The sequence below is a fragment of the Prunus avium genome, chromosome 8, assembly GCF_965620075.1.
Source record: "Prunus avium chromosome 8, drPruAviu1.hap1.1, whole genome shotgun sequence".
NCBI classification, from domain to species: Eukaryota; Viridiplantae; Streptophyta; class Magnoliopsida; order Rosales; family Rosaceae; genus Prunus; species Prunus avium.
Window position 1 is genome coordinate 31,509,729 of NC_142291.1, and position 135,853 is coordinate 31,645,581.

At 36.8% G+C, this 135,853-nt stretch overlaps 21 protein-coding genes, 2 long non-coding RNA genes and 1 other non-coding gene across 41 annotated transcripts in view; 13 read left to right on the forward strand and 11 right to left on the reverse strand.

The window, feature by feature from the left end:
* Nucleotides 1-1,132: 1,132 nt before the first annotated feature.
* On the reverse strand, nucleotides 1,133-12,746 carry REV1 (DNA-directed DNA polymerase). 11 transcript variants are annotated; one of them, XM_088245948.1, is made up of 26 exons: nucleotides 12,462-12,746; nucleotides 12,170-12,314; nucleotides 11,851-11,975; nucleotides 11,654-11,730; nucleotides 10,795-11,282; nucleotides 10,027-10,164; nucleotides 9,588-9,720; nucleotides 9,390-9,482; nucleotides 9,213-9,259; nucleotides 8,929-9,132; nucleotides 7,949-8,068; nucleotides 7,298-7,390; nucleotides 7,021-7,080; nucleotides 6,845-6,931; nucleotides 6,598-6,681; nucleotides 6,371-6,443; nucleotides 5,570-5,638; nucleotides 5,272-5,373; nucleotides 4,853-5,158; nucleotides 4,689-4,762; nucleotides 3,560-4,146; nucleotides 3,016-3,076; nucleotides 2,837-2,887; nucleotides 2,245-2,439; nucleotides 2,079-2,168; nucleotides 1,133-1,986 (listed from the first exon to the last, which is right to left on the reverse strand). In XM_088245948.1, exons 1-23 carry the CDS (start codon nucleotides 12,665-12,667, stop codon nucleotides 2,864-2,866), a joined length of 3,396 nt encoding a protein of 1,131 aa, XP_088102074.1. In that variant the 5' UTR covers nucleotides 12,668-12,746; the 3' UTR covers nucleotides 1,133-1,986; nucleotides 2,079-2,168; nucleotides 2,245-2,439; nucleotides 2,837-2,863. The 11 variants fall into 11 exon arrangements, with proteins under 11 accessions (XP_088102074.1, XP_088102075.1, XP_088102069.1 ...); XM_088245949.1 differs by lacking the exon at nucleotides 2,837-2,887 and having other exon boundaries at nucleotides 4,853-5,134; XM_088245943.1 differs by lacking the exon at nucleotides 2,837-2,887 and having other exon boundaries at nucleotides 2,249-2,439.
* A 560-nt stretch (nucleotides 12,747-13,306) lies between these two features.
* LOC110767948 (transcription factor bHLH113) lies at nucleotides 13,307-15,927 on the reverse strand. Of its 2 annotated transcripts, none has more exons than XM_088245097.1 (5): nucleotides 15,167-15,927; nucleotides 14,944-15,072; nucleotides 14,728-14,790; nucleotides 14,465-14,568; nucleotides 13,307-13,868 (listed from the first exon to the last, which is right to left on the reverse strand). In XM_088245097.1, the coding sequence occupies exons 1-5, from the start codon at nucleotides 15,488-15,490 to the stop codon at nucleotides 13,835-13,837; spliced, it is 654 nt and encodes a 217-aa protein (XP_088101223.1). In that variant the 5' UTR covers nucleotides 15,491-15,927; the 3' UTR covers nucleotides 13,307-13,834. The 2 variants fall into 2 exon arrangements, with proteins under 2 accessions (XP_088101223.1, XP_021827307.1); XM_021971615.2 differs by having other exon boundaries at nucleotides 14,465-14,572; nucleotides 15,167-15,922.
* Nucleotides 15,928-17,697: 1,770 nt separating this feature from the next.
* On the reverse strand, nucleotides 17,698-18,342 carry LOC110767964 (complex 1 protein, LYR family protein). The gene is made up of 2 exons (XM_021971643.2): nucleotides 18,059-18,342; nucleotides 17,698-17,943 (listed from the first exon to the last, which is right to left on the reverse strand). The coding sequence occupies exons 1-2, from the start codon at nucleotides 18,251-18,253 to the stop codon at nucleotides 17,890-17,892; spliced, it is 249 nt and encodes an 82-aa protein (XP_021827335.1). The 5' UTR covers nucleotides 18,254-18,342; the 3' UTR covers nucleotides 17,698-17,889.
* Nucleotides 18,343-20,846: 2,504 nt separating this feature from the next.
* LOC110767976 (uncharacterized) lies at nucleotides 20,847-22,891 on the forward strand. Of its 2 annotated transcripts, XM_088246022.1 has the most exons (2): nucleotides 20,847-21,030; nucleotides 21,092-22,891. In XM_088246022.1, the coding sequence occupies exons 1-2, from the start codon at nucleotides 20,943-20,945 to the stop codon at nucleotides 22,720-22,722; spliced, it is 1,719 nt and encodes a 572-aa protein (XP_088102148.1). In that variant the 5' UTR covers nucleotides 20,847-20,942; the 3' UTR covers nucleotides 22,723-22,891. The 2 variants fall into 2 exon arrangements, with proteins under 2 accessions (XP_088102148.1, XP_021827347.2); XM_021971655.2 differs by having other exon boundaries at nucleotides 20,985-22,891.
* A 391-nt stretch (nucleotides 22,892-23,282) lies between these two features.
* On the forward strand, nucleotides 23,283-25,129 carry LOC110767963 (uncharacterized). Of its 2 annotated transcripts, XM_088246023.1 has the most exons (4): nucleotides 23,284-23,531; nucleotides 23,681-23,857; nucleotides 24,380-24,519; nucleotides 24,610-25,129. In XM_088246023.1, the coding sequence occupies exons 2-4, from the start codon at nucleotides 23,824-23,826 to the stop codon at nucleotides 24,931-24,933; spliced, it is 498 nt and encodes a 165-aa protein (XP_088102149.1). In that variant the 5' UTR covers nucleotides 23,284-23,531; nucleotides 23,681-23,823; the 3' UTR covers nucleotides 24,934-25,129. The 2 variants fall into 2 exon arrangements, with proteins under 2 accessions (XP_021827334.1, XP_088102149.1); XM_021971642.2 differs by lacking the exon at nucleotides 23,681-23,857 and having other exon boundaries at nucleotides 23,283-23,531.
* A 943-nt stretch (nucleotides 25,130-26,072) lies between these two features.
* On the forward strand, nucleotides 26,073-31,740 carry FUC95A (1,2-alpha-L-fucosidase). The gene is made up of 10 exons (XM_088246165.1): nucleotides 26,073-26,434; nucleotides 26,825-26,970; nucleotides 27,364-28,268; nucleotides 28,445-28,577; nucleotides 28,749-28,907; nucleotides 29,174-29,398; nucleotides 29,483-29,584; nucleotides 29,712-29,847; nucleotides 30,593-30,788; nucleotides 31,132-31,740. The coding sequence occupies exons 1-10, from the start codon at nucleotides 26,227-26,229 to the stop codon at nucleotides 31,433-31,435; spliced, it is 2,514 nt and encodes an 837-aa protein (XP_088102291.1). The 5' UTR covers nucleotides 26,073-26,226; the 3' UTR covers nucleotides 31,436-31,740.
* A 438-nt stretch (nucleotides 31,741-32,178) lies between these two features.
* Nucleotides 32,179-34,626, forward strand: LOC110767946 (uncharacterized). The gene is made up of 3 exons (XM_088245128.1): nucleotides 32,179-32,489; nucleotides 33,075-33,235; nucleotides 34,402-34,626. The coding sequence occupies exons 1-2, from the start codon at nucleotides 32,194-32,196 to the stop codon at nucleotides 33,223-33,225; spliced, it is 447 nt and encodes a 148-aa protein (XP_088101254.1). The 5' UTR covers nucleotides 32,179-32,193; the 3' UTR covers nucleotides 33,226-33,235; nucleotides 34,402-34,626.
* Nucleotides 34,627-41,155: 6,529 nt separating this feature from the next.
* Nucleotides 41,156-42,123, forward strand: LOC110767950 (zinc finger protein 7-like). The gene has a single exon (XM_021971618.2). The coding sequence runs from the start codon at nucleotides 41,335-41,337 to the stop codon at nucleotides 41,908-41,910; it is 576 nt and encodes a 191-aa protein (XP_021827310.2). The 5' UTR covers nucleotides 41,156-41,334; the 3' UTR covers nucleotides 41,911-42,123.
* A 1,392-nt stretch (nucleotides 42,124-43,515) lies between these two features.
* LOC110767979 (TIP41-like family protein) lies at nucleotides 43,516-46,659 on the reverse strand. The gene is made up of 8 exons (XM_021971657.2): nucleotides 46,339-46,659; nucleotides 46,048-46,233; nucleotides 45,530-45,620; nucleotides 45,210-45,323; nucleotides 45,025-45,084; nucleotides 44,882-44,923; nucleotides 44,511-44,639; nucleotides 43,516-43,698 (listed from the first exon to the last, which is right to left on the reverse strand). The coding sequence occupies exons 1-8, from the start codon at nucleotides 46,476-46,478 to the stop codon at nucleotides 43,588-43,590; spliced, it is 873 nt and encodes a 290-aa protein (XP_021827349.1). The 5' UTR covers nucleotides 46,479-46,659; the 3' UTR covers nucleotides 43,516-43,587.
* A 4,358-nt stretch (nucleotides 46,660-51,017) lies between these two features.
* LOC110767945 (cyclin-A3-4-like) lies at nucleotides 51,018-54,212 on the reverse strand. Its single transcript, XM_021971611.2, has 8 exons — nucleotides 53,722-54,212; nucleotides 52,888-53,120; nucleotides 52,716-52,791; nucleotides 52,539-52,615; nucleotides 52,367-52,400; nucleotides 52,131-52,280; nucleotides 51,720-51,854; nucleotides 51,018-51,400 (listed from the first exon to the last, which is right to left on the reverse strand). The coding sequence occupies exons 1-8, from the start codon at nucleotides 54,028-54,030 to the stop codon at nucleotides 51,329-51,331; spliced, it is 1,086 nt and encodes a 361-aa protein (XP_021827303.1). The 5' UTR covers nucleotides 54,031-54,212; the 3' UTR covers nucleotides 51,018-51,328.
* Nucleotides 54,213-55,532: 1,320 nt separating this feature from the next.
* Nucleotides 55,533-63,056, reverse strand: HAT3.1 (Homeodomain-like protein with RING/FYVE/PHD-type zinc finger domain-containing protein). Of its 3 annotated transcripts, none has more exons than XM_021971621.2 (9): nucleotides 62,851-63,053; nucleotides 59,905-61,567; nucleotides 59,498-59,663; nucleotides 59,161-59,284; nucleotides 58,973-59,085; nucleotides 58,317-58,892; nucleotides 56,925-57,266; nucleotides 56,273-56,362; nucleotides 55,533-56,172 (listed from the first exon to the last, which is right to left on the reverse strand). In XM_021971621.2, exons 2-9 carry the CDS (start codon nucleotides 61,245-61,247, stop codon nucleotides 55,777-55,779), a joined length of 3,150 nt encoding a protein of 1,049 aa, XP_021827313.1. In that variant the 5' UTR covers nucleotides 61,248-61,567; nucleotides 62,851-63,053; the 3' UTR covers nucleotides 55,533-55,776. The 3 variants fall into 3 exon arrangements, with proteins under 3 accessions (XP_021827313.1, XP_021827315.1, XP_021827316.1); XM_021971623.2 differs by lacking the exon at nucleotides 62,851-63,053 and adding an exon at nucleotides 62,658-62,804; XM_021971624.2 differs by lacking the exon at nucleotides 55,533-56,172 and having other exon boundaries at nucleotides 56,917-57,266; nucleotides 62,851-63,056.
* Nucleotides 63,057-69,446: 6,390 nt separating this feature from the next.
* GH3.1 (Auxin-responsive GH3 family protein) lies at nucleotides 69,447-71,878 on the forward strand. The gene is made up of 3 exons (XM_021971620.2): nucleotides 69,447-69,936; nucleotides 70,034-70,135; nucleotides 70,257-71,878. Exons 1-3 carry the CDS (start codon nucleotides 69,620-69,622, stop codon nucleotides 71,638-71,640), a joined length of 1,803 nt encoding a protein of 600 aa, XP_021827312.1. The 5' UTR covers nucleotides 69,447-69,619; the 3' UTR covers nucleotides 71,641-71,878.
* A 3,120-nt stretch (nucleotides 71,879-74,998) lies between these two features.
* LOC110767956 (MAR-binding filament-like protein) lies at nucleotides 74,999-78,958 on the forward strand. The gene is made up of 6 exons (XM_021971626.2): nucleotides 74,999-75,339; nucleotides 75,707-75,912; nucleotides 76,235-76,526; nucleotides 77,178-77,285; nucleotides 78,212-78,456; nucleotides 78,671-78,958. Exons 1-6 carry the CDS (start codon nucleotides 75,124-75,126, stop codon nucleotides 78,768-78,770), a joined length of 1,167 nt encoding a protein of 388 aa, XP_021827318.1. The 5' UTR covers nucleotides 74,999-75,123; the 3' UTR covers nucleotides 78,771-78,958.
* Nucleotides 78,959-84,118: 5,160 nt separating this feature from the next.
* LOC110747001 (uncharacterized) lies at nucleotides 84,119-85,859 on the forward strand. Its single transcript, XR_002525098.2, has 2 exons — nucleotides 84,119-85,042; nucleotides 85,401-85,859. It is a non-coding gene; the product is annotated as an uncharacterized LOC110747001 (long non-coding RNA).
* Nucleotides 85,860-87,683: 1,824 nt separating this feature from the next.
* On the reverse strand, nucleotides 87,684-87,940 carry LOC148292541 (RNase MRP). The gene has a single exon (XR_015827124.1).
* A 38-nt stretch (nucleotides 87,941-87,978) lies between these two features.
* Nucleotides 87,979-90,183, forward strand: LOC110767961 (putative pentatricopeptide repeat-containing protein At3g08820). The gene has a single exon (XM_021971638.2). The coding sequence runs from the start codon at nucleotides 88,019-88,021 to the stop codon at nucleotides 89,909-89,911; it is 1,893 nt and encodes a 630-aa protein (XP_021827330.1). The 5' UTR covers nucleotides 87,979-88,018; the 3' UTR covers nucleotides 89,912-90,183.
* A 2,477-nt stretch (nucleotides 90,184-92,660) lies between these two features.
* LOC148292542 (uncharacterized) lies at nucleotides 92,661-94,105 on the forward strand. The gene is made up of 4 exons (XR_015826490.1): nucleotides 92,661-93,226; nucleotides 93,377-93,426; nucleotides 93,508-93,585; nucleotides 93,730-94,105. It is a non-coding gene; the product is annotated as an uncharacterized LOC148292542 (long non-coding RNA).
* A 1,487-nt stretch (nucleotides 94,106-95,592) lies between these two features.
* LOC110767955 (uncharacterized) lies at nucleotides 95,593-99,567 on the forward strand. The gene is made up of 5 exons (XM_021971625.2): nucleotides 95,593-96,867; nucleotides 97,057-97,219; nucleotides 97,420-97,583; nucleotides 98,300-98,558; nucleotides 99,157-99,567. The coding sequence occupies exons 1-5, from the start codon at nucleotides 95,654-95,656 to the stop codon at nucleotides 99,271-99,273; spliced, it is 1,917 nt and encodes a 638-aa protein (XP_021827317.1). The 5' UTR covers nucleotides 95,593-95,653; the 3' UTR covers nucleotides 99,274-99,567.
* Nucleotides 99,568-100,499: 932 nt separating this feature from the next.
* LOC110767978 (thioredoxin domain-containing protein 9 homolog) lies at nucleotides 100,500-102,564 on the reverse strand. Its single transcript, XM_021971656.2, has 4 exons — nucleotides 102,405-102,564; nucleotides 102,039-102,314; nucleotides 101,028-101,186; nucleotides 100,500-100,947 (listed from the first exon to the last, which is right to left on the reverse strand). The coding sequence occupies exons 1-4, from the start codon at nucleotides 102,426-102,428 to the stop codon at nucleotides 100,777-100,779; spliced, it is 630 nt and encodes a 209-aa protein (XP_021827348.1). The 5' UTR covers nucleotides 102,429-102,564; the 3' UTR covers nucleotides 100,500-100,776.
* A 1,089-nt stretch (nucleotides 102,565-103,653) lies between these two features.
* On the reverse strand, nucleotides 103,654-104,849 carry LOC110767968 (uncharacterized). Its single transcript, XM_021971647.2, has 4 exons — nucleotides 104,582-104,849; nucleotides 104,324-104,452; nucleotides 104,076-104,231; nucleotides 103,654-103,983 (listed from the first exon to the last, which is right to left on the reverse strand). Exons 1-4 carry the CDS (start codon nucleotides 104,610-104,612, stop codon nucleotides 103,886-103,888), a joined length of 414 nt encoding a protein of 137 aa, XP_021827339.1. The 5' UTR covers nucleotides 104,613-104,849; the 3' UTR covers nucleotides 103,654-103,885.
* A 2,304-nt stretch (nucleotides 104,850-107,153) lies between these two features.
* On the reverse strand, nucleotides 107,154-107,958 carry LOC110767941 (peamaclein). Its single transcript, XM_021971606.2, has 2 exons — nucleotides 107,776-107,958; nucleotides 107,154-107,632 (listed from the first exon to the last, which is right to left on the reverse strand). The coding sequence occupies exons 1-2, from the start codon at nucleotides 107,864-107,866 to the stop codon at nucleotides 107,448-107,450; spliced, it is 276 nt and encodes a 91-aa protein (XP_021827298.1). The 5' UTR covers nucleotides 107,867-107,958; the 3' UTR covers nucleotides 107,154-107,447.
* A 1,094-nt stretch (nucleotides 107,959-109,052) lies between these two features.
* LOC110767957 (transducin family protein / WD-40 repeat family protein) lies at nucleotides 109,053-116,970 on the reverse strand. Of its 3 annotated transcripts, XM_088245490.1 has the most exons (11): nucleotides 116,771-116,965; nucleotides 116,474-116,540; nucleotides 116,081-116,307; nucleotides 115,191-115,444; nucleotides 113,950-114,556; nucleotides 112,621-113,277; nucleotides 111,567-112,007; nucleotides 110,806-111,000; nucleotides 110,287-110,346; nucleotides 109,733-109,795; nucleotides 109,053-109,651 (listed from the first exon to the last, which is right to left on the reverse strand). In XM_088245490.1, the coding sequence occupies exons 4-11, from the start codon at nucleotides 115,346-115,348 to the stop codon at nucleotides 109,568-109,570; spliced, it is 2,265 nt and encodes a 754-aa protein (XP_088101616.1). In that variant the 5' UTR covers nucleotides 115,349-115,444; nucleotides 116,081-116,307; nucleotides 116,474-116,540; nucleotides 116,771-116,965; the 3' UTR covers nucleotides 109,053-109,567. The 3 variants fall into 3 exon arrangements, with proteins under 3 accessions (XP_088101616.1, XP_021827319.1, XP_021827321.1); XM_021971627.2 differs by lacking the exon at nucleotides 116,081-116,307 and having other exon boundaries at nucleotides 116,771-116,966; XM_021971629.2 differs by lacking the exons at nucleotides 109,053-109,651; nucleotides 109,733-109,795; nucleotides 110,287-110,346; nucleotides 116,081-116,307 and having other exon boundaries at nucleotides 110,836-110,995; nucleotides 116,771-116,970.
* A 1,589-nt stretch (nucleotides 116,971-118,559) lies between these two features.
* On the forward strand, nucleotides 118,560-122,272 carry LOC110767962 (proline--tRNA ligase, cytoplasmic-like). The gene is made up of 12 exons (XM_021971639.2): nucleotides 118,560-118,605; nucleotides 118,701-118,786; nucleotides 118,883-118,975; nucleotides 119,373-119,489; nucleotides 119,637-119,824; nucleotides 120,094-120,160; nucleotides 120,292-120,414; nucleotides 120,506-120,658; nucleotides 120,745-121,029; nucleotides 121,539-121,757; nucleotides 121,882-121,975; nucleotides 122,115-122,272. Exons 1-12 carry the CDS (start codon nucleotides 118,560-118,562, stop codon nucleotides 122,177-122,179), a joined length of 1,536 nt encoding a protein of 511 aa, XP_021827331.1. The 3' UTR covers nucleotides 122,180-122,272.
* An 11,598-nt stretch (nucleotides 122,273-133,870) lies between these two features.
* Nucleotides 133,871-135,853, forward strand: part of LOC110767974 (glutamyl-tRNA (Gln) amidotransferase subunit A (DUF620)) — a 3,509-nt gene continuing 1,526 nt past the window's right edge. The window contains exons 1-2 of the mRNA XM_021971653.2: nucleotides 133,871-134,723; nucleotides 135,626-135,853. The exon at nucleotides 135,626-135,853 is cut by the window's right edge and continues 120 nt beyond it. Coding sequence (XP_021827345.1) covers nucleotides 134,262-134,723; nucleotides 135,626-135,853 — 690 coding nt within the window. The 5' untranslated portion in view covers nucleotides 133,871-134,261. The remainder of the gene's footprint in view (nucleotides 134,724-135,625) is intronic.

A 135,853-nucleotide genomic window follows, 5' to 3' on the forward strand; every position in this document is an offset into this window, starting at 1 on the left:
TCAACTTTTGACATCGTTGATTGTGGTTTCAGACTCTCCCTCACTGACTGCTCAAATTCACATTTTTTCCACAGTCCACATTCCATAATTTTAAAATAGCTTGAGTTGATGAAAGTCCAATTAATCTTTTTGTCAATGCCGCAAAGTCCTAATTCAACCATCTCTCTTATCCACAGCTACTACGCATATACATATATCCATAGTTCAACTCTCAATTTTTTCATTTTTATTTTCAATTTGAAAAAAAAAAAATGAAAGGACTCATTATGTCATTTACTAGATGCTCAATTTTAATCTTAAATTTTGGATACTAAGCTAAATGATACTAATGTTTTAGTTATTCATATCTCGTTCTCATCCTGTAATGTGGTTTTAAGATCAAAATCATCTATCTTTTAAGCCATCCTTTTATAGATTATATCTGCAAAAAAATAAACTAAATTGAAAATTGTTTTAGTCATCTAATTGTTATCAAATAAATAGACAACCCTAGTATTTTGGTTAAACACTAAACTATCGCACTGTAAATGAAATGGCTTGTCGATTTCCAATTTTGGTCAACTTTTTTGCACGATTAATTCTTGTGATGACCTAAAAAATGAATGGTTGTTATCATCATAAAATATTGCACAATAGAAATGAGAAGAAAAGGAGTAGAAGGAATACGGAACTCGCATTACTCGTTTTTATATTTACTCTCACCACAAATCTGAATTATTTCTGACTAATATCATCTGCCGACTTTAAGGTCTTCAAAATTTGAAGAGCCTATAATATTATAATGTTGTCCCTGCAAAGTGAACACATTGCTTACCAGGCAATGTATGAACATGTTTCGACGTTGAAAGGTGATTCCATTTTGGTGGCACCAAACTGTGCGTCACTGGGGACCAAAACTTTTAATAATCTTTTGTAATGCAAAACATTCTATGACACGAGGTCTAGGACCAAAAACCATTCAACCATTTTGGCCTAAAGAGGAGCAAATCTCAAAGTTCGACCAACTTTTTACTTCCCTCTCTGTCTGCATTTTCCTTTCCGTTGGGCTGACTTTTGCATTATCAACATTTTCATATGAACCACAAAAGTCAAACATATCAAATAATTGAAATAGTATATTGACAAAACAAAGGCAACCAAAAGATAATTTTAACTTTATTTCGAAAACGAGTACGAAGTATGGGCTTATTGCACTTCACAATGTGAATTTGTGAGCGCAAAACTTATAAGATATTCAACTTGAAATGCATGAGAGAGAGAGAGAGAGAGAGAGTATATACTTGCAACTTTGTATGACATTTTTTTACTTTGTATTATTCAGAAATTTTTAATACAATTTTACAATTAATGGGAGAGTGTAATGTAAAACCTGAGTACAACCTCTCGATGCATGTACTTTCAGCTCTTCGTCCCTAGAAATAAATAGTATATGACAACCCGTAATGTACAGGTCTTGATTCTACAAGGAAGTAATTCTGACATATAGGATTTTATGCTCATGTTGAAGCAATGCTACCCCTAAGATCCAACTTTCAAACAAACCTTCATGGCGGACCTGAACAAACATGGAGATATGGAGATATACATAGTCCGAAAAGCACATCTCAACTGTGTTCTACTAGATCCAGTGCCGTCTGGATTTTCGTGAATTTGCTACAAATCCCTAACTGGAATCTCTCTGGCCCTCCTCTGAACCTCATTTGACATTGATTCTCAAGTTGCTCTTGGTCCTGACCGAATTTTCAGTCGAAATCTACATATATAAACAATATTTCACACATGGATGCAGACTAAGGACAAAACCATGGCAGAAAGTTAACAATCCTCTCTGCACAGCCAGGAAAACTTATCACCTCCCTTTTCTAATGGGAGTTGAGAATCTTATCCTTGTCGAACCCATCTCTTATCTTAGCATCCAAAAGAATCAAAGATATCATCTTCAGTTTATGGCCATTTCTTTTCTTTCATTTTTTCACTGATGAAAACCTGAGACAAGTACTGAACTTTTGTTAAGCTATAACCTAGCAAGCAAATAGTTGAGTTCACAAAATTTAATATAGAATGGGAAGAATGTTTACTCCATAAGTACATCCTGTTGTGATCACACGTAAGTTAGCAAGGTCATACGCAGCATACTCAAGGAATCAAATTGATCAGACAGCTTAGACCTGAAAGAATGAATGCATAATAAACTCAACAACATGAATCACTCAAGCCTTAAAGCCAACATGAACAAAATCTCACCTACATTAATGGAACCTGAATGTGAACACACAACTTCTGGAAATTGAAGTTATGATCTCAAGGTACACCTTGCTCAGAAATGGTATCTTAGGCCCTTTAGATGTAAAAATCAGCACACTATGTGAAGGCAAATGACAAGAAGCACAACTCTAGCTAAATGTGCAAGTTTCCTCCATAGCTCTCAGTGACAGATGCCTAAAATATAAAATCAAGAAAACCATGAGGAAGACTGAGCAGAACACGGGAGGGCAAGATCAAAACTTGAAAATAGTACCTCATCATACTTAAACTATAGTCGTAATTTCATTCATATAATAAAAGATTCCTTGAAATGAAATGTTCGCTAATGCAGTGGGATAGAGCACAGAGTCTGGCTTTGTTATCCTCATGGTTTTTCCATTTAATGAGTTAAAAGGTTCTTTTACTAATGGTTTGTTCATACCTCAAATACAGCCCGATAAAAGCATGTAGAAGATGGTGCATGTCATTGCAACCAAAATGAAAATTTTAACTAACAAACCTTTAGAGAGAATCTTATCAGTTTGATGGATTATTTGTCAGAGGGAGAGAGAGAGAGAGAATTATAGCGTACCAAAAGATCCTATTGTCAGCAGTTATCCTATTGTGAAGGTAGGCTTAGTATCTATCATAGAAAAAATGGTTACCTATATGCAGATGCTCTTACTTAGACAAGGGCTGTATTTAAGATACTCTGACTGTCATAGGAAAAAGGTCTTGAGAATTTTGATTCTGATAACAATAACTACTCACCTGAAGATAAGGAGAGACACTGTTGTATACTTGTAAGAAAAATTTTGAATTCATTGTAAACCTGATACAATAGATAAATTCCAATCAATTTATAGTAATAGATGCAAAAATATAAGAGTGAACATGTCGCAAATACACAGCCTAAACATGAAATGCATCCTGTGGGGTATCATTCCAATGTATTTACAGAAATAATCATGGAGCATGCAAAGGATGAGGTGGAGAAGAAAAGAAAGGAGAGAGGGAAGGAAAGCATATTTTCCTCCATTGAAACATTATTCTAGCCTCTTTGTAAAATAAGCAAAGCAATAGAAGAATTCATGTCATCCAGAGTTAATCTTTTACAAGGAAATTGCTTGACAACCCACATCTTTCTCTTTTATGTACTTCTTCTATGGTTTGGAAGGCAAAAGTACCTCCCAAAGGTAAGGTGAGAGTTTTTGCTTGGATTATGAAAATGTGTGTGAACACGTGAGAGAGAGAGGGGGGAGGGGTGGGGTGGGGGGGGTGAGCAACGATGATCTCAACTGGCATCTATATTTACCTTCTAAGAAGACGAAAACAAACATAGATCTCTTCAATATCTGAGTCAATCTTTGACTTAATATATTGCCTGAGAAGCTCAGAGAAGCTGTATACAGCTTCTATCCAACTGTCAGAACTTGAATCCAGAGGATAATGAGATTCCAAGAGAGTATTTCGCAGAATTGCAGATAAATTTCCTCTTGACCCTGATTTGTAATACATCTCAGCAAGAATATTTAATACCATGCACTTGCTGGATTTGAACTCATCAACCCACCCAGGAGGGTTTCCAATCCAAAGTGTGTGGTTCAAAGCAGGATCACTTGGTCCAGAATGATCCCCATTACTCACATCTAATGATTCGATAGGCTTTTCTACAAGAGGGCCCAACGCAGCACTTGAAGATACGTCATGTCTCCTGTGCGCAGGAAGCTGCTCAAGTATGTCAACTCTCAGTTCTTCAGGCAATTGTTGCAACACTGAGGTATCTACTTGACTTAAAGATGAAGGCATGATATCAGTGTTTCCAGGACCTGATGTGGAAACTGCCACATGATAGGACTCTCCCACAGAAGAAGGAATTGCTTGTTTTTCCACAACTGATTGCTGTATCACACAAGGAGACATACCAGTAATGTAAAACTATCCAAAACACAGATGTATAATAGTACTTTCATTTTCAGACAATGAGAACAGCAAAGTTTCAATAGCAAAATCCTTTTCTGGAATAAGAGCATAGGCACTGAAACAAGGAGCATAGATCACCTAAGAACAAGATAGACCAACTGAATCTTTATTAACAATTGCAACAGAAGAAGAAAATGACAAAAAAATGCAGAGATTCTTAGATTAATTTTTTTAATGATTTAGTACTTTCCAAAACAAGGTGAGAATTTTATCTGAACTTAAAGCTGCATCACAAATACAGCCGTATCACCTTAGGCTATTACTATGGAAATTGAGCAAACGAGCATGCACATAAGGAACTGCGAGGCTGTAAAAGAGAAAGTTAACTTCTAGTTAATTTGAAATTCCAGCAATTGAAGAAGGTTTTGTTTCACATAATTCTGATTTTAGGTACTGACTGAATACATGAAGCATTGGCAAAACATAACTCCAGAAGAAAGAGCATAAGTGGGAAAATTTACCTCATTTTCTACTGCTACTTCATTCCCGGGGACCACTTCATTAAAGAGAGGTCTCCCACCCCCATTCCTCGCACCTAAGTAGATAAAACCAACAAGTCCATTAGGAATAGAGGAAATATAAATAGGATCTGCTATGAATAGACAGGTAAGGAAAAAAATATTACCATTTACTTGTTTATGTGACACAGTTGCGCTGGTATTTTCTCGTTTATTTTTAGCAACAAAATCAACTAACACGCCGCCATAGATTCCATTTAGTTCTGTAAATATTTCTGGAGGAAGGCTCTCAATAACTCCCAAATCAAGATGACATAAAGGCGGTGGTGCTGAAACCTGGTTCAGAATAGGTTCACCACTAGACTGATGATTGCCTACTGGAGTTTGAATACCAAGTGAATCATCACATAACTGGCCTGAAGTTCCATCAGTTCTCCGATCCTCACAATCTGTAAGATGATCCACTGTGAAAGCTGTACAAGTTTTAATTCAAAAAAGTAGTTTTTTTTTATACTAATAACAAAACAAAAGAAGTCAAGAATAAACTGTAACAATAAATATATATATATATATATATATATATTACCTACATTCACCTTCTCCCCAGCTACAGAATGAAAATTATATTGCTCTTCTGTACTCCTTGAGGCAGACATGAGCCATGATTTCAAAGAATTTTTTCCAAATCCTTCGAACCAAAAATATTAGTGAAGAAGTTGACCCCAGAGAGAGGTCAAGAAGATAATAATAAATAATATAGATTACTTCCTGTCTAGCCGAAGCGGCAACATATAAAATTTATGTCTGAAATGACTTAATTGCAAACAAACAGCAATATATTGAATACAGCTTAAGTGAACTTTTCAGAGTAATGCGACCTGCACCTTGCTTTGAAGTATCTGCATTCTCAAGCTTGGAAACTTGCAAGCCAATGCCCCGAATCTCCTTAACATCTACATACGAGTAATCAAAAGGTTGAAATGAAGTTATAAGTTACTTCTACATAGATATCATCCCCTACTAGTAGCTAAACTCGAGATAAAAAAATTTCCAACAGCAACAGAAAGGAACTTGAACATGCTTATATGATTATAGAATAAATTAAAATAAAAACCTACAGTAACGACCCACCACCTACTCAACTATCAGCATAATTGCATTACTTGTCCAGATCACCACCATATTTCCAAACGAGACTTCCCCCACCGCTGAATTTATAGCTGGTTTTTTTCTTCTTTTGTCTGAATTATGTAGCTGTTATAATAGCCATGCAAATCATCATCTGCCCCTAAAACCCATCACCGCAGACTGCTTATAATTTCAAAGCGCCATAACCTCCACTGCCTTTGTCCATGGCATAATTCCTTGTCCACCACCACCGCCGTTACCAATTAATGGCCATAAATACTTTGTTGTTTCAGAAAACTGGTCTATCTAATTAAAACTCTAATAGTTCATGCTTTAAAAGACAGCCAAAATAATATATAATCATAGAAAACAAATATCCAGAGACCAACCAAATATGATGACTACATCAAACACTACATACGATACATGAAATTCTCGACTTTCCTTTCCTAGGAAGTGGTTCAACATCATTACAAGACTGGTAACATGTATTTTTGGATTTATTCCATTTATATGAAAACATGAATATTTTCTAAGCAAGCCAAAAGAAAATTTACCCATAGAGAAAGACCCAAATAGCTGCTTTGCTATTCTCTGAAGCACTTCCACATCATCAGTAGCAACTGGAACCTAATATGAAACAAAACTTTGATCTTGGGCCCCAAATGCAGTATAATGATAGATTATGCAACAAAACTTGTGTGTACATGCAAACATGCATGTGTGCCTGCTACTTGCACATTTGTGTATATTTATATAGGGTAAATTGTGTATATATCGCTACCGTGACAGAGTGGCTCAAGTTTTCACAGTCTCCGTGGCCCATATACTTCACTGGCTCCCCTGCATCTTTTCTTCTTCTTTTAATCTGTAACAATACATCAAATAAAGTAGAACAATGTCAGACTTAGTTCACAACACCCAAGATCACTGACATGCACCAATCCTTTAAAGAGATGAAGAAAGAGGCATAATAAGGAATGCACACTCAACCCTTATTTGACTAAAAAAACTTCAGAGAAGAAATACACCTTAAGGGTAAAAGTACGCCCCAGCACTCCACATCCTTGCAAGCGCAAAGAAACCTCCTTGCAAAGATTTGAGAGGAAGTACTGACCCTGAAAACAATTCAAAGGTCAAACTCTTGACCTGCCTGCATATAAAAGTAATGTTATATTTTTTTTTAACAGTTTATTTGACTACCGACATCTTTCAAATCCTTGAACCTCACACCCCAATTCACTTCAGCACCAACAGACTTGCATTCCTGCACAACAGACCATACGTAAGCAATGCTAAAATGGTAGTAAACACACACAAAAAAGAAAAATGAAGTTAACAAGCTCTTAGAACAAAAATTGCTCTCGCAGAACTGGAGTGGGGAATTCAATGCAAAAGAGGAGAGTTGGAAAGAGAACAGGGTCATATGAAACATAAATGTAGAAAGTAAGCAGTTGATCTCCAAGGTATGTTCTTTATCAAACCTGAATCACCCCAACTAGCCGATTATCTATGCCCCTACTATGATTCCACAACATCTCCCCAGTTTTCATTCCAAAGTCCTTTTGAAGAGAGTCCTGAATAATCAAAGAAGACACAAAGAACACATGAACATCTCTAATGTTAATACAATCAAATTGCAAGTTATTTTTCAACAAGTTAAAAATTTGAATTATGACTGATCCATGAACCTCAACCAACGGAAAGTGTTGTCAAGTAGGATATCTCAAGAAATAGACCAGATTAACACCACATTAACAGATAACTCAGCAACTAATTCTGAAGTCATTATTAGTCCACGTAAAATGACAGATCATTATATGTTGTCACTCCCTTCTTTTTTTCATAACTTTGTCCTTCAGAAATCGAATACTGCCATGGAATTTTATTTCCTTACAAATCAAAACATTAAGCAGAAATTTAACTAAATCCAGTCAACATACAAATTAGGGATTGACATATATATAAATATATGCTGATCATTCTAGGAACAAATGATATTTGGGAGATCATAATCTGCCCACGCTTAGCAAAGTTGATTATTATATATTGCAAATTACTCCTAACAAAGTAGAACTATAACTTAATTATCCCAACGCATGAAGAAAGAAAATCAAGGTCCAGATAAAAAAGACCTTTGAAATCATACGCAGCTGTCCACACGTCTGAACATTTTGCTTCTTCAACTTCTCCTCTAAAGTGTGTCCTATTCCAGGAAGTTCTTTGATTGGAAGTTGATGTAAATAATCATCCACCTGATGTACTAAAACTACAATGTAAGTATAAGGCATACTGCAAAAAAACATTCCAGGGATTGTCCATATTACAAACGGATAGAAGTCCATTGAGCAAGTAACAAAGTCGATGTTAAAACTTAGAATTACGAGGTGCATAACAACTAAGTCATCCTTACTTTTCACAAACACCAACTGAAAAATGAAATAGCAACATTCATATGTTTGTGACTAATGTGTCAGTGTGTTTAATACAGAAATTTAAATTGACAAGGAGTCTACAGACTTCAGTCCCACAGATTTAAACAATAAAAAAATAACTACATCGTGGTAGTGAGTTACAACACTAATAAACTACAAGAATCACTAGGTACTCAAAAGCAATCAGGAGATAATGATCAAATGAGACAGAACAGCACAAGCATGCCAAGACATGAATGGGTAACAAATCAAATGGAGACACAAAATTTTTCCAAAGGGAAATAACAAGAAGATAAATTTCTAGTGAAAAAGGTCAACCAAGGATCCCCTGGTGATCTTAAAAATGAAACCTCACTTATACAAAACATCCATGCCTTGTATCACGTTTTCCCAGTTTATTGAAGTGTAATGAAATGCGAAGAGAGTTTAAAACAAAACAGAATTCCAAGTACTATACATTCAAAATTTCATTTGAAGTATTTATGGCTAAAAGATAATAGCACCTTTTCTGCATGTATAAGCACCATTAATTATATGTTGTATTTTTATTTGTCAAGTTTCCGATTTGGGACTTTATATTCTTCAACAGTATCCATATTACATTCAAAGAAAAAAAGTCTACATTGGTTCAAAATTTGAGCAAGAGAGGACAATGCAAAAGAACACAAAAGAGATCATACCTTTTCAGGAGAAATGTAGCATTGACCATCTGGTTTAGCCATTCTAGTGGCAAGACGAGCCATGAGCATATTTCTGGCTATGCCAGCACTTGCAGTGCATCCTGTTGTCTCAAAGATCTCTTTTCTTACTGTTGAAGCTAACACCTCAGGATCTACCCCTTCGACGTCTGTGACATCTAAAAATGCTTCATCACAGCTTACTGCCTAAATTAAACAACTTCAATATTAACAAGAAAGCAACTAAAAACTTGAAGTACTTAAATAACAAACTTCCAGAAGCATACTTGTACTTTGTTGCAGTGCTTATGCAAGATGTCATAGAACTGATCAGCTACCTGCACAGCAGATCATATAGCTCATAAAATTTCCTCAACATGGCAAAATACAGGAAACAAAGGACAAAATTTTTGTTATCCCTGTAAAAGAATATACAAGGTATAATAATGAGATGCTCCAGAAACCTACCTCCTCATAAGCTTCAAAATCATATGGAATAATGACAAGGTGTGGACAAAGAGCCTTGGCATTTCTAACAAACATCCCAGCCTTCACTCCTGAATGTTAGAAATAAAACTTTTATATACAGAATATAAGCTTCCAAGACAAAATAAAATTGAAAAAAGAAAACACTGCTACTAAGACTTGTCACCAAAACCAACCATAATCTCGAGCAGGGTAGTTCGCAGATGAAATTTCAGCAGTTCCCTTCGGACTATCAGAATGGCATACAGCTACAGGCCTATCCTTCAACTCAGAACGTTTCCTGATGACCACTGACACGAAAAAACAGTCCTACAAGAGCATATTGGCATTATCTCACTCAAACTCTCAGTTATTCAGAAAACTTCATCATGTCTAAGGTATTCATGTTGCACATTATTCCAAAATCAATTAATTTTAAAACTCTAATGAATCCATAATTAACCGCCCTTGTGCTTAAATGAAATCACAGGGACCCTGTATTTTTAAACTAACCATGACCCCTGCTAGTTCAGTGTCTAGGACATATCAAACTAAGCTAAACCCTGTAATTACCAGACTAGTATAAGAACACAGCAATCACAATTCAGGTTTAACAGCCTTGGATTTGAAGGGTACCATGTCAATATGTATAATGGCAGTGGAACTAGCAGAAGCACTAAGATTAGGCTCTGTGCTCTTAAACCCTTTAGAAGATCTGGGAAAGCGCTTACGATACCGATTTCTCCATGTTCCTATGAAGTGCAGCCTTGAGCTCTGCAGAAAGCAAAGATTCCGACAGGATATTAAGAAAGAATGCAGCTAAGTATCTTAATAATTAGTACAGCAAAACAGTAGCCAAATGCTAATCATTCACAAATATGACAACATCAACTAGAACCATATGACAGATATAACTCAACATCGGAAGGTTCTCAAACGGTATGAGCAAATACGTTAGTATCATCTCAATCACAAAGCCTGAAACACCCATCATACGCAACTTCCTTGATTCCCTTCAAAAGGATAGTTTTAAAGTTTCAATTGGTAACTCCTTGAGGGTGATTGGTTTAGATGCCCCAAAACAAGGTACAACTGTTGGGAAGGGGACATGATCAATAGAACCTGGCTGGATCCGGGCTGGGATAGTGGCGCCCATTCCTAACCAGTTTCAAAAAGGTTCGCTCATGCAGATAAAATCTAAATTTCTAGAAAAGAAATGCAAGGAGTATGCCAATAAGTCATGGTATCAATAGAAAAGTATTTACCCTTCTCAGCAACAACAATGTAAGAAAAAAAAATTGAAGGCATTGCTTTAGAAAAACTAATCAAGTCGAATTGAGAATTTCGTTCAGCAGCAATTAAGATGAAAAAAGGAGAGCACACAATTAGTTTTTAGTTCAGTACCTTGAAATAGTTTTCCACAAAATTGGGATCCCCAAGAGTTGAATGACTTTGATTAGACCCAGCATTTGAAGAGGTCGGCAAGCGGCAGCTGCTAGCTGATGCAGATGTTTGGTGGGTACTATATTGAAGCTCATCTTTTACACTGCCATCATCTTCTGCAGCCGAAGCAGTCATTTCTACTATTCTCATTTCACAATCTTTTACACTACTAATATGTAGCTCCTGACCAGATTCTTCATTGTTTTTCTCAAACATCACGTTATCAGATTCTCCACTAATTTGCCATCTGTGTTCAGTGGACCTGCACGCTTCAGATTCGTCAGCATCTTCCAATCTGGCTTCCACCAAAGATGTATCCTCATTTTCGTATTTTACTTGATTAGCTGCATCTCTCAAAGCATCGCCAGAGTCTGGGATTATTTTCGGAGCAAAGAAGGCTGACAGCCTCGGTTGGTTACAAGCAAGCTGGTCAAGTTGGTAAGGAACCCCTGCAGTGAGAAAATTAAAATCCCTTACAAATAAGATACATGTGATTCTTCATGCCATTCTTCAAAAACCAAAAAACAAGTATCAAAGTACGACCAATAATAATGGGGGTGAACAAGCATGATAGGAGCTCCGACACAAAGTATTCCCACAAGCAAATACCCCTAATCCAATCTCACACTTTACTTTCGGATACATTTAATAATAATATAACTGCGCGGTGCATCAAGATACAACCCCAATTAGTTGGTATTTTGTAGTAATGCTTAGCTGACTCCTAAATCTCATTGTTAAAAGAAGACCAAATAAAAACTTCAAGAAAAAGAAGACAGAACAAGAGAGAGAAAGAAGAGAACAAATCCCGCAAACTTACAACTCAAGAGTTTGTTAGCAGAAATTGAATCTAAAACCCAGGAGGGTTTCACCACTGGGAGCCCTCCACTGAAAGACCTGTATTAGGATCACGAACTATAAATCAAACTTATTGGAGAGTAAAGGTATGGAGAAAAACAAAAAAGGAAATTGATTTTCATGATTTTATTGATCTGAAAGTAAGGAAAAAGTATGAACCTCAAATTTTTTACTTTACTGTCAGGAAGATTACTGCAAATGATATTCGTAACACGATGTCTCGAAAAGTAATTCTCATATCTTCCACCATAGTTCAGCATGTAGCCTCGCAGTTCCTGAAACAGCTTATCATCAACAACACCAAGAAAACCCACATGAAACAACTCCTCTCCCTTTGGTGCTAAGAATCATTGAGGAAAATCAACAGAAAAGGAGCCTCATATTATTCATTCTCCACTGCTAAGTTTTAGCCAACCTTAATGTTACGGGCAATTGATTCAACAGTCAAATAGAGGTGAACATCAGAAATCAAACAAACCTGACTGGAAGGAACCGTGTAACCATCCACAAATATAGACACCCCGCGAAAAATATTCTTCCCGGTATTTAAACCATTATGCGAAGAACTCGAAGCTTCACTATCAAACTGATTATGGAGTTTTCTGTTCTTCTCTACCATGTAACTGCACTCAATTTGACAAAGAACAGACACAGATTCAAAATGTGAAGAAAAAAAAAAGACACAAAACTAGGCCTTATTGTTCTTCTCATCCAATTCCCAATTTCCATAGTTTTGATCAAACACTAATTAAGAATTCGTGAAAGATTACCTGCCGAAATCGGAGAATGGGGATTTCTTGAAGGAGGAGCGAGAGGAAGAGTGAGAATTGGCGCCCCAAGATGCGCCTAGGGTTTTCTGGTTGGTCGTCTTCTTCTTAGAGTCACTGTTAGCGGAGTGGTTCGAAGAGTTGGAATTGAAGCTTCGTTTCGATCGTTGGCCAGACGATCCCGCAGAGCGAGACGAATTCAAACTCATTTCTATGCAGAAAGAGTGTTCAGGAAGCTGTTATACGTTTCTGTGCAAACGTTTTTTCAAATGAAGCGGCAAATTGAAAACCCGATTTATATGTGTGAAGGATTGACCGGCCTTGCTGGTATCGGCGCCATTCGCCGGTGACGGGGTTTTTAACGGTCAGGTCCGGTTTGGTTTTTTTTTTTCATTTGGTAGCGTAGGAGCCCAAGGCCCAAAATACCCAAAGAAGGCTACACAAGAACTTGGGCCTAGCAACCCTATATGGGCCCACTATTTACAAATGAATGGTACATTGAAGGACAAAATTGATATGTGCATGATGTGCATTAGTGGATGACAAAATTGATATGTCATGACATAAGAGTATAGTATTAATAAACATATACATGCTACAATATAAGTGAATTTGTAACATCACGTTGCAGTGTGATCTAGTTAAACGTGTTTTTTTCTCGTTAAAATTGAGTTATATGATTCGATATAATAAACTCACCTCATTATTTGTCCTTTAAAACTAGAGAGAACAAAAAATTAACTCCTACATGAGTAAGATCCAGGCCAATGCACAAAAATTCAGTACAATCTATCTCTGAAATGCAAGAACTGCAAAAAAGAAAACTGCACAAGATGGTTGTAGGCTCATTCTGAAGATGGAATTGGTAATTGGTTAACCCAAGGAAATTTACAGATGTAAGCCATGCTAATATAATCCCATCCAAAACCCACATGTATTCCTTCTTTCCTTTTCTCACTTTTTCACTTTTTCTCCATTTCAGAATTACCAAAAAGAACGATGAAAAAAAGAGAAGACAAAAACCCTTTTTCACAGCTACAGCTACTAACTTTCCTCTCTAACCCTAAAAGCAGAACCAGCCAGATTCCATGTGATTTTCAATTCCTCTGCTTCGCTTTTCTTCCTCTGTATTCTCTTTTACCCTTTTCATGGTTTTCCTCAAAAATAGCTGTCGTCATGTCAAATTTATAGGCTTCTCAAATGACCAAAACGAGCAGGCACTAGGCGACCATGTACAAAAGCCATTTCCATTTACTTGATTGAAGATGAAACATTATTGTTGTTGTTGGCCATGGCTGGTGACCAAAAATCAGCACCATTGTTGTTTGCCACGTGCATTGTGTACTCCACAGGGGCCAGGCACAGTCCTCTGCTCCTCAGGTCTTTTCTTGCTTCCTCCATCTCTCCATCCTTCCAATTTTCAAACCCAATTTCACACACTCAAGTGAAAACCACAGTGAAATTATAAAAAATTAAAAAAGAAACTTGAAAATTTGGGAAAATCCCGGTTTTTTCTAATACAAGCTATAGTCTACATTACTCTAAATTAATCTAATTTGCAGGAACTGAGACTCAAACTTGTGTGTAAGGAGACGGACTCACCGCCATAAGCCAACTGATCTAACCCCGTCTGCAGGGAAATACCAGTTTTGGTATAGGCACACCGTCCTGGTTTTGACTAATTGACTATGACTATTGACCAGGAGAAGGTTCTGATTTTTTTTTTCTTTTTTTCACTCATGGGGTCAGTGAAGTCACATCTGTTTGGGACCCACATGGAGGCTGGGACCCAATGACACGTCACAGTGTGGACGTAGATGGAAGAAGAAAGAAGAAAATCTGACAGAGATAGTATTGTGTGTGCAGAAAAATTTTCCTCAAACAGGAATAGCATTGTTTTGTTATCCGGCCAATAATACAATAACACGTAAAAGTTATCCCTCCTGTAATTCTTGGCCCCTTTGAAAGTCTCTCTAGTTGTGTGTGTGGGTTTTGTTGGGACTTACAGGTAATGAAGGCAGGCGTTGCAGGTAAGGCGAGCACAGAACCTGAACCTGGTCGTGCAGGAACCTGATGTATCCCATCGCTTCGTGAAGCACTGATGCAGTATCTGTCTGCAGCAAGAAACCAATTTCCAATTTCCCGAAAACATTTACCAAAATGTCAAACTTCTATAGCAATTTTATAATTCTATTCAATCGGATACATTTTTGCAACCAAAAACAAAGAAAAAAAACTATCTGGGTCAAGTTGGGTTTTGGAATTTGACCTTGCCAAAGGGTGATACAAGTTGTTGCAGAGCTGCAATTCGTTCTCCAAGCTTCTCTTTCCTCTATAATGATGCAGAAAAATTCAAACCCATTTGGTCAAATCTTGCCAGAAAGGACAGAGAGCATAGCATGCAAAGAGTGTGAGTGAGGGAGAGACAGAGGGACATGCAATGGTGCAGATTAGTTTTTATGGGTTTCTTGTTGAAATTTCTGACCTTTGCGTTGCCTGTCGATGTGGGATTCTCAGATTTCGTCTTCTTGGAAGTTCTCTGGCTTGCAATCGTCGTTGTGCTGATGGTGCTTGCACACTGCACCGACTCTTGGCCTAACCCATTTATCCTTTTCTGCCATTAAGCCCAAAAAGCATCACAAAATCGTAAAAGAAAACAAATTAAATTAAAAATTAAAAAAGGAATTAAGAACTTGTTGATCACTGACATTGTTGGATTTGGGCAATGCGTTGATGCTTATGTTGCTGGTTGAAGAAACAGAGGAGGAATCGCTGCATGTAACCCCTGATTTCTTAGCAGTCTCTGAAAACCCAATTTCCAGACCATCGCCATGGCAGTGATCATAGTTCCCGAAGCAGAGCATTTTGGGTGGCTTAATCTGGGTGGAATAAGCAGATGAATGGGTGTAGTTAAAGGTTTCGTCGTCCATGCCAAGACCACAAACCTCATCAGCAGCGAAGAGTAACTGAGAGAAACTAGTCCCCTCTGTGACAGCCAAATGGTCCCCCTCTAAACCATCATTTTCCGCCATATCAACCCCACAAACAAAACCCAAAAATTTGAAGCTTTTGGGTCTCAGAGAGAGAGAAAGAGAGAGAAAGTAAAAGGTTTGATTAGAAAGAAGGGGTTTTTAGGAGAAAACAACGGAAGCTTCTTGTTGATAAGAGAGAGAGAGAGAGAGAGAGGGAGAAAAGAAAGAGAGTGCTCTGTTTTTGTTCTGTTTCTCAATCTGAGAGTGTGAAGGTGTTTAGAGGCGTTACAGTAGAAGAGAGAGAGAGAGAGAGAAGATGGGTGGGGTGGGCTGAGAAGAAAGGATGGTGTGGCTGGGCTTTCCAAGGCTCGGCTTTGGTTTTCGGCGACTTTGGTCAAAACCCCCTGGCCCGAGAAAACCGTGGTTTCGAGCTCCAATGCGTTGTTGCCTAACCCCAAACTCAAACGCTCTCCTCTTTCGTCACCTTTCGTCCTCTCTATAAACATAATGTAACGGATTTTAGATTCATTAATGTTCTATTCAATTAACTTGTTCATGTTCTCACATATGTACTTAATGATGATGCAAGGGTCAATTGTGTGTGGAGTATGACTGATTCTTGTTGATTGATGCATGTGGATCCTAATGTATTTGATTGATGCATGTGGATCCTAATGTAGATATGGGTGTGTGACGAATTAATGTTTGTTAATGTATTTGGACCCTATTGTGAGTCTGACATGCTTCTACGATTAGAATTCACTCCCGTTTTACGTGACTAATCGTAAGAGTCATCTATATTTAAACAAGTATTTCAACTGTTTAATAAAGTAACATGAAGTATCCTATACTTTGGCGCACTTTTCACTTTTCAACTATAATATACCAATTTAGCATCATGCTATTTGAGATAATCTAATTTATTATCTCATATTTGATAGTCAACTTATATAATCTCCTTTTCAAAATGGCACCATTAATGGAATAACTTTTAATATCATCTCATTCGGCTCTTAAATTTGGTATCGAATATAGAATTAAAATCTCATATAGCATATTTCCATTGGAGATTATCTACCCTATTTACAATGTGAGATGTTAAATTGGTCGGTGATAGAAATGCAAAGATCCTTCTCTCATATCAATCAACAACATGTTAGAAATGCACCCTTCTTTGGTCCATCCACGCATCCCAATACCAGAAAAATCCAACACATTATTAGAAGAAAACGAACGACCCTTAAAGTCCTTCGCTAAAATCAGAATCGAATTTTCCTCTTTTTGTAGGAACTAATTTCTGTTTTAACTTTAACGTTCATCTTGCAATTCCCGTGAGAGCCGAACGTCTTGTCATTTGGTACGACTGGAAGTATGGAAGTCACCAACTTTGACTGGGGGGGTCCCAAAACCAGACCATATGATTATATTTTCTTCAGACGAACATATGGAATGAAATGAGGGGTGTACAAGATTTTGGGTGCCCACAACCTACATCATCATATTCTAAGTGATGATTGTAATTTTTTTTTATCTTTCAAAAAACTATTAGACATATATATAGAACTCTAAAACTGTTTAAAACCTACTAAACGGTATTAAACGCCAAAATTGTCCTCATGTCGTGGCAAATCAATGACTTTGCTTCGTCTCGTCGTTCTCTTTTTCGTTCTCTTTTCCGAAAGGTATCATGCCCCCAATCATACACCATTTGAGCCCAAAATTACTCTGTTCACGCATAGCCTCTTGGCTGCGGGCAGATCCTCCTACGCCAACTATGTACACAAAGTTCTTGTGAAAAGATGATTTTGTTTCGACAACTTTTAACGTTCATTTATCTATTTTCTATATACAAACCAACAAAGAAGTGGAAAACGAGATTTGATATCATATTAGACAACTACTCTAACAATGTATATAAAATTTATAGAGCTTGAGCTCGTTCTTGTAGGACAATAAATCATTTGCAGATAATGTTCACGCAGTGACCAGAAATCTCTCCAGTGCCAACTTCAGATTGAGGAAATAACTGAAATAGAGATTTATATTTTCACAAGCTTCATAAAGGCATGTCAGCTTGCAAATCTTGGTAACTACATGGAAATTGAGGTGGCTCGGTTCCTGTGATGTATATGACACCTTTGCTTGCTGACAAGCCTAGCATAAGTTTTTAGCACATCCCATTGTCAAGAATGTCCTTCATCAAACGAAAAGTAAGAAAAATTTCGAAGTCCAGATTACATTAAAAAATTAAATCAATGAAGCGGGGATCCAACCAAATTATTATCCTTTTGTTACAAAACTCAATTAGTTTACAATCTCTTTCACAGACAAAATTAAAACATCATTGAGTACGAATCCTTGGCTCTGTCAAATAATCAACAAAACAACACTCACGTTTGCAAAAGAAGCAAGTGGCTAAGAACCCTTTGGGGCATTTTGACGAACACTTGGCAGACGCACTAAGCGGAGCAGATCTTCTTCAACTTGTCCGCCGCAGATTCATCCACAGAGTACTGCAATCACAAGAAAACCCAAATGGGTTTCAATCAGAAACACAAATAAACATACCCAATTGTCCAAATCCAATAGAAACGTGCGTGTAATGAGAAAGAGAATGAGAAAGTTGACCTTGTTGAGGACCCAGAGCGAATGCTTGTATGCCCTGTGGAAGAGCTCGTGGAGGGCTTGGTCATCGCCGGCCTCGACCTCTCTGTAATTCACGAAGTTTTCGCGCGCGTACTTGGCGTAGTAAGGCCTCGTGTCCTCCGGCAACCGCCTCACCAATCTCAGAACCTCTGCGTAGATTCTCAAAGCTTTCTCCATTTCTCAGTTCCAAAGCATCCGGTGATCACCGCCTAAAACTAAGTCCCTTCCACGATGCTTTGGTTGTTTCAAGAAACGGGCCTCTGTTTCTTGCCGAAAATTACATTGGGCCGGATATGGGCCAGTTGCTTTTTTTATGGGGCACTATATGCACCCAAATATCTGCTCATCACTAAATTTTTTTTTTTTTTTTTTTTTGGTTTTGGGTATACAAAAAAGGACCTTACTTCCTTGATTTCTTGGAAGGATGCATTTGTACTACAGCTTGATATATATTTAAAAATATATCTAAAAAAAATTCTCTAAACACATGTCAAACTGTGATTGACAAGAAAGTAAGAATTTCTACTTTCAAAATAGACAATAAAAAAACAAAAAAACTTGTATGAAATGGAGATAGCACTATTTTGCTATCCCGACCAATCACAATATGCCACGTGAAAATGTTATCACATATAGCATTACGTGATTTCAGGAATAACTAAATAGTACTATCCCAGTTTTATATAAGTGTTTCTAAAAAAAGCGGGAAACTAATAACGGAAGAAAGAGCTTGAAGCATTAACTTCCCTCTCTGAACATGTTAAATCTTTCAACTTCAATGCCCTATTAAATAAAGCATTGATGGGCATGAATCAGATTTTTAAAAGAGGATGTCATTGCTCAAGAGGGTGGGAAAATTCCAAGGCAACCATGACCGCAAATGAGCGAGAAAAACTTAATGGTTACTTTCCTGCCACGTGAGCATGGTAGGTTGATTGACATGCTCCAATCAGTTAAAAACTTGTGATGTGTTATAAGGTTGTATCTATTATTAAGATCTTGTAATATAATTAGTGGAAAGCTAGCAACCTTCTCTCTAACTTTCTCCTTTGGACCTTCTCCCTTTTCCTCATGACATGTGTCATTTTTTTTTCACTTAAAACAATGCCACTAATGCATCAAACAACCTACTTTTTGTTTTCCATATTTACCCTTATTTGATGTATTGACTTTAATGTTTACTTCAATCCATTCAAATTTTGTTTACAACTTTTTCTCTCTTTGAATAATCAGACTTGCAGCTCCAAATCCAACCCTTCCTCTTATCATTTTGAGAGAGCCAGACCTTCACACCCGAAACAACATGACATCTCCCACCAAAAAAAAAATTTCAAAATCCATAAAAATCATTTTGTTTATTTCTCATATTAAAGTTTGCAACTTTAAGGTGAGATTTTTAAATTTGGATTGGGCTGTTGTTGTTGGTGCTTGGTGATGGTCCTCAAACCCAAATTTAATATAATGGCCAATGCTTGCCATGGCCTTGAGGGTGTTCTTACCGTAGCTAAAACTTGTAGGGGCTTGGTTTTGTTTGAAGAGAGATTGGGGAAGAGAGAAAAAGAGGGAGAGAGAAGGAAGAGAATATGGGGAGGTTGTGAGGAGAGGGTGGGGTGGAGATGGGTGGCGCTAAGGAGATGGTGGGGAAGATGGAGGTGCTGGGCTTTGGGGAAGAAGGTGGGGATGACTTGAGATGGGTTTTTCATTTTTTTTTTTTTAATATTTAATAAATTAATATAATAATTTTTTACAAAGTATTAAGAAAGCTGTAAAAAAAATTAATAAATTAAAGTAAAGGCAATACATCAAATAAGGGTACATATGGAAAACAAAAAGTTGGTTGTTTGATGTATTAGTGGCATTGTTTTAAGTGTAAAGAAAATGACACATGTCATTAGAGAAAAGGAGAAGGTCCAAAGGAGAAGGTTAGAGAGAAGATTGATGTTTGAGAACTATGCACGTAAGTTTTTCTTCCATCATGTGGTATACTTTGTTTTTGCTTTGTAATGTGAGTAAATATTTCTTGATATCCATTCGTATTATTTTTAGCCACTTGATTAGTCTTTGTTTTCGTTTTAGTTTTCTTTGAGGAATTGTATTTTCTTTTTGCACTTTTACATAACCAATATATGAATGCTTTTTGACATGAATTAAGATCTAATATATGTATAATTGAAATGCACTGAGAAAGTAGCCCAATAAAAAATTCGTGCACTTTATTAAAATAAGAACATTTTAAAAATAAAATAAAAACTCTATCTTTGGATTGTAAGTGCAGTCATATTTAGTGGGAAAATATTTCCCTCTTTATCGGGTAAGTAATATAGTTCTTATATTCCTGCTAATAGCAATGTAATATGTGTATAAGTTTTTTATTTGTGTTTTTAATAAATTATTTTTGCATATTTGTCAAATTATAATTCAAAAATAAAAAATAAAAAAATCTCATTATCGTTAAGGAGGCAAGTAGTAAGGAGGCATAACTAACTGGTTCAAATGCACCCAAATATAAAATCAATCATTTTCTCAACATTTAACCTTTGTTTTATTTTTGTCATTTTAGTGATTCACAATGGGACATCAAATTTGTCCTTCCCATTACACGTGTATGCCGCCACACCCCAAAAACTACGCTAAGATTCCACGTCCCCACGTCCTCAGTTTGCAACACATATTGGTTTGCATGCAAACAATTTCCACCCGAACTTTCAAACAAAGAATAATAGAAGCAAAGAAAACGAAGTTCATCTAAATTATTTAATGCATTCAACCAATATCCAAAACCCTCATAATCAAACGCAAATAAACCACTCGAATTAACGTGAAGCCCAAAACCCTCCTCCCTCATACTTGGTTGGTGTTTGCTTCCATGGTGGCAACTCCAGCATCACTCATTCTCTCTTTAAAACCCAACCCACCACCACATCCACCTCTCCACACTGTCTCCCACCCCAACAGCAGATACTCCTGAGATCCTGTATTAGAACCCTCCTTTCTCATTATCGCTTGTGTCAAAAGAGAAAAAAAAAACACACACACACACACAAATAGCAATGCTTGACATTTGGTCATGGATATCCGACCTCCCCACCTCGGTCGAGTGGGCCGAGTCAGACTCATCACATACTTTTGAACTCGCTAGCTCCGGAGCGAGTTACGACAGCAACCCAACTCGGTCGATCCAACTCCGGGCCGAGTGCACCACAGGCTCCAACATCGACACTCTAGTTACTTTCTCAGTATGCTTGCACGGCTTCAACAACCAGTACCATCCTAAAAAGACGATCTGGGTTTCTGACACGTGTTCACTCTCCTCAGACAAACCTTATCTCCCCTTGTTGCTCCAGCTCCTCCGAGAAATCATATCCCGCTCCCCCACCGCGCACGATAGCACCTGCCCGCGCTCCCAGCTCCAGACTCTCAAACCCGACCCGTTTTCCTGGATCATGGACTCCCACTCCCCCGAGTCCTTCTCCACCTTCTTTGACCTCGTCTTCGTCACTCGCCTCTTCTGGCTCTGCGCGTGCGACTCGCCGACCGAAGTCGGCTCTCTGTACTTCAAATCCTTGCTGGCTCCCAACCTCGAAGCCTTGCTGTGCAAGCAAGCGCCGGCTCTCCGGACGTTTCTGATCACCGTCGGCGTGGACGTAGAGCTCTGCTTCATGCGCACCGTCGGGTACATGTTAGCAAAGTGGTGTATTTTAAGAGAGGTGGGTGTAGGCTTGCAGACGCTGACGTCATCGCCGTCGCAGAACTTGGGGTTCTCTTACGCGACGGAAGCTTGCGGGTTCTGGGTGCTCAAGGCATACGCGCCGGTGATGGGGATGAGAACCACGCGCTCCGTCAACTTGAACCAGAAAAATCAGTTTCCGGCTTTGGAAACCAGAGACTCGGTGCTAAAATACGCCTTGGCGCACCAGCAGCTGGAGGCGGTTGTTCAGGTGGAATATTCGGTTGGGTTTTACGACGGGTTTATTCAGGTGACTGCACGTGTCGACAACCTACGCTTCCACGTGGTGAACCTCGGATTCAACAAAAATGATGACGTGGACTACGCGGAGGAGAAGTATTTCCCGTCGAGAGTCCGGGTCTTGGTCGGGCCAGAAGTCGGGGCGAATTACGTGAACGGGTTGAGTTTGGGGCGGTCCACTGATAACGGAGAGAGAGAAGTCAAAACGCAGAGGATTACGAAGGGCAGTTTCGCAAAATCAAAGGTTCCGAAAGTGAAAACCGCGGCGAGGGTGTCGACGAGAATGAGGAAGAGGAACTGGAGGTGGGACCTGGACGCTGAGGGAAACGCTGCCGTATTCGATGCGGTGCTGTGCGACAACATGACGGGTCATGAGGTGGCCACGTGGAACCCGGCTATTGGGGAGCAAAGTGACGGTTTGCGAAAGCGATACACTGGAGCAAATAGGCCGTTTACCAAAACGGGGAGTTTGGTGTTGAGTGGGGATGAGTACGGGGATGCGGTTGGGTGGAGATTGAACAGAGAGATGGAAGGGAGTGTGCTCAAGTGGAGAATAGGAGGGAAAGTTTGGTTGAGCTATTGGCCTAATGAGGTGAACAGTTCATATTTTGAGACAAGGTGTGTGGAGTGGTGTGATGAGGTTGATTTGCCTTTGATTATGGGTAAATTGAGTGTTTGATCAAAGATTAGGGTTTAGAATAAGTAGAAAATAACAATATAATTATGTTAGATTTATATAGTAGTTTTTTTTTTAACTTCTATATTTTGATTTGGGGGGGCTTCTCACTATATATAAAAGTAAGTGTAATTTTCTTTTTAACTTATAATATATAGCAAAGCATTGTGTAGTTTGATTATACATAATTCATTTCATACTAGTTTGGCTTAAAGTCAAAGGCCTTAACACACTTCAAGATTTGAGCCAGGAAGGCGTCCATCCGATCGAAGCTAGCTTCCATGGCCAAAGTTAATGCGTCGTTCATGTTTTTTTGAAGCACGAGAAGGAAAGTGTAGGACCCCTGGCTGATACCAATGATAAACCCCGTTCAACCTAAACTCATTATAACAAAACAGAGAACAACTTTATTACTCAACCAACACAATACAATTCAACATTCTTGCTAATACTAATTAACCACTTAATATAGTCATACAATGACAGCTGTCTATTAGATTGCAAATGACTAAAAAGCCCTTAGGATCCTATCAAAGAGAGATATACAAGCTATCTTCCCACTTAAGGCTCAACCTCTTGCACTGCAGGCTTAGATAAAATATTATACAACAAAATGAGCACCTTGCTCATAATTCTGTTTTGGGTTTGCTCCTGGCTCTGGGTGATCTGGCCCTTGCATCACTTTTGGCTACACTCAATGGGTTTCGCCAGCTGATTACAGGGCATGTTTCCCACCAACAACCACTGCCACAAGTTACCATCTCTTTAAGCTTCTCTGCAGCATCCAAGGAGACGCCACCACCCATTTGAAGGTCTTCTTTTTCTTTAACTCCTTTTTTTTTTTCAATTTCCCATTTCTTTTTAAAAGAATGTGTGGGATAAAGTAAAATTAGCAAATACAGAGAGTACAGGAGTCACTAAAGTAGACGAGAATAAAGAGAATTGGATATTTTCTTTTCAGACCAGAACCCTTAAAAGTTCCCATCTTTCTGCAAGTTTACGCATTAAATTTAAGGTCCCCATTGTGATTTGTGTGAGCTTGATGAGGTTCAGCCCCAAGGCCTTGTAGTTGTTAGCTAATGGGATTTTTTTCCCTGGAAGCTGATGGTTGATACATATCTCACATCAGCCCCTTCAGGTCAGTGATCTTTTGTTTTGTGTGTTTTTTTGGATGAGGTTTTATTTCTCAGTGTCTGAAAAATTCCATCTTTAACAAATTGTGATTGCTGTTGGCCTTTTTCTTATGTTTGTATAGTTGCATTGCCCCGTTAGATTGATTTCAAGTTTTCAACTTTCAAAGATTATGCTGCAATTTTCGCCCTTTTTTTTTTACTGTCTATGGAGTCTAATTGCTATGTTTATCTTTTTTGTTACTCGTAAGTTATAACTTTAGTCACTTGATAAATCACTGTAAAAACCCAATATTTGTTCACACAATCCTTGCATGAGACTCGTGGTTTCAAATAACATCATGAGGATGCTCTTGCTTTGGCATTTAGAAAGAATCCATCAATGTTGTGTATGCACCATGGAAATGGTGACTGATTCTCAACATGAATGCCTATGAGAAAACCCAACCTCTATCCTCTTAGATGGAACTTCTTATGAGAAATTTTCCTTTGCTTAACATTTTCTCACAAAGAATGTTTGAATTCAACAGGAATGACATTTTACAGGAGCCATACCCCTGAAGATTCTGAGCTGAAATGCCTGTGTGGGCTTCCTGCAAAACTGAGATTATCTCAAACCCCAAAAAACCCGTTTAGGTTATTCTATAATTGTCCAAAGGGTGTTTCTGCAGTAAGTATGTTTTTCTCTCAACATAGAATAAAAAATACATTGTTCAGATAAACTTTTTGTCCTAACTAATTTTTTTCTTAATACTGCTAGCAATGTGAATTCTTTCGTTGGTGGGATGAGCCAGCTCCAACGGGCAATAGGGAGACCGATGAGCAAAATCTTATCCGTCATGAGTGCATTCGACTACAAGAAAGCTTAAATGAAATCCAACAGGAACTGGATTGTGAAAGGACTGAATGGGGTAGGGAAAAATCAGAGCTAACTTCACAACTATCAACTGTGCAGTCTGAGCTTGATGCTCTCAAGAAAAGAATCAAGATGGCAAATGAATCAGATCTTATGCCCCCTCTTGACAAGCCATCCATAGCAGATGATGAGGATGATGATGCCTTTGTACTGCATACTGTATGCTGAGCATGTACAGAATTGGTTTGCATGACATATTTTTTGCTTAAATGCCCAGGTAGTCTCGTATTGTAAAGTTATGTGAGAATATCAGTTATGGCCTTGAACATTTATGAACCATCTTATATTTTGTAGAAGCTTATAGCTTTAATGGTAAATCTCTTGTGTTCTCGACTATTAAAATATTGGATTCTGTTTAGATGAAGTTATGGATTTCAATGGAAGAGAGAAAAGAAAAGATAAAAGAAAAGAAGCTTCCTTTTCTGAGCAGTTCATTTCTCGATTAGCTGCACGAAAAAAAGACAGAAGGAAAATTATTTTATTTGACAATATTCCTCAATATTCTAAGATATTACATTGATATTTAGTTTTCTGGTCTCGCACGAACAATGTGTCTAATACTCTAATCACTAATCAAATTTTTTATTTTTTCTTATGGAGCCAACCTGACACATGCATTTAACATATTCACCGCCAAATATCGGGAAGAAGAGAAAAAAAGAAACACAAATCTTTCTGGGTTCGCTCGTTCGTGGTTATCGTCACCTCTGTAGCATATCGCGTGCACCTACAGTCTTTTAGGCCTACCTGACCTTTTTCTATTAATTTTTTATATATATTTATAATCAAAATAAAAAAAATCAATTGATTTGTAATTTAAATAGTTAAGAGTATTACCCAACATTCAAGGTAATTATCCTCTTTAACAATATCATATTATTTAAATATTTAAAAAAATCAAAGATGAGTGTTAAAAGAAAAATACGTTGTTTTAATCAACTAGTCTAATTCACAAACTAACTCAAGTTACGAGAATAATTAGTTGTTGTGTTTGTTTGGTTTTAAGTCTTCTATAGCCTATGATTTTAAGTTTAAACATTAACATTAGCAATTGTAGTAGATTCAACATTTCCATTAGCATAATGTTACTAACATATACATTTTAATTGATAGCAACACATAAACGATGTTCTCTACACATGTCAGTATCAGTAATATTCCCACAGAGACTCATGGTAAAAGAAAAGAAAAAAGGAAGGAAGTTTTTCAGAGGAGTAGAAAACAAACAATGCCGTGCCGCGGGACCATTTTTTTTTTGGTTTACTTAAAAAAAAAACCTCATGCCGTGTGTATTCAAAGCTACTCACCAACCCCACCCCACCACTGTTTCTTCTGCACTTTCTTCTGTCACTCTTTCATTTCACCCACGGATAATAAATCCTAGCTCTAGGCCTAAACAAAGTCCTAAGCTTTTTCTTCTTCTTCTTCTTTCTTGTTGGACTTTTTTCTTGTGTGTGTGTAATGGAGGATGCTGAGTGGGTTCTGGTGAGGAAGCCTGCAGAGAAGGACCTGTGGGCCCCAAGTTTAGTGGAGGAGGAGAGTTCTAAGCCTTTGAAGGTTACGTTTTCTGGGCCTGCCAAGCATTGGACTGATGCTATTCCAATCGGGAATGGGAGGCTTGGAGCCATGGTGTGGGGTGGTGTGGCATCAGAAAAACTCCAACTCAATGGTGAAGTACAAATCTTTTCTTGCATTGTGTTAATGATAAGTTCTGTGCTGTTGGGTTTTCTGTGTTTTGGGTTCTGTTTGCTTCAAGATTTGAAATGCTTGGTTGGTTGTGTGAGTTTCTGGTTTTTAAAGGTTTGGTCTTTTTTTTCTCTTGCTATTTTATTTTCTTATATTATTTGGTGGGTTACCAAGATCACATAGGAAACAGAACAAAGTCATATTCAAGTTCAATTGCATTTTCTGACTGATCCTGAATTGGGACTTGAATACTTGGAATGCTTGAAGTGATTAAAACTTGGAATGCAATTTCTAAGTGTCTCTCAAACACACACACAAACGCACACTGTAAAATTATAGTAAAACTCATTGCCTAAAGTTTAAATTGTTGTAGAGGACACACTCTGGACAGGAACTCCTGGAAACTATACCAACCCAAAGGCTCCAGAGGCACTCACAGAAGTTAGAAAACTTGTTGACAGTGGTAAATATGTTGAAGCTACTGAAGCAGCCGTCAAGTTGTCAGGAGATCCTTCTGATGTATGTAACTTCATCAGCTTTACTAAATCTTTTTCATTTTGTTACTCAATAAAAATGAATCGTAGTGAATATGACTAGATGTTAAGCGCATATTCATATTATAAAATGTGGTCTGCAATTCAGTGCATGTACTAATTTTTGCTGATTATGGTTGATAGCGGGATCTTAATTTCATCAGAGACATAGAGTACAAAATATTCTATCTTGTAGACGTCCGTTTTGAAATTTTGTTATCATTTTGTACATTAAATGTAATTTTAATTTCATAATTCAGAGCTTGTGCTTAATTGCTGTTTTAACGCAAGCTTATTGTTACCAATGGTACTAGAAATTGCATGTGGCGGCTTCTGATATCCGGGATAAATGTCCTAATAATTACTTCTTTTGATGAAGGTTTACCAACTATTGGGCGACATCAACCTAGAATTTGATGACTCTCACCTCAACTATGCTGAAGAAAGTTACAGCAGAGAGCTAGACCTGGATACTGCAACAGCAAGTATAAAATACTCAGTGGGTGATGTAGAATATACAAGGGAGCATTTTTCATCTAATCCTGATCAAGTGATTGTGACGAAGATCTCTGGAAGCAAATCAGGGTCCCTAACATTTACAGTTTCTCTAGACAGCAAGTTACATCATAATTCACATGCAAATGGTAAAAACCAAATTATAATAGAAGGAAGTTGTCCTGGAAAAAGGATCTCACCAAAATTCTTGAGTTTGAATGACAATCCGAAAGGGATTCAGTTTTCCGCAGTCCTTGATTTGCAGATTAGTGGTGGCAGTGGTGTGATACATGTTCTGGATGACAAGAAATTAAGGGTTGAAGGGTGTGATTGGGCTGTTTTGCTTCTGGTGGCCTCATCTTCATTTGAAGGACCATTTTCTAAGGCTTCTGCTTCTAAGAGGAACCCAACTTCAGAGTCTCTCAATGCATTGAACTCTATAAGAAAATTTTCATATTCTGATCTTTATGCTCACCATTTGGATGACTATCAGAATCTTTTTCATCGTGTCTCATTGCAGCTTTCTAAGAGCTCTAAGAAAATTTTAGGAGATAAAACTTTGAAGCCAAAGAAACTTACCCCTATAAGCAGTTTAAATTTAAAGGGAAGTGATGATGCCTTAGTTTCAACTGCTGACAGGGTGAAATCCTTCAAAACTGATGAAGATCCTTCCCTTGTGGAACTTCTATTCCAATATGGTCGATATCTGCTTATTTCTTGTTCACGGGTTGGAACTCAAGTGGCAAACTTGCAAGGTATATGGAACAAGGATATTGAGCCTCCATGGGAGTATGTCTCTCTCTCTCTCTCTCTTTCTCTCTCTCTCTCTCTCTCTCTCTCTCTCTCTCTCTCTCTCTCTCTCTCTCTCTCTCTCTCTCTCACTCTAAGTAATTTGCTGCCCTTTAATTCCTCATAGATTTCGCAATAATATGAGGTGGTTACTTACTTCAACTTTGTACTTGCAGTGGTGCTCAGCATTTGAATATAAATCTTCAAATGAACTATTGGCCTTCCCTTCCTTGTAACCTAAGAGAATGTCAGGAGCCCTTATTTGATTACACATCTTCTTTATCTATCAATGGGAGTAAAACTGCAAAGGTGAGAATTCTGCCTTTCTCGTTTATATTAAAAACCTTCCATAACCTTTTGACTCTACCGCATGCTGAGTTGAATTTGAGAGGATTCAAATAATTGTTTGGAATCTACCTGCTGCAATTTCTTGATTCTCTGTGCATTACTTTTCTTAGTAATATACATAGCACAATTCAGGTGAACTACGAAGCCAGCGGTTGGGTTGTGCATCAAGTGTCTGACATATGGGCCAAAACATCTCCAGATCGAGGTCAAGCTGTGTGGGCGTTATGGCCAATGGGAGGAGCCTGGATTTGTACTCATCTATGGGAACATTATACTTATACAATGGACAAAGTAAGCTCCTGATATCTTAAAGACGAAGCCTGAAAAAACAAATGATGTTTTACTTAAATTAAAGTAATCAACTCAAGATTTGTTTTTCTGATGTTACGTTATGTGGGGACCAGGGATTCAGGCTCCTGAAAGCACTTAGGTACAAGTGAATGTTAGTTATGTGGTTGTATTTTGTAGGGAACTTACTGTTTATATATGTTGCTTATCTTATCTGACTCAGGTTTTCTAGTAGGTAAATTATTGCTAATTTTTTTCTACGCCATTAGGATTTTCTGAAAAATAAGGCATATCCTTTGTTGGAAGGATGTACATTATTTCTGCTGGATTGGTTGATTGAAGGCCGTGGAGGGTATCTTGAAACCAACCCATCAACTTCTCCAGAGCACATGTTTATTGCTCCTGATGGTAAGCAGGCCAGTGTGAGCTACTCATCAACCATGGACATATCAATCATAAAAGAAGTTTTTTCTGCAATACTTTCTGCTGCTGAGGTTGTTCTCTAATTTTATGCTAGTAAGTCTTCCTACTTAGATACATAAACTGTGGTTTGTATAACAGTAATTCCTTAAAAACAGGTTTTAGGAAGAACTCAGGATGCTGTTGTTCAGAAAGTTCGTGAGGCTCAACCTAGGCTTTTACCCACAAAAATTGCTAGAGATGGTTCCATTATGGAATGGGTAAGCCAGAGGTCTTATATTCGATTTCTTAGGAATCTGTTCCCATGTCTTATATAATGTGTGATGAAGTTCTTGTACAGAATTGTCAATTAATTGTAAACTAACAAGTATCTATTTTATATTGCAGGCACAAGATTTTGAGGACCCAGAAGTGCACCATCGGCATGTGTCACACTTGTTTGGCCTGTTTCCGGGACACACAATTACCGTTGAGAAAACTCCAGATCTCTGTAAAGCTGTGGAAAATTCCCTCTATAAAAGAGGTTGGTACATTATAAGTTGATAACTGAACGTATAATTTTTGTATCACCATGGTGTAGGGCATTTGGATGCAAAATTGAATGATATGAAAAGTAACTCAAAGTTGATGTACCATGTGGAAACCAAATTCTCACATTAGAATTTAGAAGGAATAAAAAGGTAATAGGGAGTTTTCACCATTTACTATTACAATAATATACACATTGTTTGAAGAAAGGTGATTATGTAAAACTGAAATTAGGACTTTAACCTTCAGAATACTCCCTGAGGTTTGGTTTAAATGATTCACTGCAACACACTTAGAAACCAAGGGCCATGACTATTTAAGTATTTATATGCTTCTTTGATTGTAAACATTAAAGGGAAGTATGATAACATATACAACTTTAGAAGTTTCGGTGCTATAGAGTCAATAATAGACTAACTAATGTCTCCTTCCTTCAAGATCGACCTACCCAAGAGAAGTATGAGAACAAACCAGCACAGAAGTCTTTGTGTTGGCCTGTTGTGACAGTCTAATTTTAGTGCTGCTATAAACTAATGTCGCCGACCTACAAGATCACCCTACCCAAGAGTTCATCTGATTGTGACAATTCTACATAAGATTCTTGTTTACTGTAGAAAACCCTACCTGGTTCTAGCTAATATAGAATACTAATGAAACCCTACATGGTTTTCTGAACATATTGGAATGATCTTCTTGAGCACTAAGTACTTTGCCCCTTAAATTTTTGTTCTTCAAAACAGGAGAGGAGGGTCCAGGATGGTCAACTATGTGGAAGACTGCATTGTGGGCACGTCTTCACAACAGTGAGCACTCGTATCGTATGGTCAAGCATTTGATTGACTTGGTGGATCCAGATCATGAAGCTGATTTTGAAGGAGGACTATACAGTAACTTGTTCACTGCACATCCCCCTTTCCAGATTGATGCCAACTTTGGGTAAGCCACATGTGTTATTGATGACCAATTCTTTTCCTGACTTCTTGCATATATTCCATTCCGAGTACATTTTCTTTTCTTTTCCAAAGGTCTGTTAATTATGGTGGTTTATTTAACAATTAGAAAGGGAAAAGAACACTGAAGGAGGTTGGAAGGGTTAAGATGCACCTAAATATCATTGTTGTGTCAAGTTCGTCCATTGCTGAATGAATTTTCTTGAAATGTTATTGCCTCTTATATGTCCCAATGCAGACTTTCAATATGCCCCATAGACCAAACACTTTTGTGAGTAACAAAGATTGTTAGCTTGACAATGCTAGTAATCTCTCTCTTTTGGTGCTAGTTTTTCAGCAGCAGTTGCAGAAATGCTTGTCCAAAGCACCATAAAGGACCTGTATTTACTTCCCGCTCTTCCCCGGGATAAATGGGCAAACGGTTGTGTGAAAGGACTGAAGGCTCGTGGCAGGGTGACAGTCAACATATGCTGGAAGGAAGGAGACCTTCACGAAGTTGGTCTTTGGTCCAAGGACCACAGTTCTATTAAAAGATTACATTATAGAGGAAGTACAGTTACAACAAACATATCATCTGGCAGGATATATACTTTCAACAGACAGTTAAAATGTGTGAGGACAACATGTCTCTGAGAGCAGCATACAGAGTTTTAAGGTCAAATTCATCATATTGATTTATCTTCCCAATAAACGTGGAAACGAAGTCCCTTCTTTGTTTCTTCTTAAGTATCAGTGTCTTGTTATTTATTGTGGTTTTTATTTTTCAGAAGTCAGTTTAGTGTAGCAAATGAGAGAACAATTCAAGGCACCTTACCATTAGTAACACTTTGAAGAAATTTGTAAGATTTTTTTGTGAGCTGTCATTGAATTCTTAGCTCTTTCTAGCTCAATGGCAATGCTTCTGGGAAAATAAAAGGAATTGTATTTTTTAGTGTCTTTATTATGTTGTTTTGTTCATGCATTCAATAATGATGGGACAAAGCTCACAGCCTACAGAAAAGAAAGGAATACCAACAAATTCTACAATTATAGCTAAAGATAAATTATTTTTTCAGAAAATATGTCATTACAAAATCAGTATAGCCAAATTGTTCTAATTTGTTAAAATGCAGACATCTGGGAGCCGTTTCTGGGCAAAAACCCAGCTCAACGTTCGGTCACAAGACCTTGAATGCTTGGATAACTGTTTTTAACTACTTGAACTATAAAGCTTCTTACAACTAGATAACATTAGTTACATACACAAAGAAAATCAGAATTACTGATCTGTATAAATTTGGTAAGCCTCAATATTTGATCCGAATTGACATGTCCCTACCAGAAAACATTAGTTTTAAGGAAAAAAAAGAAGAAAAAAAAACGTATTAATAAAAGCGGTACATAATGAATGAATGGCTAAGAATCCGACGGTCAAAATGATTGATGCACATCAGCTGTCGTGCACCTGCGCAGCACCATTCCCCACAAAACAAAACCCAAACAAAACCCTCACAAAGCCCTCGCCAGTGAAGCCACACACACTCTCGGCAACAGTAACTCAGAAAATGGCTTGGCGTTCAGCTGGTTCGTTGTCTCGGTCATTGGTGTCTACCGCTAGGGTTTCGTCGCTCCGTTCGGCGCCACCTCTCCGTCGTCTCCGTCCGCCGACTGTCTCCACTCCTCGTCGCCTCTTATTCGCTTCTCCCAGGTCCCCTTTCAGTCTCTCCTTTGAAAAAAAGAGATTATTTTTCACCTCTATGTTATTTGCTGATTGGTTGCTGAGAAAATGGAGGAAATTGAATCAATGCGTTGTTATCTGATGATATCTGTTGATTTGGTGATTTATTGTTCACAAATATACTGGAAAAATCGTGTAATTGATTTGGTTTTGTTGGTGATTTTGGGGTTTCATGGTCTAGAATAGAGTGAAACAAGCGAAATGTTTGGTTCACCATTAGAAAAAGAAAAGAAATTTATAGGCAAAATCTTGTCTTTCTGTTCATTTTCACTGTTTGGAGTAAGCGGGAAGAGAAAATGGATTAAGTAGCCAACCATTTTCTGGGAGGACGTCTCTTATTCTTTTCCCTTTGCAACAATCAACTGGATCATGAAATTTCTATGGTTGTTTAGTTTACCCTTTTCTTTTTATTTCATATCTGGTTGCTTTACATTATGAAAGAGTTCTTTTTATGACATTTGCCCTCGCGAATCTGAAAATAGTGGTTACTTATTTATGGTATGAGTATAACAAATAGTCTTCTCATTTTTACTGGCGTTGTTTTGTTTCTTTTAGGAACTTGGGAGAACTGGGCTGCATACAATCGCTTTTGCCAATGCACAGTGCGACGGCTGCAACTTGCCTCACATCTCACCTGGCTGTCAATGCGCGTGGTTGTTGCGAGTTGTCACACGGTACCTTCTGCCGTACTTGTCAGGATCGCTAGTAGTCTCTTTGTGAGTCTTGCTGATTCTAGGACACATGACAAAATTGAAAGAAATGTTTTTTGCCGATTTGTTTTCAATCCTTCCGCTGATGGCCCGGGAGAGTGTTAAAGTAGAATAAGTAGTGTTGGCTCATTTAAATCTAGACAGAGTGTTTGATTGATAGAATGATTTTTAAACTAGGTAGGATTTGTAAGTATATTAAGATTGGTTATTAAGAAGAATTGGGATTGGGATTGGGATTGATAGGGAGGAATGGAAAAGACCGGTGATGCGCACAGACTTCCAATCATGCAAAGGCAGGAGAATGATGCATTGTTGTAGGTCCTCTTTCATTCCTTGTTTGGACGTTACAGATTTTAAGCTTTTCAATTTTGAATTTGAGTAAACAGAGTGGCGTTTGGTCAAATAATGTGCTTAGATAACAAATTTAAATACTTTTTCTCTCTTGTTTCAGGTTATTATAAAATTGAGTGATTGCATTGAGTACTTGTTCTTTTTAGTCAATAATTGCTTTGAATTTTTTTTTCCCCATGTTAAATAAGAAACACCTATGGACTCTTTTCTTTTGTTAGTTTTTCTCTACATAATTTGTTTGCTAGTCTGAAGGTGGGGAGTGGGAATGACTCATTAGGTGGACATATGTATTTGTTTTTTCTGCTTATGATACATTCTTATGGTATCATTGTTTCTGACAAAAACTGCTGCAATTTGGGTAGGCATGCAAATATTCGATAACTAATTATAATTTCTTCTGTCATAGTCATAAATTCAATAATAGAACAAAAATGTTCTTTGTTGATTAAAAGGAAATGGAAAGCTTTTATATAAAAGCTGCTTATATGGTTTTATCTTCAATCTGTCACATGCACTAAATCTTTTATTTTAATTTTATGTTAAAACACTTGCTATGTTCGAGTGCATCACTGCATTCAACTTATGCTGCAAATGGGATTTTGTTATCTGTTTGACTATTAACCTTTTGATTTGGAAGGATATACTCACATTTTGGTGCAAATATTAGTCTGGATATGGATTTTAAGCATGGAGTTGGGGAATAAGCAGAACAAGTGTTTTGATATGCTTGGATTTCATGGAATAACCTATAATTTGGTTTGTTACTGCCAATTTGATTTAAAATTCTTACACAGCTCTGCCCCTTTGCTATGCAATTGCAGGGACTTGAACAGACTTTTGGATCAGCATAGTTGAGTGCAACTATATATTGGGGTTGATCATAGAGTTTGGCTGTATCCTGTAGGAATGAGTGCTTTTGGATTAGGATCCTTTTATATTTTGTTCTTAATAAGAAACTTGATCGTTCATCTGATATCTGTAATGACCTTTAGGATGAAGGTTTATGGGTGTTTGAACTTCAGTGCTTATTCTTGAATCTTGGTCAATTTCTCTGTCTTGTGAGTTGTGATTAATTGTTTCAAGGGTCTCTGTTGATTAAAGCATTATATTAGGTTTTTCTCTTTTGAATAATAATGTCAGTTCTTCTAAATTTGCAGCATTTGTTTGTACTTATTTTTGGGTTTATATTGATAATGCACAAATGCTAAAAGCTCTGTGTTAGAATAGCAGAGGACTATAAAGCCCATTCTTCTATGACTTTTTGTGATAATTCATTATTCCTTTTAGGAAGCTGAGACTCTAAAAACAAGAAGACAAATTCAATTGCAACTCCAATCAATACTGTTGCTAGGTTGAAGATTTTCATGTCATTTCCAAATATCTTGCATAGCTCTTATAATGCATCTGTGACTCGTGATTCTGTTTGTATATCAATAATTATTCCCGGTGCAAGTGTCATAATAGAGACTTGAAATCACATGGGATGCTGATGTTGTGAGAGGGAAAGCACAAGTGGTGTCGCTGTTAGTTTGTGCAAGTATGGCCCATTGCACATTGCATTGATCTGTTTGTGGGAGAGGATGAAGTTCCAACCTGGAGAAGCTGGTTCATGATTCATGTGTTAAAAATAGTTGGCCTTCTATTGGTTAGTGGCCAATGTGTAGGCAGACGACTGCCAAATTTGGTTATCTTCTGTTTGCCTGAGCACTTCTCAAAACAGTTAATCTATCGCACACTTCAATCTTGTAGCATGCTTCGGCTGTAAATCGATGTGGTCTGCACCTGAATCACACCGAGTTAGGTCAAACAGCTCAATAGAGGATGACATGAGTTAGCTAAATTCATCTTACTACCCTTGTAGTTTAGCTCATGTTTTGTTTCTGATTAGAGGTTCCTTGTCCTTATTGCAAGTTTTTCCTTGAGCTGCCTGACACCTTTTTGGTTACAAGAGAGCTAACTGGGGAGAGAGATTCAAAATCAAAACTTGGATGTACGGGGAGAACGATAATCATTTTCTTTTTTATTCAAATAAGGGGAGAACAAGATCCAAACTCTTGCCGTCTTATAAAGTAATATGCTTTTACCACTAGGAGATTGTTGAGCAATGATTCTATATTTAGCTAAAACTTTTAATGAAGTTTATCACTGATGCTCATGGTAATCAAATATAATATCACCAATAAATTAAAGTAAAAACAAAGTGGTAAAAGAATGTTCGTTTTCGTTTGAGCATGTCAAACAAACAGAAAACATGAAGTTGGTTATTCTCATTTGCACTCATACCAAATGTTGATTTTAAAATAAAAAAAAGAAAAAAATAAAGTGAAAGGCCAGTGTCAATGTCAGCTGTAGATGCAAAGTTTCAGTTCATTCTTGTAACAAAGCAGCATTTGGGGCCACATGCACCTTGCAACTTGCTCCTCAACTCAAACATATATGGGCTACTATTTGAAGAGAATCCACGAAGAGAAAAAGTCCAAGTTAACACCAAGTTCTTCCCATCTCCACTTTCTCTTGTGGCCCACAGTCCACAAAAAGACATTCAACAATGTTTTTTTCATAGGTGGATTTAACTCAAGTCACATTGAAGTGGGGCAGGAATTAATCGAATCTAGGTTCAACATTTGTTGCAAACAAATAAAGTCAAGAGATCGATAATAAATTAGTAATCATTTTCTCCATTCACTCAAAGCTTCTAGAAAGAAATGGATTAGTAAATATGTTATTAATGTAATCTAGGGCCTGTTTGGGAGTGCTTCTGAAATGGCCAAAAGCGCTTTTTGATAACTAAAAGTGCTTCTGACAGTGTTTTGCAGAAAAGTTAGAAGCGCTTCTGGATCATAGAAGCCCTTCCTGGAGAAACACCTGTTATGTGCTTCTTCAGGAAACACTTTAATTTTTTATGAAAATTCAAGATTTTTATAATAAAAGCGCTTTTATTAGAAGCGGTTATGAGCAAAAATACTTCCTAGAGAAGCAGTCCCAAACGAGCCCCTAATGTCGTTGGTTACATTACATACATGACTTGCTAATATGGTTAGAAAATGGACACATTGAAGTGGGTGAGGAAATTAATCGGGTCTAGGTTCAACATTTGTTGCAAACAAAGAAAGTCAAGAGATCAATAATAAATTAGTAATCATTTTCTCCATTCACTCAAAGCTTCAAGAAAGAAACAGATCACATTTTCTAGTCATATATGTAATGTAACCAACGACATTAGATCACATTAATAACATGTTTACTAATCTGTAATTGAATTAGAATGAATTAAATTGAGGATGAATTGAATTGAGTAGGAATTAGATTGAGGAGAATTAGATTCCGGATTCTTATTGAAGTTGTTTGCTAAACCATATGGATTAAGGAGAGTTAGATCTCATATTCCTATTGAAGTTGTTTACTAAATCATATGGAATTCGGGTATGACTGGTGCTAATTACTAAAATGTCCTCGTTGTTGAGTTAAAATAGATGGCAAATTTGGAAATTTTAAAATTGTGTGAGGATATAATGAGTAAAAAAGATGAATTCCTAAAGGGTTAGTTCTTCAGGAATTAGAATATCACCTCTCACCCAAAAATTATTCCTCCAAAATCAAGAATTCAATTCCTAATCTTGTGTGGACCCCACTCACTTTTTAATTTCTTGATGTGAAGTAAACGCAGGAATCCTCCATATGTGAAATTCAATTCCTGATTAGTAAACACACCATAACTGATTATATATGACACAGAACTGTGTGTACTTGTTACATCAATTATTATTAGAGTGCTGCTAAACGAACCCTAAAATTAATTGAGTACACCCTAATGTTTAAATTAAAATGTAAAATTAACTAAGTACACCATATTTAACTACCAAAAATACCCATGGTACACCCTCTTTAATTTTTAATCTTTTAAAATATTTAAAATAAACAAATAAAGTAAAATAATAATAAAATAATATTTTAACAAAACTCACTCTCTCTCTCTCTCTCTCTCTCTCTCTCTCTCTCTCTCTCTCTCTCTCTCTCTCTCTCTCTCTCTCTCTCTCTCTCTCTCTCTCTCTCTCTCTCTCTCTCTCTCTCCTGCTTCTTCTTCTTCTTCTTCTTCTTCTTTTATCTCTCTCCTGTGAGACCACCACCACCTAGTTTGTGTTATTGATTGTTTAAGTTTTATGCATACAAAATCAACTGGGATCAATACACTTCTCCTGGATTCCGAGTTGTATGTTAAAAATTAAGTCAATTTGTTTGAAGGCATGGGTTCAAAAGCTCAAGCAGTAAAACAAAGATTTTAATTCTTAATTAAATATATTATCTTCAATCTTTCGAGAGAGGTGTGGGTTTTCAATCTAAGTTAGGGAGATTTGGTAGTTTGGGAATTTGGGGACAGCATATCTCAACTCGTCTCAAAGTGGGGTGGGTCGGGAAGGAGAGAGAGAGCTTTTTTTCTCTTTTTTAAATTTTATTTTATTTTATTGTTTTAAATAGTTTAAAAGATTAAAATTAAAGAGTTGACCATAGTTATAACAATGGGCATGCGTCAAGTCTTAAAGATGGTGTACATATTGGGGAATACAATTCAATATATCCTTTTTGGTCATTTTATATTAGGGTAAATTAGTAATTCAATAAATAGTTTGATAGTATGGTGTACTCAGTTAATTTTAGGATTCATTTAGCAGCACTCTTATTATTATTAACAATCGAAAATCTCTTTATAATAACACGAGGTTCATAGAGAATGTCAAAGCCCAACTCCTTATTATTGGCCGTTTTTGACTAGAGAATTAGCAACAAAATTGAATTCCTAAAAAAAAAAAATGTGATGAATACCAAAAGTCCACAATAAAGCTCCGCACGGTGACAGGAGAACAAAGCAAACAAGCTTAAGGCACATTTTCCTACATACACCTTTTCATGAATTCTGATAATAAGTCTTCCAAAAACGGGCAAACACACTTGATCACTTAGCATCTTCCTCCTTGTTTAAATTTTTTCTTTCTTCAGTTTTCTCACGAACTGTTGAGTCAGAAATAGCTGTTGCTAATCCACTATCCATCAAAATCATGCCGAGAGTTGAATTTTCAGCCTCTTTTATGAATTAAGAATTTTTTTAAAAAAAAATTTCACAAATTTTTAATAAGTTGTGTCATAAAGTACCATTAAAGATATTAACTTGTCTTCAGCAATTCATACTCATCCGGTAAAGAAAAACTTAATTGCAATGAGAATTACACTGATTTGCTATCTCCACTTCGCGGAAGTGTTTCTCCATCCGGTGCTGATAACTAAACCAATTGAGATGCATGCGGGAGAAAAGGAGAAAGAGGAGAGAGCCTTCACATGGAATTGGTATCCATAAATATCTTTTTTTTATAATGGAGAGTATCCATAAATATCTTTTCACCCTCAATAAGAGTTAAAAAGTTTGACAGACAAACTAAAGTGGGCACTCTTTTAGGTGCTTATTTGCAAGTTGACACGTTTGGGAATAATTATGTAGAAAATACTTCTTCTCCTCATAAGTGGTTTTTGTTTTTTGTTTTTGGGGTACAGAGGGGGGCAAACGCCCCAAAACAGAAACAATTGAATAGGAACAAGGCGAGGTTTAGCAGCACCTCGAGCATCAACATCTAAAATGGCTCTAAGAAAGGCAGGAGTTTCTTAAAAACATGGAGGCCATGATTAAACTCATAACTTTTGGCAGCCAAGGCATCAGCAGCATAATTTTGCTCTCGAAAGACATGCTTGACAGAGCAGTTCCAATCTTCACGAATCTTCATAACACAGCAAGTAATAATACTGAACAGACGGTGGGTTTGGGCAATTGGGTTATCACTAAAACTACTGCTCATAAGTGCTTTACTAAGCACAATAATGTTAACATTTTAAGTTTTTCAGCCAAACAGAGTCCTCCAAAGTCAGTGCCAAACAGACCCCAAGTGTGAATTTTATGCATGTTACTTCTCCGATTCTTATCACAACGCTAACCATTGTTTAACTTATTTGCAACTTTGTCTTAATACCTTGTGCAAACATGAAAAGGTAAGTTGTGAAAGTTTTCCTCCTTATAACACACGTTTTAATTATTAATACTACAACCCATAAACTCCTCGTCCACCAATATTATAATATGTGAATTTAATAACATCTTGTCCATCAATATTATAATATGTGAATTTAATAACATCACATGACGATGTTTTAGTACTCTACAAGAACTTTCTGTATAATTAATGCAACCATATCAACTAGAAAAACGTGTGTGAAATGTTAATCAAAACTCTCTTATCTACCAGCAGCAGCCATAGCAATAAGAAAAACTTGGGTGAAATGGGGAGTAGCATTGTTTTGCTATCCTTGGCCAATTACAAACTTCTACGTGAAAAAATTATCATGCATGACATACAATGATTGGCCGGAAATTGCAAAACAATGCTATTCCCGTTTCACACAAGTGTTTCTCCCATATCAACAGGATTGCAAACTTTCAGAAAGCTCAAAATTCATTGGTTCTTGTTATAACTTTTGATCAACTTTTTATCTTTGTGTGTGCGTGTTGAGAGATTTAGGGCAACCGAGCTCCTCTTGTCTTTAGCTTTGATTTAAGTCACAAAAAGACTGAATAGAAGTACAGGTGGCTCCTAATGCACTTCTCCTACTGTACACACGCATTGCCCACCACTAGCAGTTCGAAAAGGGGCATCAAGAAGTCCCAGCAGGAAGACACCCACATAGATACTATTGTCCCAAAGGGAACACTAAAACATTTGCAAGCCACGATACCACCCTATCCGGTTTTGCTAATTGCTTACTTCTTTGAACCATTATTGCCAATTCTCTGGGCCCCAATCACTCCACCACAACACATCAAATCATGAGACAATTAAAACGAGAGTAACTCTACCACCACTCACTAATATTTTAGCTGCACTGTGAAGCTTCTTATCATAAACTCATCTCCACTCAGCATTGCATATTGGTTTGGTAGGTGCCCCATCTTTACTGCCAATTGATACCTACTTGACATGAAAGGGTTTTGTCTGGTGGGTAAAAAACTTATGTCCTATATGCAGGGAGTGATGTAAGTGGACTGTGTTTTGAACTTTTGACAGACTAGAGTTTACTAATTACTGTTGGTAACTAAGGAGAAGAAATTCACAGAAGAAAGAGAAGAAAACTACCGCTTGCAAGGTGAATTTCCTATTGATCAAGTCATGCACCATAACCCAGAGATTCCTATTGAGAATAAGAAAAATCCCATCAACATACTCACAAATCCACTTAAGTTAAACAGAAACCAAGTTGTATACTTGGTGTGGATAAGAAGCAAACGTGGCAGACACTTTAAATAAACATTTAGAAGACTGATTTTGACTAGTAATGTTGTAGGATTGTCAACTCTGTAATTCTCCCAGTTACTCCAAAAGGATGTAAAGTTGGTGTCATTTGAGGAACAGAAAAAAAGGAGAAAGATGAAAGTGAGGAATCCTAAGCTTTAACAAGGGAAACAGTGAAGATGACATAGACATTGTCCCCTGGAGCACCGAGCATCACAAGGTAGGGGCCACTTCACTGAGAAGAGATAAAATAAAAAACAGGCATTCTCCACTTTACATTCTTAATGCTTCTCTCCATTTCTTTTCTCTTTTTTTCTTTGATCAAACCCTTCAAACAGTCAATTACAACCATTTCAAACCATTGCACAAGCTTAAATTCATCCATTTCCTTTTGAAACCCTCACCTAATTTGAGATTTGAGAAGAAATGATCTCCCAGGGAGAAGGAGAACGTGAAAGTGAACTAATATTAGATAAAGAGCAAAACAGATTTTTGATCAACAACGATAACAAAGAAGAAACTGACGATCTTAATAGAGGAGAGTGGCTGAACCTGAGCCTAGGTAGGAATTTGCTCTCAACAGAGCGAGATACAGACTCACAGTCAAGACCAGCTTCTAGCAAGGTGTTTTCCTGTAACTTCTGCATGAGGAAGTTCTTCAGCTCGCAGGCATTAGGGGGTCACCAGAACGCCCACAAGAGAGAAAGAGGTGCAGCCAGAAGATACCAGTCTCAAAGAATGATGTCAATGATGGGATTTCCGTTCACTACTTCTATGGTTAGATCACTCAGCGTTCAGCCTCACTCACTTGTGCACAAGCCAGGCAGAGATGAAACTTCACTTGTAGCAAGATTCAATGATGCAAATACAAGGTTTAGCATGAGGCCTTTCACACTGGACGATGTAATGGATTCTATGTGGCCAGGCAGCTTCCGGTTGGATTCACAAGTATTAGAGCCACAATCAGAGCCCTGCAAGCTTGACTTAAACCTTCGGCTCTGATCCATCCATCCTACTACCCTAGTTTGGAACTTTGTTTTATAACTTTTCTTTTGGAAGAGGTCTCAATTATTTTCTACCAAGTACAGAACTAGCATAGGTTAGAGGCCTACTTGGAGAGTCATCCTCTGTTTATCTACCCAGTGAAACTAGGAAAGATACTGAGAAGTTCCTACTGTTTTAGGCATGTTATAATATTGAAGTTATTTCCTATTCCATGATGCATGCAATAATCTCAGGTGCATTATGTCTCATGGAAATGAGTTCTTATGAGGTTTTTCTATTCTGCTACTGATTATCAACTTCTAGCTTTGTTGTATCTATGGCTCAAACAATGCTATGGCTTTTCCCAATATTGACTTGGCAAGATTCTAGCCTAAGAGCCACCCTAACCCCAGCCTGCTTTTACCGCTCAAAAGCTACATCCCTGAGGCCTTCAGAAAGGTCAAAGCATAGGCATAGCAACTCTAAAAACTCGGAGATTTTGAAAGTAACAACAAAGTTCTGACATGTCATATTTTTGTATGCATGTGAGAGTTTCAGTAGCCAAGACCGCACACCTAGGTTGTAAGTCAAAAGAAAGAGTTTTGCACTTGTACAACTTTACTTCCTTAAGCTCCACAAAGAATCAGATAATATGAAAATTTGGAAGTTTTCCTCCATTAACATTGTATGCTACTCCTCCCAAATCAGTGCCTCTATGTGGTGCCTAGCATTTCTTTTCCTGTACTTTTCTTTTGCCTTCCTAAACTGATAAATGGCTAGTGGCTGTAATTCTTACATATACCATGCCAGCAACGGAAAACATGAGACCCCAAGTGATCTCCTTACCAATGGAGCATATCCTACCAGAAAAAGGACAAAGATGCTTTTGGAGAACACATCAACAACAACAATCCCAATTTATCAGTTTCCTATACTGACTTCTATATGTCAGATAAAACATTATGTCTATTTATGATGCATACTTGTCACATGCACTCCCTCTATCTGGTTTCGTATACCATTGACTAGAATTGCTTAATATCAGAGGACATTGTTTTTCTGATACATTTTCTTTTTCACATATAAACTGATGCTAAGATTATTCTTAAACTTTATAATGGGATAACCATCTGGAACTTCCTTTAGATTTTTACTTTTTATTTTGAAGAGAACTTCCTTTAGATTAACATAAAGGGGATGTGGTCAATTAGTTCAACTTCTATACAAAGGACGTTCTACACTAGCAACGCATGGGTCTCTCTGATAATTTTTTTGTTTTTGTTTTTTGGTTAAGCTAGGATCTATCCTCAACCCATATCGCTTAAGCCAAGGTCCATGGACGCATCCTGAATGTTTGTATGTAAAACATTTTTTAATTTGATTTTTAGAGCATTTTATTTATAGAAATAAATTATAATCTCATATGAAAGTTGCAACCTTATTACTAATTCATGTTGTATTGCTTTTTCTTTCAGCTCTCCCCACAATTATTGTGGTGGCATGATACGAATATAAAAATAGGAAATTTGCATAAAGTACTTGTTTTTTTTTTCTTTCTACTTTTCCAAATTAATTGAACAAGATAACTTAATAAACATGAGAAAGAGTAAGAGAATATGCGAATGTGAAAAGAAAAGTTTACATTCAATAGAATCCAGCAAAACAGAAACTCTTGCATGGAGACAATTTACAGCCTTACACATTATCAGGTACCTTTAGCTTTTGGGTCTTATGCATGATGACAGGAAGCCTTTGGCTGATGATGCTTGGATCATTATAGGCAGCATCTTCAGAAGGGTATCCCTTCTGCACCATTTAATTAAGAAATGTGAAAAGAAAATACTTCATGCACAACGCAACAAAAAATCTTCTTTCTTTTGACAATACTACTAGTAGGAACTATTAGAAAGGTCCCATAGGAAGAAGAAGGACAAAATCACTAGTAGGAACTATTAGAAAACACCTTTAGAGAAAAATACAGTTGCTAGTTTATTAAAAGTCAGTTAGCTTACTATCTATTTCAAGTCCATAAGATAAAACAGCAACCAGATCCCATGTAGAGTAGCATCTACCACATTACCCTTAAGCAAAGCTTGACTTGAATACAACTTACATCCTTAAGTCAGAAGGATAAAAGCCTTATTCAAAATCTAAATTGCTACATTCAAATTCAGAATATTCCATGATATAAACTGATACTGTATTTTAAGTTCCAGAAAAACTTCAAGCCTAAGCTTTACTTATCTTGCAAAAACTTTGATATTACTACTTTTAGTTTCATCTAATTATGAACAGATGACAAAACTTAATCCAGATTAGAAGCTTGAAACCTTGCAGGAAAGAATTGCATGATATAAACCGAAATAATTTGACGATGGTATTTGTTTATATTTGTTTAGCTGACAAGATCATCAAAACCGTGTTCAAATTTGATGAACAGAAAATGCCTGTTCATTTTCCACAAGTCACACAACAATCAAATAAGTTTTGGGAAGTGGGGGAGGTTCAGAGCATCTCTTTGTTTCCCAAGAGTAAACAAAACAACTAAATAATTTGAGATAGTGTCAGAAAGAAAGGCAGTATTATAATTTGTATGCAAGCACAGAACTTCAACTTACTGCAGATAAAGCCTGAAATGTGGCTTCTCTCCAGCAGCTTTCTCGAAGAATAGTGGGACTTGCATTGTCATTAAAAGCACAATGCATTCGAGTGTCCCTTAGTCTCATTAGTGCTCCATCAACTCTAAGCTGTAAGAAGATCTGAATCAGTAAGTTATAACATTAAGGAAACAGAAAGAAGAAGTGACTGATATAATCATGAAGTTTCCAAAGAGCTTGGTATTTTCTTTTTCCAATTAGTTAGAATACTTCTTAACTAAGTCCCAGAGTTAACAAATTAAGAACTTGTGCCAAAACAATTTTATCTACCAAAAATACATTGATAATTGTGCTTGGAAGGAATGTAAGTGAATTGAGAGAAATTGACTCACCCAAAATCGCAACAGGAGAAACCAACAACTTGGCATGACTCTCTAGAAAATCAAAATGTACATGATAAGTCCTTCCTTGCGATCGTCATATTGTTGGAAAAGCAGATTAAGCCACAAGGGGAAAATAGAGATTGAAGACTTACCACTTTTACAGTTAAAAGTGACACTCCACTATCAGCCAATTCATCTTCATACAAGACTACCTGTAAAGGTTAAAAGGATGACTTTTGTCATGGCACACACATAAAAAGTAAAGAGTAGATAAACGCATATGTCTGCATTGGCACAGCCTATGAATATGCTTCTAGTTATCAGCCAGGATGCCCACCTCATCATAAAAGAGAATAGGCTCTTTCGAAGCCAAAGCAACTACATCAATTTTTTCGTTGCAGTCTTCCCAATGGAGATTGCAGGTATCCTTAGAGATCTCTCCTCCTTCAAGCTGCCGTATAAAATATGAATTAATACTATAGTATCACTATCTTTCTTTTTTAAAGAATACTTCGTATCACTATCATAACATAAACAACAGTAAAATAAATAATGAAAAGGCTTTGCATCCAGAAGCTTTGTAGTTCCTTCTTTTAAGCGAGGTTTAACAAAACAGAGTGAAAATGCTCAACTATAGACAAAAGATAAAATGTGCACCTTGTCTGCATCAAACTTAACAGTTTCACTTCCGCAGTATGGCGTTGTGAATGTATAATCATAGTCCAGTATTATTTGCTGGGAGGGTTTACTGAAAATTGAGAAAAGGAATGTAAGACTGAAGACCAGTATCTCCATCAGTATTTTTTTGTTTTTGTTTTAAAAAAACAACAACAACAACTCAATCGACAGATTCACACCCACCATCAAGACACAACTATTTCTATTCCACAACAAAGTTATCAGAAAATAAATTGAAGAGAGATACAGAAGTCGAGACATATTTCTATCCTGTCAATTGAATTTGTCAGTCTAATTTAGCTCTACAAAATTATCCCCATACTTTAGATAGTACAAAGCATATGGAGGGTCTCCTAAAGCATCAATCAATCACCCTTGAAATCAAAAGAGGTACACATTTTAGTAACACGCTATAGAATTGAGTGTCACAAAGCTACCCAAGAAAGAACAGAAAAACAAAAGTCCATCCGAGTACATAAAAGTAGCCAATGGGTTACCTTCGGAATTTCCATTGAGCAGCAGCTGGGACTTCAACTGGTGGCAAAGCTTCCTTCTTCCACCCAACTAGAGCATCAAATGCATTGAAATGAATTGTAAAGCCACTCTTAAAATGCTTCAGAGCCAAACAACTGTCCCCAAACACCATTTCTGGCATGTGATATGTCTCAAGCTTTTTCTCCCACCTGCAACAACCCACATCAAGAAACATCCCTAACATTGCATCTACCTTGAAAATAAATAAAATTGAAACTTTTTAACAGCAACCCAGCATCAAATCAAGAGCATACAGTTCGAGGGTGGAGGACTTGAGAATGGAGCGCTTGCGAGACTCGATTTCCCAACCATGGATACGGAGGCCATGGCGTCCGTCGGTCAACGGCTCAGCTCCGGCGGCTTTCAGCTCCTTCTCGTCAACCTCCACTTCCATTTTTCTGCTCACCGATTCTCCTGGTTTTCCCTTGCTTCTCTTCTTTCTTCTTCCGTCGCTTCGCGTTTTTGTTCTGGCTTCTCTATACTACTGTGAGTGTCGACGACTTGGGCGGGTCTCTTAAACGAGACTCGGACTTCGGAGCTGATACTGCCTCAAACTTTTTCCGGGTTTGGGTTAACGGTTTATACAATTATTTATTTATTTTGGGTAAATACCACGAAGTGTTCCCACACCCGAAAGATGGGATTAAATTCCTGCTTCTCTTTTTTGTCCGGCATTTTTTTTTTAAACTATTGTTTGTCAAGGTTTTCCCATACCACAGCAAAAAATAAATAAATAAATAAATAATCTTGTAATGGGAAGAGCACTGTTTTACTATTCTCAACCAATAACACAATGACATGTGGAAACAATAGCCCACATATCGTTTCATTATTGGTCAGGATAGTAAAAAGTGTCATTGCATGAGAGTGTTTCTCCTACCACAGGTGGGGTGAAAGCTAGTAGTTTGATACAATATTGTGTTGTTACTTGTTATTTTTAGCTTTATTTTCTTTTAAGGGTATTAGTGGTAAAAATGTGACAGATTTATTGCGTAAATAGTGATAGTTGACAAACAAAAATGAATATAGGTAAGTTATTGAGCTTGCAATGGGTAGTAATAGTTGTTGCAACTTCAAAAAAGAGAATCTGTTTTCTTACATTGAATAGGGCTTTCCAAATAATTCTATATGTATTTATGAGTCCGAATAATCTCATTTTCAATTATTAACCATTTCATTTATCAAGTTCAATGAATAAATTATTATTCCCTTCAAAAACTCTACGCTCACAACTAAATTCTAATATATCTTTCCCTCTGTAAGTTCTAAAGGAAAACTCCATAGAGTGAGGAAGAGAAAAAAGCATCAATGCCCCTTCTTCCCTCCTCAACACTTTACATGAAGAATACTTTCACCTTTCTTACTACTATACCCATAAAACTTTGTTTGAAATTGTTGTTATGGTAGGCACTCGCCTAGTGACTAGGCATATGTTTTTTTTTAATAAGTATAGCCGTTTTTTTAATATTAAAAAAACAAAAAAAAACCCACAATATAGCCGTGCGGCCATACTACTTATTTTAAAAAATTAATGCAAAAACCCCGGTATAGCTGTACGGCTGTACTATTTATTAAAAAAATTAAATAAACAAAAAAAGACCCCAATATAGCCTAGCATCTATTCTTTAAATATATTATATTTACAACGCAAAGCCGTGAGGCCCTTTTTTTCTACGCGTATAACCAAGCGGCTATACTATTTATTTTTTAAAAATTAAGAAAAAAAAGACCCCAGTATAGCAGCACAATGGTACTATTTAGTAAAAAAAGAACCCGCCTAATAGCGTCTAAACAGTCTATTTTTATTTTATTTTTTTACAAATTTTTTTTAAAACGTATAGCCGCATGGTTATACTCCGCACGACTATACTCTGCACGACTATACTCCGCACAATAAGAACTAACAGCATGAAAAGCACCATTACTCAACCTGATCAGCCCTTGACAGTTCCTCTTGCAATATCGCTGGCTATTGGAGTCTTAGGACTCGTTGTATACAAAGGTATCTTTACTCAAAATTTTGATGTGATTTCGAAAATCATTAGAATGATAAACTTTTACTTTGCCCCTCTTAGGTCCCACTATACGTGTATTGCAAGTACCATTTTGCTCGGGAAAAACAGTTAACAGAGATAGGTTACGCTGGAAGCAAAACATAAGTTTTCTAGTTTGAGAGTTTGCAAAGAAGGGTGCCTTAGCAATTTTGAACTTTTGTGGCCTACTTGCTTTAGTTTATACTTTATAGTTATTAATTTGCTAGTTTCAACATATCCAAAGCAGATATTGAAAATAGAGAAATTTCACAGTAAATCAATCTGAGAGTTCAATTTTTATTTTTTATTATTTGCGTGGGAATGTTTGCCTTTGATCTATCTCGTTCTCTCGAGTGCTACTAAATAATTTTACTGCACACATTATTTATCGTACAGAATTGCATGCTGAGTTGGAGTGGTCTTGGTAATTGCTTCACTTTTCAAACAACACTTTACAAGAAGAATACTACCACCTCTCTTACTATTGTACCCATAAAACTTTGTTTGAAATTGTTGTTCTGGTTGGCAAAGAGATTGCAAAATCATCATCTTGCATTTTTCGTACAACAAGTAAGAAATAATCTTAGCCTCTCAAATTCTTTAATAGTTAGTAAAATATGGAGCGGGAAAAATACGAATAAATACATATGTGTTTTATTCAACAAAATTTTGGCAAGTTACAATTGAAAAGTTCGACCACTATATATATTTTAATATAATTTGTTTAAATATTTGAATATAGTATTTTTATTCAATAGTATGTTAAAATTATGTGTATAATATGTGAATTTTGTGTGTATTATTGAAAATTTTGTAAAAAAAAAAACACATGTATTAAACATGAAAAATTCATATGTACGTGTACCATACATGTATTTTATGTTTTTTTTTAAACGTGTATTTTACCGAGTTTTTAAGATGTGTATGGAAAACGAAAGTATTATTGAAAAATATGAACGTACGTGTATAATACGAGTATTAAACGGGAAAATGCTAAATTCTTTATACGGGTAATAACTCTGAAAAAGTAAAAAATCAAAAGGGGATAATAGAGACTCGAGTAATTGTCTAATAGTAATGAATAATGCTCTAAACTACTCTTATCGATAAACGAAAATCAGGGAAAAAAAATAATAAAATAATGGGACCCTAGTATAGCTGTGTAGCTCTTTTTTAAGTGAATAGCCGCGTGGCTATACTATTAATTTTTTTTAAAAAAATTTAAAAACATCACATTGTAGCCCATGCGGCTATACTCTTTAAACTACTCTTATTGATAAACAAAAATCAGGGAAAAAAAATTAATAAACAAAGGGACCCTAGTATAATTTTGTGGCCATACTATTTATTTAAAAAAGACCCTAATGTATAACTGCGCTACGTTACTATTTATTAAAAAAAATTAAATTTAAAAAAAATGGACTTGCCTAATAGTGCCTAGACGGCTGAATATTTTTTTTTTTTTTTTAATTTTAAAAAAAATCGTCTTTTTCTTTTAGGTTAGTGAATAAGTCCATTGGGGCGTTTTGAATAAAAAAAAATCTCTTGTAGTGATTTCTTCTGAGCCATGCTTAGATTGAAGTTCCCCATTACCTATTTTAGTCTATGTTCTCAATCAAATCCTTCTCCCAAAACTTGTTCCCTAACGACACTCATGTTCTCTAAATTTGATTCTACATCGTCTTTTACGGAGATTGCTATAAATCACTCAATTGTTCTTTGGCAAGGTTGTTTTGGTTTATTTGTTTGCACTTATGCGTAGGTAGATCATTGAGAATCATATTTTCCCCAGATCTGTTACGGATGCAGTGGTGAGTGTGGCCGGGACGGCGCTTCTTCATGTGGTGGTGGTAGGGCTCATTTAGGCTCATGAATTGTTTTAGGGTTCTGGTTATGTTGAGTTTGTGGGCTGTGTTTGGGCTTGTGGTTAATTGTGGTGATGTGGGCTAATAATTTTAATGCGGCTTTTGTCCGTGGTAGTTTTGCTTTTAGCATGTTAGTTTGTTACAATATTGGGATTGATACTTTAAATGTCTTGTTGATATCTTTAATTGTACTGTTGAAATTTATCTAATGAAGTTTCTCTTTGATAAAAAATAATAATAATAATAATAATTACTATTCCATTCCTTAACAGGAAAACATTTATTATAAGTCACAGAATTATATTTTCAAATAGATCGAAATCGGGGAGAAAAAATAATTAATGATACAATCAACCAACGATTTATGACTAATTATTCCATTGAAAATATTTAAAAAAATTATTGTTTTTTTATTTGATAGAAAAACTTTGTGGTTGCTAAATAACAAGAAGCGGAAGAAATACTGAAGCTGCAAGAAACCCTACAAGTACCAAAGGATAGGGAGACGAGAAAGGGCATAGTAAGCGATGAAATGCTTCGAAATAGAAAGAAAACAAAACACACAATCTTTTTTGTTTGTATTGGATTTTTGTATTTTATCAACATATCTTCACGGATCAAGAACTACAAGATCACCCCGCCAGGCCTAGTGCTAATTAAGTGTCGGGTACCTTAAACATTATCAATTTACATTTTTCGATTCAAGTCCACCACGACAACTCATCTTAAAACAGTGCCTAAACGTACCTAATACTAACCTTTGCCACTAGTATCCCAACAAACTATATTCAAATTCATAAACCCTGAAAATGATCACCATGCGGTGTGTAGTGTACAAGCCATCACCATTGTCACTAGGGTTTATCAGAGATTTAGCACTGAAGATACATATGCTTAGAAAACTCTTTCAAAATTGGACATGAAATTTGGGTTGAGGGCCGTGGATATTATGGAACAGGTTCTCGAATTATACTCAATTTGCGCACGGAACATGGGCATACCATGAAAAGGAAAAGCTTGATTAGAAAAAATTGATATGCCTAAAAAATATATAATCCTTTATTTCACATCCACAGCAATTTACAAATATTTGGGTCCAGAGAATGAACCCAGTGAAACATAATGATTTTTAAAACCTATTCAGTATCCAAAAGTTAACTCCAAACCTGAGGTCATAGGCGTCTCTGCATCTAAATTCTAAGCAAGCATTGACTTTAGGCACCATGCATCTACCAGCTTCAAGTTGATCAGTCCCTAACTCTTACTAGAAACGTAATTTGTTGAAAGTAATTCTTGAAAGCTAGGTCAAACTTCAAAATCAGCTTCTGTCAGAATCCTGAAAATACTTATATGTCGATGGCCTCAAAATAAATTGCAGGAATTTCGGGTAACGATGTCAATGTTCCTACGCACGCATACTGTCCAAAAAAGTTCAATCACCATGATCAGATAAACATTTCTACAAAAGCAGCAATCACATGTCCTAAAACTCTCAAATTGGTTTATTGAAGGATCGGGTAGTGGATTTCCAGAAAATTTAAAGACAATGCTCCCCCTTATGGTAAATTTCAGCCAACCCCTTGTGGTAAATTCCAGCCAACGCGGTTTCCGGCAATGCCCCTAGTTGTACTCACAGAAATTAAAGCTCTTTTGGAAGTTAAATCTATAATATCACCTTTATTTACATGATACCCCCCTTAAAAGATGCAAAATTGTCACACCAGAAAACCACATTACCTTTGGCTTCCTGTATTTATCTCTTACTGCTCGCAAAGAGCTTCCTTTTATATTCAACTGCAAGTCATGAATGGCACGGACACACATCTTTAAGTCGGATGGTCTATAACCAGAATATGATTGCAATGCCAAGCTCTGCAAAATTTATAAATGAATTCACTAGAAAATCAGTCAAAATATTTCTAACAGACTCAATCATTATTCTTCCTCAAGCTAAAAGATTCGAAATATTCACTGAAATCTAGAAAAGTAGTAAGCCTGCCTCCTGCATGTATCTCTCCCCTTAATGTACTCATGAATTTTGTACAATTTACACCTAATAATCTCTCCACTGACTAAACTATCTCTACTGACTGGGAATGCCAAACCTCAGGTTAATCACAATACTCTATCCATTGCGTTATTTCTTACCCAAGGATGCACCTCAGGTTGGATCGTGAACCTCGAAAGGAAAATAGCTGATGCAGCAACTACTGATGGTAGGAACTGGACACAACTGTAGTCTAGCAAACTTAGCTCCACAAGATAACAACTCAAGAATTCCAATTGCGTCTTAGAAGACTGTAAAGGCAGAAATATAACAGAATCAGTGGAAAATAAAGGAGAGAATAAATCAGCATCAAAACAGCATAGAGAGGTCTCCCTACTTTGTAGTTCTCCAAGGCAGCTCTCATTAAGATTCTGCAAATACAATAAGAAATCAACATTAATATCATTTGTCAAACACCAAATGCATAAGTGGAAGGAAAAGATAAGCATAAAAAAACATACAACCATGGAAAACAAGATGACCAAAGACTTTTCAAAGCATTATCTTGCCTGAGGAAATTCTTTGTTGTGGGAGGACCAGTATCGAAGTTCAAGAATTTGAGTACATCCCTCTCCATTTCCAACACCTAATTGTTAATTCTAAATTCAACATTAATTAAAAAGCTCACAAATAGAAATCAACTAGCAGAGCAAAGCAAGAAAAACAAAGACACTCAAGTTGGTCACCTCTTCCATGATGTAGGTATTATCTGTTATATAGCAGAAGTCTTCAACACGTGGAGGACAAATCTCTTCATACTTTCTGCATCACAAAACAATACTCAAGTCACCATTTCAAGAATGCCTACACAGTTTTAAAGATAGAACAAAGCTAAAATTAGGGTATTCAATTATGTACGAGGCAACGAGCATGCAAGCAACACCAAGAAGCTGTAACTTGTTCCTGCTGATAGCATATGAAGACAGGTATCTGTCTATATATGATACAGTTAGAAAGAGGGTGTCTGTAACAAGCTGGTATTCCTCAGCAACCTCCACCAACCAATCCACCAGGATTTCTCGCATGTTTGGTGATATATCATTTTGAACCCTACCCATGTAACTGGGTGAAGACCTCTTGTTCATATCCATCTGAATCATACACTACCATCAGACATAGATACCATTAACCTATCAATCTATAGCATACAAGTGTGTTTGGTGATGCAAAAATGTAGGAAGACAGAGAAAATAACGAAAAATCATACTAATTTAACTATTTGGCTTATTTGAATTAAGCTTCTCAAAAATTTAAATGGACCATAAGCACAACCAAACTATTGTTAATCATAAACGAAAAAACTGCCACTTGGAACTTCTAAATCTGAAATTGAATTATCAAGTATCATTTCCCAAATATGTCAACAAAACATAAAAAATAAAAATAAAAAATCTGAAGATTATGATGGTAACCAAACAAGGTGAAGAACTCAGGAAAAGGAAAATTAGAAAGCCAACTTAGAAATCGAACTCATGAACCAAAAACTAAAAGGAAAATCTTAAACACACATCCAAAACCAAAAGAAATGTAAACCTGATCATGAATTCAATAACGCAATCAATATCATTGGCCTAGAACCCATTCCATAACTCCAGAACCAACTAAAAAAATCCCCAAAATCTAAACACAAATGCAAATCAAGATTCACCAATCCAAACATCGAATTTCAAATCTCTACAGGAGAATTCATACCTCCAATGAAAGAAGATGGCGATATATAGAAGACGAATGATCAGACTTGCGTGGATCAACGGATCTCACAACGATTTCAGTCTTGAGGGCCTCCCCTTCCCTCTTCGTCGTCTTCTTCTTCTTCTTCTTCAAGCTACTCTTGGGTTTCTTCGGAGCCGAGTTCTGAGTGGAAACGACGTCGTTTGTCGAGTTAGAGATCTCACCCAACACGACTCGCTTCTTGGGAGCTGGAATTTGCCGGGACGGAGACATTGAAGGTCGCTTATTGGACGAAGGCGTGGTGCTGAGGCTGTTTTCTTGCTCGTCCATGATTGAGATTTACAGAGAGGGCCTGTTTGTTTGTTTGTTTTTTTTGGTCATATAGAGGGCCTGTTTGTTTGTTTATGAAGCTTATGGGCAGAGAAGGAATGGCGGCATTTTACCATTTCGAAAATCCTTGTTCCCGCTCTTGACAGTTTGTTAGGTCTATTTGCTTTGGCTCCTAATTCTGTGCTATTAGTATAAGTAGATATTTATCTGTCCACCTATATTTGAGGGATCTTGAGCCTCTGTATTTAGAGATTGTGCATTTTCTCTCATTTCATAAAATATGGACCATCCAAATAATCCAATGCACGAAAACATACCACATCAGTCACTTAATAAGTTTGCAATTTTCTTTAAAACTGACGTTAACAGTCCTTTTGACAGGAAAAAAAAAAAGCGGCTAACAATCCGTCCATCTTCGTCTGTAGTCGCACCTAATGACTACAGCTTTCAATAAAAATCAATGGTAGTATTGGATTTGGAATTGAAAAGCTATCCAGAAGAGTAGATTTGCAACTTGCAATACATTTGTGCTTTTTTTTTCATGACTTTTTAAACCCAACTTTCTTATAAGATATTAAGGTTTTCCTTCAAGAAATTGATGCAGTATATTCTTTCTATTAGAGGTTTTTTCAAAACGTCACAATGAAAAAGGATTACTAACCAAAATCCGTTCATATTAAATTGATGAGAAAAATATCAATGGAGTGTGAAGACATTACAGAGGGAAGATGCGTCAGAGAGTTGAGAGAGGAGGAGTTGAAGAAGATGATCACAAAGGTAACATTGTTTTTGTTGTAAGGTAATAGCGTTAGTTTTAGAAGAAAAACAAAAAACAAACTTATTGTAGCCGATGTCACATACTCACAAGCATTGGATTAGTTGAATGGTAAATGCAAAGACTCGAGATCCATTAGTGAGGTATTTTTAATTAAATAGGACATTAAGTTTTTATTTCTGCATAATTTTTTCCCTGTCATTCGTTCATTTGATTTGGCTTTCATACTCCAAATTTCTCGAGCGAATAGAATTAGGAATATATTTTGGGGGGCTAACAAGAAAAATTTAATCGAGTACACCTATTTTTCTCTTCCCTCTCACCATTTGGTTGTATATTCTCTCACAAATTTATTTTCCCTTCTCTCTTTTGAGTTTTGTTATCTGTTTTTGTGGTTGAGAGCTCCTGTATAGTCAATCGAGCTCATTTCCCAAACAGAAAATGAATGCATGCCAACTCAAGTAGCATCCTTCAGGCTATTGGAAGAGAAAAATAAATAAATTCAAAGTGCTATATTTAGTAGGTGCTTTGTAGGGTTCTTAACTTCATACTATGAAGAGTGAATTTCTAGCCAAGGATCAGATACTAGGATTAAAAAAATGGAACGGGAGGAAAGAGGATTAGCCAAGATTGTTTGATAGCAGCAGGGGCCTGTGTTCGAATCACCCTCCCTTAATATCGCTTGTGTCAAAGAAATTTTTTTTTGTCTGATAGCAAGAACAATATCTAGAAATGCAAATTGATGACGAGCTCATTATACAGAACTTTATATAGCATTTATGACGGGGCAATGAACTCTGACTCACCTGAAACAAGACAGAACCCAGGGCTCATCGCTAAGTTACACGAAACGATGGCCGTAACTCTCGGATTAATCCTTCAGGACATCGCCAGATTTCTTGCCCCACATGATCTCTCTTGCATGGGGTAAATGGTTAAAATTATACTCTCCTAGAGGATCAAAATTTGAATCAAGAAACAGATTTCCTTCGTCTAGTCATAACTCTGCTAGGTTTTCTATTAGTTTCTGGTTCGGCAGGAGGTGTTGGTGTCTCAGTTTTTGGATCAGGATCATCTGATCTACGCTTTCTCTTTCTATTGTTTGGAGTACTAAGCTTTGATCTGCTGCTTCCCGGAGTCGCCAATTCACTATCCTTGACATCCCTACTGCAGCAACCTATCATAGGATCATCTGTCCTGTGTAATTCCTTGTTTTGAGCTCCATTGTGATCAGAACCTCCAACAATTGCATCTCCTTGTTCAAGCGGTTTACTATTTGTTTGAGGGGACGGGGCACAATTTTCTGAAGCACTTTTATCCACACCCACTTTTAAACAGTGGCGAGCATTTTCAAACCATTTGCTTACCTGCAACAATGAATTCAGATAAAGAAAACATGATATTGTACTAAAAATATTATTAGAACGGGAGATGTAATACTGATGCCAAGATGAAAGAAGGTATGACCTGCTTAGCCATTAGTCCTAGTTCCCGGGCCAGACTTTCCTTCATAGATCGGTCTGGATAATGGTTCTCCTTGAAGGATTTGCAGAGTCTCTGAAATAACAGTTGACATCATTTAAGATAAACCTCTATGTATATTTTTCTTCAAAGAGATAGAAAGAGAGCTTGAAAATCATTGAATGACAAACATATATAGACTACAGATTTTGACAAGACAAAAACCTAATCAATGGCCCAGATTGACAATCTGGCAGGATATGCCAAACTGTTTGACAAGAGAAAACTTGTATATGTATTATGTACATATATACAATTCCTCTGACTACAAAGTTACAAACATATTCTCTATGCAGCCGCCTAGCTCCCTAGGCCGATGGACTTAATTTTTTTTTCCATTTTCGGTCAACTGACACATATTTCTCGCTTAGATTTAGGGTGGTTAACCGTACCATAGAAAGACTCTACCGACACATAGAGTCACACAAATATTCGTGACAGTTCAGTCACTCTCTGTTGAATGGAAATAGTAAAAGGAAAAAAAAAACAGAGACAGAAAGAACAAAGCATAAAAGCTATAGTTTATGTACTGAAAAATAGAAGAAATTTTTTCGACTTTATATGCTAAAAAGAGTAGAAAAAATTCACACCATGATACCTGAGTTACAGCTTCCCCGAGTCTGCTATATGTTGATCGTGATGATCCAGCTCTCCCACTAGTAGAACCAGACTTAGTAGAGCCTTTAGGTGATTTATTCGACAAATTACTTGTATCTTCAACATTTGACTTTCGATGAGGCGTTCTCCTAGGAGTATTCTCATTCTCGTCTACATCAGGTTTTATATCTTTGGTGATTACTCCATTCTTAATGTTTGACGTTTTTCCATTTGGTGACCTATTAGCAACTTGTCCAGTACCTTTCTTCCTTTTCCTTTGTGTGGCAATATCATTCCAATCTTCATCATCACTTGAATCAGTAGGAACATTTCCATATGCCTCCTTTACACATCAGGGTAAATAGAACAAGCATAAGCAAACTAGAGAGTGGAATAGAACACGAAAAGAAAAATAACATAGTAGTACTGTGATACACAGCACTGATAACCTAGCTGTAGAACAATGCATTTGTTCTTTCAAGCACAGTACTATACTCTACAAGATAACAAAGCATAAACACCGGAATGAAACATACAACAGAGATTTATAAATTATAACCTATTTCAAACTGCATAGCAGATTTCAGTTATTTATTTATCATTTATTTGTTTGAGGGAAGGAGCCATGGATTTTGAAGCACTGCCCACTATGCACGTGTAGTTTTGAAACACCACAACCAAATCTTGAAGTTAGCCAGGAAGAAAAGAACCCACGTGAGGGTGGTAAAGGTAAAAAATAACTAGTTTGAATTGCATTTCTGTGTAGTAGGAATTTTATATTTAGTCCAAATTACTGCCGGTTAAAAGTTAAAACAAAATACTGTGTTAATGGAGATAAACAAGGACCAGAGGAGAACTGCGTTGCTTCCATAAAATACAACATGATGAATTCCCAATATTCAGAGAGAAAAGCAACAAACAAGTGTTTTTTCAAGTCCCCCAAGAAAGAAAAGTCCTATCCCGATGATAGCCAATTTCATTCAAGTAAAGAAACAAAATTAGAATCCTAAATCAAGTTAGAATTAATAAGACAGACATATATGCAATAATGCATTTATGTACTACTGCTACAGCAGAAGGAATTGATTTCAATGTGTTCAATCAACTCTTGCGTATAGCATTAAGAACTGAAACCAAGGACAATCACAAATGACAGAAAAGACACAGTATAACAATCAAAATTGTGAGGCCTAGAGTAACAATTATTCTTATGTTTAGGGAGATGAGAATCATATTTCCCCAATTCAAACAGCAAAGTACACTGGGAAACTTACGGAGTACAAATACCCTACCATGATATTAGACAAGGCAACAAGTGCAGTTGGAAGGTTCATAAAATCATAGTTGAAAAATGCATGGAGGCAATAAGATTATACTTTAAAAAGACACTCACATCATGCAGCCTTTTGTAGTCCAACCTTTCTATGTGCCTTTTCCCAGAAGGAGGTGCTGATTCACCTTGGCCAGGACCTGACTCTAATAAAGATATCAACTCATCTTGTAAAGAATGTTTCTTTTGCCCATGTCTGGAACTTTGTTCGCCAGAGCCTCTATGAGGCTTACTATCATCCAATGACATTGATTTGGGACCTTCAACATCTTCGTAAGACATAATATTATCGTCAAGAGCAGCTCCAAGATCCTCAGAGTCCGATGTAAAATCAGAACTTGAACTTTCCTGCTTAACATCCTCATTGACATCTGGATCATAAGGATTATAGTCATCATCCTCTGAATCCTCAGAAGGAAGCCCCAAGTACTGCTCGTCATTACTGTTTGGAGTCTCAAGTCCATCAGATGCAGATGCATATTCAGATTCATCAGAACTTGATTCTTCTCCCTGAATTTCATTATCCGTTTCTGGACCATCAGGGTCATAATCATTATCATCAGAATCATCTGATGGAAGTCCATGGTTGTCCTGATTTTCTCCTGCTGATGCTGCTGCAGCTGCTTCAGGAAATACCTTCTGCACATGAAATAGGAGCAAGATCAGAGATCAGGGTGTTTAATTAAAAAGACAAAACCAATGCAGCCTTTGACATTAACCTCCCAGCTGTCAGTGACAGAAAGATCTGTTCCTTGAGAGTCATTAAGTAAATCAATGCAATCAACTTTGCAGTCACATCCAGGGCATAGCCAACCCTCATCATCAGGGGGGACTGCAAGCCAAACAAATGAGTAAGCAACCGATGAATCATAAATAGCAAAAAACAAGGGAGTGCTCTGGTCATTACTGTCTTCACTCAAAAGTGGTGGCTCTAGACAGAACTGGTGGAACCCACGGTCACAAGCACCATCACAGAGGATAATATCATTATCAAGAGACACATCCTTGGACCCACATTTTGCACAGAATATCTGCCCAATATTTAAAGTTCCGAAATAAAGTTATTCTTCACGTAAGAAATAGAAAAGAATCAGAAATCAGAACCTGTACACAGAAGAATAAATAAAAAAATACAACACTATTCTCATGCCAGAGGAAAAAAATCAGATGACCAAATTATGTCAAATGAGAGAATTAGAATTTCTTAACGAGTGGAACAACTTAAAATTGAAGAATTCTCCTACATCCTCACTGTCAATCTGTCCTTCGGAATCAAATAAGGATTCTGGAAACATTCCTTCAGCACATAGTGACTCAAGACGTTGAAATAGATCTCTTATCTTCAACTTGCGTCTAAGTATTTCAGAAGTAGCTCGTTGAAGCTCCTTTTCTGGCTTTAGTTTTTCCAGACTGCAAAAATTACAAAAGAAGTCAGAAGCCAAAGCCCAAGATTTACCTTAAAAAGTAGAAAATTAAACATAAACCTATTGAAGAGTGAAAACATTCCCAGAAGGCCTCAAGTATTCAACAAAACAAGATCTTTCTGAACCTAAACCATCCAAATCCCTAGCATCTGATAACTAAAGCAACCAACTAGACATAAAAGAATGACTATGATCATAAAGAAAATGGTATAGAACAACTTATGCACCTGGATCCTTTCCAACCTTCACCAGAATAAGCATCAATCAGAGATTTCTCATAGCCTATCCGGTTCAGCAAATATCTCAGATGCGTCCTGATTCTTGAAAATTCATCAGCTATGGCTCTATTGTCTCGTCTGCTCTTTCTCTTCTTCCTTTTTTTCTCTTCTCCGTTACTTACATTGGCAATACTATTACTGGATTCAAGAGTAGGGACATTATTACTTAATTTAAGATCTTTAGGTTTCTCTTTCTCCCCTGTCCTTGAGCGCAGAACTCTGTCACTTCGAACAAAAGATCTAGACATATACTTCCTCTTTCTTGATTTTGGATTTTTCTTATCCTTAGGTCCTAAGCAGCTAGAAATCTTCAATGCATTCTTCAATGGTGTTTCCGACTGTTGAAGACTAGAATTTTGGGTCACATCTTCTGGAAGTGGTCCCATTTCTTTATCACTAAGACTCTTGCTTGCATCTTCAAGGGGTGGTTCTGAATGTCCAATAGGAGAATCCTCCGTCATAGCTTCAATAGAAGGCCCCGGTTGTTCAAAAACAATAGAGCTGGATACTGCTTTGCTAGTTTTAACTTCATCATTTTGGGCAGGTACAGAGTCAAGCTGATCTCTCTGTTTTGCTGTTTCACTAGGTACACTTCCAGAACCAAATTCATTTATCTGCTGTAATGTAATTTGGAGAGAGCATGAAATTTTTTCGGTCTGACAAGTCTTGCTCACATCTTCAGGAGGCAGTCCTGCTTGGTCATTGAGAGAAGCCATGTTCACATTTTCACTAATCAGCTGCAATTGTTCACTGCCACCGCAGATAGGTAGTGGCATAATGGTTTGTAACAGTCCATTTTGTACACAAAATGTGCCGGAAGGATGCTTTTCTTCAGCTGGTTCACTAGATGAAGTTCCAAAACCAGAATCATTTGTCTGTTCCAATGACATTTGTCCAGAGCATGAAGTTTTATCAGTCTGATTATTCACATCCGGATCTTCATGAGGCATTTCCAATTGTTCAGTAAGAGAATTCTTGGTTACATTTTGAGCACCGCCTTGACTACTCTTGTTCACATCTTCAGCAGGCTGTCCCAAATTTTCAACATGAGAATTCTCAGTCAGATTTTCAGAGAATGACTGTGATTGCTCGTCAGCATTGTTAGATGCTTTGCAGATTTCCAGTAGCTCATTTTGAACAACTTTGCAGCCAATGTTTTCTTTGGTTTTTTCACTACATTGACTTTCAGAACCAATTTCATGTATCTGTCCTGATGTACTTTCCTCTTGGCATTTTGCAGTTTGACTGCTCACACATTCTGGAGGAATATCCAGTTGTGCAGCATCAGCCATATTAAAGTGATAAGCATATACAGGGATAAATATGAGTAGCTCTATCTGTTTGGTTCTCCGTGAAGAAGTTGGTTTTATTTTTTTGAGGGCTCAAGCCCAAGAGAAAGGGTAGTAATGTTACCCAAATAACTATGTAGAGAATAACTGATCAATACCTCTTTCCACTTTGCTATCCAGTCTTACTTAACAAACATAAAATCTTTAACATTCAATATGTATCCAACTTCGCATTAATAAGTCTCACCCCAAAATGACAAGCAAAGAGGAGTTCCAACCATATAACTACTTCTGATGCTGTTGCATTGAATAACACCAGACACCTGCAGCAGGGGTGCAAAGATTATAGAATTTCAATTTGGAAACCAAGAATAACAACCCTCCCCCATTAGTAAAGAACGAAAAGAAAACAAGAAAAAGGCGTTTCTCATCTTCTTAATAAAACATTGAATTAGACAACACATGATGACCCATGAAGATACCATTGCTCTTAACTAGGTATAAATGGGAGTACAAGGTAGAAAATAACAGTGACATAAGAAGTGAAGAGAAGGTAGGAAAATGGTTTTAAGTGCTAATCTAGCTACACTACGCAGCACTGGCCACACAGATCATGAGAACAAGGATGCCACAAAAACTCCAAAAAGCTTGCATTTGGAATAAAGATTATGCAGCCCAGAAACGTAGCCTTTGATCACTTGTCCTAAATTTTCTAGTGTCAGCTTATTCGGCAGCATGCATCTAACTGAGAGTACATTTGAAATGCATCTCGAAAACTACTCACCCACATAATGTTTACATACATGCATACACAAAATAATTATTTTGTAATAAGGTTCTTAAATGAGGACCTATTTTGCAACCATCGTAATAGATATGAATGGTCTTGAGATGTGTCTCTCCTACAATGCATGTTCAGTTGTTCCTATCTAATAACTAAACAGTTAAGAAATGGGTTCTTATTTAAAGACAAGATTATTAGTGAACAACTATTCATATAGAGGACTGTTCAGACATACACAGTTTAATAAGGCAAACAAATGTTTCCGTTCAAAACAATTCAGGAAAAAAAATGCCTCAATGGTGAATTAATAACACAAAACTCAGCAGTAATGCAAAAACGTTTACAATCTAGCTGGGTAAGTCCCCTGCCTAATCAAAGCTTAACATTAAGTATCATTCACGTACTTCAATATGCCAAGGCTTATTTCCAGCTACCATACTTTGAAAACGCCATTTCTAAGATATGAAAAAAAAACATAATAAAAAACTTTCTAGCTCGTAACGTCTGCTTGGTTGCCGAGAAACGCCACGAAAAGAAACGAAAAAGAAGAACACTATGTCCACTTAACGTGCAGCTCAGCTCACTTCATTGCCACAAAACAACAACAAAACTATTAACATTTCCTATACCTCAGTTATCACAGCAGAAATCAAGCAGCTAGGGAAAAGCTCAAAAGGGTATCAGAAACTCGGTTCAGGCAACTTCTCCAACAATAATCAAATTGGAGAAGAAGAACAAGACCTAAAGCATGAGAAGCTTTTTCTCAGAAACCTAATACCCAATAAATAAATAAAAATAAGTAATTTATGCTTAAAAAGTTACCTGGTGAATCTAGTAGTTTCCACCGCTAGAGAAAGAGAAAGAGAATTGGAATGGAGTTGGATCTGTGTGTATTTTGAGTATTTTGAGTTTGTGTGGTTGTGTGCGTTCCCGATACTTGTTCACACCGCCCAGGGAAAAGAAGCGGTTCTCACTAAACACTGTCCTCTATAAATCTGGGCCACCGCTGCGCTTGCTTTTTCCACCCTCCTCTATTATGCTATTTTGCGCATGGGGTGTGTTTTTCTTGGTTTTAATGGGCGGGATGGGCCTTGATCATATCACCCATTGATGTTTTCGTGTATGGTTTGTTTTTGGGTTTGGAGATGATGAGACCATCTATTTGATTAGGCCCAATTATTGTAATTATTTTGAACAAGATCCTCTAACTATGAACGGGCCGGTATAAGCGACCCTGTCAACAAGGCGGCAATCTAGAGCCTCCAATATGAGGACTGAAGTTCGAATATCCCTCTCACTCGTTCGTCAAAGAAGAGAAAAATATCATGACGGTAAACGTTTGGAAATTTGTGATCGTCTACTAATGATATGTATCATGTAAAGACTAAGGGGTCGTTTGGTACGGCGAACTGGCATGGATTGGACTAAATCCTGGGACTGTCTCGGATTGACTTGGATTGGCCTAAGCTGGATTAAGTCCTGACCTACGTTTGGTGCTGCATCGGACTAAGAAGCTGGATTGTAGAAATAGTGAAGACCTATGTTTGGTGATGTGTTGGACTAAAAAATAATTATTGTAATAATTAGATTTAAAACAATAATAAAAAGAAAACAACTAAAATTCTGAATTTTTTTTAAAGGCTAAAATTATGTTAAATAAAAAATAAAAAATCATCAGATTCAGACCCAACCCAACCTCCTAATTCTTTTTATCTTTTTTTTTTCTCTCTATTTTCTTTTTCTTTAATCAGAAACCCAACCTCCCATTCTTTTTATCTTTTTTTTTCTTTAACAAGAAACCTCCCTCATTCTCTCTCTCTCCCCCCCATCGCAACCCAACCTCCCCATTCTTTTTATCTTCTTTTTTTCTCTCTATTTGTTATCTTTATTCAAAAACCTCCCTCATTGTCTATCTCTCCCATCGCAACTCACTTCCACATCCCTTTTTTCTCTTTTTTTTTTCCTTTAATCATAAACCTCCCGGATTCTCTGTCTCATTCCCATCGGAACCTACCTCCACATCCCCTTTTTCCCCAATTCTTCTTCTCCCCCTTTGACTCCTTTTTATTCAATTGAGAAAGCCCTAGGCAAAGGCTTCAGCAAATGCGTTTTCCACACATGTCCTCTTCGATCTTGTCCAGCCAGTGATTTGGGTTTGTTTAGTCGCAGAAATTAGGTAAACTCATGGTGGTGGTCTGACGGGTTGATTGTGTGTGTGTGGGGGGGGGGGGGTGGGGGTGGTTGATTCAGGCCAAGGATCTGACTTCAGTGAATATGGTTTACTGAAAACACAAATAAAGAAAATCTAATTTCTGGTTAAGAAGAAGAAGAATTAGTTCGGACTCGTGTGTTCAATCTAGCGAGGGCACTATATTGCGAACCACTTTTCAACCTCTCTAAATAAGCAGAGCGAGTGAGGGGTTTTGTTTACTGTTGGACTATATAATCTCATTTAAGTTAGTCCCTTACCTCATCAAACATGGGTTTCAAGTACTATTTAAGCTAGTCCAGTCCAGTGAGGCTTGCCAAACACAGCCTTAAGTGTTTTGTGTCCATAAAAGTCCATGCCTATAAATCCCAAATTTAAGGCTCATCGTGCAATTACGACTGGATCTGTGCAAGTTACTCTATTATTATTTGAATTTAAAAACTCTTCCAACATTCGAAAATAAACTAAAATAAATTATAGGTTTTTACAAATAAGCCCATTTTAGCACGACATATTATACAAAAACTCATACATAACTTATTTGGAGAGAAAATCCAAAAACTAGCTACTTATTATTTTCTAATTGGTTCTCAGAAAATTCTAACACACTAAGAACCAATTAGAAAATAACAAGTGGCTAGTTTTGAGTTTTTCTCTACAAATAAGCTCATTATAAATTTTTGTATAATATGTCATATTGAAATGAATCTACTAGTCTCATTCCTTAAGAGAGGTCAGTGGTTCGATCCCTGCTCTCGTACGGAGTCACCACTTTGGCCAACACTTTACCCCTTACGGGTCGACCCGGTGTGAGTGGGGATTAGTCTGGGTTGTGATTAAGGCTTAAAGGTGCCACCCATAGTTGGAGCCCATCCAAGACCACCTCATGGTTCAGACCAAAAAAAAAAAATTGAACCTACTAGTAGAAAGCCGAATAAATTATGCCCCGAAATCCGTAGGATGTGCCTCCGTAACAAACTCACTTATTGCTCTTTTCTCCGTACAAAGGGTCGGCAAAGCATGACTACACACTAATTGCTCTATCTAGCCTCTAGGATATGTTCAATCCCTAGTCTAGGGTAAGGACAATGCCTCCTCTGTGGACAACAAAACTTAAGAAAGAGCCACACATTTGACTCATTCTAAATAGAATATATGCAGCCTATCTTGAAAGGTGGCTAAAAGTCATTCATGTGCTAAAAAAAATTGTTTGTTTTCTAAATTTCCCGTTTTGTCCTTATGCATGTGTTAGGTATTGGTTAATTTGAGTGTAATTTTATATAAATTAATTAATTAACACGGTAAGAATCATTGTTTATGCATGCAAATGCAATGCATCGTGCGCGGTTGCCTTTGGACTGGAGGAGGAAATTACAGACTTTGACTGGGAGACTGGAAATGAAAATCCACGGAGACTTGGAAAGTGGTTAGGAAACCAGCGCTCTGTGATGTGCTGTGCTGCACTGCGTGCGCATGTTAGATCGCCACCGTTATGTGCCCACGTGAATCGGCAACGAGGAAACATTAACGCCGAGGATGCGCATTGCGCTTTCACAAAATTTCCACGTGCAGTGAATAGCTATTTTATTGCACGGACGACTTTTGACTTTCGAGTCAAAAATTGAAATTTCTGCCTGCCTGCTGCTGGTTTTCACCTTCCAACCCACCTTCCTTACTAGCTCCACGTTTGCTCCACTCTGCGACTAATCAAATCAAACTCTTCCTTCATAAACTTTCTCTTCAATTTTTCAAAAGATTATTATTCCTTTTTTGGGGTCCATCTATCACACTTTTAAGACTGAATCCAATAATGCTAAAAGTACGTACCATCCTTATGGGTTGAACGTTGATCATATATTTCACAAGTGTGTGTGATATGGTCATGTCTCTTGTTTCTTGTATAGGTGAGTTTCGTCGTGATATTCGCGATAAAAAGTCTTTACGCATAATCTTACATTTAAGATTTCCTAAAACTTTCTTACTTCACATGCCGAGACATAATGTGATCAATGGACATCTTGTGTTGGTGTTACTTCTATAATGAGTACGAGTATATACGCTCGTGTCAATGCACCTGAGGTATTTTATGAAAATTTACACCTAAGGTGTGCCCTAAATATTGTGATTAGTAAATGGGTTTCGTTCAATAAACTTCTTTTGAAAAATAAAATATATTTGTATGAACAAGTAGCTATAATTTTTAGTTTTAAGACCAAGTTGGAACTGGGGTAATACTACTAATACCCTAAATAATTAATGGCCAGCTAACAAGATATGAAGTGTATTCCGTAGTCCAATTAATAATTAGTTTGTACGGCCAGAAAGTCGGTTTTCATGATTGAAATTGATCATCTCTGAGTCTAATCATTTTTTTGTGGTCTTAATCTAATAACCGACCAAAATGACTAATTTAGAAGTGTGAAACATTCGTCCGTCATTCACTTATTAATCACGAAAATTTTTATTTTTATTTTATTATTCACCTCAGATCCCTTCTGCTAACCCTAGTTTCAGTATTTTATTATGCCCTAATTAATTTTTGTTGCATGAGAACATGCCCTTGGTTTCCATTCTGGAACAGAAAACAGGAATTAATGTCCACCAAATTGGAGTTTGTGACTTTGTCTGCAAGATTAATTAGTTGCTAACAAAAGCAGGATCACAAGCATACGCCAGCTTCCTAGTCAGAAGCACCTCGAAAGCTTGGATTAAAGAACTGTAATACTTGTTAATCTTTGTTATACTACTTAATTAGGTCTTGTCGTCCAACTTGTGTTCTAAAGAATAATTTTTTTCTGCAGAACAGTACAAACCTAGAATTTTCCTGGCAAGAATTTTTTTATCTGTTGCACTTAAGACTACTTAATTGTTTATTCATGCAAGTAGGTATTATTGTCCAACCAATCCGCTACCGGTCTCCCAAACGCATGAGTTATGTTGTTCAGGTATTTAAACCTTAATATCTTCTTATTAGACAGTTTGACATGTTATGTACATTATTAAACTATGAATCATCACAGTGCATGATAATAATGTACGGATGTCCGTATATGATATAGACTTTGTAGCAGCATTTTAATGAATGAATTTGATGTCTGCCCCTCCCCCGCCCATGATATATGCATGCATTGTGTTTTAAATTTAGCTTTGTAAAGCCAAACATCTTTAGTACAAGCTTATCCCTATTATCTGAAATGAGTGAGACAGAAAGAGAGAGCTGGTCAGTCTTATGTTTAATCAATTCATAGCAAACATAGAAATATATTGTCATAATAAAATAATGATGTAAGCTGAATTTAGCCTAATGATGCATACTAATTACTGTTTCGTGGACCCTTTTTTATTTCAAATAGGGCTGAACAAACAAATTGAAAAGAAAAGCTCCTTTACATGTCTTAACTTTTGCAGCCTTGCCAGGGCATAAAGTTGTTGAGAAGTCAAGGTCTCTACAGCCATTCTTTTTCCATGAAAACCTAACCCATAAATAAAGCAAACCTTAGTTTCCCTTCCAATCCAAACTCCTTGCCACACAATTTGACTGTTGAAAAAAAACACCCTGGAGGATGAATTGGATAGAGCATTTTAGATTTTGCATGCCCCCAAATTTTGACACCGGCCAAAACAAGCTCTTCAAATCCGGCAAGAAAATTGTGGCGTGTGGCTGTTGGTTCACGGCACCGCAATATGATTATTGGTTTTTCTTTCTCACATAGTGTGTTGCAGGCAAAGAGATATAAAAGTCTATGAAAATTAGTTATTTGGATGGCATAATTTGGAGTTTTCTCAACCACTTTTGATTTTTTTTTGATTTTTTTCCACAATTTCGTGAGCATTCTTCATATGGTGTCTGCTGCGATTGGTCATCCCGACTGACCCAAAATTGAAAAATGCATGCACAAATATTATATTCAATTTAATTAATAAAAGAATTATAGAATATTACAATATTATGGCCACGTGGACATCAGGGAGGAGGAAGAAAAAATTAAACTAAATTCTAAAAAAGATGCTGAGTTTGTGGGGTGTATAAAAATACATGTGGAAGAAGACCATGAGGAAGAGGGTGATGAAATGTCGGCAGAGACGCATTAAAAAAATATCAGAGATTCTCATTATTATTTGACACGAAAATGAAAAGATTCTCATTTTTATTTTATGATTGTGACGGTTACTAGCAGCAGTCTCCCTTTAGTTATAGTAGTTCATGTGCCCCCGTTGATTAACATGATTTTCTTTTTTTTCTTTTTTTTTAATTAGAAACAATAGTAATTTTATTGATAACACATGATAACCCGAATAAGAGTATGGTAGACCAATTCTACTAGACCCGTAAATTATGAAATTTTGTTGCACGCGCTCATGTATGTATAATATATACACGGGAAAAGAATTTGGAGTAAAAAGTTTTGGGACCTTTGGTTTAGTGTCTGTGTCTCTTTCAATTAAGAGACAAGAACTTGGAGCATCAAACATAATGCAGATAACTGTTGCACATCACACTGACAGTGGAACTGCATGAATTTGAATTGAATTTGAGTTGAGAAAGAGAAAAAGAAGAATGCATGCACATGCAGATGCGCTTGTTCTTATGCCTAACTTTATTAATTTAGCATGTTTCTTGAGACAATGAGACTGTTTGGAGATATAATTAATGACAAAATTAATACAACAAACAAAAAGAAGATGAAGATGGATAATCACCAAATTTGCTTTTTCGTTCCGTTTTTGTTTTGTAACTTGCATAATGACTCACGTGGCAATTCTTTTTTGTTTTTTTTTTGGGGGCCTGCAACAGGAGAAGCTGCCTGGTGTGCCGGCCATCCATCGCTGTCCTTGCCCAACATTTTACCCCGGAACAGTCCGCGTGGTTGGCTGACGCGTATGACCTTCCAAAATATATGCACACTCTCTTACTGGGCCTCCCGAAATTACGAAATACCCCGCTCAAGGTCTCTCTCGACCCCTTTGGCTACGCTGACATGGCGGTGACCTAACCCCACATGCCTGCCTCATTTCAGGCCATGTCTACGTATTGTGGGCCCCACTTTGTCCCTCTTCTCCCAGACCACCCTTTGGTTTTTACTTTCCCACGACTCCCTCCGTATTTCCCTTCGTCAGCTTCGCCCCCCTCTCCACCCTCCGTGGGCCCCACCTCTCAAAACTCCCGCCTTCTTCCTCCCTCCCTATATAAAGCCCCCCAATCCCAGTCCACAATCTCACTACACCTACCTAACACACAAACAAACTCCACACTTCTCTTCCTCTCCTTCTTTCTTCACCTTATCTTCTCCGTTCATATCAACACAACACAACACGTAATTAAACTCTTCCTTCTTCCTTCATTTTAATTGACAATCTCGCACTTCAAAATCTTATCTTCAAATGGCCGTTGACTCTTCACTTTCTCCGCTCGGGCCACCGGCCTGCGAGAAAGACGCCAAGGCGCTAAAATTCATTGAAGAAACAACCCGAAACGCCGACCCCGTGCAAGAGCGGGTCCTGGCCGAGATACTGGCCCGAAACGCCGAGACTGAGTACCTCAAAAGATACAAACTCGGCGGCGCCACCGACCGCGAAACTTTCAAATCGAAACTGCCGGTCATTTCCTACGAGGATCTCCAACCCGAAATCCAACGCATCGCCAATGGAGATCGCTCTCCCATCTTGTCAGCTCACCCAATCTCTGAATTCCTCACAAGGTAATTAATTAATTAATTCAAAATTAATCAACTCATGTAATTAATTTTTCTTAGTTTGAAAATTAATTATTTAGTTATTTTGCATGGAAAATTACAGTTCTGGGACTTCAGCCGGAGAGAGGAAGCTCATGCCAACAATTCAGGAGGAGTTGGATCGCCGTCAATTATTATACAGCCTTCTCATGCCCGTCATGAACCTGTAAGTTCTTTTAATTATAATTTTTTACATAATTAAATAATTAAAATACGCGTTATAATTTTATTTTATTTTTTAATTTTCTCGAAGACTGAATTTATTTTTTAAATGGTGAATGGAACAGTTGTGTGCCTGGACTGGACAAAGGCAAGGGCCTGTACTTTCTGTTCGTGAAGTCCGAAACCAAGACGCCGGGCGGGCTTTTGGCCCGACCCGTTCTCACCAGCTACTACAAGAGCGAGCACTTCAAGACCCGCCCGTACGACCCGTACAATGTCTACACGAGCCCCAACGAGGCCATTCTCTGCCCCGACTCATTCCAGAGCATGTACGCCCAAATGCTGTGCGGTCTCCTTGAGCGCAACCAAGTCCTCCGACTCGGCGCCGTTTTCGCCTCGGGTCTTCTCCGGGCCATCCGTTTCCTCCAGCTCAACTGGCAGCAGCTGGTGAACGACATCCGAACCGGAACTCTCAACCCGAAAATAACCGAACCGAATTTGAAGTCCTGTATGGACGGGATTTTAAAACCCGATCCGGAGCTGGCGGACTTCGTGTCCAAACAATGCGGAGATGAAAACTGGGATGGGATTTTAACCCGGATATGGCCAAACACCAAATACCTGGATGTGATCGTAACCGGAGCAATGGCTCAATATATTCCGACCTTGGAGTACTACAGCGGCGGCTTGCCGATGGCGTGCACTATGTACGCTTCCTCCGAATGCTATTTCGGACTCAATCTCAACCCGATGTGCAAACCGTCCGAAGTTTCCTACACCATAATGCCAAACATGGCCTATTTCGAGTTCCTGCCGTACGATCCCAACTCGGCGAGTCGCGGCGACTCGATGACGACTCGACTCGTAGACATGGTCAACGTCGAGGTCGGGAGAGAGTACGAGCTCGTCATCACCACCTACGCCGGGCTGTACCGGTACAGAGTCGGGGACATCCTCCGAGTCACTGGGTTCCACAACTCGGCGCCGCAGTTCCATTTCGTACGGAGGAAGAACGTGCTACTCAGCATCGACTCGGACAAGACCGACGAGGCCGAGTTGCAACTCGCCGTCGAGAACGCCTCGAAGCTTCTCCGATCCTTCAACGCCAGCGTCGTCGAGTACACGAGCTACGCCGACACGACGACGATCCCAGGGCACTACGTGATCTACTGGGAGCTTCTAGTGAAGGACTCGACAAACTCGGAGACCGAGTCGGTCGACTCGGTGATGAGTCAGTGCTGCTTGGCGATGGAGGAATCGCTGAACTCGGTTTACCGACAAGGCCGAGTCGCGGACAACTCGATAGGGCCGCTGGAGATACGTGTGGTGAAGAGTGGCACGTTTGAGGAGTTGATGGATTACGCGATCTCGAGAGGGGCGTCTATCAACCAGTATAAGGTGCCGAGGTGTGTGAATTTTACCCCGATTATGGAGTTATTGGACTCTAGGGTGGTTTCTAAGCATTTTAGCCCATCTTTACCGCATTGGACCCCAGAAAGGAGACGGTAAAAAAAAACAAAAGTCAACAATGTGGTCCTTCTAATATAAATATAATAATTTTTTTTTATTTTTAATATTTGGGATATTTTTATGGTTAGGTTCTTTTTTCTGTGGAAAGATTTAGTTATATAAGAAAAGTGTAAGTTGGATTAGGACGTTTCAAGGGTCAGGTTTTGTAGTTTGGTTCAATTCACTCGTGGAAAGAATGAAAATGTAACTTTTCTTTTCAAAGATGTTTGTTCATGAATGGTTGCCTTCATAGTCACTAGCTTTTGGTTTTGGACTTATGCGTCATCACCCATTCAATTCAATGCATTACGCATTATGACAAAGGCCTCCACATCTTTGCCTAACAAATTGATAAGGAAAAGGAAAGGGTATTTGGCATATATATAATGGGTTGGTTCCCAAAGTTTAAGACAAGAGATATTTAAAAACAAAGTTTAAGACTAATGTTGTAAAAAAATGATTTCTCTTTTTCTTTTTTTAGTATAAGCGATTGAGGGAGGGGGATGTACACAAATATTCATTGAGTGTCTGAGAATTTTGAACAGAGGCCCACATGGGTAAAGACGGAAGAGCTCAGTTATACTCCACTAGTATAAAAAAGAAATTCTTAACTGGATATGTTAGTGGAAATTCTTAATATTTAGGTTGGGCAATTAACAATATATATTGTTGGTACCACATGGTTTTGGCCTCACATTAGTCCACTTAAGATGCTCACATTAGTTATACACAATCAATATACTATAAGGATTCAAATCTGAGATCTATAATCTACAAATCAAAGTTATTTTTTATTGGGCTAGACCGTTGGCCTCTTTCTACATTCTTTGCACAAACAAGATATTATTTAATTACCAATGGTGATCCAAAAGGAAAGATAGAACTTAGAAAAAGTATGCCCCAACAAAAAGTACAGAGCTGCATGATTCCTTGGTCGATATTGGTTGGTAATTAAATTAAGAAAAGCACACACCTTATGTAAACACATGTATAAAATTGGGGGCTTCATGAAATTATATAATATTTTTACAGTTTCACTCAAGCATTTGTATTTTTTTAATATGGATTTGATATCACCTGGCAATGAAGTAAAGTGAGTGTGTTTTTATGCTGTTTTGAAATGCACGCTCTTATCACGTGGGTCTTGTTCTTGGAAGAAATATAATAACAAGGTTAATATCTATGCTTTTGTTGTGGGTGACCATCGAAGTTCTCCTTGTTCAAAATTGATTGCTATTGAATTGAAGTGTATATATATATGCAGGCAGATCTGCTGCTTTAATTTCTTTGTAAGGTAATGCTAAATAATTTGATAAAGCAATGATATATAGTTTTTGGATATCAAACTGATATTGAGAGAGAGAAAACCGAACACAAAACCTTAAATTTAAAGATAAATGCTCTTAATCATTTAAAGTACAAGACCCGAACACAATTATAGATAAATTTGTATTCGATCAGAAAATAAATAAAATCAAGACCCACAATTGAGGACACAAATGGTTGTTTGGCCATGTATTTGAAGATGGAACACAGGGCCCATGTGTCTTTGGCTCAATCACTAGCATTAGCTTCGATTTTATCAAGTTCAAACCATGCAGTCAAATGGGATTATCAATATAATGATACAACAAGTTGACCTCTTCTGCTTAAATTCTAAGACCAATTGGCCACAACAAGAACCTTATCAACTTATACTTCAATACGTCAATCTAATGATAAGTGTGTTTTGTGTGTCCAACCATGTCATTTAATTTAAATACATAAACAACGACATTTAAATTCAAAATTCAAGCTACAAGATAGCACATTGCTTAGAAGGGCTCATACCTCACGTTTGTTCTGATTCTCATATGCCAAAATATGTTTTGCGAAGAGCGCATAACACGTGTCAAAACCAAATTGGCCAATGACAACCATCACTTGTAGACTGTGCTGTGCAACGACGTTCTTATTGCTTTGCACATGGTCGTGTCGTTTTTCGCTTTGCCTTATTTGCTCACATCGTATGGTCAGCTTTAGCCAATACTTAAACATCTATCACACTTGGATTTTGTATCACTCAATCAACCTTGATGATATGCTATAAATTAAGTGGTTTGATTATTAAAACAGTTTAATCACACGGTGATTCATTCATGAACACCAAACTAGCCTATCCTCAAAGAAAGTATAGAAGATATTTTACATACAATATTTTCCCCACTCCCTATCCTCTTAAAGGATTTTTGTCAAACACCTTACCCCATTGCAACATACTCGAACATAATTTCAATAGAGATTTTGGGGTAACAGCATCCACTCCTCCTTAGGTGAATTTGCCACGTGTTAATGGGAGGCAACTTGATTGCTCCAGAAAAGCCAAAGTGGCAAACTGATCTAGATTGTCTCCTTATACCTGGTTATAGTGTTGTGACGTTGATTTGATTTGATTTGATGCATGGAAAGTTATAAGGGCATGCACTATGGACCTATGACAAAGGGACGCGTGCACACCTGAGAAAGGTTTAAATGGTTCTTGCATATTATTTAGTCAAATACATCCTTCATCCTTTTTTGTTGGCATCAATGACATTACGAAGTAGATAAATTATAGATAAGTTGCGCTGAGTCAGTGAATGCAAAGCTCAACTTTTTGGCTGTCATGTCTGCATACAATGGAATCCATAATCGAAACAATTTAGATAAAACACTCAAAGCAACATTATATTATTGTTTAAGAAGTTTGAAATACGATTTTAAGGCTGTAATCTATGTATCTGTTTATATTATTGTTAACTGATTTCTTGACGGTTTATGATTTTTGTGATTTACACTAAAAACACTCAAAGCAACATGATTACGAGCACAATTCCGAGTTCGGATCCCAAATTTACATGGGTTGGATTTTGTTGTTTCGACGAGGCAAGTGAGCATTTCATTTTCAACTTAACAAACTAACAAACTAATGATATGAAATGTTGATATAACAATGTGTGATGAAATATAATAGTAAATGGTGATAATCCAAAAGAAGATGCAAAGTCAAATTAACAGCGCTGTTTATATTGATTTTGTTTAGTCGTTTTATAAACTGTTCATGAAATTTCTTGTCCGCACCTAGTACTTATCCAAAAAAGAAACTAAAAATATTCTTAATACGTAATTTGAATTTCAAAATTTTTAATATGTTTTTTTATACAGAGCAATTCGTCGTCCAAATCATTCATTGCTTGACAACCCAACCCAATATTGGTAATGGACAAGGTGGAAGCCAGCCCATTATTTTTTTTTTTAAAAAAGGAAAAAGGCGGGCTGGGTATTGGACGGGTCGACCCGAACGTTTGGTTTCTTGGGTTCATGGTTTTCGTGGTTGCTGTTGGTTACAGTGAAGGACAGGGGCTTTGGCACTTGGCAGAGGAAGAAAGAAAGAGCGAGAGAGAGGAGAGAAGAGAGAGAGAGAGAGAGAAAAAGGTCAGTGGTGCCGTGGTGAATGTTCTTTCCATGGCGACCCTTCCCTCCTTCGTCTCCTTCTCTTCTTCTCTTCCTCTAATTCCTCTGCGCCCTCCTCTTCCTCCTCCTCTTATCTTCTCCACCACCACCTCTAACCTCAACCCTAGAAGATTCTCAGGCCTAGTTCTCGCTTCTTCCTCCGCTTCTCCTTTTGACGATCTCAGCTCCAGAAGCAGCTCGCGCCCAATCCAATCCTCCAAATCCAAGGTCAGCTATTATTATTCTCTCGAATTTTAGCTTAAGTTAACTTGGTTCATACTGTCAAGCTAGAATTGCAGTTTAAGAGATGGAATTTAGACTGAATTGGCAGTGAGTTCAAAGCATTGGTGTTCATAAAACTCTGTAGATTGGGGGTAAATTCCATTGAATATATCACATATGTAGAGAGAGAAGTATCAAGTTTGATAGAATGATAACATACTGCTGTGAATTTGTTTAATTAAACTAGTTTCGAGTTTTTCGATGAACTTGCGTATCATATTTGTATTTGTGTGCTTCAATGACATTTAGCCCCATCGCACGTATATTTCTTAACAATAATCTTGTCATTTGTTTGATTTGCCCATTCTTTTAGAAATCAGTTCTCTCAAATTTGATACAAGAGATAGAACCCTTGAACGTGAGCCTTATTCAGAAAGATGTTCCACCTACTACCGTGGATGCCATGAAAAGGACGATTTCGGGCATGTTGGGATTACTTCCATCTGATCAATTTCAAGTTCTTATTGAGGCCTTATGGGAACCTCTATCTAAGTTGTTGGTTTCTTCAATGATGACTGGGTATGTTAATCTTCTATATCCAATGCAACAATTTAGTTATGTTTTGTAATTCTCCTTTTCGGCTGTTCTGAGAGAGAACTCTAATATTGTTTGGTCAAATTGTTTGCTTCTCTTCTATTAAAGCCTGTATTTAGTTTTTCTCACTCCTTAGCCAATTACAGGTTTGATGCAATGGAACTGATACTCAAATAGTTAGCTAGTTAAAATTGACATACTATTAGACATTGTTACTTAAAGTACGTTTGTATTCATTAACAACAAATGTGAATCAAAATTCTGGAGGTGTACTTGACATCCTATAGAATTTCTCCTTTAATTGCAGGTATACTTTAAGGAATGCTGAATATAGGCTTTGCCTAGAACGGAATTTTGATATGTGTGACAAAAAACTTGAAAAACAAACACCAGAAAATTCTGAGGTTGATTTGCAAGGGATGTTGCTTGAAAGTGCAAACATAATCAAATTTCCTTCAAAAGATGAGTTTTCATCCAAAGATGGAGAAGTTACTGAAGACTCATTGGAGAATATTGATATTCAAGGTCTTGGTGAAGTGTCTCCTGAGGCTCTACAATATATTCTTCATTTGCAGGCTAATTTATCTTCTGTCAAAAAGGTATTCAGTAGCATTATATGGAATCTTCCATGGTAGGAATAGAAGTTCAAGTTAATGACATGAATTTGTTGGGTTTCACGATTCATTCGGTGGTCAGCTCAGCTTATCACGCTCTTATGTGGAAGCATCTAAAGTAATGTTTTGTTTTGTCCCATGCTTAACTCTAGAAACGGTAAAGTGATAGGTGCTTGTTAAAAGTATTGAAGAACAAGGGTGGAAAGGAAGTGTTGGCCTCAGCAAAATTGTATTTACAGATCAAGTGTTTACTAATTCAAGTTGCTGGGTTTGGAACTTTTGTTGGTTGTATGAACGAGTCATTGTTTAGTGCTAAAGTTGATGAGATGCCAATGGTCATCCCATGTACAGCAGAGTGAAGTGATGGGTTTGCGTAACATAGAAGGCCATAATGCTGTCTTTTATGCAAGTCCCAAGTTTGTACCACAGAACCAGAAAGTTTTATCATTTGCTTATACTGATTGAATTTTCTTCTGATAAAAAATTAGTGTTTTAATTGCAGTTATCAGAAACAAAATAAACCATGTATGTTTTGAATTTCTTTTCTATTTCCAAGTGAGTTTTCATTGGCATTGATTGAGATTTTCCCCATTTTTCAAAGGAATTCTCATGTTTACCTTTTTTGTTTTCTTGAAGGAACTCCATGATGTCAAGAGAAAAAGTGCTGCTCTTCAAATGCAACAGTTTGTTGGAGAAGAAAAGAATGATTTGCTGGACTATTTGAGATCACTACAGCCAGAAAAGGTTTCCATTTAATACAACATTCAAAAGTTATTTTCTTAATTTGTTCTTCCAAATAGTAGTTGAATTCAGCATTGCTGATGGTGGATCTTCGTGCATAGTCATATGCTAGTGATTTGGGGGTAGGTACTGCAGGCTTTACATTAGATTTGGTGATTATTAGCTTTTTAATGCTAGCTCTTGTACACCAGTACCATCCTGCAGTGCATAGTATGTCTTTGGAGCCTAACGAAACTTTTTGCTCTAGGGGATTTACCCTACAACCTTGATCAATGAAGTTCCTTGTAATCCCCTTTGTTGATGAAATGACATAAGAAAAAGAAGTGAAATTAATAAGCAGTTGGTCGGACATCCTCCTTTCCTTTTCCTATTTCAGAGCAATTCCTAACATTTTTTGTTTAACTTGGAAAAAAAGTCCAGGTTTATTACTGATGTTATTTCAGAGTACCAGTTGCATTGCTACCATCCTACCTCTAACATCGGAACATAGTCTCGTTTTCCACCGTTTGATTGATTTCATAAACTATTAAATCTTCATCCTTGAGTAGCCAGATTAGGCCGTCAATGCAATCCTTCACTTTCCCCCATCTTTTAAGCTAATAATATATGCTGACATGGTAGTCTAATTCATGTCCATGGATGTATAGGGATGATGTGGCTTTTGGTTAACTGTCGGACTCATTGGACATTATCAGGTTACAGTAACATAATTCTACATTGATCTTTCTAATTTTTCTTCCTGTATATTAGATTGTACAATAGTTGATAATCACTACCAGATTTCCTCCATGTTTCTCTGCAGTATGGTTGTGCTCTAACCTTGGGGTATATATGGGTAAAAAAATTTCAAGTTTAGCTTCTTCTAGTAACCCCGACCGGGCTGGTTCTGATTTATATCTTGTGACTGACACAATAAACTCCATGAACAGGTAGCTGAGTTATCAGAACCAACATCACCTGAAATGAAAGAAATAATCCACTCTGTTATCCACGGTCTACTTGCAACCCTTTCTCCGAAGATGCATTCTAAGGCACCTCCTTTATCTGATAATGCCTCAACTGGAGTATTAAATGTTGGGAGTGAAGATTGTGCTGGACTTGTTGAGAACACTTCACTCCAGTTTCAGCCACTTATTTCATTGACGCGGGACTACCTAGCACGTCTCCTCTTCTGGTTAGGCCAGCTCCTTTTTCTTTTCTTATTATGCTAAGGGTTTTTTTCCCTCCATTCTATTCCTTTTCTGTTGGCACTTTATTGTGTGGTAATTTGGAATTTGACTGGACAAGCCATTATCCAATCAATTCTTTGTTCTATTACCTTGAAAATATAGTCCTACAGATGCTCCTGTCATCCATTTTCATTCATCCAGTTTTGTCTTTTTCTGAAGGTGCATGCTCCTAGGACACTACCTCAAAGGTCTTGAGTATCGAATGGAGCTGACGGAACTTTTGTCCCTGACTAGTGATGCTGAAAGTGATACCCTTTGATGGCAACCAAATTGCATAAATGCTTGTCTTCCTTCTGTCCATTTGTATATAGATGTGTTGATTAGTGCATACAAAATATGTTCTTTTCAATATGATACCAGAGCCTCAAAGTGAGGCATAATCGTACAAGTGTAGCAAAATACACTTGTGTATGGAATTTTCATTTGTATTCAAAATTGTATTATATAGTTCTTAGTTCAATTCATACAAGAGAAGGGAAGTATGGGTCAGTCTTGGTATGATACCAATGATAGAACCTATCATTCTACCAAACTCAAAATATCTTAACTTAGTTGATGAAAGCCTATCTTATTAGATTAATTCAAGAATAGTTTCTTACAAGCATGAATAACTAATGAATTATTAGTTACCTAATATAGTTGCTTTCTTACCAAGTAACCACCTAAACAAACTTAACAACTTCATAACCAATGGTTGTGTACCTTCTGATAAAGACTTGATCCTCTTCGTTGGCAGTCTTCTGGTTGGTCTCTTTGTAATCGGAGGAACATGTGAAGAACAACTGCACCAACTGCATCATTGCTGACCAAACCTTTCCCAATTTATGATGTAGTCATAATAGGAGTATCATATGCCTCCCTTCACGCTTGAAATAACCCTCAATCTAATCATAAACACAATCTATGTTTGCTAGCATTTTAAGTACATGGAAACCCATCAATTTGCAATATTAACAAAATCAATAATGACTAGACAACATGAATTATTGCAAAGACTATTATAGCCTTAGAATCCTATCAATCTTGATTTTTTGTCTTTCATATACTAACTTAATCTCTCCCAGCTATTGAAATATGTCCAATTTGGTTCTCTCCAACACCTTACTTAATCTCTGTGTTTACATGTAGTTTAAAATCTAGATTGTACTCAAAATTTGTTCATGCTGCTAGGACAGTACCCCAAATGTCTCGATTATCGGATGGAGCTGACAGAACTTATGTCCCTGACTAGCGATGCTGAAAGTGATACCCCTGAACCTGATGGCAAACAAATTGCATAAATGCTAGTCTCCTTTCTGTCCATCTGTATATATGGACGTGTTGATTAGCGCATGCAAAATTCGTTCTTTTCAATATGATACCAGAGCCTCAAACTGAGGCATAATAGTGTAGCCAATTGACTTCAGTCGTTTATAGAATTTTCATTTGTACCCAAAATTGTATTATCCAGTTCTTAGCTCGAGTCATATAAGAGAAGGGAAATATGCTCGAATCATACAAGAGAAGGGAACTATGAGCCAGTCTTGGTCTGATACCAATGATACAACCTATCTTTCTACCAAACTCAATATATCTTAACAGTACTCAATCGATGGAAATCCTATCTATCTAATAATAATAAATGCTCAATAGATTCCTCATGTTGCTCTCAGACAGGGCAAATGGAGAGAAGTCAATTTTTTCCCTGAAAAGACAGAGCCTAGTGCAAAGAGCATTAGATTCCGCCCTCCAAAGAAACAGACGAATCTTAGGCTGGGTCTTGATCTTCCAGAGTCCCTTCCAAATTAGTTCAGCAATACGATAAGAGGAACTGCAGCGACCTGTTTAACTGTATACTTTCCACATGAGGACCAAGGCCAGATTACACGATCAGGTTGATCAATCATACCGATTGGAATTCGGCGAATCATGTTAAGTGTTTCCACATCGAAAAAAATGAGCCACATCATTGAGTCTTCAGGTGTGTTTCCTAATATCGATAATATCCTTAACATATACCGGCCCAGATGGATGGATAGGAGCAGTAGTGTTCAGCCAAACATCCTCCCATATCTTCGTAGATTCACCATTCAGAATGACAGGATCTGAATCTGCATTTTCTCCTTCACCGCGACCCGCCCCTCAAGCAAGCTGGCCCACACTCAAGAACCGTGATGCCCCACTGATGCCTGCATAAAATCGCACCCAGGAAAATATATGTCCTTCAAAATACAAAAACTTAAGGGTTGATGTCTTAATAAAAAACCACCGATGCATACTTAACAACTTCCTAACCAGCTATTAACAAAACCAACTAACTTCACAATCAGCTATTAACAAAACCAAGAGAAAAAAACTTAACAACTTCATAACCAGCTATTAACAAAATAATTAAGGATTGGACAACTGTAATAGCCTTAGAATCCTATCAATCTGCTTAGTCTTGGATATACCAACTTTAATTCTCTCAGTTTTCCCAACGAATAGAGGAAGAATAATGATGTTATGGCCTATATGTGACTTCTGTGACCATAATAATAAAATATGACCAATTTGGTTCTCTCCAACAACTCATGTAGTTTAAAATCTAGATTCAACTCTAAATTGTTCGTCTTTACAGTGATCACTGCTCCCACTTTGGCATGGTACGTATTGCTATAACATCTGTAGTCACAAATAAAGTAATTCACCTAGCACATACAAAATGAGAATGAAAACTGTGCTGCAGACTTGCAGCAACAGTTATGATAATGGCAAATAGACACATGCTTTGCTTTTTTTAAAACCTTGGCGGCTCAGAATTTTAAAACCAACAAATACAAAAGTCTGCCATTTGGCATGCAATATATATTTGGTCATGTGGAATCTGCCATTTATAGACAAAAAAAAAAAAACATGCACAAACAAAATGATCCCTAAAATTGTTATAACTTGATGGCTATACTGTCTAGTATGGCATATATTCAGTAGCAAAGGAAGAGAGGGAAGTATTACAGATAGATAGGTGAGTTCCGATTTGATTCGAATTCGACCTCAAACCGCATACGATTCAAATTGGTTTCGTTTTACGCTTCAAACTGATAGTATAATTGACCCAAATCAATCTATTTTCTTCATAAGCAATTAAGAAAATATTTTATATTACTACATATTCTTCATATGCGTCATTAAATGGTGAATGGATAAGATAAATTATTCAGAATTTAACTAAAAGTCGGGAAATTAAGAAGAGGAATTGACAATTCCCTTGTTTGGCAACTTAAGCACGGAATTTATTAAATGACGCACAGAACAAATCGTGGAAATTAAGGCATCAAATTCCCGAGTTTAATTTCCACTAAAATATGCATCATTTCACAATTTCCATAGTGTCAATTACCAAATTCTGTCATTTACAAAATTCAACATACATAAATCCAAACATTGAAATCTTCAATTGCTAGAAATTGAAATGATGGAATCTAAATTTCGTCATTTTAGAATTCTATGTAATTTTCAATTCCTTCATTCAAACGGAGGGCAAATGAACATACTCTGAATTGAACAATAGTTGAGAAAACTTTTTACCACTAAAAGTACTGGCACTTTAAAATGACATAAGAAAAAGAAGTGAAATTAAAAAAAAAAAAAAAAAGACACCACCAGAGCGTAAGCCCCGTTCAAAAGTTGCTTCTGCTGCTCATCTCAGTCTGCTCTTCACCTTAAAAGCTGTTAAACCAAAGAAACATTCCTCATATTACTCAAACACTTCTCTTTTATTATCCTTAAATCTTTTCATTTTTTCAAATTACAAATCTTTTTGTTGATGTCTTATATTAATTCGGATTTCTCTATATGGGTTAAAAAAAAATAGGGCCCAAAATTTTTATATGTTCCCCATTGTGCAAACTATACAGGTTAGAGTTGGAGTTACTTAATTCAAAGAGATTTCTAAGCCCAGCTAATTGCTTTTGCAAAACCCTTCATCTCCTTCTCCCTCTATTTCTTCCGTTTTATAGATTTGATCGGTTTCAATTAAATTTATAACATAAATGGAGAGGCAGGGAGGGAAAGAGGTTGAGCTTCAATATCAGTAGTTTAATACTACAGCAGTATCAAACAACAGCAACCCTATTGTTCCTTCCTCCTATACATAATATAGTTGCTTTCTTACTAAGCCACCATCGAACCAAACTTAACAGCTTCATAACCGGGTACAAATAAAAAACATAACGATTGGACAACCGGAATTATTGCAAAAAACTATTATGGCCTTAGAATCCAATCAATCTTGATTGATTGTGAAGGATATGCTAACTTCATCTCACCCACATTTCCCAACGAATATGCAAAGAAGAATGATTTTATGGCCCATATGTGACTTTTGTGATTGTAATAGTGAAATATGACCAATTTGATTCTCTCCAACATCTTAGCTTAATCTTTGTGGTTACATGCAGTTTAAAATCTAGATTCAACTCTAATTTGTTCATCTCTACGGTGCTCACTGCTCCCACTTTGGCATTGTAGGCATTGCTATAACATGTGTAGTCACAGATAAAGTAATTCACCTAGCACAAACAAAATGAGCATGAAAATTGTACTGCATAAGATTATATGATCATGGGAAATAGACACATGCTTTGCTTTTTGTTAAACCTTGGCGGCTCAGAATTATAAAACCAACAAAAGTCTGCCATTTGGCATGCATTATATATTTGGTCATGTGGAATCTGCCATTTATAGCAAAAAAACACACAAAAACAAAATGATCCGGAAAATTGTTAGAACTTGATGGCTATACTGTCTAGTATGGCATATATTCAACAGCAAAGGAAAAGAGGGAAGTATTACAGATAGATAGGATAGTTCCGATTTGATTAGAATGCGGCTTCAAACCGCATACAATTCAAATTGGTTTCGTTTTACGCTTCAAACTGATAGTATATTGATCCAAATCAATCTATTTACGGACTCATGGATTGATCATTTTTCTTCATAAGCAAATGAAAGTATATACTCTCAATAGTTGAGAAAACTTTTTACTGCTAAAAGTACTGACATAAGAAAAATAATTGAAACTAAAAACCAAAAAAAAAAATGACACCACTGGATCGTAAGCCCCGTTCAACCAAAAATGTTCCGGGCTTGAAGCCCCAAGGCTCCACACGTGTCTCAGCCCATTGCACAAGGCTCTGAGACGGTTTATCTGTGACTCTTCATTCCCTTCTGAACAAAACCCCGAAAAAAAAAAAATTCCCATATCGGAATGGTATACAAATTAGCGTTCTATTATACTAGCCTCTCTGCACGCGCTTCTGCGCATGCAACAAGTTTTTTTTTAAAAAGTTTAAAATTTATTTTAGAATTATAAAAGATAATGGGTAGTTGTGTTCCATAAAAATAGGATCCATTATCTGTTTTTTCTTTTAATTTTAATTTTTTTTAAATATGAAAAAGTGTGAATTTACTATATTATCCTCATTTAATTAATAATTTCAATTATTAATGTTTGCATTAACCAAAGGTATTTTCTGGCATTTTGAATGTTTCACCATTCTAAACCTTTTGCTTTATATATATATAGATATATCGAGAATTAGCTTTCTATTTTATATATATATTGAGAAATCTCAACTCACCTATGAAGCACGTATACGAGGTTCGTGCTGATTTCCCAAGTCAAATTTTTCCTTCGTCTATTCCTTCTCCAGGTTTTTTCAAGTGGGTTTTCCAAGTCTATTCCTATGGTGGTGTGCCTTCCAATTCGGTGGTGTTTAGCCAAGTACAATCTCTTCCTACTAGTCGTGGCTATTGGAAGCGATTTCCGTGACTGATTAGTGCGGTTGAATCTTCTCTTCCCTTGTCCGATGTTACCAATACTGTGATCTGATTTCTAAAAAATGACGGGGTCACATGATGGAAACTCGCATCTTCTTTCCCTCTGATGCCTCATCCGCTCCTTCCCCGCCAGACGGCCGCTCGTGGTTCAGGTTTTAAAGGCAGTATCTACTTGCTGTCTCTCCCTTCTGGGGCAGAGTGATTTTGTTGATTACTTTGTGAAGAATCAGTTTCTGTCTCTCTCTTCTGGGGCAGAGTGACTTTGTTGCTTACTTTGTTGATTACTTTGTTTGTTGTTCTGGTTTGTTATTATTCTATTTCCCTGTTTCACAACCGAACTCTGGTAGGTTTGTTTCTTTTGGGAGTTGATTTTGTTTTTTATATTACTTATATCCTTTTTAAGTTTTGCAGATTGCTGTCTATTGAGTCTGCTCTTTCGCAATCTCTAGTGCCTACTAGGCATGACCATGAGGATTTTAGTGATGATATTGATGTGCTGATGGCCTTGCGTTCGGACTTTCATTTTTGTTTGTTGAGGTGGCTCTCAGAGATGATGGAGATTGTGTGGGTCGATGCTTGCAGGTCAGAGTGAGAGTTTTTACCCAATCTCTTTGGAGGGCTGGACTACTTCCGGGCTTCTCTGGATCTTCGTTCATGGAGGACACGACGGATGTTGGTGATCATCGCCTTCCTGTTCGTTTCTTGGCCGTGGATGTGCCATCGGTTGAGACGGTTGGTATTAGTCAGTTACCAGCCGTTGTAGCGTTCTTCCTACTAACATCAGACAGTTATCAGTCACGTGGATTTCTTCTGTCTTATCCTATTTTTAGAGGCCCAGTTTTCTGAGCCTGTTGGATTGGAGTTGGGCTTTTCTGTCAAGTTGGCCTTTTTGGCCAACCCATGGATTTTAGTCTTTGGGGCTTTTAACCTTTTTCCTTGATTTCTTCTGTTAGTTCTGGTTTCCCAAATCATGACCATGAGGGCTTTAGTGAGGATATTGATGTGCTATTGGTTACCTCTGGGATTTCAGTTTCTTTTGTTCGTGCTGATTTCCCAAGTCAAATTTTTCCTTCGTCTATTCCTTCTCCAGGTTTTTTCAAGTGGGTTTTCCAAGTCTATTCCTATGGTGGTGTGCCTTCCAATTCGGTGGTGTTTAGCCAAGTACAATCTCTTCCTACTGGTCGTGGCTATTGGAAGCGTTTTCCGTGACTGATTAGTGGGGTTGAATCTTCTCTTCCCTTGTCCGATGTTACCAATACTGTTGCTCCTCGGGGGCTCATCCTACTACGTCCGGTTTGAGGTGTGGAGTTTACGGGTCCTAAGAGAGTTAAGGTGCTTCTATCTCAGGAAGCTCAAGTTTGGCTAGAGGATGGTCATTTATGGTTTTCTTTTTGATGTTTTGGCCAATGACAAGTTATTCTCTTATTTTTAATTTTATATTGGGTGTGATGTTGTGGTACTCTTTTTCCTTGACCGGATTTTCCTCCATTTGGGGGTTTTTAAAGGCAAGGTTTTAACGAGGCCACTCTTGTTGCATCACTAAAGTCCAGTTCTTACTTTTGTACCCTGACATTGTTGTTTCAATAAAGTTATCTTTACTTGATCCCAAAAAAAAAAAAATAAAAAAATAAAAAAAAATATATATATATATATATATATATATATATATTGAGAATTAGCTTTCTATTAAGAAAAATTATTAATTAGGAGCAGGATTGGGACATGATTAATTAAATGCTTGTGTTGAAAATAATGAAAAAAATAGATATAAAAATACAACTACGTACAACAATCAATTTTGTGTTACAATTTTCAAAGTGTACATATATAACAAATTTTAAAAGTTACAATGGAAAGCAAGACAACAAGTAATATTATTGAAAATAAAAACAAAATTTTGAAATTTTAATATATACAATACAAGTATAATACACTATCTTAAAATACCCATATATTTTATATTTGAACATCAGAATACGAGTGTTTAAGACGTTCGTGTATAATATGTGTTTAAGGACAGATACAATATCAATAGACAAATTCATATAAAAGAGTAAGTGCAATTAATTATGAATAAACACAACATTTTTATGTCAATTGAGAATTGACATCTAAAACTTCGTTAGTTAAGTTTGTATGCGTTGAATTACTCAATTTTTTTTTTAAAGATAAACAACTTAAACAACATAAAGATTGAGTTGTCACAACAATACAAATACACGTCGTGAATTCCTTTATAAAAAAAATATACACGTCAATTTCCCATTAAAAAAATATGTTAGTATCTATATGCGCCGTTACTGAAATGTCATAACACTTCATTTTTTAATAGGAACATAAGTGTATTATGCCAATAAAGAGTTCAAATATTTATTGTAAAATAAAGGATGCTCAATTTTTATTTTTATTTTGTAACAAGGGGCTAAAAACCCACAAGAAGATGCTCAATTTGTTTACATTACCAACAGAACGTTTTATCCATAGATTATAGAAAATTTAAACCAACACTTCCCTTTTATTATCCTTAAATCTTTTCTGTTTTTTCAAACTACAAATCTTTTTGTTGATGTACAGTGAAGGATATGCTAACTTCATCTCACCCAGCTTTCCCAACGAATAGGCAAAGAAGAATGATGTTATTGCACATATATGACTTGTGTGACTGTAATAGTTAAATATGACCAATTTGGTTCTCTCCAACACCTTAGCTTAATCTTTGAGGTTACATGCAGTTTAAAATCTAGATTCAACTCTAATTTGTTCATCTCTGCGGTGCTCACTGCTCCCACTTTGGCATTGTAGGCATTGCTATAACATGTGTAGTCACACATTAAGTAATTCACCTAGCACAAACAAAATGAGCATAAAAATTGTACTGCAGACGATTATGATCATGGCAAATAGACACATGCTTTGCTTTTTGTTAAACCTTGGCGGCTAAGAATTATAAAACCAACAAAAGTCTGCCATTTGGCATGCATTATATATTTGGTCATGTGGAATCTGCCATTTATAGCTAAAAACACACACACAAACAAAATGATCCTGAAAATTGTTAGAGCTTGATGGCTATACTGTCTATTATGGCATATATAGGCGAGTTCCGATTTGATTCGAATTCAGCCTCAAACCTGCATATGATTCAAATTGATTTCGTTTTACGCTTCAAACTTAATAGTATAACTGGCACAAATCAATCTATTTACCGACTCATGAGTGAATTGATCATTTTTCTTCATAAGCAATTAAGAAAATATTGTATATTACTACATATTCTTCATATATCAAGTTGAGAACTTTTTACCGCTAAAAGTACTGAGATTTTAAAATGATATTAGAAAAAGAAGTGAAATTAAAAACCCAAAAAATAAGACACCACTGGATCGTAAGCCCCGTTCAGTTAGTCCAGAGGACCAAGCGAATAACTGTACAATCGGCCAAAGATGCTCCGGGCTTGAAGCCCAAAGGCTCCACACGTGTCTCAGCCCATCGCTCAAGGCGATTAAGGCTCCAAGTTCTCGGAGGTTACCTGTTTCCAGGCCTGCATCTCTGCAGTTAGTGGGCCCGGGGACTTTCCTGAGCCTGGTTCCTTTTACAGAACCGTGGCCCATTCGCTTCGCCCAGTGGTGTCGAAGTTTAGAGTCTCCATGCTGGATTATAAACAATCCCAAAACCTCTTGTCTAGCCGATGTGGGATGGGAAGATAACATGTTAGGAAAACAATTTTCATTTTGTCAAAAGCTTCAAAGTTGTTTCTGCTGCTCATCTCAGTCTGCTCTTCACCTTCATACACTCCCAGCCAATCCGCAGCTCAATATCTCCACCGACTTAGCTACTTCCCTACAGGGTCGTATTTCATACCCTCGTCTCCTTCAAATCCATGCTCAAGTCTTTCAAGTTGGTGCTCAGCAGGACAACCTGATCGCCACTCGTCTCATTGGCCATTACCCATCTCATCTCGCTCTACGAGTCTTTCATCAGCTCCAAAAACCCAACATTTTTCCTTTCAACGCCATTATCAGGGTCTTTGCGGAGGAGGGTCTCTTCTCCGATGCATTTTCCCTCTTCAAAAGCTTAAAGCAGACGTCGCTTTCCCCTAATGACTTCACCTTCTCTTTCCTTCTCAAGGCCTGCTTTCGCTCTGAAAATTCTCGTTATGTCAAACAAATTCATACCCATGTTACGAAAATGGGGTTTATTTGCAACTCATTTGTCTGTACCAGCCTACTTGCAGTGTACGCAAAGGGACTCAAGGATTTGGGTTCTGCACGTTTGGTGTTTGATGAAATGCCTGAGAAGAGTGTCGTTTGCTGTTGGACATCGTTAATTGCTGGTTATGCTCAGTCAGGTCAGAGTGAGCAAGTTTTGCGGCTTTTCTTAATGATGGTTGATGATAATTTGCGGCCAGAAGATGATACAATGGTTAGTGTTTTGTCTGCGTGTTCAAATCTTGACATAGTTGATGTTGAGAAATGGGTTACAATTCTATCCAAAGTCGTCAGTAATGTTGACGCTAAGAAGTTTGGTTGTGACTCTGTCAACACTGCACTTGTTTATTTGTATGGGAAGTGGGGAAAGGTTGAGAAGAGTCGGGATCGATTTGATCAAATTTCTGATAATGGAAAGCAAAGTGCGCTTCCTTGGAATGCAATGATAGGTGCATTTGTTCAGAATGGTTTTCCTATGGAGTCTCTGAGTCTTTTCCGCATAATGGTGGAAGATCCCAAGTATAGGCCTAACCATGTTACAATGGTCAGCGTGCTTTCAGCTTGTGCTCAAATTGGTGATTTAGACCTCGGCAGGTGGGTTCATGAGTACTTGAAATCTAAAGGAAGCAAAGGTGTGATAGGATCAAACAGAATTCTAGCGACTGCATTGATCGACATGTATTCGAAATGTGGGAGTTTGGAGAGAGCAAAAGAGGTTTTCGATCAGATGGTCTCCAAAGATATTGTTTCATTCAATGCCATGATCATGGGTCTTGCAGTTAACAGTGAAGGAGATGAGGCCTTGAGGCTATTCTCTAGAATCCAAGAGTTTGGTTTACAACCCAATGCGGGTACGTTCCTTGGCGCTTTATGTGCATGCAGCCACTCTGGTTTATCCGAGGAAGGACGTCAAATATTTAATGACATGACCTCAAGATTTTCTGTTTCTCCGAAATTAGAACATTATGCATGCTACATTGATCTCCTTGCAAGAGTAGGCCTAGTTGAAGAAGCTCTGGAGGTTGTAACATCCATGCCCTTTGAGCCTAATAGTTTTGTGTGGGGTGCTCTGCTTGGGGGCTGCCTGCTCCACTCAAGAGTAGACTTGGCTCAATATGTTTCCAACAAACTGGTTCGATCGGACCCTGACAATTCAGGAGGCTACATAATGCTGGCTAATGCATTTGCATCCGATCGTCGATGGGGTGATGTCTCTGCGCTGAGGTGGTTTATGAGGGAGAAGGGGGTCACCAAGCAGCCTGGCTTCAGCTGGATCAGCATCGACGGCGTGGTGCATGAATTTCTTGTGGGGTGCCCGTCACACCCTCAAATTGAGAGCATATATAATACGCTAGTTGGATTGGTGAAGGAAATGAAGATAGCAAGTGTATAGGGAGTTCACAAGCACCCAAGCAGTCGAGGGGAACGCTGATTTTGTCAACTTCTGTTTTTTCCATGGCATTGCCTTCACATAGAGCATTTCCAGCAGTTTGCCTCTTGCCATGGCGAGGGGGGGCTAGGGCAGCTACAATTCACATGAATAGTGGCTGCCCTTGCCATATGAAGTTATGTGTGTTTCCAGCAGTCGCCCTTTGCCATGGCAACTACTATTCATTTTTTTGTTTTTTTCGCAACTTTTTTTACTTAAACAATTATTTTGGATAATATTTTTGGGTTTCTACGTGTCAATACTATTCATATCGGATAAGATTTTCGGTTTCACATTTCAGATAAATTTCAAATGTTTTGAATAAAAAGGTATTTTATTGAATGCATGAATTACAAATAATTTTCAAAATAAAACATTAAAATACAATGAAAATAAAATACATGAATTACACAACAATGAGAAATTTGGACCCAACACTCACACAACAAAACATCTTCCATGGTGCTCCATGCCCCAACACCGTCGATAGAAGAAGCCATAAAAATGATATGGAAAAATAAAACTTGAAAGTGAATAAAATGTTGAGTAAAAAGTGAATAATAGTAGAAGTAGAAGAAAGTGTATGAGGATTTGGTGTTGAAAGTGAAAAGTATTGGTAGGTATTTATAGAAAAAAAATTCAGTATTTTTTAGAATTTTTTTGGGATTTTTTTTCATATTTTTATTGCCAAAATATTGTCTGCCGTTGGATTGGAGGGAAAATACCATCGGAGTGCCTAGGTTTTGACACATGGCCCAGTTCGATAGGCCCCTCATGTTGCCCGGGCTGCTTTCAACTGCTGAAGATGGCTTTTTAGCCCAGCCTGCCCCCAGCCCTCCCCTTGGCTGCATTGCTGGAAATGCTCTTAGGTTTTTGGACGTATGTTTTTATCTTTGGGTTAATCCGACAAATATTGACCATTTTACATGAGCCAAGAACTATTTCCACCTGAGTTTGCAAAACTCAACTATTTTGACAAAAAAAGAACTATTGTAACCTCTTGGGGATTTAAAAAGACCCAAATACCTTGGGTTCCACCTTAGTGGTGGTGGATTCCCCCTCCCCCATGACACTCAGGATCGAAATAAGTGGAGTTTCTTTCCTTCAATATAACCAAAAATAAAAAATAAATGGTCAAACTATTTGGTTAAGAGTATTTACCCCTCAACTCAAGATCCGACTTCCCCTCCCCCAATATTTGTATTAAAGAAAAAGTCTGAAAATCAAAATAGTTAACACTCGTTAAAACAGATCATGTGATGTAATTTCCCTATCTCCTATGTGTCATATCCTAAAATTAAAGTTAATTCCCTTAACTCCTATGTGTCACTTTGGTCTCTAACTTTCAATTGGACCCATAATCTCCCCAAACTTAATTACGTGCATCAAAATGGCCTTGTAATTAACTCTCGGTTTTTTATAACGTACAAAATGAGCATGTACTATGTATACGAAAATTTGCAAACATGAATTAGACCAATGAGTTAAAATAGTTTGCCCGATTCTTTGCATCAGAGTTCAATTCACCTCCTTGTACATTAGAATAATATGGAATATCACTTTGTAAATAAAAAAAAAATCCATTTTTTCAGTAACATAATCATTGTTTTGTACCCTAAATATTAATTGAAAGATAAAAGTCAACAGAAAAAAAGATAAAAAAAGAAAAAGAAAAAGAAAATAACAATGCTAGAAGGTTGCGGACGACACCAATTACAACGAACCACCTGCTTAATTAGCACAAATATATTGACAACGTAGGAGATGAAACTTCCTCTTCTTTTTTTTTGGTGATGAAATTGCTTATAATAGTTTCTGCATGTTTTTTAAAAATTTATAGGTACTTGGACAAATTACTTGCATATGTTCTTTGTATTTAGAAAAAAAAAAAAATAGACCTGCATGTTCTTTACTTGTGAAGCAAGGAAGATACCATACAAAATGGTACAGTTTGTTTTGCATTAATAAATGAGAAATCAATCATATATTTGCTAGTTTCGAAACAGATCTTTCCTTTTCTGTTCGACCCTAAAGAATTTTGTCATTTTTCCTTCAATTTCTCTCCCCTGAGTTCAGCTGAGCAAAGCAAAACTATTGATTGAACCATAAAAAGTATTTAAGCTTGACTCAAAAACTTCACGGGCTTCCGTTTTCTCTGTGACTCTTCATTCTCTTCTTAACAAAACCCCGAAAAAAAAGAACCCCCTACCGGAATGGTATACAAATTAGCTTTCTATTTTTATTATATATCGAGAATTAGCTTTCTATTAAGAAAAATTATTAATTAGGAGCAGGATTGGGACATGATTAATTATATGCTTGTGTTGAAAATAATGAAAAAAAATAGATATAAAAAGCGATACAATAAGTAATATTATTGAAAATAAAAACAAAATTTTGAAATTTTTATATATACAAGTATAATACATTATATTAAAATACCCATACATTATCTTAAGAATATATACGTTCGTGTATAATGTGTATTTACTATAACTCAATTAATACAAGTATATTCTCTGTATTTCATACAGGAGGGGTTCTCTCCTTGTTGATTTATATTAAGACAAGTAAAGGAGCCAGATACCTGTATTAGAAACAAATTACCTTTATAGATCATATCACTACTAGAAATATGGCTACTAGCCACTGATTATTTAGATACAAATTCATAAAAGTGCCTTGTGATTTTTTTTTGGATACTAATTCTCCCATCATGCCTATTAAAGGTATTTGGGATAGATATTAGTGTGTAATACAAAAAAGTATTTTTCTTTATTTTTCCTTAATATTTGGGCATTTTTATCAGTCCCAACTTGTTATTATCAGTCCCAACTTATCAAAAGAAGCCGGCTCCATTCACAAATAACACAAACAAGCTTGGCTGGCTCCCTTCACTCAAAAGCTTTGGCATTTGGCCTTAAATTGGATACTGATTGCTTTTGGTAGTTTCTTCCATTGGATATTTTCACACAGCCCAATGTTAAAACACATTTTTTATTTCTCAACTTCAAACACTTGGACATAAGCAAAAGAGAGAAAAAAGAATGATTTGTTTCACCTCTCTCTCTCTCTCTCTCTCTCTCTCTCTTATTCTTTTTGCGTGAATCACAAAGCCATCTGGTCACAAAATACTAGGCTGCGGCTTGAGATCCCGATCTGGAAATTGAAGAGTTGGAGCAGTGTGACTTGGTAAGATGCCTATCTGGAAGTTGATGAGAGAAAATCTGGGACAAATACCGTGATGGTTTCGTTATGGAAGAAGGCGCTGATGAACTGGTAATTGAAAAATCATAATATCATTCTTTTTCAGTGTGCCTTTACTTATTTTGGTTCCAGCATCTGATTTTGACTTTGGTCTGATATTTATTTATATATGGCTGTTACTGAATGCTTTTTGTCTTTTTCTTTTTTAATTTTTGAGGAAAGGCAATGGAGAGCTTGGAAAGCACATTGAACAGAGGAGCTTCAAAATCTTTGTAAGAAATTTTTTATATAATTATTTTGTATAAAATTTGGTTTTAGTTTAGTTACATTAACCTGTTCATTATTTTTTTCAGCTCCTTCACACGATTGGAGCAACCCTAGATCTTAAAGGAGAAAACGCCAGGATCACCTAATGATCCAAAGGAAATACTGTAAGGCTCATTTACAGTTGGATATAATATATATTTCTAATAAAGTTTAGGGTTTTTTTTTAATTTTTGGTCAAAAGAAAGTTTAGGGTTTTCGGTATATGATTCTCTGCTCATATGGAGATTTTCTGAATATATTTTCTTCAGGTTTGTGACTTCAAATGGTTGGTGATCCTCTAAGAAATGGTTGACTTCGAGGACGAGGAATTGTTGCATATATGGCTTGCAGTTTTTGTAGGAGTGATTCGAACCCAAAAATCCATCTTGAAAATTAGGAATTAATATTCAGAGAAATGGTGCATATATTTGGATATATTTTTTTTTGGATATATGGAATTGGGGACTGATGGGTTTAATTGTATTATTAGTTAAACATATGTAATAAAGTAATGAGATACTGACATGTCATTAGTCCCTAATTTAGAAGATAGCCTCTCAAATATCAGACCCTCTCCCAAGACCCCACGGCTTGGAAGAATTCAATATGGCTGGGCTTGGCTGATAATGTATTTGTTTATTTGAAAATATTGAAGGACTGACTCCCAAAATTGTACCTAATAAGCAATAGCAATCCCAAACTAGGATACTGAAACAAAAATAGTCGCTGCATAGTCTCTATTGCTTAATGGAGACAATTTATTGTCTCTAAAATCAACTTAGGAGACAAATTCATATCAGTGGCTAGTGTGTGTTTTTTTAGTAGTGTATGTATTTGACTTAAGGATAGATACAATATCAATAGACAAATTCATATAAAAAGTAAGTGCAATTAATTATAAAATAACATTTTTATGTCAATTGACATCTAAAACTTCGTTAGTTAAGTTTGGATGGATTTCATTACTCAATTTTTTTTAAACAACTTAAACAACATAAAGATTGAGTTGTCACAACAATACTAATACACGTCGTGAGTTCCTTCTAAAAAAAATATACACACGTAAGTTTCCTATTTTTTTAAAAATGCGTTAGTAATCTATATGCGCCGCTCTTGATGAAATGTCATACCTAACATGAAAACATGTCATAACACTCCATTTTTTAATAGGAACATAAGTGTATTGTGCCAATAAAGAGTTCAAATTCTTATTGTAAAAGAAAAGATGCTCAATTATTTTTTTTATTTTTTATTTTTGTAACAAGGGGGCTAAAAGCCCTCAACAAGATGCTCAATTTTTTGACATTACCAATAAAACGTTTTATCCATAAATTATAGAAAATGAAATCCAATTTAAATTCACAAAAGACTATATGCATATCTTAAACATTTGATTCTACTGTAAATTCAGTCGATCATCTCCACAAAATAAAAATAAATGGGAAAACGAAGATTAAATCCAGATTAAATCCTTGATTATTCTAACTTCTTACATCGTTTTATGTACTATGCATGGGAGACAAAATATTTTCCTTTAATTTTTTTCTTGGTGGTTAGTTGAGCAAATTTCTCGGATTCATTATTTATCGTATACAAATTTGTTTTAGTTTAAACTTGCCGTATATATATATATATTTATGTACTAAAAGGAAAGGGTTTTTAAAATTCAACCTGGATAGGACGCGCTTGAGAGGAACGTGAGCCAAAATGAACGAAGTGTTTTGTTTAATTCTTCGATTCTATTGGCTGGTGAGAGGTCATATTTCATGCAAGAATAGATTGATGAGATTTAGACGGTTTTTTTTTCTCTCTTTCGAAAAATCCTAAAAGCTGTTAACCCAAAGAAACATTCCTCATATTACTCAAACACTTCCCTTTTATTATCCTTAAATCTCTTCTTTTTTTTCAAACTACAAATCTTTTTGTTGATATCTTATATTAATTCGGATTTCTCTATATGGGTGGAAAAAAAAACCCAAAACTTTTAACACCCTTTTAAAAACCCTAATAATAATATATATATATATGTTCCCCATTATGCAAACTATACAGGTTAGAGTTGGTGTTACTTAATTCAAAGAGATTTCTAAACCCAGCTAACCGTTTTGCAAAACCCTTCATCCCCTTCTCTCTTCTCTCTCTGTTTCTTCTGTTTTCTAATTTTGATCGGTTTCAATTATAACAATAACATAAATGGAGAGGAAGGGAGGGGAAGAGGTTGGGCTTCAATATCAGTGGTTTAATACTACAGCAGCATCAAACAACAGCAACCCTATTGTTCCTTCCTCCTATACCTTACCCGAAAACCACCTCCGCCGCGAATCACCTTCCCAAAACCATCATATCTATTGGGATCCTACTTTGGGGAACCCTATTGTTTTTCAAAACGCCATGTTGCCAAACAATCCCTACCAAAACCTTACTCCCTCACAGAATGCCAATCCGAATGACCATCTTTTTTTCCCTGCCAATAGTCTCCAAAACTCACCATGTACCAATAATCTCAACATGAACAGTACTGATTTTTCTGATCAGGCCCAACACGATCAGCTGACAGCAGCCTTGAATCGGCTAAGCATATCGAATCATCATCAGTCCGGTGGTGCCACATCAAATCCAAGAGTAAACAGCTCCTTAGGAGGTAATGGATTTACTGCTCAATACCAATCTTCTCATTATATCCGAGAGGAGGAGGAATATTTGGAGAAGTTGAAAAATCAGTATGTTTTGTTAATGGCCGAAATGGATCAGTACACGAGGCTTCATGGATCAGCAGTTGCCAATCATGTTACTACTAGTAATCATGCTCTCCCCCATAGGGCAAATTTTTCTCTAACAGAGGTGGGATCTACCTATACAGGAGCGAATCGGGGTGGGAGTAGTACTTCTGATCAATTTGGTTATGGATATAATCCAATGAGGCCTAATAATCCTGTTCGTAATGGTGTAATTAGTAGCAGGGGATCAAGGTATGCTAATGGATCTGGGCGACAGCGTTTGAGTACTAGTTACTCATCATCCTCATTGGAACAAAGGGGCCAAGTGATGACTAGTAATTCAGTGGCTAAAGATGGATCAAGGTTTTCTAATGGCTCCATACGGCAGCAGCATCCAACTGCTTATCTATCCTTGGAAGAATTAAGGGGCAAAATTGCTTTGGTGGCCAAGGATCATGTGGGGTGTCGTTTTTTGCAGAAGAAGGTCGAGGAGGGCAAGCCAGAGGAAGTTGAGATGATTTTTAAGGAGGTTATGGACGCAGATTTGCGTGACTTGATGGTTGATCAATTCGGCAACGAGTTCATCCAGAAACTTGTTGAAGCAACCAACAGAGAAGGACAGTCCAAAATGCTTGACTGTGTGATGAGTGATGAGAAAAAACTCAAGGACATTTGCACTGATCAACACGGGTACAGATTATATGAATTTTTACTACTCTTTTTTTTTTTTTTTTCCAAGAGATGGTGAGGACAAAACCCTAAATCTTAAATTTTGAAGTACTTTACCACTGAAGCTATAAACTCCTACAATATATTTACTTTTTGGGGATCGAAAATTGGACAAATTTTTTTATTGTTTAGAAGTGTTTGATGTTGCAGAAGTCGAGCAATGCAGAAATTGCTAGAGAGAGTTGAGACCCGAGAGCAGCAGTCCTCGTTCATGCGACTTCTGAAGCGCATCACAATTCCCCTCAGCAAGACTCAGCCTGGTTACTATGTGATTCAAGTTTGCTTGAAACATTTCTCTCCTGAATCCACCAAGGTAGTCATCTTTTCACTATTTTTGTCATGTAGCTTACTGTGTGTGATTGCTTTACTTCTCAATGGTTTATGTGTGGAAGATGAAGGCTTGCAGCTAAATTGCATGGGTTTAGTACACACACATTTGGCTTTGGAAAAATGAATGTTGTTAATTTTTGGTGATCTTAATTTTATCTTCTAAACCAAATCTACCTCCCACAGGGCATCCTGGAATTGGTGTTAGAGAACTGCCTTGCCCTAGCAAAGGACAAGTTTGGGTGCTGCTTAGTGCAAAGCAGCGTTCATTATGCTTATACAGAGGCTAAGGAGCGTCTTGTGGCAGACATAACTGAACATGCTCGAGTCCTCTCTGAAGATCCCTACGGGTTTGTCCTTTACCTTTACCTGTTTTCCAGATAGGTAAAATTACTTGTACCACAGACACACACCCCTCAATTGGGAAAGAATCTTACCTACTACCGGATATAGGTTTCTTTGTATCTACAACACTCATTATGTGATGATTATGTGATGAGGTGATGATTGTTGTAGATACAAAGGAATATACGCCGATGACACGTCAGATTCTCTCTTCAGTCCAAGAAGACAGATAAATTGTATAAGTTGTAAAATCACTCTTTTTTTCCCTTACAGCGGAAGGGAATCGAACCATTCACTTAGCCTAATCGTAACTCATTTCTTCACTATCCCCGCACCTTGAGGACAAGGGCTTGTAAAATCACATTTTATTTTCCTTTTCATTTCTTTTTGTACATGTATTGCATTTGGAATAATCTAAATGGACAATCATAAGGGAAACCTCTAACGTAGGGTCGAATAGTTCATATATGTGTTCAAGAAGTAACCGACTTCTAGAGGAAATCCTTGCTTATATTAAGGATTTTCAAACAGTATGATGTATCATATTGTTAGACTGTCAATTCATTATATGAAATTGAGAACAATTTTGCATATCTCGCTTGTTTCTTGAGAAGAGATGGGAAGCATACTATTTCATTTTATTTGGATTCTTGTTTTAATGGGTGATATGATGATGAAACGTGTCTCTAATATTATCTTATTTGTTTTGATTAACCACCAGGAACTATGTTGTCCAGTACATAATTGGATTGAAGATACCTCGTGTAACATCAGATATACTAGCACAGCTGGGAGGGAGTTTTGTTAATCTCTCCATGAATAAGTATGGCAGCAACGTGATTGAGAAAAGCTTGAAAGAGGCTGGAGAAGAACATGTCAATAGGATTATTAACGAGATGATTAATAGTCCCAATTTACTGACTCTTCTTCAGGATCCTTATGGGAATTATGTTGCTCAGTCTGCTCTGGGAGTATCCAAGGTAAGATCATCCCGCAAAATGATTGTGCTGCATTGAAACTGTTCACTTCTTGTTAAGATTGATTAGGGCAATACTCATCAAACCTATTAAGAAATAAGTTCCCCCATAATCATATAAATAAGACAATTAACTATAGTAGCAATATGATATGTCGAGAAATGTTCTTTTGTTAGATAGTTTGACACGTATATTATTGTTTAATTATCGATTCGATCAATGCCATGAATAATTGCCCACGCATGCGTGTCGATTGGTGACTTTCAGCTGTTGCTACATGTGGGCATGTGGGTGACTCGTGACTAATAATGCAATGTAGACCCACATACATCAACTGCTGAGAGTCGTGATCTGGACATGTGATGTCAGATTGGTAGTCTTATGACATATGTAATGTAACAAAATTCTTTGGTTTCTTTAACCTCCTTTGTTGATAATTGGACACACATACTACTTTGGTACAAATTTCGAACTTTATTCTGTGTCCAAACTGAATCCTGGAGATTCTAAAATTTGTTCAAAATCCGAGATCTAAAACCATCTGCCCTTAGCTCTATTGCATATGTCATAACCTAATTTTTTGTTCCTTGTGTCAAAGCAGGGAGCTGCTCATAATGCTCTTGTGCAACTCGTTCGGAGCCATTACCCTTATCTTCACAGTCATCTCTATGGAAAAAGGGTGCTTGACAAAACCAGAGGACACAGGCATCGTTGCTAAAAAAAAACATGTAAAACTATAAAGTTGTAGCTTCAGGAACTTCCTGATCTATGTTGCATTATTATCTATCCTCTCTCTGTCTTTAGATGTTGTTGCTAGGCAAAACACAGTAGTAGCAATCTTGTTGTGGTTTGCTAATTAAGCTACAGTTTAAATTTAGGAGTGACTTTTGTTGTTGTTTCTAGGCACATTGCTTGTACGTTGGCTTTTTAGGCCCCTTGTGGTAGGGAGGTTTAGCGCAGGAAAAGAGTTAATCTGCTCTGTGATGGCATGTTTGAAGTGTTTGATGCACTGCACAAGCCATTGAGTGGATGTTTGTAGATTATGGGGCTTCCCAATGTTGCTAGTTAAGTTGTGTCCTAGGGTTCGGATTTATTTATAATATAATCTATGTTGTTTTTGAAGATTTTGACTTTAAAAAAAAATCTTTTTTGTCAGTTTTAAATTTTTTTATTAGAATTATACATGTCTGAACAACCGTCAATTATTGATGTCACGTGAGTGATTGCCATTAGAGCATCTCCAACCAATGTGTCAAATTGCCACATGGACATGCAATGGCAAAAATTGAAGGTTAAAGTTGCTCTAACCGAGTAGTTAAATTCTACATGGATTTGAAGTCTGGAAGAGATATGTCAAAAATAACATATCAAAAAGCTTGATGTCAAATATTATTTTAATATTTTTTTAGTCATGAACTCTATTATCATTTATTTTATTTTAAAACTTTATGCATCATATAGGCCTCATTTGCTTTTAAAAATATAATAAAATAATATGATATTTGGCATTTCAGGTGGAGTTAAATTTTTTCCAAAGTGTCAAATTGCCAGATAAACCATCAAATTCAAATTGAACATTTTGCATTAACATGACCTTTGTTATTGATGATGGGGATTAAGACTAGTTTTAAGATGATAATCCTTGAAATTTCTAATAAAAAGACTTATCTTAAAAGATAAATATAAAGAAGAGTAGATTATGCAGATTTGTTGATAGGTAATAATTATCCAGATTTATCCTCGATCTGCTTCCATTCTTATCCATTTTGCAAACAATAATTACAAAAAACAAAAGAAAACCAAAACAACTAAAAAAAAGGAAAAGTAAAAGGGGCCTCAAATTTTTCTTGAAACCATTTATTTTTGAAAATTTCTGTGAGACGTAAACAAAAATAAGAACCCCGCTTGGCCGAAACCAAACAAAACATTACTAGGGAAGCCATAAGAAGATTTCAAAATTTTACCACCTAATGGGGAATTAATATTTTGCAGTTCACAGAACCTTTGTTTTCTCTTTCTAATACAAGCATCAACACTAATGTAAAACCATCTAGATGATGATCTCAAGAATATCATACAGAGGCAGTATGTAATACATCTGAACTTCAAATGAAGCATAAACTAGGCCATTCCACAGAAGCCGGTGAAGTTGTGAGTTCACAAATGGCGAAGGATGAACAGCTCCACTTTCCAATAACAACCAAAATAGATGGCCAAAGTTTCACTCTGAATCCGATGAGTCCGCGTTGCTGCTTTGCCGGACACTCCTGGTTTTTGCACTAGACTTTAGAGATGATTCACCCTCAAAGAAGATGACTTGGGCTTTAGCCAACCTCTCCTCCAGTTCTTCTGTGCTGAAGTCGTCTTTTCCCCCAAGCTCATCGAATCCGACCTGTTGCACAAGAGGACATTGGGCGTTAAAAAGCAAATTATCTGCCTATGGTGTGTGTGCATGTCCTTCCTATAACATACCACATAATCATCCACTTTGGCATTCTTAATAAGGGCAACGGTTGGAAGAACAACGATCTTCAGCTTCTCTGCTAAGAATGGACTTTTCTCAGCATTGATCTTCACAAAACGTGTCTCCATGTGTTGCTTCGCCAATATACTCAAGTGCTTGTCCACCACCTACAAATGAACTGTAAATATTGATTACTTGTCCTAACTGTTGAGTTAGCTTCAATGTAGTTATTAAATTGAACCTGGGAAATTTACTGAATAGTTCCAACAGCTAGAACCGATTGTTTAAAATCCCCCAATGCTTCTAGGGGGGGGTGGGGGGGTGGGTCAAACAGTTTGTGTATAAGCAACTCATAACAGGTACCATCCTCCAATGCTTCTGGGGGGGGGGGGGTGGGTCAAACAGTTTGTGTATAAGCAACTCATAACAGGTACCTACTCATAGTCCCCATGCAAGCCCCATAAACATTTTAGCAGTAATACCTTGACATCAATGACCTCTACCTCTCCTCAACAGCATGCATCTAAGATATAATTAACACTTCTTCATATCAAAAACATTCACAAATTTGTGAACAATTTCTTTAGCTTTTAGCTTCCAATCAACAAACCCCAAATAGAAAAGGGCTTCCAAAAACAACTCAGGGAACAATAAATGACAGGTTTTGAAATAAAAAGAAAGAAGAGATGTAAAAACAGTTTGAAACTCACTTAATCTGCAAATGCATTATCAATGATCAATGATTTGATTATTATCTACTGTCACTAAAATTGAATCCTTCCCTCTCTAAACCAACACCAACTTTACCAATTATGAAGCACAACACCTAAATTACTTCCCCTCTCCCCTAATGAAAAATCCAAATAGGTTGGAATGTCCATATGCTAAGTTTTACAGTTTAACTCAGAAAACCCCACAAGTTAAACAATTACACCCAAAAACGCCTCCCAAAACCATAACTTTAGCAGAAAGCTTCAATTTTTAAATAGTGGAAATTAAACAAAAAATGTAAAATATACCTTGCAGGGCCAATTTTCGCGGTAAAAGTGGCAGACGACGCGGTCACTGGCCTTGACGGCGGAGAAGAAGTCCTTCTCGGAGGGGATCTCGGTGTACTCGCCATGGCCGAGGGAGATCCAACGGCTGCGCTTCTCCGCCATCTTCTTCATCTGCTGAAGCCTCCGCTCTCTGAGCGCCTCCAGATCGTCATCGTCCACTCGATCTAGGGCTGCGATTTCCTCGTCAAGCTTGTCCTCCACCGCCTTCGCTACTGTCAGCAATTGCTTCTCCAATATCTACAATCAACCATTCAAAGTTCAATTCTTTTTAATAAACATAAATGTACATACGCCACAGGAAAGAGCTAGAGAGAGAAAGAGAGGTACCTCTTGGACCGCTCGGTTCTCCATTGTTGAATTGAATAGATTTTGCAGAAGCTTTCTTCTTTTTTTTTGGTCGAAATTTTGCAGAAGCTTTCGTTCAGATGAAAAATGGGATTTCAGAGGGAGTGAGGGGGAAAGAGGGCGGGCCTATTTTTCCTTTTGTTCTGGACCGTAGGGGAGGATGCTAATATCAAAACGTCGCGTTTTGGTGTTTTTGGGTCTGAAATTGAACTTGGGCCTTTGAGTCAATTTGTATTCCTTACCTTTTTTTTGGTGTTGGAGAGTATTATATATTAGAGAGATCGGTTTTTTCATATTTGATATTTGTTTTTTTGGTAATTTTCTTCTCTTATTTTTTTAGAATGAGGTTCCCTTCGAATTTGGTATCAAAGCTTAGTTTAGCATCTTATAATTTTGATGATAACATAAGTGATAATGAAAGTATTTATAATGTTAATGTCTTAGACTCAGAATTTGTTTTATTTGTTGTTCAAATTCTTACTTGTCTAATAAGTTACCTTGTCCAAAACAAGGAAAAACTATTATAATTATGTTATTATCTAGCTAAACTAATGATCATACTTTGTTTGAGCACTCGGTCATGTTTGATATTTGTCATAACAATAATTGGATGGGGAACCTTTGAGTTCTGCTCACATACTCCTTTAGGTTGGCGTCATTGCAGTTTCATGTTCTAGGCATGGTGTCTGGTTAGTTTTTTATACTTCTATTTAAAATTTGTTGAACAATTAAAAATAGAAGTACAAAAAATACAATTCATCTGGTCTCCTAGATGTAGTCTTAAAATAAATCTTATATTCAATTTATAGTTTTGGTGATAACTTAAGTGATAATGAAAGTATTTATATTGTTAATACCTTAGAAATATTTGTGGTGAAGTGGGACATATTAGACCTAAGTGTGTCAATATCTTATTTTTATTCCAATGTAGATCTTAGTATAAACCTAGCAATCATGGGATGTATTCCCAATTATGTCATGAATATTACAGAATTTAATTGTTGTTGGTATTACTAGCCCTGAGTATTAACAATTATCGGCATATTAACAGTCTTATTCATTAACATGAATGGAGTATTTTGGAGTGTCATCCACTATGTTTATTTTCAAATCTTCTAATTGATGACCAAAAAATATAGAATTCCACAAATAAAATACTCTTTTATCAAATAAAATTCTACCATTAGTCTTAGTATTAATATGGTAGAATATAAAGAACTACAACCATTTCAATTACTGCAGAAATTTTATTAGAATATGGTTATTTAGGTCAGCTTTATGTTGAAAATTGATCTCCATATGAAAATTACATTGGAATAAAAATAAGATATTGGCAAAACTAGACATTATTAATCCAGATGATTGTGAGTCTAGCAAGATAATAACATAATTAATAATGTATAGATATTGGCAATAGACATTATTAATCCATCTTGTTCTTCTTGTTCTTGTTGCAAGGGCATTCATGCTTGTTGAGACAGAGCATATCCACAGTACTTGATGCATCGATCTTGAACTTCTTCTACTGCACACCTCGTTGAGCACTTGTCACTACAATATCCTGCAATGAAAAATTAAAATTTTCATTTTCTACCATGTTAATCAAAATTGTAAGGCAAAATAATTGTTCAGTTCAAGGGCCCTTGTGCTTGCCCTTCTTGTTCTTGTTGCAAAGGCATTCATGCTTGTTGTCATAATTCCTGTAAGGCACACACTTGCACTCTTCAGAGCATATCCCACAATACTCGATGCATCGATCTTGGACTCCTGCTTCTGCACACCTCGTTGAACACTCGTCACTGCAATATCCTGCAATACAAAATTAACATTTTCATTTTCTACCATGTTAATCCAAATTGTCAGGCAAAATAATTGTTCAGTTCTAAGACACTAGGGCTTGCCCTTCTTGTCCTTGTAGCAAGGGCACTGCTTGTTGCCACAAGTGCCAGAAGACAGACACTTGCACTCTTCATACTTGATGCATCGATCTTGAACTTCACACGTCTTTGAGCAATTGTCACAGCAATCTCCTGCACATTTAGATTTGATATTTTATACCATGTTTAATGTATAATTAGCATGGTTAATTATCCAGCAAAAAGGAAAAATAAAAAAACAATGTACAGCAAAGTAAGGTCAAAAGGTATGGATTTGCTTACCTGATTTAGCTTGAGCCATGGCTGGATCCATCAAAGAGGAGCTAAGAAGAATAAAAGAAAAGAAGAAGAAGTAGAAAGTAGAGCTTCATCTTCTACTTTTGCTTTCGCCTAAAGTGTTAAGGAAACGTCACAGTTTAGCGGGTTACTTGAGGGAGTGTGGAGGATTGTGAGAGCTCAAGCTTTGGTATGGTATGGTATTTATAGTGAACATGACGGACTCAGGATTTCAAAATGAGATGAGCTAAATTTACCTAACTGGACTGTTAGATTGTAAGATCAACTAAACCTTAAAGGGAGGCTGATGGAATTGATCATAAATATATATAGGATTATATGTTGGATTTCTCCTTTTCAATATCGATCATATTTTAAAAATAATAAAAATAATAAAATTTTCAAAATTTCTATGCCTAAAAACTCTAGTATATTTGGTAGATAATATAGTACGTGGGCAGTTGTGATCATTGAATAAATGTTGGCAAAGGTACTTACAACTGGAGTGAAACTATTGGCAAATTTAGTGAGCCGGTGAAACTGAGCCATGGTTCAGGTAAGTGTGTCCATCCACACACGGTTTCTGCACCTCGTTTTGGCCGTATGTGTCAAGTAGGTTTGTGTTATAAGTGTGTAGAGTATTTTTAAGTGCAACTACAAACGCAAAACACACTCAAAAACCTACATAATCAAATAGTTATCTAAGTGAGATTGTAATTAGGGTTTTTCCTTCAGAACTCACAATGCATCAATGGCCAGCTAACATACGTCTGCTCCCTGCCTGACCAATTAATACACGACCGGACGATAAGCTATGTTTTAATAAGAGGAGTTGGATGTCTGCATCCATCCCCAGAAAAATAAGGAAGAGTAACTCCAACTTCATCATCCATAAAAAGTACACTAAAACAAGACAAAATGCCATAGGGACAAAGCAATGCAGATTATTTATAAAAACAAGGCAAAAAGGTCCTCCTTTGCAAGGATCTTGCAGGTTAACTCAAGCTGAAGAAGCCAAAATCAGACAGTTTAAATGGAATGCCAGGGTTGTAGTGTTTCTGTAAAATTCTTTAGATTGCTGACCATCAAGGTGTTCCTTGGCATAGATGCAATGTTGCACCCAGAAAACTTTAGCGTCTCACATGATGACATTTTTTTTGTTAACATAACTCCAGAAGCATGACTCCTACCTTGAAACTTTCAGACCTCGAGCGAGTACGCATATAGGCTGCCAAGATACTCATGTTGAATTCCTGGGTGCAAGGAAAATTGTGATAAAATATATGTTTAAATTACATAATAATAATAATAATAATAAAGAGAACTAAAACTATTAACTCTATAGGGTTAAAAAAAAAGAAGATACTGCTATTCTAACTAATCCACAAGAAGAGTTTGGGGGCACATATCAGTAAACACCTGCAAGCAAGCGTCTTCCACTACTTATGTCATACAAAGCAACATTTCTCGAGTATCCACTAGCAAGAAATAGTTCATCCGTGTAGTTAACATGAACAGATGTCAATTGGTCAAACTCGTCAAAAGTCATAGAACCGGCATCACTACACGAATGCTAGAACTCGAACTTATAACCTTCTCTAAGGAAGCATTCACTCCAAACTACTACGCTAATGGTCCTTTGCAGCACCACTGTGTATTCCTTCTATACATGATCGCATTTGATGGATATCGTATAATTTCGATGAACAATTATCCGATTGTCAACGCATGCTGTGCTGTTTCTTGGGTTGGAGGGGTTGGGATGGGCCAAAACCATTAATCAAAGGTTATTGGGTAGCAGAGCAGTATAGCTCATAGCGTGTGCACGGTCCAATTTTAAAAAATCCAGATGCTTTTGTTCTTCTTGTGTGGCATCTATTACTGTTTCAGCCATGCATAGGCTGAAGGATACCTTGCAGTCTGACGACATTGATTTTATTCTTCTTAGCTTTTTATCACAAATGGTTTTTGAGGTTGGCGAAATTATCGTCTTTCATCCTTAATATTTTTTTGTGACACTAACGATTCCTAAGATTACCCTCCACGCATCAAAATGGTCATCACCGTGAACTTCCGTCAAATTTTGTGACACACATAAAATAATATATAGCCTCGTCAAAGGTTTTCTTAATTGTGTCACTTGCACAAATCCGAAAAGATTCTACCGACCGCCCTGCCACTATGAGCATATATACTAATTGCTAAGCACATGTTTAGCCAGAGGGTCTTATGTTTTGGGACCTTGTTTTGCCTGTCTTCGATTTTATTGTCAAGAAAAAGTCTTTGATTTTAATTTTTGGGATCAAAATATGAATTTGCTTAACCTTGGGAGACAATAAACGGGTCTAGCTCGGTGAAAAGAATTTTAACTTACCCATCAGCATCTTGACGTGTGTGTAAGAAATCCCCATCTCCCGATATCACATGGATCCAACTTTCATTAATATATCAGCAATTGACAACTTGTCTTAGGTTGAATCTGGGATGACAAAATATGCAAGTTTTGATCATGTATTATTTACAAAATAATTACACACTTATTCAAGATTTATGTGAATAATCAAACTTATTCAAGGCATTTACTAAAAGTGGGCATAACTAGTAATATTATTCATTTTATGCAAATCCAACGGCCATTGGACATTAATCATCACGATCACACATAAACTACTACTAGACCCATCAAGACAGAAAGGATGATCAACAACCAACTCTTGCTAAGCAGAGCCCACAACTCTCTCTCACTAAAACACTCACCATAGATTTTTTAAACTTTCTACAACACAAACACCACCAAAGTAACACTCACACTCACACTCAAACCAAATCTCTCTCTCTCTCTCTCTCTCTGAAATAGTTGATGATGTTGAGTTCAAGGGCACTTGGGCTTGCCCTTCTTGTTCTTCTTGTCTCTGTAGCAAGGGCACTCATGCTTGTTGCCATAAGTCCCAGAAGGAACACACTTGCACTCTTCACAGCATATCCCACAATACTTGATGCATCGATCTTGAACTCCTGCTACTGCACACCTCGTTGAGCACTTGTCACTGCAATATTCTGCAAATTAACATTTTTCATTTTATACCAAGTTAATCAAAATTGTCAGGCAAAATAATTAAAATGGCTAATAATTATATCAAGCAAAAAGAAAAGAAAAAAAAAGAACAATGTAGTAGATCAAAAGATGTTGCTTTGCTTACTTGATTTAGCTTGAGCCCTGGCTGGATCCATCAAAGAGGAGCCAAGAAGAAGAAAACAGAGAAGAAGAAGAAGTGGAAAGTAGAGCTTCATCTTCTGCTTCTGTTTTTGGTTTTGCCCAAGTGTTATCAACTAAGGAAATGTCACAGTTGAGCAGTGTACTTGGGGGAGCGTGAGAGCTCAAGCCTTGGTATGATATGGTATTAATAGTGAGAGAAGTGGACTTGGGAACTTTGGATGCCCTCATTGTCATTGTCAAGGACAAAGGCCAAGTCATCTTTTATTTATCAAAATGAAAAGTCTAGAATATAGTGTAAATAATCTAATTTTCTTATATATAACACATTTATATCCCACCTTTTTTTCCTCTTTAGTTTATATAATATTTTTTTTTCTTTTTCAACTTCAAAATATCTGTAAGGGACTTATAGCTAGAGTGGGAAGAGCATTTTTTTTTTTTTCACATTTGAGATCATCACAGATTTGATTACCCTCTTCTTAATTTCGCTTATATAAAAATAATTTTTTTAAAAAAAACCTTCAAAATATCTTTAGTACGTCGGCAGTTGTGGTCATTAAATAAAAATAAATGTGGCGAAAGTACTCACAGCTGGATTGGTGGATCTTTTGGCACATAATTTAGTGAGTCGGTGAGACAGTGAGCCATGGTTTAGGTAAGTGCGTAACACGGTTTCTGCATTTGTGAAAGTTGCTAGTAGATTCCTCATTTTGGCCGTATGTGCCAAGTGTGGAGTACCTACAAACGCAAAACACACTAGAAAACCTACATAATCAAATGGTTATCTGGCTGAGATTATAATTAGGGTTTTGCTAAGCATAGCTGCCAGCACACGAGTGGGCGGTTCTCAGTCGTCGATACATTTAGGGTTCGCAATACATCAATAGTTAATATCCATTTGTGAGTAGGTATTTCTCAACCGTCAACATATTAGAGGTCACAATACATCAACGGCTTATGTATATCCGCTCATGTGTGCGGACATCCATACACAACACACAATGAATTGGCCAAGCAGAACGACAAGCCATGTATTAATGAGCTGGATGCCTGCCTCCATCCCCAGAAAAACAAGAGTAACTCCAACTTCATCATCCCTAGAGAGTACATTACAAGAAGACAAAATGCCAGAGGTCTAAGACATAGCGGATTATTACAAAAATAACAAAAGTCCTCCTTTGCAAGGATCTTGCAGGTTAAGTTAAGGAAGCCCAAGTCAGACAGGTTAAATGGAAACTCTTACCCACGGAAGCCTGATGCTTTCTGTAGAATTCTTATAGATTGAAACGCCTCTGTTACAACTGACAAATGGTTTATTTTTACAACGAGAACCACCCATGCCACTTTGCAGCTGACCACTAACAAACCCTTCCTACTATCTTCAACTACTAACTACCCTCCAATCCATTAACCAGCTAAGGCTAGCACATTTCATGGCATATTACATGTACCTATACTAGATCAAAGCAAATGGACTGTTTCTTTAGCTGAACGTAGGTAGGCATCCACAAAGAATCATCTCTACCAAACCAACTACTGGATCTCATCCAACACAGTTGAGATATGCGCAGGTTCAGTTAATCCAAATCGAGTCAGTAAGTGGGTCCGAAACCCTGCAAGGGAGAGCATACGAAGAGCGGATGGGGTAACATGGATTGGTGTTAGACCTACTTACTGATCTCAGCTGTTGGACCCAACTGCTGGTGGAGATGTTCGCTTTTTTGTATCTTTGCAGACACTCGCCTAGGAGAAGGGTTACAAATAAGGTACATACGTCAACCTCCCATACTATTGGTTGGGCAAGCTTGCTGACCATCAAAGTGTTCCTTGGCATAGTCACTAGATGCTAGCATATTGACCTGCAATGTTGCACCCAGAAAACTTTAGTGTCTCACATGATGACATTTTTAACAACAAAACTCCAGAAGCATGCGTCCTACCTTGAAAATTTCAGACCTCGAGCGTGGACGCATATAGGCTGCCAAGATACTCATGTTGAATTCCTGGGTGCAAGGAAAATTGTGAGAAAATATGTTTAAATTAATAACGGAGGTACCATCAATCCTTCGCACCACTTGAATACTTGGACAAATCAAGTTTGTGTCATGCACACTGCTACAGGGCTCTTGTAAGGTGAGCAGACATGTGACAGTGTGCTTCTTAAGTTTCCCATTAATCATTGTGGCATGATTTTAAAAAGCCAAGCAAGATTACAGTACAAACTAAGCTGAGCATATATAGGATTCTTCAGTAATTTATTGGTTATTGGAAGATTAGTTACAAAATACAAATAAAGTTACATAGAATTCATGAAACATTTATATATGTGTACAAGTACATAAAGTGAAATAACACAACAACAAAATTGACGTGTTGTGGGGGTTACTTTTTAAGGAAACAACCCACACTATCTCTTCTAACAATAGTAGTGAATGTGTACAGTTCTACTAGTACTTGATTGAACAAAAGAGTGGATAAGTAGAATGAAGCTCACTCTGAAAGGATCTCCCCTTAAAGATTGCACAAACATAGAACTCCTAGATCCTCCTCCTCCCTGCATATGAACAGAAAATTGTTTCATTATTGTCCTCAAAATAACTAGTACAAATTCACAATTAGTAGATGAACAGACTTCTTTTCATCCTTTCCCATACCTATTTCAGATTTAATTCCTTTTTCCCTTTTCAGCAATCTCAAGTTAAGGCACTACCTTTCACTGTATTTCTGGTGTCTTTCATCTCCTATTTTTGTCTATATCTTCTTTTAGAATCTAAAGCTGTGCCACATTGCTTACTACATGGATTCCTAAAACTTATTACTGACAATGATGATGACAACTTGTGACTTCACTCAAATACAACATGAAGCTCCCCAACAAGAGTAGAGTTTGGCATCACACATAGAAAGAAAGTAGATTCTATCCACTAGGTGGAACGTTAAACATATATCTGACAAGGAAACCACTGTTTCACAGTACTTTTTAGGCATAAAACATCTAAACAGAAAGCTGTACCTCCAAAGATATATCCCTCAGGCGCCTCCCTGTTTGAGCACAACATATGCGGACTACATGCTCGTCACAACTCCCACTGATGATATAATCCCTTCCATTCATGTAATAAGATCGAGTGTAATTTTGAGCGCTTCCTGTAGAGGCTATCTCAAAATTCAAGTGAAGTCTCCCATCAACTGCCAGAAGTTGTCTAACCTGACATCATCAACGAGTTAATCTCAGAGTATGCTAAAGTGTCTTAAAGGACAGCAAGTAAAGCTTCATTATGCATCAAAACAAAATATCATTGCACAAAATATACCAAGATGATAAATAAATAAATCTTAAAGAACAAACCCTATCTACAGACTACATCAACCTCCTCCATCCAAATATATCTTCTCCTATCCTAACACAAAAGCCTAACGTTACGAATAGTAACTGCCTCCAACATATCCAACAATATACAAGTTGCCTGATGGAGTGCACCAAAACCCATGGTAGCCATCATTACATAAGAGGCCTTGGTGGACTAAATCACAAGTGAAATCCTAATATTAAGTCTACCACCAAGATCAGCTGATCTCCTTTTGGAATAGGCATCATAATAAAATAATAAAACTATTTAAATAAAGAGAACAACTAAAACTATTAACTCTACAGGAAAATAAAAATAAAAATATGCTGCTATTCTAACTAATCCACAAGAAGAATTTGGGGGCACATGAGAACACATGGACAGCCCAATTATATACTATAATATAAACTAATCCAGAAATTACCTCATTGTCAACAGCTGACACGAGAAGATAGTGATCATCTGGAGAAAAGCAAACCATCACATTACCCCTAGAGCTTGAAGAGGTATAGCAAGGTCGTATTGGTTTCTGTCTTAGATCCCACATCTTGACATCCTGATCAAATGAAGAAGTGGCAAAAAGAGACGGGGAATGGTTTGCAAACTTTACTACATTAATATGCTCCTGATGCATATCAGTAAACACCTGCAAGCGTCTTCCACTACTTACGTCATACAAAGCAACATCTCTCGAGTATCCACTAGCAAGAAATAGTTCATCCGTGAAGTTAACATGAACAGATGTCAATTGGTCAAACTCGTCAAAGGTCACAGAACCGGCACCACTGTATATCCCTGGTATAGTTGATCGCATTTGATGGATATCGTATAATTTCAATGAACCATTATCCGAGCCAGCTATTAGCTGATGTTCAATGAGGAAAAAAACAAGTATGAATTAGAATTTTTGAAATAAAGAGAGAGATAGATGTCTAATCTTTACAAATTGATACAGTACTATGAGTCTATGACGATAACAATTATTTAACAATTATTTGACTATTGGTAAAGTTTTTCAATTTATCAAATGCACAAAGGATTCCCACACCTAAGAAGCCTTTCCAAGCATACATTAGCAATAATTCCAAAATAAAAGACATTAGCAACATAATATTGAATGGTAACAGTAAAATCAGGTCGGCCTTCAACTTAGGAGCCATCTTCGACCCATCCTGTGGTGGTATACATTGCCCATCAAGTACCATAATGACAACTCAAATGTTACATACTCCCTTCAGTTGTCAATGCATGCTGTTACTAGCTATTGAATGCCATGTATCTGTACTTTGAACAATTTTATGCCCAACAGAACTACATATGATGAGAGAAAAACAAAAAAATAAAAGAATGATGCAGCATTCTGGGATTGGTACGTGCAACAATTTCCCAAGGAAAAAAATTTAACTGTTAACTATATACACATAAGAATAATAAGCCATGACTTGAATATAACTACATTCCATGCAGTAATTGCATACCTTAGAGGGATACTTCTTGAGCCAACAGAGTCCCAGCACACTATTCATTGCTCCTAGCGATGGGATATAACTAACAATTTTTCCATTTTCATGGTTGACTACAATTACTTCACCATCCAATGTTCCAAAGACCATTAGGCTAGAGTCAGATGGATGATACTCAAACTGCCTAGGACGAAAGCTCCTACTTTCACCTCCCAAGTCACTGCCTGAGACAGAAAGTGGATGCAAGAAAGGCCAAGCAGAAGATCCCATTTTTGCAGCACAGAGAGACCTGGTATAGAAGTATTGAGACTTTCCATAGAGATTTGATGTTTTTTGCCCATGACTTTGCACATGAGTTTGGCTTGCTCTAATTTCACGTTTCTGTAACATATGAACAACATTCTCTTTATGCTTTCTCCGATAAGGTAGATTTTCAAAATACTCTGAGAATTTAATCGTAGCCCTTTCCTGATCAATCTTTCTAATAGGCAAGTTATCTAAAAGTCTCAAATGAGGTAATGAGGCTATCATGTACTCTCTATAATGTTTCTCGAAACATATTGGCGAAGCATGATAAGAAATATATGTCAATGCAACATCTCCAATATGCTTTGTAAAGACACCTTCTAAGGGCTCTTCTTCGTTTTGATTCTGTAAGTTATCAAAAGAAGCCTGCCAAACAGAGTAGAAATTTGATTATTATTAATATAAGAGAGAGGATTGGAGGATAATGATGATTACAAAAATTACAATATTATATGATAGAAAAAATATATACATTGGACATCAAAAGCTTAAGTTGTTAGGCAATGGACCAACAATGCATATCAAGGTAACACTACCCCTCAAGTGCAACCCCATCTTGCACGTGGACAGGCAGACAAAGAGAAATATAAAGGTGCAGTCCCACAATGCACCTTGCAAATTATAAAGAAAAGGGGAGTGGGAGGTGGAGGTCTCAAAGCCATAGAGGTCTGATACGCTGATACCATGTCAGGCAACCATTGACCCCAAAAGCTTGCTGTTAGAGAATGGGCATACAATGTATATCAAGCTTATTGTTGCACAGAACTATAATTGTATTATAATTATGTACTAGGTCGTCAACCAAATTTCAATAGGATTTGGAAAGGAGGTAGTTGGCTGCTATATAGTGTTGTTGATGATAACTGTTTATAGAACAAAAACAAACATCCTATTTCATTAACTTTATAATGCAATAAAATTAATCATTTGCTATAATTTCTGCATGAAAACCCCTTCACTGTCATAGTCGCAAATCTACTTAAACATTTCCTACTTAGTCACTCAAGCATAATAAAATGCAAAGGTCAATGCCATTACCTCGTTTTGTGGATTGACCTGTCTATTCCCCCCAGCGAAAACATTTGATAAGAGCTCCACAGAACCATGTTCTTGCAGGGGATTTGAAAAATCTAGGTCACTATCATCTGATGAATCCTCAGCCATGCTTTGTACATCATCATTTATAACCACATTATTAATTAAAAACAAATTCCTGAGCCCCTGTTCGGTGCTTGAGTTCTGATTTGTTACATCCCCAACATTAATGGATAATCGTCCACCATAATCAACACTATTTGGCTGATTGGAATCAGTTTTGTCATCCGATTTCCCACTAGATGATGCAGAATAAGGCCCAGCATCATTGCAACACGACCAATTCTGAAATCGAAGTTCATCTAAAGAAGGGAGTTTAGAAAGTGCAGCAATGGTTGTCCAGAGATTTGAAATTCTTGTATCGCAGAGAGAGAGGCACATTAGATTGGGCATGCAAGTAAAACAATCCTCCTGAAAACTAGTGAGTGAAGAACTAAAATCAAGGTTAAGGGTGTGTATCCGCATGAACTCCCCCATCATGTTGAGCTTCCGAAAATGCGAAGACCTTAAGGTTAAAACTTGGCATGTTAAACCTCTCTGAGAAAGATCCCTACGGATAAAACTTGAATTAGTGACAGCAAGTCATTTATATAGGATTTCATCTTGATTTAAACATTTACATCCATCTACACAAACAAATTATAAAAGACATGAGTTGGCACAATTCAGTACACAGAAAGAAGGCAGTACAAAAGGTAATTACAATAACAGAAAATTTGTTATAAAGGAATACTGAGCAAAGTAAGGAAGAAGAGAAACCAGGTCCAAAACATTTACATATTGACATTTCCAAATTTAAGCAGATTCTTCATTGTAGATCTTTGATAATATGATTTCAGTTTTACAATTAATGCCAATTTACAAATTTCTGTGAACTTCCTAGTCATTCAAATTTTGATTGACAAGACAACACCAATGGAACTGATCAAACACAATGACTGCAAGATGGTACCATGACTGGCTAATATGTGGTGAATGTGGTCTTCTCAGTATTGTAATAGGATGGGAAAAAAGCAACAACAAAAAACACATGTAAAATAAATAATCCCTCCTCAGCATTGCCTCTTGCATGTTAGTCCTCTTATTCAACTATTGCTATGGAAGTGAGTGTTATATGGGATATATTATGTAATGGAATGAAACAATCAACACAAAGCAAATTACAATAAAATACCACTATATACCTCAAGAAATCCTTTCCAAACGACAAATCATGGAGATCAACAACTCGAAGCTTTTGATTGACAGCGTGCATCAACAACAAAGCATAATTTCCATCCAAAGCATACAATGATTCATTGTGTATGTCAACTGCTTCGATCTCAGATGCATCAAGGTCCATACATAAATCAAGAAGTGGTGGGAAATCAGTCTCCTTAAGGTGGTCCAATGAAATCTCCAAGCTACATAGCTCATGGCAAGTTTTTTTAATCTTGGCCTGAGTGATAAAAAGAAAGTTAGGAATCAGACTAAGAATAGTACTATAACTATTATAGACCTCCACTACTAACGAATTTGGAGTAAATGACACACATTATGAATTTGACCATCAAATTTGCTAACAAAAGCAAGTAATTTTGATTATTACTATTCAACTGAATTAAATTTAACGGATTAAATTACAAGAGAGCAAGTTGCATGGACTTGAATTCAGTATCTATGACTTCACACCAGGATTTAGTTTACCATTTTTCTCAATAACATAATAAGGATGTGGGGCCAAGTATTTCTTTATACTCTAACAAATCCCCATCCCTAAATTTTACAGCGCTATAAATAGTTGTCTCATGTCATGTCATGCACAATTGTTCCAAGCTTAGACATAGCAAGAGTATGTTCATACTGATGTCCTGATAGTAGAACTTGATGCTTCAACACACATCCATGAGGGCAATTTTTTTCCGTAGATGATTTTATTATAAAGCTTATTTTAGTCAATCACATACTAGCTAGCAAGGAGCGCATAATTGAGTTGTTTTATTAAGAACTGTATAACAACATCCTCAACAAATGATCATTTTATCTATTATTAACATTTGAAATTAAAAGGAAGCCAAAAAAACAATCCAATTACCCCAACCCCCGAAAGTTGTTGGCTTAAACAACAGTGAAGTTGACCAATGCAGATGTTTCTTCCAAAAAGAAAAATGCTAAATGAGTCAAGCCTGGAACAAACTCGTGCCTATCATCCCCTTTCATACCCATGGCATGCTTTATGGGTCAACTAATTCGACAAGCATCACCCCTGCCGTGTCGTGCTGTGCTCATTTTAAACATACATGCTCGTGTTGTTTTACCCATCTGAAAATACAATATTCATTTTAATGAAGACAAAAATTCCTAGTCCAATAAAGCAACTACTTTCAATCAGAATTTCCTTAACAAATGGATTAAAAGAATTAAACTTTAAACACAATGAATAAATTCATCACTAAAAAGAAAAATTGGGACAATAATCATCACTGACCTTGAAGAGAACAGCCAGAATTGCAGGATTGGGTAGGACATGGTGCCTCCTGCAAGAACTAATGTACCTAGCACCCAAAAAATTCAAACATTTATTGAGCAAAACATTGACATTAACAAGAAAAATAACAACATAAACACGTCCAGCAATTGTAATTCAGGAACTCACATCTCCGCCATAGAACAAACGACAGATAAAACGTAAAACTACTAAACTACAATAACATCCAAAACTTCATACTATGGTTGACAAAGAAATGAAAAAATTTGAAAAAAATTCCGAATTAAAGATGCTGACCTCTCTTCCAATGTTCGGATGTCGATTGCCATGGAGACTGAGCCTTTGCAGTTACCGACCACAAAAGGATTTCTGATCCTTCATACAAATATTGGTTCTGATGTAGTATGTAATAAATGTACAGGTGCGTTTCAGAGAGCGATGATGGGTGATGGGTGTTGAAGAACTGGAGCAGCAAGTGGCCATGGTAGAACCTTCAGGCTTTGTTCAGCTTTTGATAGACAAGGCCCATCTGCTTTTTGAACATGCCATTGGGCATGGCTCGTAATCAAGAACCCATAACTGTAGGGCTCAACCCAATTAACCCATTTAGAATGATTCATGTTTCTCCACAAAAAAAAAAATTGATACAAACAATATTGTAGGAGTGGGGAATCGAACCTAGGAACTCGACTATAAGAATAAATATGGTCTTAACTAATTCAGCTACAAGCCCCTTGCCATGTTTGTCCAAATGGAATTTCAGTAATTTATGAATACTAATACAGACTTATTAAATTGAATAACAGTCCAACATATTTGGTCTCACAAGTCTCATCTATAAGGTGGGACTCATAGGCCTCATTTGGTGGCCTAACTTAGATTGGATTGTAGTTGATTCCAAGCTATTCCTTAGAACTTTCACTCCTCTATATGGGGAATCCCGAACCTCTGCATTTAGTATCGATGCATTTATATGCATTTAAAAGAATCTTAACCATTTGATTAATCTAATAAAGTTAATAATTCCACCTCAGCATAATCATATTACGTTAAAATTTTCATATTTTGTAGCATATAACTTACCCTTTTCTAACTGTAACAAATTAAATCGTGGGTTTTTATTTATTTATTTAAACGTGAGTTAGTTAACTTGAGAGTTATTAACCTTTTTTAAGAAAGTAAAATAAAATAATGAAGGTTTAACCTAGAGGGGAGGCTACTAAAAAAGAAGGGAGGGGATTCCAACCTAACATATTTTTCATTAGGCTAGATCCCATTGGCATAATATATTTTTTTAAAGAACAGTACATGCAAGAATTGAGTTACATGTTACTATGTTAGTACACGAACATTACCAGAGAAAGATCCTAAATAAACTGCATATAAATGAGAAATTGTCTAAGTCTGGGGAGCTTCCATAATGAGGGGGATTTTGATGGGGAGGTTGAATGAGGGTTCAATCCAACTATTTATTCATTAAAAAAGTTTAAGTTCAAGATTTTATCTTTCTTGTTGGAAGGTGGGATTGAACCCTTCTCACCACTCACACATAACTCCCTCATTATAGCCTTTCTACCGAGTCTGAGGCCCTTTTGGGCTTCAATTAAGCCCAAACAAGCAATAAGCTTGGCCCCGAAGCAACTCAATTGACTAGTTTTCTTTTTGCGGATAAGCTTGGCTCCCAAGCAACTCAATTGACCCAGGTTTAGGATTTTTTTTGCTGAAAAAAAGTTTAGTGTTATCATTATTTTGTTTTTTAGCAAGGAAAAATGTTTGTCTCTAGTCCTGAGGACCAAAAAGTTTGAATCTTAAGGGATGTTTACTTTATATAGTATTTAAACCCTCGTTGATTACAAGTGATTGGTTTTAGTCTCCGACCAACCAGATTCAATTTGGTAGGAGGCTCAACCTTCCCTGGCTTTTGTTTTCTTCTGGTCTGCTTTAAATGTTAGATTTTGTAGATTTCTTTAGCACAAAGAACTGAGTATGAGCCTAATTGTGACAGATAAATTTTTCAATGTTTGTAGATTTATGGTTTAATATTGCTGCCCATTGTTATAATAATACAGGTTAAAAACATCCAAACATGGCGGATGCCGGTGCTAAGAAGTCTAACCCCAATACCAAGAGTGGTGAGCTCTTCAGTCTCTCAATTTTCAATTTTTCTTTAATTTGGTTTTTTTTTTTCTTCTGTTAGCTTACTTTTGAATTTCTTTCTAATTTTTAGGAGGGAAAAAGAAGGAGGTGAAGAAAGAAACTGGCCTAGGTCTTTCCAAGAAGAAGGATGAGAATTTTGGAGAGTGGTATTCTGAGGTATCTGTCTTTATCTTTTCTGTTTTATGCTCATCAATTTCTTTCACTAAGTATAACTTTATAAGTAATATATGGGGTCTTGTTTGTTCCATGTAGGTTGTTGTTCATAGCGAGATGATTGAATACTACAATATCTCTGGTTGTTATATTTTAAGGCCATGGACGATGTCAATATGGGAGACGATGCAAGTAAGCTTTCCTTTTCCTATTTAGTTATGCAATTTCATGTTGTCAATGTGTCTTATTTGCTGTTAGAAACAACCATCTGGTTTCAGTATTATGATTACATGTTCCCTGTATAGTTCTTAAGGCTTCAATTTAAATTTGACATTTTAGCATCGTATCAATTGAAGCCATCTTGCCCTTTCAATATACCCCCTCTTGTCTTGAGTTTGGATAATCTCATCTAGCACTTATATGATTGAGGATGCCAACCTTGTGATATATCCATCCTCAATATCAAAGCTATGAACTCTACCTAACAGTTTTTAATGTATAGTTTCATAGTTTATGCTTGCAGATTTCTCTATTCTTTTAGCAAGTTGATATGAATTCCAGCAAAATTGCTCACTTAGCAAATTTGTAGGCATTCTTCGATGCAGAAATAAAGAGAAGGAAGGTAAAAAACACCTATTTCCCTTTGTTTGTCTCCCCAAGTGTTCTGGAAAAAGAGAAGGATCATATAGAGGGTTTTGCTCCAGAGGTGAGAAATAGTACTTTGTTGCTATGATGGTTTAAGTGACTTTATTTACTGTGTTACTCGTGTTATACACCACTCACCCCTATGTTAGATGAGTATATGTTATTTGTTTTATGCAACCTCTTTTTCATTCTTTTATTTCATAACTAGGTTGCTTGGGTCACAAAGTGTGGAAAATCTGAATTGGAAGTGCCAATAGCAATACGTCCAACAAGTGAGACTATAATGTACCCTTATTTCTCTAAGTGGATCAGAGGACACCGTGACTTACCATTGAAGCTAAATCAATGGTGTAATGTTGTTCGATGGGAATTCAGCAATCCTACTCCATTTATCAGGTAGTTCCATTGTCTTCCTGCTTTTGGTGTTGTATATACTAGTTTTGTAGCATTCACAGTGTACAAGATGAGTTAACCTTTTTTATGCCTTCTGATTTGTCTCATAGATTTCAAGTTGTTGTTTAGTTCTTACTTAGTGTTTTGTTGCATCTTTAGTCAAAGTTGCTCATTGTCCTCTATGTCACAGGACCATTTTCTTGAACTCTCTTTTTGACAAGTATGTTAAATTTGGTTTTGCCTCAAATTTGTATGTTTTCATATGATTTCAGGAGTCGGGAGTTTCTTTGGCAAGAAGGGCATACAGCTTTTGCAACACAGTCAGAGGCAGATGAAGAGGTAAGGAGTCACTCAGATTTCTGTTTCCCCTTCAATCTCCAATCCCACTTTCTTTAGGATAAAGAGTCAGTAGCATTTCTACTGTGCTGAAGTCTGATTCTGACCTTTCTTTGAAGTTGTCCTGATTGTAGGTTCTTGAGATATTGGAATTATACAGAAGGATATATGAGGAATATTTGGCAATTCCAGTTGTGAAGGGAAAGAAGAGTGAGCTTGAGAAATTTGCTGGTGGCCTTTACACTACAAGTGTGGAGGTAATTGATATTTTCTTTATACATAATTATTTGAGCATACTTCTTATGCCTCTTCTTTGGTGAGCTTGAATATATTAATTCATGCTTGCAGGCTTTTATTCCAAATACTGGCCGCGGTGTACAGGGTGCTACCTCGCACTGTTTGGGTCAAAATTTTGCTAAAATGTTTGGGATAGAGTTCGAAAATGAAAAGGGTGGAAAGGCCATGGTTTGGCAAAACTCTTGGGCATATAGCACTCGAACGGTAACTTTTAATTCTTTCTTTCACCGATAACCTTTCTATTTTTCGTTAGTGTTATTATCAATTGTGATTAATATTATTATGTTCAGATTGGAGTGATGGTGATGGTGCACGGAGATGACAGAGGCTTGGTATTGCCACCTAAAGTGGCAGCTATCCAGGTTATTGTGGTTCCAGTGCCGTACAAGGATACTAATACTAAGGAAATGTTTGAAGCTTGCTTGACAACTGTGGATACCTTGACCGAAGCAGGGTTTCGTGTTGAGGCAGATTTAAGAGACAACTATGGTCCAGGTTGGAAGTATTCACATTGGGAAATGAAAGGTGTTCCTCTAAGGATTGAAATTGGACCAAGGGATTTGGAGAAAAACCAAGTGAGGCTGCTCTCACAATTTATTTCTCATTTTAAATTTAGTTGCTCAAATTTTCTTTTGTTCTTTGTGTGCTTTTGAGTAAGCCTGTAATTAGACCCAGATATCTATTTAGCACCGGAAAATCTGTTTAAGTTGATCATGAAATGTGAGCCGGTAATGTCAGGTCGGATAGATGTGGCATTATCTGGTTTTTTTACCGATTCTGAGTCTCCTACATTTAAGTTTGACATATCATCTAGAATAGGGTTGGATGCATCTTTATCCTTGTAATATTTAGGCCAGGACTTGTCTGCTGTTCCCTGTCTTGTATGGCTTAAAACTGGAGCCAAGGTTTGATACCTCGGGCTTCAGCCTGGAAGATTGAGGTGCCAAAGACATGAATAGACTGATAAATTTAAAAGATATGCCATTATTAAGATGCCGGTGTGAAAATTGTGGTTCGTAACCTTGCATTTTCTATTCATTGTTGATTCACTGACAGGATCGAATAATGTTCATTTGGTTTTTAGGTACGCCTGGTCCGCCGTGACAATTCAGACAAAGTGGACATTCCTGTGAGCAATTTGGTTGAGCGAGTAAAGGATTTCTTGGATAGAATTCAGGAAAATCTATTTGATGTTGCAAAACAAAAGCGAGATGCTTCTATCAGGGTTGCAAAGACATGGGATGAATTTATCGAAGCTCTAAACCAAAAGAAAATGATCTTGGCTCCTTGGTGTGATGAAATGGTATGGTAATCATTGTCATCTCTATTATGATCTAGCACTTAATGCAGTTTCCCTTTTAATCCTGCTGTCTTCTCTTTCTTTCCCCCACCTTCTTTTTTTTGTCCTTTTCATTCAAAATTTTCAGGAAGTAGAGGAGGATGTGAAAAAACGAACAAGGGGTGAAACTGGAGCAGCTAAGTCACTCTGCACCCCCTTCGAGCAGCCTGAACTTCCTGAAGGTACATTTCGAGTTTCATGTCCAAACCTTCATAACATGTTTACAATTTTGGCGGGGTCGGCCGTCGTCTCATTAATGCTGTGCATCGCCCCAAAGTATTGCCTTAGTGTTTGGAAATTAATAATTCAACTTGTGTGCAGGGACACTTTGCTTTGCCTCCGGAAAGGCAGCAAAGAAGTGGACTTACTGGGGCAGGAGTTACTAGATAACATTTCCAAATCATGCTCCCCTTGTTGGGCTGATGTTTTCACATTTCCTATTTGGCTCAAGAGAAATTTTGAATTACTCAAAAATTGTTTGCCAGGGCGTTATACTTATGATATAATATTGATTTGTAGACATGATTGTATATTAATATCTTTAATTAATTAGGATTGTTTTCTTCTCATAATTAGGAGATCTTTGTACTCATTTTACTGTTTCTTCCTGTTATTGGTGGATTACTTGTCCACCCTTTTGTATGGTTTATTTATGAAATAAAATTTCCCCTTTTCAACTCTGAGCCATAACTTTTCATATAATTCCGCTTGTTCTTGCTGTATATACCAGATTGTGGGGTTTTACTGAGCCTTAGCTCCACTAACCCAACTAGTTTGGCTTCTATATTGTGCTCTTAACATTTCAAACTGGCAAACTTCCATGCCAGTAGGTTACAGCCTTCATTCAATGCCTTGGGTTGATTTTCAGTCTTCCTGGCTGTTACAACGCTTCATGTAAGAGTCGAGGGTTTTCTTCTTTGCAGGGGTGCTTCGCGGAGGCTGGCTGGCTGAAACTTGCAACGTATTCTCATGGTCATTGAGCATCTGATTGTCCAAACACCAGAGTTCAGTTTACTATTCAAGAAAAAAAAAAGTTGCATGGACTTGAACTCAGGATCTATGACTTTACACCAGGATTTAGTTTACCATTGTTCTCAAGAACATAACAAGGATGTGGGTCAAGTATCACTCTATCCTCTAAGAAATCCCCCTCCCTAAATTCACAGAGCTATAATTACTTGTTACAATAATCATCACTGACCTTGAAGAGAACACCCAGAATTGCAGGATTGGGTAGGACATGTTGCCTCCTGCAAGAGCTAAGGTACCTAGAACCAAAAAAAATCAAACATTTACTAAGCAAAACATTGACATTAACAGGAAAAATTAGAACCTAAACAAGTCGAGCAAATGGCAATGGTAAAACCTCCAGGCTTTGTTCAGATTTTGATAGACAAGGCCCATCTGCCTTTTTGATATCCAAAGGCCTTGGCTATTAATTTTGAACCCATTACTGTAGGGCTCAAACTTCAAGCTCGACCCAATTAACCCATTTTGAATGATTCATTTTTCTCCAAATTTAATTTGAGTTTAGATCCTCTACTTGTGTTTTATGTTTTGATAGTTGTTTTTGCAAAGTATCTCATTCAAATCTTATTCGTTCTTGCCACGTTTCGTGGCTCTGGATTGGACTCTTTCAATTACATTGACTAATGTCATAGCTGCTATTTGGTGAGTTTATGAATGCTAGTACTAGACTTATTAAATTGAACAACAACCTAATATATTATGTCTTACAAGTTTCATATATAAGATGGAGAGTTTGTCATGTTCAAGTAACCCATTACTCAACAGGGCGGTGTGGATAGTACCATTACAATACGTCGCAAGTATGGGTCAAGGATGTGTATAGCAACCTTTAATACGGATCGGACATGGGCAAGTGGTTACCCCGCTAGTGAACCCAATCACCCATTCCTAGACAAGCGGAATATGCTACAATGAGGGGGATTTAATTGAGGAAGTTGAATGAGGGGGTACAATCCAACCATCCAATCATTAAAAAAATTTAAGTACAATATTTTCTCTCTCTTATTGGATAGTGTGATTGAACCCCTCCTCCAACCCCCTCACACTAAAAAAAAAACTTACATGTGACACAATGATACGGAGAAAAGTTATCCTACGTGTCATTGTGTTATTAGCCGGAAATAGCAAAAAGTGATATACCCTTTAAATGAGAGTTTCTCTACCCCACACACACAAGCCCCTCATTATAGCATTTCCGTGGACGAGCATGACAAGTTCTTGGGGTGATTTTATTGGGCTTATCACGGCTGCGCGCATAGCCCAAATTGTGTATTGCTATTATCTAACTGCCAACTTTGAGGCCCAATAGCCTTGACCTTGAAGCCCAGTTAGGACCACTTAATTACAATTTCTGAATATCGCCTGCAATTCTCTTCTTTTTACAGTTCGCATTCGCAGAAACCAAGCAAACCATGGCTGACAAAGTGTCGGCCAACTAACAGTAATCACCTTCTGACCAAAAAGAAAAAACTCAGTGATCACCAATCTAGTAGTTGTTAAAACGAGGATGTCATGGCTGAGGTTTTAATGAAATAAACAACAGTAAAGATATCAATAATTTGTATGAGAAGACCCCCCACAAATAATTTCTTCATTTGATTTGAGGACCCTCTCCGAGTAAAGATCATCATGAATGATATAAAGTTCATTGTTCAGGCAGAAACAGCTTTGCTTTTTCTGTAATAATTTTTTTGAATGCTTGCACTTTTGCAGCAGCAAAGTTTATAAAAATGCTTAGTCTTGGCAAGCTCCGTGTTGATTAAGCTACGTTTATTAAAGAAGGAAGATTTAAACTTTAAGTTGAGTTTGTTTGTTTGGTTAATGATGTTTTCAGTCATTTACACACATTTGAAGCTATTAGATTAATGCTTACATATATATATCTTGCCACACGTTTGATCCTTGTTGTTTAGTAATGCTACAATACCATAAATGGGTCACACATAAATTATTGATGTAGTATAGAAAATGAATTTAAAAATGGTCCGACAGTACGAAGAAGTCTTGAGTGTGACCACACGTGCTATAATATCAATAGACCATACGTTTATATTTTATGATATAATATTGATAAGGGGTTCTTAGATCTAGGTCCAAAACGATTAGCTGTCATTGGGTCTAGTCCTCGTGTTTTTGGTTTTAGATGTAGGTCCTTTGACATTTATTACTTTTTTGTTGTGTCGAAATTTTGATCATATTAATAAATGCAATTGAAAGTTTTTCCAAGTTTGAATCATATTCGAAATTTTTTTAAATAAAAAATAAAAAAGACTGACTTTGAGTAGTGGATATATGTTGGATAATGTATAGATGGCATGCAATATCCCATACGCAAAAGAAAGTGTCAAAGAAAACGGCCTAAACCCTCGTACACATTGCTCCTAATTTGCCTAGATATCTTTGGAATTAGAAAAAGAATGATCAAAAGCATATTATTCCAATCTAATTCTTGGCGACTTTTGGACATAATTATATAAATGGTCTGGTTCACACTCTTCTTTAGTTCTTGTCATCCCAGATTTGACAGACCCAACTCAAACAAAAGATGCCCCATCTTGCATATCTTCCCACTCATTTTGAAGTGCATGTTGGCTGCTCGATCGCCTTCTAAGAAAAAAAAGAGGCATAAAGTTGTAGGCGAGCTCACTATCGACAACGACGACCATGCAAGCTTTTGCCTCAAGCTAACCTGCCTAAGTCTTCTTCTTCTTTTTTGCTTGAATTAGGAGTGCACGTGCGTTGGAACGTAAAGAGGAAGGCTGTTGGTGGACATAAGAGAAAAAGAATTGTGGTTTGTTTGGGACCCAAAGACTCGAGAAGGCCAGCATGCCTTTTTATCTTCTTACTTTCATATTCCGATTGTATTAGCTTCTTCACACTCACTAACGTGTCTGTGTTATAAGTGTGTGAAATGTGGAATGTGGTTTGTTTGGGACACAAAGATTATATTTTCATAATTTTGATTGAACTAGCTTCTCCACACTCGCTCCCACGCTTGCAATAGACCATTTTCTTAATCATGTGTCATGCTACGATTTGGTTTTAGAGATTAATTAACTGTCATGCTAGGCTTTTTTTTTTCTTTTTTTGGTTGATAAATTCTGTAATTGCATTTATAATTCAGCCAAAAAAGTCACTATCCACAAAGGGTCAATACAAACTAACCAAAAATGACCATTATAATAACGGAGCGATCTAACATCAAAATTAAGAAAATCTAGCACTCATCTGCTAACTATCATGCTAGGCTACATAGATTAATAACTAACACATGCATTAGAACATGATTGTTTCCTGCTCTGATCCAACTTTATAAATTGTAAATCTCGCGAATTATAACAATAAAAATAAAAATTATTCTCATGAATGAACATTATGAACTAGCCAGTGAAAACTTTACAAATCTTCATAATTACCTCTTCTACAAAAACACGAGCATAATTTATTATGTTCCAGAATATTGTAAAAAATCATATCCATATGTGTAATCGAGTGTTGTGGCTTTTAGAAAATAAACTAAAAAAATTACTAAAATCGATAATAAAGTAGAGAATGATGGGAAGAATAGCCTTTTCATTACATTATCATATTCATGTACAATGAAGATATGGTAGCCTTTGTCTATAAGCAACAACAATTTTGTCCACTGCATGCAGCTAGCTGCAGCTGCCTTTTACAGAATAACAAACATGACCCACATTTTACCATAAATAAATAAATAAGGCCCAATATTCCCATGATCCTGTTTTCATTCTACTGGCCCACTTTTAAATTGGACTGGTTTTTTTTTTTTTTTTTAATTTTTAAAATTTTTTAAAACTGATCTTGTGACAAAGGGTTTTTGGCCAAGAGAAAAAAAAATTTAGATATTTTTTATGGACGATAGGCAATTAGAGTCCAAAAGTATATTTGAGGTATAAATCAATGTCACCTCATACCAAACACAATCCTGATAATGCAGATTTGGAAAGGTACCTTATATATCAATGGTGGTGTTGAACCAAAACATATACCAAACAAGCTAGTTTGTGTTGTCATTCTCGTGGAGATTTTCATGTCAAAGATTAGAATTAGTTCTTACCATTTTAATATCTCCTAGCTTTCATCATCTCCATCCGTATCTGGCAAAATTATTGTAATAAGTAATGAATACACGAGCGTGATGCAAGAGTTTGAGTAGAAAAGTGGACGACTCCATTATTATATATTGTTATTAGGGTACAACGCAGTTGATTAAAAAGTGTTTTAAACTTGCTTCGAATTAGTGTTAAGTTTCTGAACTCTATTAAGCAGTCCAATTTGCTTCAATGATAAAGCAAAATTTATCCCACATCCATAATAAAAATTATAACCCTTCCTCATCTTCCCCTTTTTTTTTTTGGAATTAAAAAAAAAAAGGGGTGCTCCTTGATCATGTGAAGTTGTCAACAAATAATTCCCTTAAATTCACTGAACCAGTTGGAAGCGCAGTCTGATCTACCTACCCTAACCAAATTAAGCATATGTTGACTGGGAGTCTAAGATTCTCCAGTCTCAGTATGACTAAAGCATGTTTTGAATTTGATCTTTTTCCTCTTCTGTTAGGTTTTTTCTTCTTTTTTCTTTTTTTCTGATTCTGTCATCATTGAACTTTGAAGCAGCAACTCTTTTTTTTATTTTTTTTTATTTTTTAATTTTATAGGAGACCAATCGCATCAACTCGTTCCTCTTTAAGGTACACCAAAAGCAGTCTGGTAAAAAAAAAGACAAAAAATAATAGTTAATTATTTCGTAAGAACTAAGAACATATTATAAAGGCCAGATTTAATACTTTAAATTTATCAAGGGCCAAATTTAAAAAATAAATAACAATCACCAATAATTGCACTCGTGGAAGATGTAGAATGTCGGATGACCCACCCCAACCCAACAGAAGAGCATGGATTGCAAAGTTTGGTATTGAGATTGACCAACCAAACAGATTATGGACATGGCTACACTTGCATGATCACCAACCTGATTGAGAAACCATTTTAATGACATTAATCAGAAAGGATAAGGAAATTTCAACCAATTCTTTTCCTGCAAAAAAATGTCTCCGAAATAAATCAACGAATTACAACAATAATTTAATTCCAAAAACTCAAACTTTCAGAAAAATAAGATACAAGATGAGATACGGAAATACAGTACAATATTATATATAGGCTTAATTATATTGGTGCCCCTAAACATATTGTCAAATCTCACATTGCCCTCCGAAAGTTAAAGTGATCCACCTTACCCCCTTAACCGTTGTTTTGCGTCTCACTTTACCCTCCATTGTTAGGATTTTTTATATTTTCTGTCTCTTCCTCCCTCTTCATCCTTCTCTTTACCCATTCTTCCTTGCCCATTCCCAGCAGATATCCCACAGCCCTAGACCCACCCACCTCGATACATTTCAGAATTATATCACTCAACATGTCGAACAATTTTAGGACCCAACTAAGATCAAAGCCATTTAGAGGAGATAAATTGTTCACTAAGAATTTCTAAAACTTTATTTTTATTAACTTCAACAAGGTAAAAGGGAACAACGAGATCTTTCCATACACCCATATTGGATTGGAAGTGGTAGAGATAGGAATGTGATGGGGTCTGGTTGTTGGTTGATTAAACCCAAATTTTCAGTTTTGATGTATGTCATTCATTGGCACTGTGGGACTGGATATGATTGTTGGAATCAGTGGTTGTGGTTGAAGTTGGTTTTTGGTTGCAGGTTGTTGGTGATATCAGCTGAGGCTGCACGAGGAAAGATGGGGAGAGAAGGATGGAGATGGAGGAAGAGACATAATTTCCGGGCGGTGATGTGAGATTTGACCATATTTTCAGGACACACTATTGTAATTAAGCCTTATACATAATTACATATATTGGAGAACATCAAAACTTAGTTGCTAAGTAATTGATTAACGATAAGTTGTTAAGACATGGATTAAATTAAAATGCATTTCAAAGTTAAATTTTTTTTTAAGGGAAGTAAAGTATTATTGTTTTGGTTCTTGATGATGATACCGTAGAGGAAAATATTTATGATGCCCTCTTATTAGCTGTATCCATATATATGCACTACACAAAGAAAATGATAAAGTTCAAAACGCGTTATTTTCTTGGGTCCATAAACGCAGGAAACTTTAAGCCTTTTTTCACATGACTAATTGGCATCCACTAGAGAGAGACAGAGAGACTAGTCCTTTTCCTATTCAAAGATAATTATCCATTAATTAGTTGCTTTTGTGATACATAAAATTTAATTATTTAGAGATTTGAAATTTTAGATGAGCCTCCCATAACACTAAACTTTAAATTTAAAAGGGGGCAAAAAGCATATGCATTTCTAATAAGGGGTCGTCTCCTTTATGTCACCTCATCCATTGACACAAGTTGAGCATTCATCTCTCTCTCACTTGGTCAAAGCATGGATGCTTTTTGTCAACCGCAGTCAAAGCTCGCCTCTTCTCTTTCATATACTATTATATTAATTATAATTTATGCTTAAATTCTATGTCTAGCAGCTCATCCACGTCTACCAAACCCTCAATTTCATATAATGGTCAACAAAAACAATGCATTTTGGTGACATGAAAAATCTTGTTGATCTATTTATTTATTATCATGGATTAAAAAGTTGGAAATTACTCTATACATATGTAATTTAATACCGCTCGTTTTTTCTTGTGTAACTTGGGATGGAACTTGACAAAAAAGAATGATTACAAACCGGCCTCTCTACTTCTTCATGAGCCAAGCATGACTTAGCTAGGTTTTATTTTCTTAAACGTGGGGTCCAGAAGGTGTCCATGGGCATTTACCTGTCTGCATGAAATTGAAACCTAGATGAGGAGCGATCTTCGGTGCAGCCAAAAACCCAAAAGGTGGTGGAAAGCGATCGCATGGCCACATTTTCCTTTGTATAATTACTTATCACTTTGGCTAAGTCTTAGGAAAATTTAAAGTTGAAAAGCAGGAAGAAAAGTAAACGGTTCACAATTCCACATGTTACAAAAGTAAGTTCAATGCTTGGCATCTAGTGAGATAGCAATTTCCTAACTCAGAAAAGTCATCAAAAGAAAATTCCATCTTGTTATTTGTTTAAGGTTAATGTTTTGAAATTGCTTGGGAAGATTCGAAGAAAACTGCACCCAAGATTTTTTATTTTTTATTTTTAAATTGTATAATATTTGTGTTTTTACATTGAAGCCAAAAATATGAACGAATTCGAAATCTGGAGAAAAATATTTACAAAAATTAAACGAAGTCATCAAATGACTTCGGTTTTTTGTTTTTGTTTTTAATTATAGAAATTCTATAATTGAATTTATAATTTAGCCAAAAAGCCACTAGCCACAAAGAGACAATACAAACTAATCACAAAAAGGTTGTTACAATAACGAAGCTGTCTAACATCAAAATTAAGACAATCTAGTGCGTCTCTACTAACGATACGCAGGATCGAAGAAACTCTGACATAGGCATCCCAACTAAGATTGCAAACTTAGAATAATAAAAAAGTTAAAGCTTGAAAAATCCAAATCATAACAATACAAATGACTTCGTTTAATAAATGATAAACTATTTTGACAGTTGAATCTAGAAATAAATTATTCTAACTCGTTAACCAACCATAATGCCCTATGTTGAATCATATATATGCAACTATTTATTCGACATTTTATATCTGCCTTTGTTTTCGAATAAACAAATTAACAAAATGTTTTTATTTTATTTTATCAAATGGTAACCTTATTTTCATAGTACCTGACATGTTAAATTCCCCTTCCAATATATTCGCATTCGCCATAACAATTTCCACTCGGGAATATTCCAATAGGTATTAGACGTACAAATTCAGTAAATACATGTACTAAAAACAACTTATTTCATTGTACCAAAAAATAATTTTATTTTATTTTCATGAAAATGGGTGTCCTTGGCGTAATTATGCTACTAGCCCTTCCAACAACCATGAGTACTGCTTAATTTAAGAAATAAGTTTTTTTTTTTTTTTTTCTTTTCTCTACAAACTTATTTTTGCTGTAATTTAGTGTTTCACAGGGAAGTACGTAAAACTTACCAAGTGAAGAATATACAGAAAAATATTTGTAAGTTTCTTATAAAAATCTTTATGTGCTTTTTAAAAGCTTAGTAACATAAACGTTTATTTTTTATTTTTAAGGAAACCTTGACGGTACAAGGGAACATTTTATTTAACTAAGTAAATTAATACAATCGAGAGGGCGTAAAACCTAACCCCATAGTCAGCACACACTTGACCCAAAAAAAAAATTAATAATAGTCAGCACACATGCAAAGGGGATTCAAACCCCTGCCATTTCACTCATTCAACGCCTTAATCACCATGTTACTTCTGTTTTTGTGATAATATGCTAACATATGTATATTTATATTGTTTTGTTTTGAAATGTTCTTGCAAGAATCAGATTTTCAGATGAGAATGTGAGTTTTTGACCTTTCCTTTTGGGATGGAATCGAGCGGCTCATGAAAAGAATCTGAGACCCAATCTTCAAATGATTTTGCTTATGGACAACGTCAACCAATCTTGGATCCATATGAGTGACATGTTAACAATTACATGCAAACTATTTTGAGGATTTAACATTTGATGACTATTCTTCACAATACACTTACTCTATACATAGAGATGATGAAGATAGTGAAAATTTTGAAAATTTTGATGACTATTCTTCATACCCGACCCAATAAATCTTCCAAAAGGGCATCTTGTACAAACACAGAAGGCAGCTCTGATCAAGACAATGCAAAGCACAATATGCTAATTAACATAAACGTTATTGTTGATGCTCTTTTTGAGAGGGTCAATTTAGGTGGAAAAGTGTCGAATCTTCAGTAGAGGAGAAGGCACGGACTTTCGGTATTTGAAGAATCTGTAGAAGACAATGAGCGAGAAGCAATTGTCAAGCTTCAAACACCGGTGTGATGCCTACTAAAGGCTTTCCGATGCTTAAGTTAGCTATATGTTGTAATTTTGGCAGCGTAACAGTAAATGTGAGAAAATAGTTACCATTTTTACTTGGGCACTGTTCCCTACTTATAGTGGAGTGAAAATGGGAGTTTTGCACAAAATTTCGATGTGGGACTTTGTGCAAGCCGTTGTGGAGGTGACACGTGTCCCTGAAAATTAGGTTCAGCAATCGGGAGCTTCGGCAGGTGGCTGCCGCTTCAGAAGAGTGTCTTCCTTCGGCATGTTAGAAGGTGTTGACGACACTCACTTTCTAAGGTTCTGTCTGTGTGTACCTTTGGGGTATTTCAACAGGGGAGAAGGCGTGTCAGCCTTGGTGCCCGTTGTTTTGGTACTGGATATGCTTTGTTGATTATAGTGTAAACAGTTATTGAACAAAATTATCTCATATATATGGTTTATTAACAGCCACTCTACTGTTGGTTTCTAAATTATTTTTTTCGCTTTTTGTTTGACAATTATGTTTGTTCCTATTAGTTTCTATATTTCCGTGGGTAGCTTTCAATGTGTGAATTATTCCGGGGACAAAACCTCTTGTTTACATAGTTGAGGGGAAATGTGATTAAATGAGAGATTAACCATTCTAGGCAAGTTTCCTTTAAATTTCGTAGCATGATTTCAATGTTTTGACTATCATTGTTAGATATTGTTGACTAACTGATGTTGCTTTTTTGACTATCATGCCCCCATGCATCTCGACTATCTTATCCTCTCTTTTTTCGGTCAATATGTCCACTATCTTATCCTTATACCTTAAAATTTGGGATAATACATATGTACCTCCAAAACTCTAAACCTACGTGTCATTAGCAAATTTAGGTGTTTTTTTTAGTTAATTTGGATAGAGGATTCGAATTCGAGACATCTTTCAATATCAGCACTGATTCGAGAATTTATTGTACTCGAACAATACTAATACCCACTCTAAAATAAATTACTTAACATGAAACTTGCAAATAAGCTAAATTTTGATGTTTAGATAACAGTTCATTACTCATAAATCTATTTACTAGGTACAATATATATTTTATAAGGTTTTCTTCTTCTAAACAAAACCATTATAGAAACTTTATTGATTGAAAACTATATAAGGTTTTTTTCTTCTTCTTCTTTCTAATTGAAATGGTGTAATTGTATTCTTTTTTTTATTTATCTTAAACTATATTAGGATAGGGAGAACTTAACATAGAGACTATGATGAAAGTATTCATCGATATACTTATATTTTCATAGAAATATCTGTTTTTTAATCCAACATATAAGGGATGACAAATATTACTGATATTATAATGTATTTTGAGTAATGCTACACTTACCATATTTTTATCCCACATTTCTATACCAAACGATGTGGCATGTTCATATCATATGCCAAATCAATTAAATCAATGAAGTGTATTTTAATAAAGAAAGTTTAATTAACAGTTTTTTTTTAAAGTGTTAATAAATCATAAAAGAAAAAAAAATGTTAAATAATTTTAATTGATGTGGTTGTCGACCTCATTTGCCACATAAGATGGTATGAAAATGTTGTATACAAATGTGATAAGAGTAGCATTATTCATGTAATATAATTTTATACTAAAATATGCTTCTTGAAATTAATTTTTTTGCACATTAGAGTTTCCGAACGTGTTACAATTACATAAATTCGTCATGAATATGCTACATTATGTAATTTAGTATTTCCTAAATTTTGATACATAGTTTATATAGTTTTAGATTTTTTCAAAGTTTTAGTCAATATTAATATTTTCATACATTTGAGTACCGATATTTCCACATAAATCGGTATTTTCATTACTCTTAATCACTAAAAATACAATATGACATACACATTTTTTTTCTTCTTATTATTGCTTTCAATTAGACATCCAAAAAATTATGGCATTTTAAAAATGTAAGAAAATGTCGAAATTAAGACTGAAAATGAAATGGAAAAATGGAATATTCACTTTTGCTTTTTTTAATTTCCCCAATTAAAATAGTTAAAACACTGTGGATCTCCTCTCTCTCTCTCTCTCTTAAGCCTCAAAGGTCACGCACTAAGGGAGGCCCCCTCTCTCTCTCTCTCTCTCTCTCTCTCTCCCTCCGCACACAGTCCCACCAAAGGTCACACTCTTGAAAGCGTTTTTGCTCCCAAAATCTTCAGTTTTCCACTATTCCTTTTCCACCTCTCTCTGTCTCTCTCTCCTTATGAAATGAAGAACAAGTCTCACTCTTCACACTCTTCTCCTTCTTTAACCACCACCAACAAGAACAACGCTCTCTGCTCTCTCTAGCCCTCTGCAACCTCTTCTCTCTGCTCACTCCTCACAACCCGTCACAGCTTGATTTCACAAACCACACTCCACACGACTTTCTCGGGTCGAGAAAAAACCGGGTCAGGAAGAATACTCTGAAACCGAACCAAGAAATGGAGAAGAAACAAGGCTTCTTCTCTGCTCTCAAAGACGAGGTGGTTCGGGGTCTCAGCCCGTCTCGGTCTCGGGCCAGCAGCCCGGCCCGGTCCGGGTCGCCCATGTCGGGTCTGCTCCGCAGGAAGAAGCAGAACCATCATCACAGCCACGGGCACGGTGGCCAGCTGGTGGCGCAGCCGGAACCGTTGATTGGAAGATCCGGGAGCCTGAGGCCGGTGATGGAGGGTCCGGATCCGGACGGAGGGGAACTCGGGGAATCGAAGCGGGTCGGGTCGGGTTTGGGTCAGTGGATGCGTGGGCAGCTCTCGCGGACCTCCTCGGTGAGCTCCGTGGCGCACAGCAACAGCAGGAGGTCTGATCTGAGACTGTTGCTTGGAGTCATGGGGGCTCCTCTCGGACCCCTCCACGTCAGCTCGTCCGACCCTCTGCCTCATCTGAGCATTAAAGACACTCCCATCGTCAGTCTCTCTCTCTCTCGCTCGCTGTGCTACCTTATTTGGGGCTTATGGCAATTTTTTTTTCTAACGTTTTCTTTATTTCTGGGATGGTAACTCTAACTGGGGAATAACAACAAAAAAAACTTGTGGGTTGGGTTTTTGTTTTCTGAAAAACAATTGCTTTCATGCATTATGGCTTTGTTTTGGTTTATTGTTATGCTGCTGTGGTGGTGGTATTTCAAACTTTTGAACCGGAACAAGATTACAAGAATTGGTTTTGGACTTTGGAGTTATTTACAAAAATGGCTGGATTCTTTCACCTTTTTCTTCTAGAACAAATTGGGTTCGTGGAGATGGGGTATGAATTGCTTCTTACGGTATAAAGTTGATTAGATTTGCACTAATAATTTATTTCTCCATGTTTTGCTTAAATTTGAAGATCATTCGATGATTTAATCCGGGGTCATTGGTTTTTTCAATGTTTTATTTTAAAATTGTTTTCTACAACTTCTCCACTTGGGATTTAGACTTTTCTGATTATTGTCATTTTGGTGGTTTGGTCTCTCCCTTGTTTGGCATGCGAGAAAGTAACCGAGAAATCTGAGCAAAGGCTGATATCTAAGGGAATCTTAATCAGACGTTACATGTTGTGGAAAGTTCAGCACAGCAGGCCAATGAGCTTAACTGGCTGGTTGAATTTAATTTCTAAGCTTCCAGATACTGACAAAACCATGATATTTAAAGCTTACTTGTTTTCTTGCATTTTCTCGCCAAAATAACAGATCATGACAGCTAGTAATTTATTGTAGAAGATTTTTCTTTAGATTGCATTGAACTTTGGATTGGGAATCATTTGTTAAAAATTACTCCAAATTGGATGTAACAACTGTAGAGTTGGTGTTAATGGATGTTAATCTTTGCAGGAAACTTCCTCTGCCCAGTACATATTGCAGCAGTACACAGCGGCGTCTGGTGGGCAGAAGCTGCAGAACTCAATAAAAAATGCTTATGCAATGGGAAAAGTTCGGATGGTAGCTTCTGAGTTTGAAACTGCCACAAAGGTGACGAAGACCAGAAATGCCTCTAAATGTGCAGAGTCAGGTGGGTTTGTGCTCTGGCAGATGAATCCGGACATGTGGTATGTGGAGCTT

Coding starts and splice junctions, on each gene's coding strand:
- REV1 (XM_088245943.1), bottom strand. CDS start 12,667: ATGAGTTTGAATTCGTCTCGCTCTGCGGGATCGTCTGGCCAACGATCG. Junction 11,731..11,850: donor AGTAAAGTAAAAAATTTGAG/GTTCATACTTTT, acceptor ATCCTAATACAG/GTCTTTCAGTGGAGGGCTCC. Junction 6,682..6,844: donor GGCGTACTTTTACCCTTAAG/GTGTATTTCTTC, acceptor GTATTGTTACAG/ATTAAAAGAAGAAGAAAAGA.
- LOC110767948 (XM_021971615.2), bottom strand. CDS start 15,490: ATGGCGGAAAATGATGGTTTAGAGGGGGACCATTTGGCTGTCACAGAG. Junction 14,791..14,943: donor CATCGACAGGCAACGCAAAG/GTCAGAAATTTC, acceptor GCATCATTATAG/AGGAAAGAGAAGCTTGGAGA. Junction 13,869..14,464: donor AACGCCTGCCTTCATTACCT/GTAAGTCCCAAC, acceptor GAAAATTGGAAG/GATGGAGAGATGGAGGAAGC.
- LOC110767964 (XM_021971643.2), bottom strand. CDS start 18,253: ATGGAGAAAGCTTTGAGAATCTACGCAGAGGTTCTGAGATTGGTGAGG. Junction 17,944..18,058: donor CGCTCTGGGTCCTCAACAAG/GTCAACTTTCTC, acceptor TTGTGATTGCAG/TACTCTGTGGATGAATCTGC.
- LOC110767976 (XM_088246022.1), top strand. CDS start 20,943: ATGGTGGCAACTCCAGCATCACTCATTCTCTCTTTAAAACCCAACCCA. Junction 21,031..21,091: donor CACTGTCTCCCACCCCAACA/GCAGATACTCCT, acceptor TTGTGTCAAAAG/AGAAAAAAAAAACACACACA.
- LOC110767963 (XM_088246023.1), top strand. CDS start 23,824: ATGGTTGATACATATCTCACATCAGCCCCTTCAG. Junction 23,858..24,379: donor TCTCACATCAGCCCCTTCAG/GTCAGTGATCTT, acceptor TGAATTCAACAG/GAATGACATTTTACAGGAGC. Junction 24,520..24,609: donor GTCCAAAGGGTGTTTCTGCA/GTAAGTATGTTT, acceptor TAATACTGCTAG/CAATGTGAATTCTTTCGTTG.
- FUC95A (XM_088246165.1), top strand. CDS start 26,227: ATGGAGGATGCTGAGTGGGTTCTGGTGAGGAAGCCTGCAGAGAAGGAC. Junction 28,269..28,444: donor GATATTGAGCCTCCATGGGA/GTATGTCTCTCT, acceptor TTGTACTTGCAG/TGGTGCTCAGCATTTGAATA. Junction 29,848..30,592: donor AAATTCCCTCTATAAAAGAG/GTTGGTACATTA, acceptor TCTTCAAAACAG/GAGAGGAGGGTCCAGGATGG.
- LOC110767946 (XM_088245128.1), top strand. CDS start 32,194: ATGGCTAAGAATCCGACGGTCAAAATGATTGATGCACATCAGCTGTCG. Junction 32,490..33,074: donor CTCTTATTCGCTTCTCCCAG/GTCCCCTTTCAG, acceptor TGTTTCTTTTAG/GAACTTGGGAGAACTGGGCT.
- LOC110767950 (XM_021971618.2), top strand. CDS start 41,335: ATGATCTCCCAGGGAGAAGGAGAACGTGAAAGTGAACTAATATTAGAT.
- LOC110767979 (XM_021971657.2), bottom strand. CDS start 46,478: ATGGAAGTGGAGGTTGACGAGAAGGAGCTGAAAGCCGCCGGAGCTGAG. Junction 45,085..45,209: donor CTATTCTCTTTTATGATGAG/GTGGGCATCCTG, acceptor TAACCTTTACAG/GTAGTCTTGTATGAAGATGA. Junction 43,699..44,510: donor CATTTCAGGCTTTATCTGCA/GTAAGTTGAAGT, acceptor TAAATGGTGCAG/AAGGGATACCCTTCTGAAGA.
- LOC110767945 (XM_021971611.2), bottom strand. CDS start 54,030: ATGGACGAGCAAGAAAACAGCCTCAGCACCACGCCTTCGTCCAATAAG. Junction 52,281..52,366: donor CTGCCTTGGAGAACTACAAA/GTAGGGAGACCT, acceptor CTGCCTTTACAG/TCTTCTAAGACGCAATTGGA. Junction 51,855..52,130: donor AACCTGAGGTGCATCCTTGG/GTAAGAAATAAC, acceptor TAAATTTTGCAG/AGCTTGGCATTGCAATCATA.
- HAT3.1 (XM_021971621.2), bottom strand. CDS start 61,247: ATGGCTGATGCTGCACAACTGGATATTCCTCCAGAATGTGTGAGCAGT. Junction 57,267..58,316: donor ACTACAAAAGGCTGCATGAT/GTGAGTGTCTTT, acceptor TGATGTGTAAAG/GAGGCATATGGAAATGTTCC. Junction 56,363..56,924: donor TCGGGGAAGCTGTAACTCAG/GTATCATGGTGT, acceptor CTGTTATTTCAG/AGACTCTGCAAATCCTTCAA.
- GH3.1 (XM_021971620.2), top strand. CDS start 69,620: ATGGCCGTTGACTCTTCACTTTCTCCGCTCGGGCCACCGGCCTGCGAG. Junction 69,937..70,033: donor ATCTCTGAATTCCTCACAAG/GTAATTAATTAA, acceptor GGAAAATTACAG/TTCTGGGACTTCAGCCGGAG. Junction 70,136..70,256: donor CTCATGCCCGTCATGAACCT/GTAAGTTCTTTT, acceptor TGAATGGAACAG/TTGTGTGCCTGGACTGGACA.
- LOC110767956 (XM_021971626.2), top strand. CDS start 75,124: ATGGCGACCCTTCCCTCCTTCGTCTCCTTCTCTTCTTCTCTTCCTCTA. Junction 75,340..75,706: donor TCCAATCCTCCAAATCCAAG/GTCAGCTATTAT, acceptor CCATTCTTTTAG/AAATCAGTTCTCTCAAATTT. Junction 77,286..78,211: donor GATCACTACAGCCAGAAAAG/GTTTCCATTTAA, acceptor CTCCATGAACAG/GTAGCTGAGTTATCAGAACC.
- LOC110767961 (XM_021971638.2), top strand. CDS start 88,019: ATGTTAGGAAAACAATTTTCATTTTGTCAAAAGCTTCAAAGTTGTTTC.
- LOC110767955 (XM_021971625.2), top strand. CDS start 95,654: ATGGAGAGGAAGGGAGGGGAAGAGGTTGGGCTTCAATATCAGTGGTTT. Junction 97,220..97,419: donor TCTCTCCTGAATCCACCAAG/GTAGTCATCTTT, acceptor TACCTCCCACAG/GGCATCCTGGAATTGGTGTT. Junction 98,559..99,156: donor CTGCTCTGGGAGTATCCAAG/GTAAGATCATCC, acceptor GTGTCAAAGCAG/GGAGCTGCTCATAATGCTCT.
- LOC110767978 (XM_021971656.2), bottom strand. CDS start 102,428: ATGGAGAACCGAGCGGTCCAAGAG. Junction 101,187..102,038: donor GCGAAAATTGGCCCTGCAAG/GTATATTTTACA, acceptor GTTCATTTGTAG/GTGGTGGACAAGCACTTGAG. Junction 100,948..101,027: donor CCAAAGTGGATGATTATGTG/GTATGTTATAGG, acceptor CTTGTGCAACAG/GTCGGATTCGATGAGCTTGG.
- LOC110767968 (XM_021971647.2), bottom strand. CDS start 104,612: ATGGATCCAGCCATGGCTCAAGCTAAATCAG. Junction 104,453..104,581: donor CATGGCTCAAGCTAAATCAG/GTAAGCAAATCC, acceptor CTAAATGTGCAG/GAGATTGCTGTGACAATTGC. Junction 103,984..104,075: donor TTGCAACAAGAACAAGAAGG/GCAAGCACAAGG, acceptor TTTTCATTGCAG/GATATTGTAGTGACAAGTGC.
- LOC110767941 (XM_021971606.2), bottom strand. CDS start 107,866: ATGAAGCTCTACTTTCCACTTCTTCTTCTTCTCTGTTTTCTTCTTCTT. Junction 107,633..107,775: donor CAGGGCTCAAGCTAAATCAA/GTAAGCAAAGCA, acceptor GTTAATTTGCAG/AATATTGCAGTGACAAGTGC.
- LOC110767957 (XM_021971627.2), bottom strand. CDS start 116,802: ATGGCAATCGACATCCGAACATTGGAAGAGAG. Junction 115,445..116,473: donor TTCTGGCTGTTCTCTTCAAG/GTCAGTGATGAT, acceptor TTTATCACTCAG/GCCAAGATTAAAAAAACTTG. Junction 113,278..113,949: donor AGGTCAATCCACAAAACGAG/GTAATGGCATTG, acceptor TCTGTTTGGCAG/GCTTCTTTTGATAACTTACA.
- LOC110767962 (XM_021971639.2), top strand. CDS start 118,560: ATGGCGGATGCCGGTGCTAAGAAGTCTAACCCCAATACCAAGAGTG. Junction 119,825..120,093: donor AATCCTACTCCATTTATCAG/GTAGTTCCATTG, acceptor ATATGATTTCAG/GAGTCGGGAGTTTCTTTGGC. Junction 120,415..120,505: donor TTTACACTACAAGTGTGGAG/GTAATTGATATT, acceptor TCATGCTTGCAG/GCTTTTATTCCAAATACTGG.